This window comes from Loxodonta africana, chromosome 4 (genome assembly GCF_030014295.1).
Source record: "Loxodonta africana isolate mLoxAfr1 chromosome 4, mLoxAfr1.hap2, whole genome shotgun sequence".
Taxonomy (NCBI): domain Eukaryota; kingdom Metazoa; phylum Chordata; class Mammalia; order Proboscidea; family Elephantidae; genus Loxodonta; species Loxodonta africana.
In genome coordinates, this window is record NC_087345.1 from 27,815,561 (window position 1) to 27,959,739 (window position 144,179).

General features: G+C 41.8%; 1 protein-coding gene across 1 annotated transcript; it reads left to right on the forward strand.

The window, feature by feature from the left end:
* The first annotated feature begins 29,286 nt into the window (after positions 1-29,286).
* PAH (phenylalanine hydroxylase) lies at positions 29,287-117,344 on the forward strand. Its single transcript, XM_064283683.1, has 13 exons — positions 29,287-29,439; positions 34,422-34,529; positions 50,398-50,581; positions 75,797-75,885; positions 93,824-93,891; positions 100,795-100,991; positions 102,209-102,344; positions 103,791-103,860; positions 107,821-107,877; positions 110,487-110,582; positions 112,908-113,041; positions 114,796-114,911; positions 116,714-117,344. Exons 1-13 carry the CDS (start codon positions 29,368-29,370, stop codon positions 116,755-116,757), a joined length of 1,371 nt encoding a protein of 456 aa, XP_064139753.1. The 5' UTR covers positions 29,287-29,367; the 3' UTR covers positions 116,758-117,344.
* The last annotated feature ends 26,835 nt before the right edge of the window (positions 117,345-144,179 follow it).

Below are 144,179 nucleotides of genomic sequence, written 5' to 3' on the forward strand. Positions count from 1 at the left end.
TGTGAAGGAGTCCCTTGATCCAAGGTGCTGCTGTGTGGAATACCATGACGGTGAATAAGGCATTCTGTAAGTCCACGGATTGTAGATTTGGCAGAAACATTGCAAGCAGGAAAGAAAAATCTGTATTCAGAGTAGGTGTTTATTCCTGTAAGAACAAAACATTGCCCTTTCTATGATGGAAGTGGTCCAATGTAATCAACTTGCCACCAGGTTGCTGGCTGATCATCTTGAGAATTGATGCCGTACCAGGGACTCTGTGTTGGTCTCTGCTGCTGGCAGATTGAACACTTAGCACTGGCTGTATCCAAGTCAGCCTTGGTGAGTGGAAGTCCCTGCTGCTAAGCCCAAGCATAACCTCTATCCCTGCCTCCATGGCCACTTTGTTCATGAGCCCACTGGGCAATGATGAGAGTGGCTGGGGAAAGACGATGACTGGTTTCCACAGAAAGCACCATGATATCCGTTTGATTGTTAAAATCCTCCTCTGTCCGGGTCATCCTTTGGTAAGCATTCACATAAGACACAAACATCTTCATTTCTCTGGCCCATTTAGAAAGGTCTATGCACATACCTCTTCTGCATGCCTCATTTTCTCAAATTTTCCAAACATGTTCCTTCCAAGTCCCATACCATCCGCCCAAACCTTTGGCCACAGCCAATGAATCAGTAGACAATTGCACATGTGGCCATTTCTCCTTCCAAATAAAGTGAACAACTTGATTCACTGCTCAAAGTTCTGCCTATTTGGAGGGCTTCCCTTCATCACTGTCCTTCAGGGAAGTCTCATAAAGGGGCTGTAGTGTTGCCACTGCCCACTTTTCCACTTTTGAGTAGTGCCTGCATATTGGGCAGAACCATCTGTAAACCAGGGATGAGTTTTCTCTTCTTCAGTCAACTGATCATAATGAACTCTCCATAGAGCCATAGGTGTAGACTGGGAGAGGTCAGGTAATGTGACAGGAATGGAGACCATGGGTGTTTGTGCCACTTTGTCATGCAACTTACTTGTGCCTTCAGGCCCTGCTTGGGCCCGATCTCGCATATACCACTTCCATTAATGATGGAGTGCTGCTGTGCACAACCAAGTTTATGGTTCTGTATGTCAGACAACACCCAGTTCATGATGGGCAGCTCAGGCTTCATGGTGACTTGGTAGCCAATGGTTAAGAATTCAGTCTCTACTAAGGCCCAATAACAAGCCAAAAGCTATTTCTCAAAAGGAAATTAGGTATCTGCAGAGGATGGCAAGGCTTTGTTCCAAAATCCTAAGTGCCTGTGCTGTGTTTCACCAATAGGGACCTTCCAAAGGCTCAGAAAAGCATTGCTATCTGGCACTTCAAGCACCACTGGTTCAGCCAGATCATATGGCCCAAATGGCAGAGCAGCTTGCATGGCAGCCCAAACCTGTTGCAGAGCATTCTCTTGTTCTGAGCCCCACTCAAAACTACCAGCTTTTCGAGTCACTTGATAAATGGGCCAGAGTATCACACCCAAATGAGGATTATGTTGCCTCCAATATCCAAAGACACCTACCAGGTGTTGTGCCTTCTTTAAGCTATAGAATGGGGCAGATGTAACAACTTCTCTTTTACTTTAGAAGGAATATCTTGACATGCCCCACAATACTGACTCCTAGACATTTCAGTGAGGTGGAAGGTGCCTGAATTTTTGTGGAATTAACTTCCCACGTTCTAGTACGAAAATGTCTTACTAATAAATCTAGAGTCATTGATACCTTTTCCTTACTAGTTCTAATCAGCATAATGTCATCAAGGTAACGGATCAGTGTTATGTCTTATGGAAGGGAAAGGTGATCAAGTTCCCTGAGAACTAAATTATGACATAGAGTTGGAGGGTAGATATAATACTGAAGGATGACTGTGAAGGTTCATTGCTGGCCTTGCTAGCTGAAGGCAAATACTTCTGGTGTTCCTTCAAATCCAGAATTGAGGAAAAGGCATTGGCCAGATCAATAGCTGCATATCAGGTATCAGGAGATGTATTAATTTGTTCGAGCAATGAAACCACATTGGGAACAGGCTCTGCCGTTACAGTCACCACCTGGTTAAGTTAATGATAATTCACTGTCATTCTCCAAGATCCATTTGTTCATTGAACAGGCCAAATAGGAGAGTTGAATGGGAATATCGTGGGAATCATCATCCCTGCATCCTTTAAGTCCTTGATGTTGTCAATAATCTCTAAAATCTCTCCGGGAATGTGGTATTGCTTTTGGTTTACTATTTTCCAGGTAGGGCAGTTCTAATGGCTTCCCCTTGACCTTTCCTACTGTAATAGCCCTTACTTCATTTGTCAGGGATCCAATGTGGGAGTTCTGCTAGTTATTGAGTATATCTATTCCAATTACGCAATTACGCATTCTGGAACTGGGGAAATCACTACACGATGGGTTCAGAAATCCACTGGACACGTTGTGAGACAAACCTGAACTAAGACCCCATTAATAACCTGACCTCCATATGCCCCTACTCTGACTGGTAGGTCACAGTGATGTTTTGGGTCTCCTGGAATTAGTGTCGGTTCAGAGCCAGTATTCAGTGATCCCTGAAAAGTTTCGTTATTTCCTTTTCTCCAACAGACAGTCACTCTCATAAAAGGCCTTAGATCCCTTTGGGGAAGCCTAGGAGGAAGATTAACACTGTACATTTTTGGCAGCGTAGTAGGGTCCTTCCTCAGGGGAATCTAGCCTCCCCTTCATTCAAAGGGCTGTGGGTCTGTAAACTCACTCAAGTCTGGGAATTGATTGAGGGGCCATGACTGTCTATTCTGGTGGTTCAAGTTAGATTGCTGTTCACTTGACCTAGAATTCTTCCACTTGTACAGTTCAAGTAAATATTTAGTAGACTTCCCATCTATTTCATTCCTAGGAACGCCATGACAATGTAGCCAAAGCCATAAGTCCATATGAGTCAGACTATTCTGATTACTGCTTTGACTCCGCTCTCCAGTATGGTAACCACACCCACCTTGTCTTTGTTGATTGAGTGCTGCTACTTGGCCCCTACCACCATGAGGTCCAATCAGCCCCATCATAGAAAGAAATGAACCCGTTACCATCAAGTTGATTCTGACTCATACTGACCCTATAGAACAGAGTAGAACTGCCCCATGGGGCTTCCAAGAAGCGCCTGGTGGATTAGAATTGCTGACATTTTTGTTAGCAGCTGTAGCTCTTAACCCCTACATCACCAGGGTTTCCATCATAGTAAGGTGTCTTAAATTAGGACAGTTCTTACTGTCAAATCTGACTTACATTAAACAGCAATCACAGCAGTATTCAAGAACGCTGGAGCTGCCTTCACAAATTTGTTCCTTACAATTGTGGTAAAAGATGTGTCCTCTGGGTACTCCATGTGTAGGTCTGTGAGTTTAAGCTGATAAATCCACTCTGACATTTTAGTTTCCCTAAGCCTTTGGAGGAAACCCTGGTGGCATAGTGGTTAAGTGCTATGGCTGCTGACCAAAAGGTTAGCAGTTCGAGTCCACCAGGTGCTCCTTTTTTTTTTTTTTTTTATGCACATGAGGTTAAATAAAAAGAAACTGATAACATGCAGTGGTTGAGAAATCTTCAACTTTCAAATCAATGAAGGTGAGCTCTAAGTCTATCAGGTACACAATGACACATATTGCAACATGGTGCCCACCTCTGCATAACCGTGAACAGTGGTCTACAGATGAATTGTGGAATGTTCCTTCTAGACTTGCACTGTCTTTCTCCTCTACTTGCTTAGCACCTAGCACCACACTTATTAGTAACAGCAACATATTGTATTTTACCCAAATCAAACATTAATATTGTTTAAAATTATCTACAAAATTCATGTCACAAACAATTCCTTATTAGGTGAGTTCCTGGGTGATCCAAATGGTTAAGCTTTTAACCTAAAGGTTGAAGGTTTGAATCCACCTAGAATCACCTCAGAAGAAAGGCCTGGAGATCTACCTCCAAAACATCAACCATCAAAAGCCCTATGGAGGTCAGGCAGGGCCAAGATGGCAGAATAGCGAGATGCTTCCTGTAGTCCCTCTTATAACAAAGATCCAATAAAACAAGTGAATTGATTATATATGACAAACTAGGAGCCCTGAACATCAAAGGCAAAATTGAGGAATTGTTCTGAGTGGCACGGGGAGGAAGAGACTGTTCAGAAGCAGCAAGCAGTTGCCAGAACTTACCCAGTGGGAACCAGCACCCTTCAGGCTGAATCGGGACTCATTTTCCACATCCAGAGAGACTGAGCGGTGGAGAGTCTACTCACACCTCCAGAACCAATGAAAAGTGACGCTCAATAGGTAAAAGATAACGTGCATCTAACCTACCTCGAGGATCAAAAAACAGCTCTTTGGGAAAAACCTCTCCCCATTTACCTGACCTCTCTCTGGGTCCTGAGCCAGCTTCAGTGGTAGCCGCATCCCCTAGGTTGGAAGTGGGACCCGTTGCATGCTCTGAGCCATTCTCCCTGCTTTGGAGAGGGAATAAATTAACAAACAGGAGAAAATAATATGCCAGCACCCGTAAGCCAGGAACTCAGTGCAGACAGAGCTCCTTTGCCTAGGAACAGGAATAAGGGGTCCACAGACTTTGAATTCCTTTCACCCCTGCATAGACCTGTGTGGGACCATTTCAAAGTGTAGGCCCTCATTAGCACAGCACCACAGGGTATATACCTGAAGCCTAACATCGACTACCATCTATATGGCAAAGAGGCTGATTTGTAATGTTTGACACCACTCTGCCTATTAAGCAGAGTCCTCACCTTCCCACATCAAGGGCCTGAGGACTGGTGGCTCCACCCATGCCACCTAGCCATCTGTGACAGGGGTCCAAGAATAAGTGGTGCATCCCAGTCCTTACAGCCAGCAGCTTTGGGTGCCCATAGTCTAGCTGCAAAACCCACTCACCTACATGCTATAGGGAACAGGGAAACACTTTCCTCCCAGACACTCAGAGGCTGCTGTCAGCACCCTGCCTTGCTCAGCACATGACCCCCTACTGCAGTAAGATACCTGTGCCTACACCAATCACCCCTGCCCATCTAGGACTGTAGGTGAGAGCCTGCAGCACACACTTGGTGACCAACTACCTGGAAACCTGAGCTGAACCTGTACAAGAAAAGTAAACACACTCTTGGGCTCACATACCTCGTACCAGATTTAACCACCTGGTGACAGGACGCTGGAGCTTCAAAAGCACCAATAATCAAACTAGCTCACACAAGCAGCCTGTTTGGACATATGAAAACAAAAAGCTAGGACACACTAAGCAAATATAATATAAATAAACACAATAACATATTGAAGGCTTGGACAAAACAGTCAATATCAAATCACATAAACAGGCAGACCATGATGGCTTCATCAAGCTCTCAAAACAAAGAATCAAGAAATCTTCTGGAGGAAGATAACTTCCTGGAATTACCAGAGGTAGAACACAAGAGATTAATATACAGAGTTCTTCAAGAGACCAGGAAGGAGATTGGGCAAAATGCTGAACAAGCCAAGCAATACACAGACAAAGCAATAGAGGAACTTAAGAAGATTATAGAAGAGCGAAATGACAAATTTAACAGGTTGCAAGAATCCATAGAGAGACAGCAAACAGAAATCCAGAAGATTAACAATAAAATTTCAGAATTAGACAACTCAATAGAAAGTCATAGGAGCAGAATTGAGGCAATGGAAGTCAGAATCAGCGAGATCGAAGATAAAGCACTTGACACAAACTTACTTGAGAAAAATCAGATAAAAGAATTAAAAAAAATGAAGAAACCCTAAGAATTATGTGGGACTTTATCAAGAGGAATAACCTACAAGTGATTAGAGTACAAAACAGGGGGGATAACAGAAAATACAGAGAGAATTGTTGAAGATTTGTTGGTAGAAAACTTCCCTGATATCGTGAAATATAAGAAGATACCTATCCAAAATGCTCATCGAACCCCACACAAGGTAGATCCCAAAAGAAAGTCACCAAGACATATTATAATCAAACTTGCCAAAACCAAAGATGAAGAGAGAATTTTAAGAATGGCTAGGGATAAATGAAAAGTCATCCACAAAGGAGAGTCAGTAAGACTAAACTCTGACTACTCAGCAGAAACCGTGCAGGCAAGAAGGCAATGGAATGACACATATAAAGCCTTGAAGGAAAATAATTGCCAGCCAAGAATTATATATACAGCAAAAATATATCTTAACTATGATGGCAAAATTAGAGCATTTCCAGATAAACAGAATTTGCAAAAACCAAACCAAAATTACAAGAAATACTAAAGGGAGCTCTCTAGTTAGAAAATCAATAATATCAGATAACAACCCAAGACTAGATCACAGGACAGAGTAGCCAGATGTCAACCCAGACAAGGAAGTCACAAAAATCCTATGGAGCCCAGTTCTCCTCTGACTCGCATGAGGTCGCCATGAGTAGGGATCGACTTGGTGGCAACTGTTTTTTTCTTTTGTATCTTAGCCCATGGATAAATTGTCCCTTTTTGCCAGAAGAATTTCTTTTTTTTTGTTGTTAAAGAAGCTATTTGTATTTTTCTCTGAGGTAGCAGACAATTTAGTGTGCTGTCTTTCCAAACCATATCTGGGGAATTTTTATCTGAGATAGGATTCACAATTCAATTCTGAGCTGGTGTGGAGAGGAAAGAGATGTGCTATCATTTTGCTCTCCTCATTTCAGAAAGGAAAGAAAGAGTATTTAAGAGCCAGTGCCCTGGAGTTGGGTGAAACATACTTTGATCTTGGACTATTATTTAAAATTCCTGTCCCTCAGTTTCCTTATCTATAAAGTAGGGATGTGTAGTTCACAGAGTTGGTGAGAGGAGGACATGAGATCATGCCTGTGGAGAGCTTGGCACAGTGCCTAACACATAGTGTGCATGCAAATAAGTAGCTATTGTTGTTTGTGCTTATTTATTGCATTCCTGTTGCATTTCAGGTGCTGTCACAGCCATTGCTCTCCTAGTATACCAGCAGCTCCAGGGAATAAAATGATGCATGTATGGCAATTCCAAGGCTAAGGAAAACACTGCATTTTAGGTCTACTGCACTAGAAAAATATTGAAGTCAGATAAAGGATAAAGATCTCCTGAGGGTGGAAGTCAAGGTCTTGGACTTCTATGTTCGATAGCATTGACCTTCCAAGGTACCATGTTATTGTTGTTGTTAGATGCCATTAAGTCAGTTCCAACTCATAGCCACCCTATGCACAACAGAATGAAGCACTGCCCGGTCCTGCACCATCACAAATGTTGTTACGCTTAAGCCCATCGTTGCAGCCACTGCGTCAATCCATCTTTTTGATGGTCTTCGTCTTTTTCACCGACCCTCTACTTTACCAAGCATGATGTCCTTCTCCAGGGACTGATTCCTCCTAAGAATCAGTCCAAAGTATGTGAGACATAGTCTCACCACCCTTGCCTTTAAGGAGCTTTCTGGTTGTACTTCTTCCAAGACGGATTTGTTCTTTTTTTGGCAGTCCATGGTATATTCAATATTCTTCACCAACACCACAATTCAAAGATGTTAATTCTCCTTCAGTCTTCCTTATTCATTGTCCAGTTTTCACATGCATATGAGACGTTTGCGAACACAACGGCTTGGGTCAGGCACACCTTAGTCCTCAAGATGGCATTTTTGCTTTGCAACACTTTGAAGAGGACTTCTATAGAGTTGCTATGAGATGGAATCGACTCGACGGCAACGGGTTTCATATTTTTTTTTTTTTTACTTCCATGGGTGTTGATTGTGTATCCAAGTAAAATGAAATCCTTGACAACCTCAATCTTTTCTCTGTTTATTATATGTTTCTTATAGGTCCAGTTGTGAGGATTTTTGTTTTCTTTATGTTGAAGTGTAATCCATACTGAAGCCTGTGGTCTTTGATCTTCATCAGTAAGTGATTCAAGTCCTCTTAGCTTTCGGCAAGCAAGGTTGTGTCATCTGCGTAATGCAGATTGTTAATGAGTGTTCTCCAATCCTGATGCCCCATTCTTCTTCATATAGTCCAGCTTCTTGGATTATTTGCTCAGCGTACAGATTAAATAGGTATGATGAAAGGATACAACCCTGATGCACACCTTTCCTGACTTTAAACCACTCAGTATCCTCTTGTTCTGTCTGAACATCTGCCTCTTGATCTATGTAAAGGTTCCTCAAGAGCACAATTAAGTGTTCTGGAATTCCCATTCTCCGCAATGTTATTCATAATTTGTTATGATCCACACAGTCAAATGCCTTTGCATGGTCAATAAAACACAGGTAAACATCCTCCTGGTATTCTCTACTTTTAGCCAGGATCCGTCTGACATCAGCAATGATATCCCTGGTATTCTGTCAATTCCCAGGGTGTAGTTTTTTTGCCAATGCCTTCAATGTAGCTGGGGCTTCTTCTTTCAGTACCATCGGTTCCTGATCACATGTTGCCTCCTGAAATGGTTGAATGTCAACCAATTCTTTTTGGTAATAGTGACTCTCTGTATTCCTTCTATCTTCTTTTGATGTTTCCTGCATCATTAATATTTTTCCCATAGAATTCTTCAGTATTGCAACTCAAAGCTTGAATTTTTCCCCATATGTCTGTCAGTTTGTCATACTGTGGGGGCTTGTGTGTTGTTATGATGCTGGAAGCTATGCCACTGGTATTCAAATACCAGCAGGGTCACCCATGGCAAACAGGTTTCAGCTCAGCTTCCAGACTAAGACAGTCGAGGAAGAAGGACCAGGTGGTCTACTTCTGAAAAGAATTAGCCACTGACAACCTTATGAATAGCAGCAGAACATTGTCTGGTTTAGTGCCAGAAGATGAGCCCCTCAGGTTGGAAGGCACTCAAATATGTCTGGGAAAGAGCTGTCTCCTCAAAGTAGAGTCAATCTTAATGACGTTGATGCAGTCAAACTTTTGGGCCTTCATTTACTGGTGTGGCATGACTCAAAATGAGAAGAAACAGCTGCAAACATCCATTAATAATCAGAACCTGGAATATATGAAGTATGAATCTAGAAAAATTGGAAATAGTCAAAAGTGAAATGGAATGCATAAAGATTGATATTCTAGGCATTAGAGAGCTGAAATGAACTGGTATTGGCCATTTTGAATTGGACTATCATATGGTCTACTATGCTGGGATTGACAACTTGAAGAGGAATGGTGTTGCATTCATCACCAAAAAACATTTTAGGACCTATCCTGAAGTACAACGCTGTAAGTGATAGGATAATATCCATATGCCTGCAAGGAAGACCAGTCAATATGATTATTACTCAAATTTATACACCAACCACTAAGGCCAAGATGAAGAAATTAAAGATTTTTACTAACTTCTGCAGTCTGAAAGTGATGGAACATGCAATCAGGATGAACTGATAATTACTGGTTATTGGAGTGGAAAAGATAGAAACAAAGGAGAATAGGTAGTTGGAAAATACAGCCTTGGTGGCAGAAATGATGCCGGAGATCACATGACTGAATTTTGCAAGACCAAGGACTGCTTCACTGCAGATGCCTTTTTTCACCAACAAAAATGGTGACTATACAAGTGGACCTCGCCAGATGGAATACACAGGAGTCAAATCCACTGCATCTGTGGAAAGAGATGATGGAAAAGCTCAATATCATCAGTCAGAACAAGGGCAGGAACTAACTGTGGATCAGACCATCGATTACCCATATGCAAGGTCAAGTTGAAAGTGAAGAAAATTAGAACAAGTCGACAAGAGCCAAAATACAAACTTGAGTATATCCCACCTGAATTTAGAGACCTTCTTAAGAATAGATTTGACACGTTGAACACTAATGACTGAAGACCAGATGAGTTACGGAATGACATCAAGGACATCATGCATGAAGAAAGCAAGAGGTCATTAAAAAGACAGGAGAGAAAGAAAAGACCTAAATGGATGTCAGAAGAGACCCTGAAACTTGCTCTTGAACGTGGAGGAGATAAAGTGAAAGGAAAAACTGATGAAGTGAAAGAGCTGAACAGAAGATTTCAAAGGGCAGCTCAAGAAGACAAAGCAAAGCATTATGATGACATGTGCAAAGACCTGGAGATAGAAAACCAAAAGGGAAGAACAGGCTCAGCATTTCTCAAGCTGAAAGAACTGAAGAAAATAATTCAAGCCTTGAGTTGCGATACTGAAGGATTCTACAGGGAAAATATTAAATGACACAGGAAACATCAAAAGAAAAGAATGTACCATAGGAAATATTAATTACAGCTCTGGTATTCCTTTTTGTAGTGGTTAAGAGCTATGGCTGCTAACCAAAAGATTGACAGTTCGAATCCACCAGGCACTCCTTGGAAATAGTATGAAAGAATTCTACTCTGTTCTATAGGGTTGCTATGAGTTGGAATCAACTAGACAGCAATGGGTTTTTTTTTTTATTATTATTTTTGGTTTTAGGACTCCTTTTGGACAGAAATTATCCTAGTCCTCTCTGTAGGAGAGCCTGGCACAGTAGAGTGTTCAATGAAACTTAAACAACAACCCTTAAAATGCCTATTTTAAAGACAAAACAACTGAGGCATAGAGTGGCATTAAGTGACTTGACCAGAGGTGGAACCAGGAGTTGATACATTTGCTTTGAATCTAAACCTGACCTTTTTTTTTTTTTTTAATTTTTTTATTGTACATTAAGTGAAAGTTTACAAACCAAGTTGTCTCTCATACAAAAATTCAGATACACCTTGCTATATACTCCTAATTGCTCTATCACTAATGAGACAGCCCGCTCCTTTCCTTCACTATCTTTTTTTGTATCCATTCCACCAGCTTCTAACCCCCTCTTCCCTCTCATCTCCCCTCCAGATAGGAGATGCCAACATAGTCTCAAGTGTCTACTTGATCCAAGAAGCTCATTCTTTACCAGCATCTTTTTCTATACTATTGTCCAGTCTAATCCCTGTCTGAAGAGCTGGCTTTGGGAATGGTTCCTGTCCTGGGCTAACAGAAGGTCTGGGGGCCATGACCACCAGGGTTCTTCTAGTCTCAGTCAGACCATTAGGTCTGGTCTTTTTATGAGAATTTAGGGTCTGCATCCCACTGCTCTCCTGCTCCCTCAGGGGCTCTCTGTTGTGTTCCCTGTCAGGGCTGTCATTGGTTGTAGCTGGGCATCTAGTTCTTCTGGTCTCAGGATGAAGTAGTCTCTGGTTTATGTGGCTCTTTATGTCTCCTGGGCTCGTAATTACCTTGTGTCCCTGATGTTCTTCGTTCTCTTTTGGTCCAGGTGGATTGAGACCAATCGATGCATCTTAGATGAGCGCTTGCTAGCGTTTAAGACCCCAGATGCCGTTCTCTAAAGTGGGATGCAGAATGTTTTCTTAATAGATTTTATTATGCCAATTGACTTAGATGTCCCCTGAAACCACGGTCTCCATACCCCTGCCACTGCTACGCTGGCCTTCGAAGCATTCAGTTTATTCAGGAAACTACTTTTGCTTTTCTTTTAGTCCAGTTGTGCTGACATCGTCTGAATTGTATGTTGTCTTTCCCTTTACCTAAAGTAGTTCTTATCTACTATCTAGTTAGTGAATACCCCTCTCCCTCCCTCCCTCCCTCCCTCCCCACTCTCATAACCATCAAAGATTATTTTCTTCTCTGTTTAAACTATTTCTCGAGTTCTTTTAATAGCGGTCTTATACAATATTTGTTCTTCTGCAACTGACTAATTTCACTCAGCATAATGCCTTCCAGATTACTCCATGTTATGAAATGTTTCACAGATTCCTCACTGTTCTTTATTGATGTGTAGTATTCCATTGCGTGAATATACCATAATTTATTTACCCATTTATCTGTTGATGGGCACCTTGGTTGCTTCCATCTTTTTGCTATTATAAACACTGCTGCAATGAACATGGGTGTGCATATATCTGTTCTTGTAAAGGCCCTTACTTCTCTAGGATATATTCCAAGGAATGGGATTGCTGGATCATATGGTAATTCTATTTCTAGCTTTTTAAGGAAGCACCAAATCGATTTCCAAAGTGGTTGTACCATTTTACCTTCCCACTAGCAGTGCATAAGTGTTCCAGTCTCTCCACAACTTCTCCAATATTTATAATTTTGTGTTTTTTGGATTAATGCCAGCCTTGTTGGTGTGAAATGGAATCTCATTGTAGTTTTGATTTGCATTTCTCTAATGGCTAATGATCGTGAGCATTTCCTCATGTATCTGTTAGCTACCTGAATGTCTTCTTTAGTGAAGTGTCTGTTCATATCTTTTGCCCATTTTTTAATTGAGTTATTTGTCTTTTTGTAGTTGAGTTTTTACAGTATCATGTAGATTTTAGAGATCAGGCACTGATTGGAAATGTCATAGCTAAAAACTTTTTCCCAGTCTGTAGGTAATCTTTTTACTCCTTTGGTGAAGTCTTTGGATGAGCATAGGTGTTTGATTTTTAGGAGCTCCCAGTTATCTAGTTTCTCTTCTGCATTGTTAGTAATGTTTCATATACTGTTATGCCATGTATTAGGGCTCCTAACATTGTCCCTATTTTTTCTTCCATGATCTTTATCGCTTTAGATTTTATATTTAGGTCTTTGATCCATTTTGACTTCATTTTTTTGCATGGTGTGAGGTATGGGTCTTGTTTCATATTTTTGCAGATGGATATCCAGTTATGCAAGCACCATTTGTTAGAAAGACTGTCTTTTCCCCATTTAACTGATTTGGGGCATTTGTCAAATATCAACTGCTGAGCTTTTGTTTTTTCCTGAAGCTTGGCCATGTAGTCAAAGAGGAATGGGAGGGGAGGGGTGGATTTCTAGCAACCTCTACTATTGGCCCCTCTACTTCCAGCCCATTGACACCTGCTGGGTAAATATTAGGCAGCCACTCAAGATTTTGAGGTTCCTGGCTAGTGCAAGCAATTTGCCTAGCCCACTAACCAAAAGGTCGGTAGTTGGAATCCACCCAGCAGCATAGTGAAAGAAAGCCCATTGAAAATCCTAATGAGTGCAGTTCAATTCTGAAACATGTGGAGTAGTCATGAATCAGAATCTACTTGAAGGCAATTTTTAATTTAATTTAACTTTATTATTTTGGTCAAGGCCTTGATGCCTTCAGTTTTCCACATTCTTTCCAAACCACTGGCTTTGCAGTGTTCTCTTATATTTTGTTTCTCCAAATGACGGCTAATACTGCACCTCAGTTTCCTCATCTGAAAAATGGGATTAACGGCACCCTTCCTGTCTACTTGAATAATAGGCCCTCAACAATTATTTGTTATTAGATTTCTCTGAACATACTTTTAAAAAAATCACCACTCATCTGTCAGTTTTTTGTACTGCGGTGGCTTGCATGTTATTTTGATAGTGGAAGGTAAGCCAGTGGAATTTCAAATACCAGTAGGGTCGTCCATGGTGGATAGGTTTCAGTTGAGCTTCCAGACTAAGACAGACTAGGAAGCAGGACCTGGTGATCTGCTTCTGAAAAAACTGGCCAGTGAAAACCTTACGAATAGTAGCTGAACATTGTCTGATTACGTGCTGGAAGATGAGCTCCTCAGTTTGGAAGGCACTCAAAGTATGACTGGGGAAGAGTTGCCTCCTCAAAGTTGAGTCAACCTGAATGACCTGGATGGAGTAAAGCTTCATTTGCTGATGTCGCATGACTCAAAATGAGAAGAAACAGCTGGAAACATCCATCATTAACTGGAACCTGGAATGTATGAGTCTAGGAAAATTGGAAGTTATAAAAAATGAAACGGAACACATAAATATTGATATCCTAGGCATTAGTGAGCTGAAACGGACTGGTATTTGTCATTTTCAATCAGACAATCATATGGTCTACTATGCCAGGAATGATAAATCGAAAAGAAATGGCTTTGGATTCATCACCAAAAAGAACATTTCAAGATATATCCTGAAGTACAATACAGTTCAAACAAAAAAAAGAAAAACCAAACCTCTTGCCCTCAAGTTGGTTCTGACTCTTAGTGGCCCTGTAGGACAGAGCAGAACTGCCCCATAGGGTTTCCAAGGAGCAGCTAGTGGATTCAAACTGCTGATCTTTCAGTTAGCAGTCAAGCTCTTAACTGTTGCACCATCAGGGCTCCACAATGCTGTCAGTGGTATGTTAATATCCATAGGCCTACAAGGGAAATGAATTAATACAACTATTATTTAAATTTACACATCAACCACTAAGGCCAAAGATGAAGAAATTGAAGATTTTTTACTAACTTCTGCAGTCTGAAGTTGATCAAACATGCCATCAAGATGCATTGATAATTACTTGTGATTGGAATGTGGAAGTTGGAAACAAAGAATAAGAATCAGTAGTTGGAAAATGTGTGCTTGGTAATAGGATAACAATGTCTGAGACCTCATGATAGAATTTTGCAAGACCAATGATTTATTTATCACAAACACCTTTTTTTCAACAACATAAATGGCAACTATACACATGGACCTTGCCAGATGGAATACACAGGAATCAAATCAACTACACCTGTGAAATGAGATGATGGAGAAGCTTAATATCATCAGGCAGAACAAGGCCAGGGGCCGACTGGAGAACAGACCATCAATTGCTCATATGCAAGTACAAGCTGAAGCTGAAAAAACTTAAAACAAGTCCACAAGAGCCAAAGTATGATGTTGAGTATTTCCCACCTGAATTTAGAGTATGCCTCAGGAATAGATTTGAGGCATTGAACACTAATGACTGAAGACCAGAGAAGTTGTGGAATGACATCATGGACACTATACATGAAGAAAGCAAGAGGTCATTAAAAAGACAGGAGAGGAAGACAAGATCAAAATGGATGTCAGTGTCATAAAACAGTATGTGTACCAACTGTTTAATGAGAAACTAGTTTATTCTGTTAACCTTCAACTGAAGTACAATAAAAAATAATAATAACAAAATGAATGTCAGAGGGAACTCTGAAACTTGCTCTTGAATGTCGAGTAGCTAGAGTGAATGGACGAAATAAGTAAAAGAGCTGAAGAGAAGATTTCAAAGGGTGGCTCTAGAAGACAAAGTGAAGTATTTTAATGACATGTGCAAAGACCTGGAGTTAGAAAACCAAAAGGGAAGAACACACTTGGCATTTCTCAAGGATTTTATGACAGAAGGAATATACAGAGTGACTGTACCAAAAAGAATTTCTCAAAGTACAACCATTTCAGAAGGTAGCATATGATTAAGAACTGACAGTACTGAAGGAAGTCCAAGTTACACTTAAGGCATTTGTGAAAAACAAGCCTCCAGGAATTGACAGAATACCAGTTGAGATACTTCAACACATGGGTGCAGCTCTGAAGGTGCTTGCTCATTTATGCCAAGAAATTTGGAAGACAGCTACCTGGCCAACAAACTGGAAAAGATTAATATTTGTGCCCATTCAAAGAAAAGTGATCCAAGAGAAAGCAGAAATTATCAAACAATATCATTAATATCACAAGTAATTAAATTTTGCTGAAGACAATTCAAAAACAGTTGCAGCAGTCTATTGACAGGGAACTGCCAGAAATTCAAGCCGGATTTGGAAGAGGTTGTGGAACAAGGGATGTCATTGCTGATGTCAGATGGATCCTAGTTGAAAGCAGAGAATACCAGAAAGATGTTTACCTGTTTTACTGACTGTGCAAAGGCATTTGACTGTATGGATCATAACAAATTTTGAATGACATTGTGAAGAATGGGAATTCCCGAACACTTCGTTGTCCTCATGAGGAACCTTTACATAGAGCACGTGACAGTTGTTCGAACAGAATAGGCGGATACTGGGTGGTATAAAGTCAGGAATGGCGTGCCAGGGTTGTACACTTTCACCATACTTATTCAATCTGTATGCTGAGCAAATAATCCAAGAAGCTTGATTATATGAAGAAGAACGTCGCATCAGGATTGAAGAGACTCATTAACAACCTGTGATATGCAGATGACACAACATTGCTTGCTGAAAGTGAAGAGAATTTGAAGCACTTACTGATGAAGATCAAAGACCACAGCCTTCAGTATGGATTGCACCTCAACATAAAGAAACCAAAACCCTCACAACTGGACCAATAAGCAACATCATGATAAACAGAGAAAAGATTGAAGTTGTTAAGGATTTCATTTTATTTGGATCCACAGTCAACACTCATGGAAGCAGCAGTCAGGAAATCAAATAACATGTTGCACTGGGCAAATCTGCTGCAAAAGACCTGTTCCAAGTATTAAAAAGCAAAGGTGTCACTTTGAGGACTAAGGTGCACCTGATCTAAGCCATAGTATTTTCAATTGCCTCATATGCATGGGAAAGCCAGACAATGGATAAGGAAGACTGAAGGAGAATTGATGCTTTTAAATTTTGGTGTTGGTAAAGAATATTGAATATACCATGGACTGCCCAAAGAACAAACAAATCTGTCTTGGAAGTACAACCAGAATGCTCCTTAGAAGGAAGGATGGTGAGACTATGTCTCACATACTTTGGACTTGTTATCAGGAAGGATCAGTCCCTGGAGAAGGACATCATGCTTGGTAAAGCAGAGGGTCAGCAAAATAGAGGAAGGCTCTCAAGAAAATGAATTGACACAGTGACTGCAAAGACAGGCTCAATCACAGCAACGATTGTGAGTATGATGCAGGACTGTGCAGTGTTTCACTCTGTCGTGTATAGGGTCGTTATGAGTCAGAACGGACATGATGGCCCTTAATAATAACAACAGCTTTTAAATAAGCACTTACATTACACGTAGGATCACCAGGACTGACAGACACAGGTTTGGTTTTTGGTTTTCCATTCATCGAGAGTTTATGTGCCAAGTACTGTACTAAATGTTTAATACATTGCCTCGTTCCTGAAATTCTTAAAACATCCCAGCAAAGCGGCTCTTCCATTTTGTGTTCAGAGCTCCCAGCAGCTATGTAAATGCCCAAGGCCACATTGCTGGATTCTAACCTAGCTGGCTCTTACCTTTATTCTTTAGCTCTGTGCTCAGCATTTGTAATGTCATCTACAGTTTTCTAAACTCAAAGCATAGAAAGGCAGTTTGCTTTGGGGCTTGGGCAGGCATGGGTGTGGCAGTGTGCTTGTCCATTTTCCCATTCTTGCTCTATTCTGTAGTTTCCTTGGACTTGGACAAACATGGCTCTAGCAGCATGCTTGTCCGTTTTCCCATTCTTGTTTATTCTGTAATATTTCCTTGGACACGGGCAGATATGGCTCCAGCAGCCTGGCTGTCCATTTCCCACTTTTGTTTTTTTTGAATATATACTGAATAAAACTTTTTTTCTTGTTTACCAAAAAAAAGAATAGAAGGAAAATTCCTCAACATAATAAAGGGCATTTATACAAAGCCAATAGCCAACATCATACTAAACTGATAGTGTCTGAAAGCATTCCTCTTGAGATTGGGAAAAGTGTGGTGATAAAGGATGCCCTTTATCACCACACTTATTCAACATTGCGCTGGAGGTCTTAGAGCAATTAGGGTAGATAAAGAAATAAAAGGCATCCAGATTGGTAAGGAAGAAATAAGTTATCTCTACTTGCCGATGACATGATCTTATACACAGAAAACCCTAAAGAATCCTCAAGGAAACTACTGAAACTAATACAAGAGTTCAGCAGAGTATCAGGATACAAGATAAACAAACAAAGATCAGTTGGATGGATTCCTCTACAACAAAAAAAAGAACATCAAGGAGGAAATCACCGAATCAATACTGTTTACAGTAGCCCCCCAAGAAGATAAAATACTTAGGAATAAGTCTTACCAGAGATGTAAAAGACCTATACAAAGAAAACTATAAGACACTACTGTAAGAAACCAAAAGAGACCTACATAAGTGGAAAAACTTACCTTGCTCATGGATAGGAAGACTTAACATTGTAAAAATCTCTATTCTACCAAAAGCCATATATAGATACAATGCAATTCCGATTCAAATTCCAATGACATTTTCTAGTGAGATGGAGAAACAAATTACCAACTTCATATGGAAGGGAAAGAGTTCCTGGATAAGTAAAGCGTTACTGAAAAAGAAGAACAAAGTGGGAGTTCTCACTCTACCTGATTTTAGAATCTATTATACTTCCACAGTAGTCAAAACAGCCTTGTACTGGTAGAACAACAGATACATAGCCCAATGGAACAGAATTGAGAATCTAGACCTAAATCCATCCACATATGAGCAGCTGATATTTGACAAAGGCCCAAAGTCAGTTAAATGGGGAAAAGACAGTCTCTTTAACAAATGGTGCTTGCACAACTGGATATCCATCTGAAAAAAAAGAAACAAGACCCATACCTCACACCATGAACAAAAACTAACTCAAAATGGATCAAAGGCCTAAGTACAAAATCTGAAATGATAAAGATCATGGAAGAAAAAATAGGGACAATGTTAGGAGTCTTAATACATGGCATAAACAGTATATGAAACATTACTAACAATGCAGAAGAGAAACTAGATAACTGGGAGCTCCTAAAAATCAAACACCTATGCTCATCCAAAGACTTCACCAAAAGAGTAAAAAGATTACCTACAGACTGGGAAAAAGTTTTTAGCTATGACATTTCCAGTCGGTGCCTGATCTCTAAAATCTACATGATGCTGTAAAAACTCAACAACAAAAAGACAAATAACTCAATTAAAAAATGGGCAAAGGATATTAACAGACACTTCACTAAAGAAGACATTCAGGTAGCCAACAGATACATGAGGAAAATGCTCATGATCATTAGCCATTAGAGAAATGCAAATCAAAACTACAATGAGATTCCATCTCACACCAACAAGGCTGGCATTAATCCAAAAAACATAAAATAATAAAATAATAAATGTTGGAGAAGTTGTGGAGAGACTGGAATACTTATACACTGCTGGTGGGAATATAAAGTGGTACAACCACTTTGGAAGTCAATATGGCTCTTCCTTAAAAAACTAGAAATAGAATTACCAAATGATTCAACAATCCCACTCCTTGGAATATATTTTAGAGAATTAAGAGCCTTTACACAAATAGATATATGCACACCCATGTTCATTGCAGCAGTGTTTATAATAGCAAAAAGATGGAAGCAACCAAGGAGCCCATCGATGGATGAATGGATAGATAAATTATGGTATATTTGCACAATGAAATACTACGCATCAATAAAGAACAGTGATGAATCCATGAAACATTTCATAACATGGAGTAATCTGGAAGGCATTATGCTGAGTGAAATGAGTCAGTTCCAAAAGGACAAATATTGTATAAGACCACTATTATTATAACTGGAGAAATAGTTCAAACAGAGAAGAAAATATTCTTTGATGGTAGGAGTGGGGAAGGAGGGCGGAAGGGAGAGGGGTTTCGCTAATTAGGTAGTAGGTAAGAATTATATTAGGTGAAGGGAAAGAGAATACACAATATAGGCGAGGTCAGCACAACTGGACTAAACTAAAAGCAATGAAGTTTCCTGAATAAACTCAATGCTTCAAAGGCCAGCATATCAGGGGCAGGGGTTTGGGGACCATGGTTTCAGGGGACATCTAAGTCAATTGACATAATAAAACCTATTAAGAAAACATTTCGCATCCCACTTTTGAGAGTGGCTTCTGGGGTTTTAAACTCTAGCAAGCAGCCATCCAAGATGCTTCAATGGGCCTCAACACACCTGGAGCAAAGGAGAATGAAGAACACCAAAGACACAAGGTAATTAGTGAGCCCAAGAGATAGAAAGGACCACATAAGCCAGAGACTGCATTGGCCTGAGACCAGAAGAGCTAGATGGTGCCCAGCTACAACCAATGACTGCCCTGACAGGGAGAGAAACCGAGAGCCCCTGAGGGAGCAGGAGAGCAGTGGGATGCAGACCCCAAATCCTCGTAAAAAGACCAGACTTAATGGTCTGACTGAAACCAGAAGGACCCCGGTGGTCATGGTCCCCAGACCTTCTATTAGACCAAGACAGGAGTCTTTTCCAAAACCAACTCTTCAGACAGGGATTGGACTGGACTATAGGATAGAATATGATACTGGTGAAGAATGAGCTTCCTGGATCAAGTAGAGACTTGAGACTATGTCAGCATCTCCTGTCTGGAGGGGAGATGAGAGAGCAGAGGGAGTCAGAAGCTGGCCGAATGGACACAAAGGTAGAGAATGGAGGGAAGGAGTGTGCTGTCTCATTAGGAGGAGAACAATTAGGAGTGTGTAGTAAGTATATATAAATTTTTGTATGAGAGGCTGACTTGATTTGTAAACTTGCAGTTAAAGCACAATAAAAATTTTAAAAAAAAGAAAGAAAGGCAGTTTGCTTAGTTGTTAATACCCAAAAAATAGTGGTTAATAGAAGGACCAAAAAGAAAAGAAAAAAAAAAACCAACTTATGATCTTGTCTCTGCTTCTATCAGGAAGAGGAAGAGTTACTTATTACCAGGCGGTGGAGAGTTCCAGAAATGACAAAACAGTCTGATTTCCAGGACACAGGTGCCTGTGTGTTCACTCAGTGGCCTCCTGGCACTGGACGCTCCTGCCCCTAGGGCAGTCTAGGGCCAGTGGTCAGGAGCAGGGTAAAGGTCCCCCTTTGCCCACTGCGTCAGGACGACACCCACCAGAAGGGCGTTCCTGTGCAGGAAACACCCTTTGGAATCTCTCCTCTCCTCTCCTCCCTAAAACCAGCTTAAAAACCTCAGCATCACGTGCTGTTTGCAAACCTGCCTGCTACTGGTGCCCCAAAGCTAGAGACCTCACTTGCAGGTAGCCAGCATGGCAGCTGTAGTCCTGGAGAGCCAAGGCTTGGGCAAGAAATTCTCCGACTTTGGACAGGTGAGTTAGGGTGGGCTTATCCGCTCAGGTAGGGGAGTTTGGCTTCAAAGGAAAGGGGTCGGAGGAAGGTTGGTGTTTCCTAGTTCCATAAACTCGCCAAGAAGTCCGAATTCATTTGAAGGTGATGAAATGTCCAGAAAGTCAGCAGATAGCACATGTCCCCAACAATTTTTTCTAGTTTTCTCCTGTGTGTCTTTCAAGGGAAAGGGTGCTGGGTTTAGGAATCAGGGATCTGGCTTCCAGGGTTGCCATGAGCTAGCTGTGTGTCCTCAGACAAGTCACTGCTCCTCTCTAGTGCCTGTTTTCTCTTCTGTAACTAAAGGGTTGGTCCTTAATGACCTGGGGAATGGAGGTCCACCTAGATCTGATATTTGTGATGTTTATAAAGTACTCTTACCCAGGGATTGAAATGTCAAAATTGTGAGACACTGTATTCCCCTTTCGCTTTTGGAGAAAGTGAGGCATGAAGAGGACTCAGAGACTTAGACCTGAGGAGGGAATGAGGGTAAAGAGAGGGGAAATGAACATGGTTTAGCCCCTCCTGGTGTAAGGTTATTGGGGCTTGGAATATGAGAGAACCCTAAACATGACACAGGGATAATGTCCAGGTTGTATTCAATTCTTCAGGATTTGTTGCCTTTTCCTTGAGTTAAAAAATGCAGAATGTATTCTTTAATTTAACTGATATACTCACCCAAGGCAAGGTATCACCCTCCTGGACTCAGGTTGAGATTTAAAACCCAGATCCAGGATATGATCTGAGTCTGGAGTTATCTGTAGGATTAGTAAGAAAATCTTCTGTAGAGGACAGAGAGGCTGGAGAAGACAGGGCTTTTTTTTTTTTTGTAGTATAACAAGAAAGGCTGCCGGACTTTGGACTGACTTTGTTTTGGACGTCAAAGAAAGCTTCCTTTGCAAATGGTACACAGTGTTTGGGAGACAGGAGAACTTTGTGTTAAAGAGGAACAATGCAGCAGTCAGATCCCAGGACAGGTCCTGGCTCCATCCACCATTTAGTGTCTGTGTTGCTGACAGTGGGGCCCCCACAATCATGGAAGGGGGCTCAGGGCAGCGCTCTGGTTAGAGAGCCATGGGGGCTGGAAGTTTTATTCATGGAGCACTTAGAAGATTGAGGATCCACAAATTGTCAATATAAATTGTGGTGTCGGGGGTGGGGGGATGGGGGGGAGTTGGGACTATTTAAAAGGAGTTTTAAAGCAGTCCCCTTGTATCCTCTCTATATTTAAAGCAGGGTATTTAACTTTGTGGAGTCCCTGGGTGGTGCAAACCATTCATACGCTGGGCTGCTAAGTGAAAAGTTGGAGGTTCAAGTCCACCCAGAGTTTCCCTGGAAGAAAGGCCTGGTGATCTACTTCCAAACAATCAGCCATTGAAAACCCTATGGATCACAGATCCACTTGGAAACACGTTGGTTTACCATGAGTTGGCAACAGTTTTTTTTTTTTTTTTTATTTAACTTCGAAGTCTTAGGGTTTTCTTTTTTTAAAATTATTTAAAACATAGGAATAAAAATATTCGTGTTCTAGGATTGATGTGAGATTTAAATGAACAGTTCCTGGAACACGGGAAAGATACACATGCCAATGTCTATCTAGCCCGAACTTCTTTATTCATTCATTCAATGAAATGCTTCTTGAACACTGGCAGGAAGGACAAGCACAGAATCAGGCACTGCAATTGGTATAGCCTAGTCATGGAAAGGGTGCTTGGTGGGTGTGGAGTCAAGCAACCCGAGTCCTCGTCTTTGGTCTACTTAAGCTGTATATTAGGGGAATCACTAAATTGGAGTGAAAAGACTCGGGTTGGTATCTGTCAAATGGGCGTGGGGTGGGATGTGTTGGACTAGAATGACCTTTAGGATTGCCTCCAGCTCAAACATTCTGCAAAAAAGACACAGCTTATGCCTTCTTGAAGCTCCTAACCCAGATGAGCACCACGCACTGGATGTAATCCTGACATAAGGCAGGCAGCGGGTAGGAACCACCCTGTGGTGAAGCCATATACTATGTCAAGAGCTTTACACACAAAACATGCAAAACAATCCTGCAAGAAAGGTGTGGCTCATTCATTCACTCAACAAAGATTTATTGAGCAACTACTATGTACCAGGCACAGCAAAGAATATTAAGTTCTGCCCTGGTGAAACTTACGTTCTCTCTCATGGTGAAGACAGATATTAATCATACATCAAGTGAATGAACACACGTTTTAATGTAGAGATAAGTGCTGTGAAGAAAAATAGAGCAGGGTAATGGGATAGAAGATGAAAGAAACTCAGAAACCCCAAGTATGAATGGTGCAGCCAGCATTTGAGGACAAATCTGACTCCAACACCTGCACCTGCTCGTCTACTCCACTGCTTCCTCCTGTAGATAAATGCTGGAATACAGAGGTATGGTGTGTCCTTGGCAGGTGTCTTGTCTTACACTGCAGGTATGTGTTCTTGCAATTGTGCATCCTACCATGTCCCCTTCAAAAGCACTAAGACTAAAACTAAGATTGAATACCAGTGCTCTGGAATACAGTTGTCAAAACATATTGTTTTTAATTTTAAAAACTGGTCTTTTCCAAAGGCAGCGATGAATTTGTTAGACATCACCAAAGAGAATAAAGTTCTATTGTGAAATGTATTGCTCAATGATCAAGATTTTTCTTTCCTGTTTCCAAGTAAAGTTCTTTCTCCCTAACCTATTTTTATCTGCATAGGTTCTGAGCTCCTTTTCTCTACCTTTTACCTATTCTGGGTATACATGTGTTTGTAAGTCAACTCATATGTCTGTTGGAAACAAGTAAGGTATAGATTATTTGCCAATAAAAACATTTTCTGAAAGTAATTTGCCCAAGGACCCATGACTGGTTGGATCAACCAGAACCTACTCAAGGCACATCACTCGACCAACTTCCGTGAGAGTCCTTTCACTGAAAAACCCCCAAGCTTTGAAAAGGAAGTCCTTGGGTGGTACGACTGGTTACTGTGCTTGGCAGCTAACTGGAAGGTTGATAATTTGAGTCCACACAGAAGTGCCTTGGAAGAAAGCTCTGAAGATCTACTTCCAATCAATCAGCCATTGAAAACTCTATGGAGCCCAGTTCTACTCTGACACATATGAGATCACCATGAGTTGGAACTGACTTGATGCCAACTGGTATATTGTCCTAGCTGGGTCTGTTGATGGGTGGCAGAATAGGGGCTTTGGAATTGTTGAAGCTGGATTCAAGTCCAGGCTCTGCCACTCATTAGCCATATCCTTGGGCAAGTGACTTAACTGCTCAGTCCATTTCCTCATTTGCAAAAGAGAATAACAACGGTACCCACCCCATGGGGTCATTCTGAGGACAAATGAACATGTAAACCCTTAGAACAGTGTTAGTGTTGTCAGTGATGTTTATTAGCTATAAAAAGTTCCAAGTATGGTTCCTGGCACATAGTGGATGCTTAGCAAATGGCAGGCTCTATTATTACTATTAATAATAACAAAAAATTATGATATGGTAAATGTGATTTTCCGGACACATTTAGGAAAGGTCATAATTAAAATGATAAAAGTTGTATATTTTTCAGTGGTTCTCAAAATTTACCATATTTAAGAATCATCTGGGATGCTTATGAAAATGCCCCACCAAAGATTCTGATTTCATAGGTTTGGATGCATCCTAGCAATCTGCATTTTAGCAAAGAATTCCTAGATAATTTTGGAGTGGCGATCCAAGGAACACTCATTGAGAAACACTGATGGATAAAGAGTATGGGACACTTGGAGAATGGGGGATAGGCCTGGGCAAATGTGGGGTATTCATAGTGGTACTGAGCAATTGCCGGGTGATTTGACCAAAACAAATCCTTTACTTTGAAAGAACCAGAAGTCTTAATTCTCTTATTGTATCCATAGCAGAGGGAACTGTATAGAAAGCCTCATGTAAGAGCTTAAGTTCTTGACCTGCCACTTATTACCTGTGTGACCTCAGGGAAATAACTTTCTCTCTTTGGCCTCTAGTTTCCCAGTCTGTAAAATGAAAGGATCGAATCAGATAATCTCTGTTTTAGTCATCTAGGACTGTCATCTAGTACTGCTAAAACAGAAATACCACAAGTGAATGGCTTTTACAAAGAGAAATTTTTTCTTTCACAGTCTAGTAGGCTAGAAGTCTGAATTCAAGGTGCTAGCTCCAGGGAAAGGCTTTCTTTCCCTGTTGGTTCTGGAGGAAGGTCCTTGTCATCAATCTTCCCCCCGTCTTGGAGCTTCTCTGCATAGGAATCTACGCCCAAAGGACACATTCTGGTCCTGGCACTGCTTTCTTGGTGGCATGAGGTCCCCATGTCTCTCTGCTTGCTTCTCTCTTTTATGTCTCAAAAGAGAATGGCACAAGAGACTATCCAATCTTGTAGACTGAGTCCTGCCTCATTAACGTAACTGCCACTAATCCCATCTCATCAACATGATAGAGACAGGATTTACAACGCATAGGAAAATCTTATCAGATGACAAAATGGTGGACAATCAAACAATATTAGGAATCATGGCCTAGCCAAATTGATACACATATTTTTGAGGGACACAATTCAATCCATGACAATCTCCAAGGACATTTCTGGCTCTGTGAGTCAATGATCAAGTTCTATGTGGGCATCAGAAGCCAAAGGGAATGCGTAGATAAAGGAGTGGTTGTTCATCTAGACTAAAGAGTAGAAAGGTTTTCTGAGAATATTAAGACCCAAGAGGGAGGAAAGAGGCGGGGCCAAGATGGCGGACTAGGTGGACGCTACCGCGGATCCCTCTCGCAACAAAGACTCGGAAAAACAAGTGAATCGATCACATACATAACAATCTACGAACTCTGAACAACAAACACAGATTTAGAGACGGAGAACGAACAAATACGGGGAGACAGCGATTGTTTTCAGAGCCAGAAGCCAGAGTACCAGCAGATTTTCTGGAAAAATTAGTTTCCCAGTGATGGCTCGGAGACAGCAGTCCATATCAAACCACATAAAGAAGCAGACCATGACAGCTTCTCCAACCCACCAAACAAAAGAATCAAAATCTTTCCCAAATGAAGATACAATCCTGGAATTATCAGATACAGAATATAAGAAACTAATTTACAGAATGCTTAAAGACATCACAAATGAAATTAGGCTAACTGCAGAAAAAGCCAAGGAACACACTGATAAAACTGTTGAAGAACTCAAAAAGATTATTCAAGAATATAGTGGAAAAATTAATAAGTTGCAAGAATCCATAGAGAGACAGCATGTAGAAATCCAAAAGATTAACAATAAAATTACAGAATTAGACAACGCAATAGGAAGTCAGAGGAGCAGACTCGAGCAATTAGAATGTAGACTGGGACATCTGGAGGACCAGGGAATCAACACCAACATAGCTGAAAAAAAATCAGATAAAAGAATTAAAAAAAATGAAGAAACCCTAAGAATCATGTGGGACTCTATCAAGAAGGATAACTTGCGAGTGATTGGAGTCCCAGAACAGGGAGGGGGGACAGAAAACACAGAGAAAATAGTTGAAGAACTCCTGACACAAAACTTCCCTGACATCATGAAAGACGAAAGGATATCTATCCAAGGTGCTCATCGAACCCCATTTAAGATTGATCCAAAAAGAAAAACACCAAGACATATTATCATCAAACTTGCCAAAAACAAAGACAAACAGAAAATTTTAAAAGCAGCCAGGGAGAAAAGAAAGGTTTCCTTCAAGGGAGAATCAATAAGAATAAGTTCAGACTACTCAGCAGAAACCATGCAGGCAAGAAGGGAATGGGACGACGTATATAGAGCACTGAAGGAGAAAAACTGCCAACCAAGGATCATATATCCAGCAAAACTCTCTCTGAAATATGAAGGAGAAATTAAGATATTTACAGATAAACATAAGTTTAGAGAATTTGCAAAAACCAAACCAAGGATACAAGAAATGCTAAAGGAGATTGTTTGGTCAGATGACCAATAATATCAGATACCAGCACAATACAAGGTCACAAAACAGAACGTCCTGATATCAACTCAAATAGGGAAAGCACAAAAACAAACAAATTAAGATTAATTCTAAAAAATAAATAAATAAACAAAATAATATACATAACAGGGAATCATGGAAATCAATAGATAAAAGATCACAATAATCAAAAAGAGGGACTAAATATAGGAGGCATTGAACTGCCAGATGGAGAGTGATACAAGGCGATATAGAACGATACAAGTTAGGTTTTTACTTAGAAAAATAGGGGTAAATAATAAGGTAACCACAAAAAGGAATATCAACTCCATAACTCAAGAAAAAAGTCAAGAAAAACGTAATGACTCAACTAACATAAAGTTAAACATTATGAAAATGAGGATCTCACCATCTACTAAGAAAAACGTCTCAGCACAAAAAAGTATGGGGAAAAATGAAATGGCCAACAACTCACATGAAAAGGCATCAAAATGACAGCACTAGAAACTTATTTATCTATAATTGCGCTGAATGTAAATGGACTAAATGCACCAATAAAGAGACAGAGAGTCACAGACTGGATAAAGAAACACGATCCATCTACATGCTGCCTACAAGAGACAAACCTTAGACTTAGAGACACAAACAAACTAAAACTCAAAGGATGGAAAAAAATATATCAAGCAAACAATAAGCAAAAAAGAAGAGGAGTAGCAATATTAATTTCTGACAAAATAGACTTTAGACTTAAATCCGCCACAAAGGATAAAGAAGGACACTATATAATGATAAAAGGGACAATTGATCAGGAAGACATAACCATATTAAATATTTACGCACCCAATGACAGGGCTGCAAGATACCTAAATCAAATTTTAACAGAATTGAAAAGTGAGATAGACACCTCCACATTTATAGTAGGAGACTTCAACACACCACCCTCGGAGAAGGACAGGACATCCAGTAAGAAGCTCAACAGAGACACGGAAGACCTACTTACAACAATCAACCAACTTGACCTCATTGACTTATACAGAACTCTCCACCCAACTGCTGCAAAATATACTTTTTTTTCTAGTGCACATGGAACATTCTCTAGAATAGACCACATATTAGGTCATAAAACAAATCTTTGCAGAATCCAAAACATCGAAATATTACAAAGCATCTTCTCAGACCACAAGGCAATGAAGCTAGAAATCAATAACAGAAAAACTAGGGAAAAGAAATCAAATACTTGGAAACTGAACAATACCCTCCTGAAAAAAGACTGGGTTATAGAAGACATCAAGGAGGGAATAAGGAAATTCTTAGAAAGCAACGAGAATGAAAATACTTCCTATCAAAACCTCTGGGACACAGCAAAAGCAGTGCTCAGAGGCCAATTTATATCGATAAATGCACACATACAAAAAGAAGAAAGAGCCAAAATCAGAGAACTGTCCCGACAACTTGAACAAATAGAAAGTGAGCAACAAAAGAACCCATCAGGCGCCAGAAGAAAACAAATAATAAAAATTAGAGCTGAACTAAATGAATTAGAGAACAGAAAAACAATTGAAAGAATTAACAGAGCCAAAAGCTGGTTCTTTGAAAAAATTAACAAAATTGATAAACCATTGGCTAGACTGACTAAAGAAAAACAGGAAAGGAAACAAATAACCCAAATAAGAAACGAGAAGGACCACATCACAACAGAGCCAAATGAAATTAAAAGAATCATTTCAGATTACTACGAAAAATTGTACTCTAACAAATTTGCAAAGCTAGAAGAAATGGATGAATTCCTGGAAAAACACTACCTACCTAAACTAACACATTCAGAAGTAGAACAACTAAATAGACCCATAACAAAAAAAGAGATTGAAACGGTAATCAAAAAACTTCCAACAAAAAAAAAGCCCTGGCCCGAACGGCTTCACTGCAGAGTTCTACCAAACCTTCAGAGAAGACTTAACACCACTACTACTGAAGGTATTTCAAAGCATAGAAAGAGGCGGAATACTACCCAACTCATTCTATGAAGCCACCATCTCCCTGATACCAAAACCAGGTAAAGACATTACAAAAAAAGAAAATTATAGACCTATGTCCCTCATGAACATAGATGCAAAAATCCTCAACAAAATTCTAGCCAATAGAATCCAACAACACATCAAAAAAATAATTCACCCTGATCAAGTGGGATTTATACCAGGTATGCAAGGCTGGTTTAATATCAGAAAAACCATTAATGTAATCCATCACATAAGTAAAACAAAAGATAAAAACCACATGATCTTATCAATAGATGCAGAAAAGGCATTTGACAAAGTTCAACACCCTTTTATGATAAAAACTCTTACCAAAATAGGAATTGAAGGAAAATTCCTCAACATAATAAAGGGCATCTATGCAAAGCCAACAGCCAATACCACTCTAAATGGAGGGAACCTGAAAGCATTTCCCTTGAGAACGGGAACCAGACAAGGATGCCCTTTATCACCGCTCTTATTCAACATTGTACTTGAAGTCCTAGCCAGGGCATTAGGCTAGACAAAGAAATAAAGGGTATCCGGATTGGCAAGGAGGAAGTAAAGCTATCACTATTTGCAGATGACATGATCGTATACATGGAAAACCCTAAGGAATCCTCCAGAAAACTACTGAAACTAATAGAAGAGTTTGGAAGAGTCTCAGGTTATAAAATAAACATACAAAAATCACTTGGATTCCTCTACATCAACAAAAAGAACACCGAAGAGGAAATAACCAAATCAATACCATTCACAGTAGCACCCAAGAAGATAAAATACTTAGGAATAAATCTTACCAAGGATGTAAAAGACCTATACAAAGAAAACTACAAAGCTCTACTACAAGAAATTCAAAAGGACATACTTAAGTGGAAAAACATACCCTGCTCATGGATAGGAAGACTTAACATAGTAAAAATGTCTATTCTACCAAAAGCCATCTATACATATAACGCACTTCCAATCCAAATTCCAATGTCATATTTTAAGGGGATAGAGAAACAAATCACCAATTTCATATGGAAGGGAAAGAACCCCCGGATAAGCAAAGCATTACTGAAAAAGAAGAAGAAAGTGGGAGGCCTCCCTTTACCTGATTTCAGAACCTATTATACAGCTACAGTAGTCAAAACAGCCTGGTACTGGTACAACAACAGGCACATAGACCAATGGAACAGAATTGAGAACCCAGATATAAATCCATCCATGTATGAGCAGCTGATATTTGACAAAGGACCAGTGTCAGTTAATTGGGAAAAAGATAGTCTTTTTAACAAATGGTGCTGGCATAACTGGATATCCATTTGCAAAAGAATGAAACAGGACCCATACCTCACACCATGCACAAAAACTAACTTCAAGTGGATCAAAGACCTAAACATAAAGACTAAAATGATAAAGATCATGGAAGAAAAAATAGGGACAACCCTAGGAGCCCTAATACAAGGCATAAACAGAATACAAAACATTACCAAAAATGATGAAGAGAAACCAGATAACTGGGAGCTCCTAAAAATCAAACACCTATGCTCATCTAAAGACTTCACCAAAAGAGTAAAAAGACCACCTACAGACTGGGAAAGAATATTCAGCTATGACATCTCAGACCAGCACCTGATCTCTAAAATCTACATGATTCTGTCAAAACTCAACCACAAAAAGACAAACAACCCAATCAAGAAGTGGGCAAAGGATATGAACACACATTTCACTAAAGAAGATATTCAGGCAGCCAACAGACACATGAGAAAATGCTCTCGATCATTAGCCATTAGAGAAATGCAAATTAAAACTACGATGAGATTCCATCTCACACCAACTAGACTGGCATTAATCCAAAAAACACAAAATAATAAATGTTGGAAAGGCTGCGGAGAGATCAGAACTCTCATACACTGCTGGTGGGAATGTAAAATGGTACAACCACTTTGGAAATCCATCTGGCGTTATCTTAAACAGTTAGAAATAGAACTACCATACAACCCAGAAATCCCACTCCTCGGAATATACCCTAGAGATACAAGAGCCTTCACACAAACAGATACATGCACACCCATGTTTATTGCAGCTCTGTTTACAATAGCAAAAAGCTGGAAGCAACTAAGGTGTCCGTCAATGGATGAATGGGTAAATAAATTGTGGTATATTCACACAATGGAATACTACGCATCGATAAAGAACAGTGACGAATCTCTGAAACATTTCATAACATGGAGGAACCTGGAAGGCATTATGCTGAGCGAAATGAGTCAGAGGCAAAAGAACAAATATTGTATAAGACCACTATTATAAGATCTTGAGAAATAGAAAAAACTGAGAAGAACACATACTTTTGTGGTTACGAAGGGGGGAGGGAGGGAGGGAGGGAGAGGGTTTTTTATTGATCAATCAGTAGATAAGAACTGCTTTGGGTGAAGGGAAAAACAACACTCAATACAAAGAAGGTCAGCCCAATTGGACTGGACTAAAAGCAAAGAGGTTTCCGGGATAAAATGAATGCTTCAAAGGTCAGCGGAGCAGGGGCTGGGGTCTGGGGAACATGGTTTGAGGGGACTTCTAAGTCAATTGGCAAAATAATTCTATTATGAAAACATTCTGCATCCCACTTTGACATGTGGCGTCTGGGGTCCTAAATGCTAACAAGCGGCCATCTAAGATACATCAATTGGTCTCAACCCACCTGGAGCAAAGGCAAAGGAAGAACACCAAGGCCACATGACAACTAAGAGCCCAAGAGACAGAAAGGGCCACATGAACCAGAGACCTACATCATCCTGAGACCAGAAGAACTAGTTGGTGCCCGGCCACAATTGATGACTGCCCTGTCAGGGAGCACAACAGAGAACCCCTGAGGGAGCAGGAGATCAGTGGGATACAGACCCCAAATTCTCATAAAAATACCATACTTAATGGTCTGACTGCAACTAGAGGAATCCCGGCAGCAAAGCTCCCCAGACCTTCTGTTGGCACAGGACAGGAACCATCCCCAAAGACAACTCATCAGACATGAAAGGGACTGGACAGTGGGTAGGAGAGAGAGGCTGATGAAGAGTGAGCTAATTAAATCAGGTGAACACTGGAGAGTGTGTTGGCAACTCTTGACTGGAGGGGGGATGGGAGGATAGAGAGAGAGGGAAGATGGCAAAATTGGCACGAAACGAGAGACTGAAAGAGCTGACTCAATAGGGGGAGAGCAAGTGGGAGAAGGGAGTAAGATGTATGTAAACTTACATGTGACACACTGATTGGAATTGTAAATGTTCACTTGAAGCTTAATAAAAGTTAATTAAAAAAAAAAAGACCCAAGAGGGCCTTTGAGAAGGATGAGATATTTGAAAGCAGGGATGCAGAGCATTTATTCTATTGAGAAGTTGAAAAGGCAAGGAGGACACCAGTTTGGTTGGAAGGGAGGTTCCTGTGGGTGGGCACTAAGGATACATTTGAATATCAACAAGAGGTATTTTATCCTGATGGTCATGGGGAAAACTTTGAAGAATCCTGAGTAGAAGACTGAAGTAAGCAAAATTCAGTTAGGCTGGATCCATGCAGATCACTAATAGCTGGATTTGAGTGGAGGCAGCGGGAACAAAAGAAAGGCCTGGCTCTGAGAGTTATTTCTGGAGGAGGTCCGATTGGACTTGGCTAGACATGCACAGAGGTGGGGAGGAGGTAACAGCTTCGAATAAGGGTGCGTTCAAGTCTGAATTGTCTGTCATAGGTGGCATCTGTTGAGGTATATCAGGAATATGTTACTGCTCTTGGAGGCCAACAGGAGGAGAGAATGTTGCCGAATGAGCCAGAAACAGGAAAAACCAAAAAAAAAAAATAATAAAAAACCAAACCCAGTGCTGTCGAGTTGATTCCGACTCATAGCGACCCTGTAGGACAAAGAAGAACTGCCCCATAGAGTGTCCAAGGAGCACCTGGCAGATACGAACTGCTGAACCTTTGGTTAGCAGCTGTAACACCTAACCACTATGCCACCAGGGTTTCCAGGAACAGGGATATAAAAAAACCCAAAAAACCCACTGCCATTGAGTCAATTCCGACTCATAGCAGCCCTATAGGACAGAGTAGAACTGCCCCTTAGAGTGTCCAAGGAGCGCCTGGCGGATTCAAACTGCTGACCATTTGCTTAGCAGCCGTAGCACTTAACCACTAAGCCACCAGGGTTTCCAAATGGGGATATATAACAGTTAAATCTTCTAATTCATTTAAGACTCTCTGTAATCACAATTGCTGATAATTTTGATCCTTTACCCCATACTCTTTTTTCCTGTGACGTTCTGGAAAAATTTGAATGTTCCAAATTGAAAGAATTTTATCCTAAGGGTTATCAGTATTCATATGGGTCTTATTATTCCATACTCCTGACAGAGTCTTCCCAACAGAGCCTTCTCTCATTGAGAGGATGTAACATTCATTCTATTAATTTCATTAGCTTGCTTACAAGAGAGCAATTGTTCTGAACATTTTTTTTTGTCTTCCCAGTTTTAGACGCATGCTCTTGATTTGTGGGCACACATAGAATTTTACATATTACTTTAAACCTTTGGCAATGTTTTGGCAAACTCTTCCTGAAAGCCAACTCAAATCCCCATGATTAGGTATATACACGTAGGAAGGTTAGATCCTTGACATTTTTTGTTATTTAGTTTAAAGCATTCACCTTCTGGTTGGTTATTTGTATGCTTTTAAATATTTGAAAACCCTGCTGGTGTAGTGGTTAAGAGATATGGCTGCTAACCAAAAGGTTGGTAGTTAGAATCTACCAGGTGCTCCTTGGAAACTCTATGGGCCAGGTCTATATATTTGTGATTCTTTCTTTTTTCAAAAATTGGATATCTCAGATCCAAGTACGTGGGAACATATTACTGCTTCCCTGAGACTTTTGCCAAAGGCCAAGAAGTCATTCTTGTATATTTATAATATGTCCGTTATTTTTATTGAATTCTCTTGACTTTCTATTTAAAACATTTTTATCTTTTTCTTTTATAACATTTGAATGCAGTTTTGATAGGGCTTATTATTAGCATTATTTTACAAATGAGGAAACTAAAAAAGCTGAGCAATTTGCCCAAATTGGTCTAGCTGGTAAATGGAAGAGAGGATTCCAACCCAGGTCTTCGGACTCAAAAGCCCGTGTGCATTTCCATTTTTAGCACTTTCTACACTGTATTTCTCAGTGTTTTCCTGGGACACTTTTTGACCTCTATTATAGCACTTCTAAGGATTTTTCTCTAGTTATCCAGTCTGTTATATATGTGACTATTAAGCCAGATTGTGAGTTCTTGAAGGATGGGACACTGTCTTATTCATCTTTGTATCTTTTAGAGCCCTAATAGTGCCTGGTACTTTGCAGGTGCTAATTAAAAAGTGTTGAATTTATAGGGTTGGCTGGTGATATCAATAAATAATCAAAGCTTATCTAAAATTGAAAGCCTGACCTAAGAGTGTCAATGATAATTTCATGACCCATGGGTCACTTATTTTCTACCAACATTATATACTTCCATATAGAATATATGCAAGCCATTATAGGTTTTGGGTTTTTTTATAGAGTTCATGCTTGCGTCTTTCTTGGGGATCTCAGTGAAATGAATTGGCTAAGCGTTAACCAAGTCCTTCTAATATTGCAGGAAACAAGCTATACTGAAGACAACTCCAATCAAAATGGCGACATATCGCTGATCTTCTCGCTCAAAGAGGAAGTTGGTGCACTGGCCAAGGTCCTGCGCTTATTTGAGGTAACTGCTTTATCCATATTTTGCTTTGGCTAATGTGTTATTTGGTAGTTAGATGCAATGAAAAGAACATAGGATCTGGAACTGGAAGACTTGATTTTCAGCTCAAGCTTTTCTATTAACCAGCTGTGTGACATTAATTCTTTCAGAGCCTTAGTTTCTCTCTTTGTAAAGTGGAGTTGGTAATACCTGTCTTGACAAGTTCAACAGAACTTTTGTGATAAGAGCATGTGTTTTGTAAAACAACTGATTATATACATGTTGTATGTGATCACAGTAAAAGATTAGATACAAAATGATTGAAAAAACTATTAATACAATCACCAAATTTATATTGATTGTTTTTTTATTTATATTGATTATCTCCTATGTAAGGAGCTCTGGTGGTGAAAATGGTTAAACGCTTGGCTGCTAATTGAGAGGTTGGTGGTTTGAACCTAACCAGCAACTTCATGGGAAAAAGACCTGGCTACATTGGCTTCCATAAAGGTTACAGTCAAGAAAAACCTGTGGGGCAGTTCTGCTCTGTCACGTGGGTCACTCTGAGTAGAAATCGACTTGACAGCATCTAACCACAACAACAACATCTTCTGTGTGTCTATGCATAAAATAATAAACAAGACACAGTTTCTTATTTCAAGCAGTTAATTTCAAAGTAGCTAATATTCCTCAAGACACTGGTAGATCTCTTATAATTAAATGGATGCCATGATCAAATAAATTTGGAAAACTTGGGTTCATATCATTTCATCTGATTTCTTTACTGTGGACTTCTCAGAGCCTATGAAACCCTAATATATACAAGAAAAGTCTGAGAAATGTGGTATGTATTATTTTCCAAATTTATTTGACTTTGGACTCCTTTTCTTTACAAGGATATCTATTCACATATTGGAAGACAGTTTGGGAAATGCTGGTTTGAACTTTAGCCTGGCATTTGAACTTCACATAACCCCAAACAGGTTTCCTAATTCAGATTTCTCCTAAGTACTTTGTTCATGATTTGGCTGGGACAGTTCCCACTGGAGGATGAATTGCTTTCTAACCATTTTTCTGTGGCTTCTCCTGCAGGTTGGAACCAAGGGTGGCATGTTGGTCAGGGCTGTGCACACAGTTAAAACTCAATGTGTTTGGCCATGTATTCAACAAGTCTGTTTTGGATATGGGCTGGGAATAGTGCTTGGATACCTGTGACATTCTCAGTACTCTGTGTGTGGGAGGTGGGGAGGGGGAGAGTGGAGGATACGCAGGTGTTATAAGGAAGAGAAACTGTCTCCTTGAGAATCCAGGGGAGCAAGCAGGTGTCCTGAGCAGCCATGTATCTCCTGTGGGACAGGGATGGAGGGTGGGGACGTCTCTTGGTGACAGGGCTTTTGCAGATATCATCTCATTCAATCTTATAATAACATCAAATATAAAAATATTTCTATCTCTGTTTTTCAGAGAAAGGAACTAAGGCTTAGAGAGGTTAAGAAACTTGCCCAAGTTTACACAGCTAGTAAATGCTGGAGACGTTGTTTCAACCCAGACATTCTGACTCCAGAGTCTGCCTTCTTAACTGTTATACTGTGCTGTCTCAGATAAGACCAACTACATCATTTGCTGGGCCCAGCGCAAAATGGAAATATGGGGTCTCTTGTTCAAAAAGCAGGAAAAAGTACTGTTAAAGGTTTAGTAATAAGAAACTTTTTCCGTTCTTCTGCAGTCTCACCCTCAACTGTCCATGGTGTTTTTTATTTGCTGTTTAATATCATCCTTGGGAGCCCTGGCAGCATAGTGGTTAAGAGCTCGGCTGCTAACCAAAAAAGGTCAGCAGTTCAAATCTATCAGCCGCTCCTTGGAAACCCTATGGGGCAGTTCTACTCTGTCCTATAGGGTCGCTCTTAGTTGGAATCGACTCGGTGGCCCACAAAAGAACAATAACAACAGCATCCTCCCTTCTCTTGGGCACATGTCCAGCCCACCAGCTGCTGGATTCTCCCTTCTGCCAGCTGCTGGCCCCACAAGCCCTGCTCCTTCTGAAGACAGGAAGTCTGTCTCCTTCCCATAGGTCTGACCACCAATCCATTGACAGGTGACTCCAAAATGATTGCAAGCTACATGCAGGGTGCACTAGGTACCTGGGTGGGGGTGGGTGAGAGGCTGGTCCCCACTAAGTCACCACCACTGAATCAATTGTCAAATCACTGGTGACAGATGGCGGCCGCAGAACATGGACCTCCCACCCAACACCCCATGCCATTTAGTCACTACTCTGGCCAGAAGGTGGCAGCCATTGTGGGATGGGGAAGAGAGGTGTCCGGGGGTGCCAGGGAGATGAGAGAGGCCCAGACCTATGCTGGGAATGTGGGTAGGCAGCAGGAGGCTTAAGCTTCCAGTACATGCGTCATGGTCCCAATGAACTTCATTTACAAACACAAGTTCAAAGATACAATTATTAAGAATTTCAAGATGATGTGTAGAATTAAACTGCAAGCACAGGGCTGTTCTGAGCCCATGAAGCCAGCCCTGGCTTTAGACCTCTTTCATCAAGCCTTCCTTGAATTAATTATCTTCTCAGGGATTTGAAAGTAACTGCAGCACTGATCCACCTTAAGTGTACACTTTTCTGTCTGTCCCTGAGGACAACATTTCTTAAGGCTGAGGACCTTCTGTCAGTTATTTTTATATTCTCTACAAACCCAGATCCATACATAAAAAAAAAAAACCAAACCCACTGCTGTTGCATCAATTCCGACTCATAGTGACTCCATTGGGTTTCCAAGGCTGTAAATCTCTATGGAAGCAGACTGCCACATCTTTCTCCTTCCAAGCTGCTGTTGGTTTTGAACCGCTGGCCTTTCGATTAGAAGTCAATTACTTTAACCACTGTGCCACCAGGGCTCATATATGTGTGTGTGTGTGTGTGTGTGTGTGTGTGTATGTAAGGAGCCCTGGTGGTGCAGTTAAGTGCTAGGCTGCTAACAAAAATGTTGGCAGTTCTAACCTACCCAGCAAGCACCTCTGTGGGAGAAAGACCTGGCAACCTGCTCCCATAAAGAAGACCCTATGGGGCAGCTCTACTCTGCCACGTAGGGTTGCTATGAGGTGAAAATTGGCTTGATGACACCAAACTACAACAACAACATATGTATGTATGTATTAAGGATTTCAAGATGATGAAATTAACATTAACACACACACATACACTATATATATTGTTCAGTTAAGAATGAAACTAAATTTAAATATGAGCAAATGAATTATGAATTGGGATTGTTTTATTCTCCTTCCCTGGATTTACAAAAGAAGGATTATGTTTGAGCCAATGAAACTTACCCTGAGGTTCTTTAATAAAATTCAACCTGATTACCCAATGAGGAACAAAAACGTCTGCCTGACTAAGAGCAAGCAATGGGTGTGGAAGAGAAAATACTTTTTGAGTGATAAACTGTTCATGAGAAAGAAGATACCTGTAAAATTCTCCTACTAATCATTCAGCCTTTCTATTAGACAGTTCATCGATAGTTTTTTCCTTGAAAAGCTGCCCTTTAGGCCTAAGTCAGAGTTAACAGTAAATGAGGACGATGTTTTCAACCTGATAAAGAAACTATGAGTAACCAAATTACCAGGACTAGATGGAACACGCCAAAGAGGCGTGTGTGTGTGTATCTGGCACATAGTAAGAGATCAATAAATGCTTGGTCTCATTATTTCAGGTGCCATATTTGTAGTAGGTCATGGAACATTAGGGACTCTTAAATTCATGGCTGTATGAAAAATAATTAAAGGACTAGGATTATTTACTTTGAAGATGGGAAGATGGGGTTGGGAACAATTGCTCTTGTTGTGTGCCATTGAGTTAATTCTGACTCATAATGACCCTATAGGACAGAGTGGAACTGCCCCATAGGGTTTTCTAGGCTGTAATTTTGCAGGAGTAGATTGCCAGGTCTTTTTTTCCTGTGAAGTGGCAGTCTAGGTTGGCAGTCTAGCACTTAAACCATTGTGCCACCAGGGCTCCTTGCGGGAACATAATACCAACCAGAAAACCAAACCTGTTGCCATCGAGTCGATTCCAACTCATGGTGACCCTATGGGATAGAGTGGAACTGACCCATAGAGTTTCCAAGGAGTGCCTGGTAGATTTGAACTCCCAACCTTTTAGTTAGCAGCCGTAGCACTTAACCACTATGTTGCCAGGGTTTCTGGGGAACATAATAGTTTCATTCAAATATTTGAAAGGCTATCATGAAGAAAGAATCCTAATTATTTTCTATAACTTCAGATGCAAAAGGATGATGAGTGGAAATTATAAGGAGGCATATTTGAAATCACTTAAAGGCAATGTCTCTACCGTAGGAGGGCTGGAAGGCATTAATTTCAAGTACTGCTCCTGTCAAAACAGCCAGCAAGACGCAGAGCAGAATCAAAACAAAAATTATAGTATAAATAAACTTTCCTTAGTAGAGACAAACGATAAAAATAAATTTGGCTCCTCCAAGGTTGGTAGTGGTGGGAGAAACATTCGATATGGGAGAATTACCTGCACCCTGCAAATCCCTTGCTAAGTACTGCCACAGTTACCTCTGTACTTAATGAGCTGGACCACAGGGACCTTCCATCAGTCCTCTGTAGCATAGCAGAGATGAAAATGGGACATTTCACCAAACCTTACTCAATGCCCAGAGTAACAAACGGTAACAGCAATGCGAACCTATACCATCTAGCCCTCCTGGCCTGACTCCACGTGGTGAAAGCTTTCTTAGCCCCACACTGCCAAGAACACATACCAAGGCATTCCAACTCCTCAAAGGAAAAAAAAAAAGGAGTCTGCAAAGCGAGAGGCTCACAACTTGGCCAGATTTGATTCCCTGTGTGAGAGCCCATCTCTTCCTTGGATGATTGGCATCAAATTCACCATCACACGAAGGGACCATGTTGCCTGCCGGTGGGATTGTGGCCTACAGATCTCAGCTCATAATGATGTCAAATACAGCGTGATAGATTTGATATTTATAAAAGACATACAGATGTACTGTGTTGGCATGTGTTGGGTGGTGGGGGGAATGAAGCAGATGGTCCAGGGAATTGGGGTCAAATGATTAGGAATATACAAAAACCCCTATTGGATAACCTGCAAACATTCCACTGCCCTAAGTGAATGGTTCCGCCTCTCAATTCTTTACGTTTATCTGTATTTCTTGTGTAGTTTTACGTGTTTTGGGCTTCTACTAGCTCATGTCTCATGCCTTCATAGGATAAGAGTCTCCTGAGAGATTTTATTGCAAGTGGATTAGTAATGGGCTATAGAATTGGAAGGAGGCTCCTTGGGAGATGGGGAGTAAGTAGCAAAGAAGAGGTTTTCCTTTCTGTGCCAACTCTTCACTGATAACCTTACGGGGTTTTCTCTAGGGAAGGAGCAAACAGACAAGTAGATGCACAGAGCTCTGAGCGTGCCCGGGGACAGTGTGAGGTACATGGGTACGCTCAGTTGTAGTTGTTGGCTGCTGTACCACTGGCTCTGACTCATGGGGACATTATGTATAACTGAATGAAATGTTGCCGTCTTCCTGGTCATTTGTACGTTTCCATCGTTGTGGCTATTGTGTCAATCCATCTCATTCAGGGTTTACCTCATTTTCACTGACCCTCTACTTTACCAAATATCGTGTACTTTTCTAGCAATTGGTCTTTCCTGATGACATGTCCAAAGTGAATGGCCAAAGACTCAGCAACCTCTCTTACGGCTGTACGTCCTCCAAGACGGGTTGGTTTGTTTTTCTGGCAGTCCACACTATATTCAATATTCTTCCCCAACACCACTGTTTGAATGTATCAATCCTTCTGTCTTCCTCTTTCACTGTCCAACTTACGCACGCTTATGAGGTGATTGAAAAGACCATGGCTTGGGTCAGGTGCACCTTAGTCATCAAACCAACATCTTTGCTTTTTAAGATTTTAAAGAGTTCTTTTGTCACAGATTTGCCCAATACAATGTGTCACTTGATTTCTTGACTGCAGCTTCCGTTGATAGCAAGCTACCTAAGGCTAGACACTGAGACCTAAAAATTGCTTCAGAGTTCACCCTCCATTTTCATGGTAGACTGGTCCTTTGGAAACAAGTAGACAAAGCACAGTCTCTACCTTTGTCACATCCCCTTCCCATGCCTCCCTGCCTACTCCATCCCCATGTATCATGTTCTCCTACTCCCTCACTTATACATTCAATTTTTTTGGAGTACCTCTTATACTAGGTGAAGGAGCCCTGGTGGCACAGTAGTTAAGCACTTGGCTGTTAACCAAAAGGTATGTGATTTGAACTCACCAGCTGCTCTGTGAGAGAAAGATGTGGCAGCCTGCTTCTGTAAAGATTACAGCCTTGGAAACCCTATGGGGCAGTTCTACTCTGTCCTATAGGATCTCTATGAGTTGGAATTGACACAACGGCAATGGGTATTTTATACTAGGTGCTGGGAACACTGACGTGAGTCCGTCTTTCCCCTAATAGAACATACAGACTCTACATAAATAGGCAATTGCTATAGAGAACACTGTGGCATACAACAAGTGCTGTGAGGACCTCAAGGTTCAAGGAGCTTTCTTAGCCCAGACATGTCAGGGAAGAAGCCAGGGGAGGTTTCTTGGAGACATAACATTTAAGCTCTACCTGAAGGGGTTGACCAGAAGACTGAGGAAGGAGGAAGGGAACTCCAGAATGAAAGAACACAGCAATGAGAGAGCATAAACAGGAGGTCAAGTCATGGATGCCTCATATCCCTTCCATCTGCCAACCCCAGTGTTCCGGGGTGCCGGGGCTGGGTTACAGAGAGGACACCCAGGCAGAAACACGATGTTTATTCTTCTAAGGTTTGGACTTGTGGCCCTACTTGTGACCCTGGGCTTGGTGAGCAGGACTAGATCAAGATGCATTACAAGAACCGCTTTTACCCTCTGGCCTTTGCTGCAGAGCAACAATGAGCCACAAACAGTTTACCAGGAATGTTTCTTCTTTATTTTGAAGCTTCAAGTTCCACTGGAGGAAAAAAAAAAAAGTTTTTATGATGTAGATGATTAAAAAAAATTTTTTTAAACCAAAAGATATAAATAATGATATAAAGAAAATTCATGTAATTCATTCCCTGCTTAAGAAAGAAGACATTGCAGAGACAACTAAAGCCTCTGTGGAATTCCTTCCTTCTCGCAGGCAACTACCTCTTCGGAGGTAACTTATTAAACTGAAGTTGATGCGTATTATCCCCACGCATCTTTTTATTCTTTTGCTATATATCGATATCCATTAGTTATATGTGGTACAATTTTGAAAGCTCTTAAAATTCATGAAAATTGGAATCATATTGTAGCTATTCTTCTGCGGTTTCCTTTTTTTTGAGAAGGATAGTTAACATTGTCTTTGAGATCTACATATATATGGTTTGTGGATTTGTTTTTCCTTCTATGTATTCCATTTTATGAATAGACTACACTTTATCCATCTTCCTGTTAGAGGACATTCAGCTTGTTTCCATTTTTTTTTTTTCTACACAGACAGTGCCATATTAAACATTGTGTATGGGTTGGGTATTATGACATTTATTGAGTAGAAGAATTTTAAATGGAAAATCTCAGATAGCACTGTTTTCAGTTGTTAAACAGTTCATAGCTGGGAATATTTGAGAAATATCAATACAGAATTTACTTTTTAAACTTTGCTTATGAAATTGGATCTCCTATTGTGACAGTTGGAACCCCCGGGTGGTGTAAATGGTTAAAGCATTTGGATGCTAACCAAAAGGTTGGAGGAGCCTCTGAAGAAAGGCCTGGCAATTTACTTCTGAAAAATCAGTCATTGAAAACCCTATGGAGCACAGTTCTACACGTCGCCATGTTGTTGTTGTTGTTGTTAGGTGCCATTGAGTTGGTTCTGACTCACAGCGACCCTATGTACAACAGAGTCATGAGCCGGAGTCAACTCAATGGCAACCGGTTTCCATAAGGGTAAGGATTTATTTTCTACTTTACGCACTGTTTTACCTCAGTGTTTGGCCATGGATGGCACTAAGTATAAATCGTTGAATGCTCCTGTCTGTTTACTTGAGACCAGTTACTTGGAATATGCTTTATGAATGTTTTTGATGTTGTCCCCAGAAACCTCTGAAGAGACCAGGACAAAATTTCGTTTGTTTACTCCAAGATAACAGCACGCAATGGTCCAAGAAATTCTCTTTTCAGTCTAGTCCCATCTCAAAATATGCTCCATCTTTCCCTCTTATTTTAGAAATCTGCTCTCAGGAACAGACCTGAGAGAAATTTAGGGTAAAGTACACATTAACAAGTTAAATGGCTCATCAAGTTTAATGTGATATACCTCCCAGGGAAATGTGTATCTATCTATACCAAGTTGTGGGAGGCAGAGTAGGAGTACTTACTACCTATCAATAAAGCCTACATTGTGCTACTTTTTTTCTTCTTAATTCTCATTAAGTTGCCAGGTAATATCATTATCCTTATTTTAAACATGAACAAACTAAAGTTCAGAATGGCCCACTAAAGTATCCAAAGATAGTGAGTAACAGAACCAGAATTTGAACTCAAGGTGAGTTCCAAAACCTACACTCTTACACCATTCCATTCTCCTTTCCTCAAGGAATGAAATGGAAGAGGTGGGGAGTGGGCCCTAAGTTTGAGGTTAAGCAGAGATCTAGAAAGACAAACTGACTTTTCTGCCACTGTGAATTCTCTGGATTTTATAGGGTCGTTATGAGTTTTTTTTTTTTTAATGAGTTGGAATCGGCTTGATGGGACTGGGTTTTTGGTTTGGTTTATAGTTTTGTTGGCTTGGTGGTTAAGTGTTCAGCTGCTAACCAAAAGGTCAGCAGTTTGAATCTACCAACTGCTCCTTGGAAATCGTATAAGGCAGCTCTACTCTGTTCTAAGGGTCACTGTGAGTTGGAATCAACTCTACAGCAACGGGTTTTGGTTTAGTTTTGTTCACTTACGACCATTCTCCTGTAGAGAGATTTTCCTTAAGGATGGGAAGTAAAAAGCGTTTCTGGTAAATTTTTAATTAAATTGCTTATTCATTTCACAGCTCTCTGAGCCCCACACTCTTTGCTCCAGAGACCCGATGAATCCAGGTTTTACTCTGCAATCTTTTGTGTACAGATCATGAAAATGTTTTTGAAATCTTTAATTATAAATGTTTCTTGCCTTCCCTCAGATGTCCACTTGGAATAAAAGAAAGAATTCTTTCTTTAACTCTCACTTAGAGATGTGGTGAATGTGTGTGGGGTGTCAATTTATAAACCTGCATCAAGCCCTTGTTTAAAATTAAAAGCTTATTTACCGAGAATTAACTATGATACTAATCAGGGTTGGAAATTAATTTTTAAACCTCCTTTGGCAGTCAAAATTGTTGGTAGCTGAAGAGTCACACTGATATGTTGGAAAAATCCCAGTAAGGAAATTACACTCTGAACTAAATGGCTAATTAACAAATTGATTCAAATGAGAAAGACATAGTCCAAAGAATTCAGCTGTGTGTTCACTGTATACCAAGCCAGAAATTTCTCTCACATTTAAAACTTATGTTTTTCATTACACGGGTAATAGAAGCATATTAAAGACTTTTGGCAAAAAAAATAGAAGTGATCCACAATCTTCTCATCATAATTTATTTTGATACTTTATCTTCTAGTCTTTTCTTCTGACCTGGGCATAACTTTTAAAGTATGTTCATAATTATTGCACGTATATGTCCACCTTAAATATTTTCACAAGAGATTATCATTATAACCATTGAAGAAATTAAGTTAACTTTTCATTACAGAAGTAATAAACTGTTGTTTTTTTAAAAAACTTAAACAATGCTAATTTTAAAAAAGAAATAGAAAGGAGGAAAGAAAATCACCTGTAGGCCCATCATCTAGAGACAACCACTGTGTATGTTATCTTGGAATTATCACTGACACTCTTTGTCCTATACATGTTGTTGTTACTTTTTAATGTTTGCATAATCTTTTGCTGGGTTATTACACCACAATCCACCTAATTGTTCCCCTATTGGTAGACATTTAGGTAGCTTGCAAATTTCGAAGAAAGGCTTTGTGAATTTTTCACATAGGCTGAATCCCTAACCCAGTAACTATTTGCCATAGAGCCACTTCTGATCCCTGGCAACCCCTGTGTGTCAGAGCAGAACCGTGCTTCTTAGGGTTTTCAATGGCTGATTTTTTTGGGAAGTAGGTCACCAGGTTTTTCTTCTGAGGCACCTCTGGGTGAGTACAAACCTCCAACCTGCCAATCTTTTGGTTAGCAGCTGAGTATGTTAACCGTTTGTACCACCTAGGGACTCCAGTTAGATCTCTAGAATTAAAAAAACTGGATCATGGGGCATAACCTGTTTTGTGCCTATTACAAAGTGAGAACTTCTCTCTGGAAGAAGCTATTTGGAGGTGTGGAGAGTGGGTGGTGAATGCTAATGGCCTATAGCCTGCCTTCCAGTGCTTCTTCTACCCTCCCCACCACCCATTCACCCTGCCTTTCCAAACTTTTCCACAAATAAGCACTGCAGAGGTGTGTCCATTCTCTGTGTTCCCTGCTCTACAAAAAGCAAGAATTGGTTATCTCATCTTTTGAAATTTCAACTTAGATAAATAGCAGGTGACGTCTACCCATTTTTTTTTTTTTTTTTTTACTCTTCCTCAGCCAAGAAGGATGACATTGCTCTTTGCTTTGTTAAGGTTATAACCTCTGTTTGCCAGAGAAGGCTTAAGAGCACCTGCTGTTTCCCTGGCCTTCCCTCCACCACATTTTCTCTCCAGGCAAGGTCTTCTTGCTGGGTTACCTGGCCACAGCTTACAGGGTGTGTCCTTTACAGCTGAGCCCATAAATAACGGCTGCACCATGCACCCTTGGAGATGATGGGAAAAAGCCAGGAGGAAAAGATCCTATTTGAGGTTACTCCTTATTGCCTTAAGGAACCCTAGTGGTGAAGTGGTTATAAGTGCTTGGCTGCCTAACCAAAATGTTGGCGATTCAAACCCACCAGCTACTCCAAGCAATATGCTTCCATAAATATCACAGCCTCAGAAATCTTGTGGGGCAGTTCTACTCTGTCCTATAGGGTCACTGTGAGTCAGAATTGACTGGATGGCAAAGGGATTATTGCTTTTACTATGCCCAGAGGTTTTAATTTTGGGGGCTTGGCATAATAGTAATAATAACAATTTTTTTTGTTTTTGTTAGTTGCCATCGAGTTGCTTCTGACTCATGGTGACACCTTGTGTGCAGAGTAGAACTACTCCATACCATTTTCAAGGCTGGGACCTTTCAAAAGCAGATTGTCAGGTCTGTCTTCTGAGATGCCTCTGGGTGAGTTTGAACTGCCAACCTTTTGGCTAGTAGTGGAGTGCATAACCATTTGTGCCACCCAGAGACCACTAATAATAATGGGAACAGCTGACATTTGTGGAGTGCTCACTGCATCACCAGCATGAGAGGCAGTGTGGTTGGAAGACCAATGACTCTGAGGTTAGAAAAAACGGGTCTTTCCCTCCCACAGTTACAGCAAAGCACCTTCAATCCCTGGTTTCATTTTTAACATCTTCCTTAACTTCCCTGGAGGATAGTTGTGAAGGTCACAGAAAATAATTCTAAGCTGTGGAGTTATAGTCAAATGTTAAAAAAAAAAAAATCACTATTGTAATGACCCAAGTGCTCTTCAGCAATAAAGAAAAAGACGTCTTCAACTACAAGGTTGAAGAATTTAGTTTTTTGAAATTTTAGAGTTATTCGAGTTAAACATTTTCTCAGGGACCTTTTGTCTATTTAAATGTTTAGGGGAACACCTATTATTTAATTGTGAGAAGCGAAGGGGACAGTCCTTGGGTTTCGGTTAATGAACAGTACTACCAATGAAATAACAGGCTGTCTGAATAAGAGCAGATGAGTTGACAGTTACTTAAATCTGGGACCAATTTAAGCAGTGCTTTTTTGGTGAAACCTATAAGGAGCCCTGGTGGCACAATGGTTAAGTGCTCGATTGCTAACTGAAACCTTGGCAGCTTAGACCACCATTAGCTCAGTGAGAAAAAGACCTGGTGATCTCCTTATGTAAAGACTACAGCCTAAGTAAACCTATGGGGTGCTTCATATGGGGTCACTAAGAGTCAGAATCAATTCGATGGCATGCAACAATAACAGTAAACCTATAATAACTGAAATATTACCAAAGATATTTAACTTCAGTAGCTGTAGTAAATAGTTGTTAATTTTGTATTTTTGCTGCCTTTAATAAAAGTAGCTTCTCAGTTCTTTCCATGGATGTGGTAATAGGGTGTTTGCAATGTAGTTTAAAATTCCAACGGAGAAACCTGACTGATGACTTCAAGTTGACGTCTTTGTGTTGAGGATTCAGTAAACTTTACTAAACTCTACCAATTCTGTTGAGGGACATTCTCTTTTTTTTTTTTCTTCTTTTAACTCATTTCTGTTTGTGAGCCAGTTTTTAGAGTCCAGGTTCTGGAGGACGACTGTGGCATCTCATTACTAGAGAGAGGCTTTAGTTCCTCACTCCCCACTTTCCTGCCTCCTTTCTCAGAAAAGCACAATCCAGAGATTGCCTGAATTGACTCAGAGGCTCTTGAGTCAGCTAGCCTTATTTATTCATTTTTTCATTTTTTGGGAGGGGGGGAATGAATTTGGGCAGATTATATAACCAGCCTTGTGCTTCTTGTTTATGTTCTGGTGATTTCGTGCCTAGCCATCAGGAGATTGAATTATCAGTTAGCCTTTGAACTATGGTGTTGGGAAGAATATTTGAATATACCATAGACTGCCAGAAGAACAAACGAATCTGTCTTGGAAGAAGTACAACCAGAATGCTCCTTAGAAGGAAGGATGGCTAGACTGCATCTTACATACTTTGGACATGTAATCAGGAGGGACCAGTCCCTGAAGAAGGACATCATGCTTGGTAAAGTGGAGAGTCAGTGAAAAAAGGAAGACCGTCAGTGAGATGGATTGACACAGGTGGCTGCAACAATGGGCTCAAACATAGCAACGATCATGAGGATAGTGCAGGACTGGGCAGTGCTTAGTTCTGTCGAGCACAGGGTCATTGTGGGTCAGAACTGACTTGAAGGCACCTGACAACATAATAACAACAGTCAGCAGGTGCCATAATAAACCAGTGAAGTCCACTGAGTTGAGTTCTAAAGGTATCAGGAAAGCCTAATACAGAAACAGTGGTGGGGAAGATTTGTTGCCTTCACGTTGCAGCTGTATTCCTTACAAACTCTAAGGCTATTCACACTCGTTGTTTTGAGGATGCTTAAAATTTTGTTCTTTCATAGAAGTGTCAAAGATAAATGTTAACTTGAAAAAATTAAATACTATATCATAGAGAGTAAACATCAAATATAAATCATTATTACCAATCAGAAAATAAAATAACTGCATAATGAGAAAATGATATGAATTGATAATTCACAAAAGAAAAAATAGAATTGGCCATTAAACATAGGAAAAATGTCCAGCCTCATTAGCAATTTAATAAAAATTAAGCTGTGAGATGTAAGTTACCTTTGCCTATCAGGTCAAGGATATTGAAAATTCTCAAGGTTGGTACAGGTGAGAAGTATGAGCCCTATTATGGAACGGTAGATGGGTCCATTTCTGGAGGGCAATGGGGCAATATATACAACGAACCCTTAAAGGACAAATACTTTTTGATTCAGCAATTTGGCCACTAGGCATTTATCCTGAGAAATCAATTAGGCATGTGTACACTTTTGGCTGTTTGCCTAATAATGATGTTTATCATTTATAGTGGCAAGAAATAAGAAACCAACCACATGCCCGTCACCATAGCATTGGTTAAATAAATTATGACACGTCCATACAATGAGCAACAAGTAACATCACGGTAAACAGAGAAAATAGTGAAGTTGTAAAGGATTTCATTTTACTTGGATCCACAATCAACACCCATGGAAGCTGCAGTCAAAAAATTAAACTATGCCAAAAAAAAAAGAAAGAAATCAAACAACACCTTGCATTGGGCAAATCTGCTGCAAAGATCTCTTTGAAGTGTTGAGAAGCAAAGATGTCACTTTAAGGACTAAGGTGTACTTGACCCAAGCCATGGTGTTTTCAGTTGCCTCATATGCATGCAAAAGCTGGACAATGAATAAGGAAGACTGAAGAAGAATTGATGCCTTTGAATTGTTGAAGAATGTTGAATATACCATGGACTGCCAAAAGAATGAACAAATCTGTCTTGGGAGAAGTACAGCCAGAAGCCTTCTTAGAAGCAAGGATGGCAAGACTTTGTCTCACATACTTTGGACATGTTATCAGGAGGGAACAGTCCCTGGAGAAGGACATCATGCTTGGCAAAGTAGACGGTCAGCAAAAAAGAGGAAGACCGTCAATAAGACAGATCAACACAGCGGTTGCAGATGGGCTCAAGCATGACAATGATTGTGAGGATGGCGCAGGACCAGGCAGTGTTTCATTCTGTTGTACATGGGATCACTGTAAGTCACAACCGGCTTGACAGCACCTCACAACAATAACAACAACATACTCTGTCCTATTGGGTTGCTATGAGTCACGCTGGCCTGTTGACCTCACCTTCTCAATGAGGTCTAGTCCTTTGACCTCACCTTCTCAATGAGGTCTCACATGAGCACCCTATCTAATACTATGACCTGCGCCCACCCCACCTCAGGAGTATCCATCCCCTTCCCCCAGCTCTGCCTTGTATTTTTTCTAAGCACTTATTATAAAACAATATATGTTGTTGTTAATTGCTGTTGAGTCAATTCCAACTCATGGCTCCATAGGGTTTTCAAGGTTGGGACCTTTCAGAAGCAGATCGCCAGGTGTGTCTTCTGAGGTGTCTCTAGGTGGGTTTGAACTGCCAAGCTTTTGGCTAGTAGTGCAGCACTTAACCTTTTGCATCTCCTAGGGACTCCTTAATATATACCAAACCAAAACCAGTTGCCATCGAGTCGATTCCGACTCATAGCGGCCCTATAGGACGGTAGAACTGCCACACAGGGTTTCCAAGGAGCACCTGAGGGATTGATTTGAACTGCCAACCTTTTGGTTAGCAGCTGTAGCACTTAACCACTACGCCACCAGGGTTTCCCTTAATATATACATTAGTTATTTATTATGTTTGTTGTCTGTACCTTCACACTTAAGTGGAAATTTTATAAAGGAAGCACCTTTGGGTGTTTTATTCACTGATGAATCCCAAGCACCTAGAAGGATGACTGGCATGTGGTAGGTGTTGCATGTATATTCATTCAATTACTTAATAAAAAGTAATTATATAAAAATATTAATGGTTATTATACTAGATAATTTTTACTGAGCATTTACTGTGTGCCTGGCAGTGCATATATATCATCCCTTCCAATGCTCCCAGCAAACTCATAATACAGGCGTCATTAAGACCACTAAACTACAGAGCAGACATCAACGGTTAGAAACATTCAATTGTTCAAGATCTCATGGCCCATATAGTTTAGAACTTAGATTTAAATACAAGAAGCCTGACTTTTGTGGACTCTATTCAAGTATTCTAATGTCACTTCTGTAAAATGTATTGATTGATTCTATAGGATTTCATTTGGGAAAAGGATATTTGAACTATTTACCCCGCCTCTTGCCATTTGTCTCTTGGCTTTGCAGAAGAAAAAACGGGCAACTTTTGCCACCTTAAGGGCTTGCTTCTACTCGTAAAAATACCCTGTTCCTCAGCTCTCTCCATTTCATTTTGATGTGTGTTTTTTCTGGTTTTGTTCTGTGTTTTTGCCCTGAATTACTCTTTATAATCATCCCAATGACTTCCATTTACACTCCCACTTTTTTTTCCTAGGAGAATGATATAAATCTGACCCACATTGAATCCAGACCTTCGCGTTTAAAAAAAGATGAGTATGAATTTTTCACTCATCTGGATAAACGCAGCATGCCTGCTCTGCCAAACATCATCAAGATCCTGAGGCATGACATTGGAGCCACTGTTCATGAGCTTTCTCGAGAAAAGAAGAAAGACACAGGTAAGAGTTAAAGGAGTTTAGTGACACAAATGACCCTATATTCTTTTCATAAAATAATACCTACCCTGCAAGACTGTTGGAAGATTAAGCAAGAAGATGTAAGAAAGGCACTTAGACCAGTGCCTAACGTATTGTAGGCACAAAAAACACAAAACAAAACAAAAAACAATTGCCATCGAGTTGATTTCAACTCATGAGGACCCCGTGTGCGTGGAGTAGAACTGCTCCGTTTGGCTTTTGTGGTTGTGACTTTTCTTCTGAGGTCCCTCTGGGTGGGTTCCAACTGCCAACCTTTCAGTTAGCAGCTGTCTTAATTATCTAGTGTTGCTATAACAGAAATACCACAAGTGGATGGCTTTAACAAAGAGAAGTTTATTTTCTCACAGTAAAGTAGGCTAAAAGTCCAAATTTGGTGTGTCAGTTCCAGGGAAAGAAGGCTTTCTCTCTCTGTTGGCCTTCTCGTCAATCTTCCCCCAGACCAGAAGTGTCTCTGTGCAGGGGCCCTCGATCCAAAGGACGCGCTCTGCTCCTGGAACTTCTTTCTTGGTGGTATGAGGTCCCCAGCTCTCTGCTTGCTTCCCTTTCCTTTCATGTCTCATAAGATTAAAGTTGGTGCAGGCCATGTCCCAGGGAAACACCTTTTACATTAGCTCAGGAATGTGACCTGGGTAAGGGTATTACTATCCCACCCTAATCCTCTTTAACTTAAAATTACAATCACACAATGGAGGACAACCACACAATACTGGAAATCACGGCCCAGCCAAATTGATACACACATTTTTGGGGGCATAATTCAATCCATGACAGCAGCCAAGTGCTTAACTCTGTGCATTAACCAGGGACTCCCAGGCATTGACTAAAACCGTTGCTGTTGAGTCAATTCTGACTCATAGTGACCCTATAGGACAGAGTTGAACTGCCCCATAGGGTTTCCAAGGAGCAGCTGGTGGATTCGAACTGCTGACCTTTTGGTTATCAGCTGAGCTCTTAACCACTGTGCCACCAGGGTGTCAAGCATTAAATAACCCATTGCCGTTGAGTCGATTCCTACTCATAGTGACACTGTAGGACCGAGTAGAACTGCCCCCATAGAGTTTCTGAGGAGCGCCTGGTGGATTCAAACTGCTGACATTTTAGCTAGCAGCTGTAGCACTTAACCATTACACCACCAGGGTTTCCAATAGATGTTAGTTATTTCCTCTCTTCTTCCAGATAACTATTTCTCATGTTAGTAGCAGCAGTTTTCTTTCTGTGGCTAAAATTTTAACATATTTTCCATCCCTGGATTATCATGCTCTCAATAGTCTATCTTCAGAGATGGGATGATTAGGGGTCCAGTGTACTTCCTATGTAAATACAACATCAAGACACATTCTCTGGTTATCTTCATTCCAACCAATTGGCTCTCCCTAAGTTCTTCTCATAACATGGCAGTTCTCGAGCTGGGAATTCCTGTCTCCTTGTTGTGGGGACTTTCATTATAATGGTCTCTTTGTCTTTCTCTTCCACCAGATTGTGAGCTCCTTGGCAGCAGGGAGATAATATAGTCTATTATCTATACTTATACTCTCAGCAGTTAACACAGTTCTTGGTACGAAGGTGCTCAGCAAATATTTGTGAGTGAGTGAGTAATTACATGCATTGTCAAGACTAGATTTGCCCCCTTATCTACTTACTGACGTGTTGTCAATTGCTGTTCCCTAGAAGATCATAGGAAACCCTGGTGGCATAGTGGTTAAGAGCTGTGGCTGTTAACCAAAAGGTCAGCAGTTTGAATTCACCGGGCACTCCTTGGGGCAGTTCTACTCTGTCCTATAGGGCCGCTATGAGTCGGAATTGACTCTATGGCAGTGGGTTACGGGTAGAACATCATAGCGCAATAGAGTAGACGGATGACACATACTCAGTTGGGGCTGGACAGACTTCAGTTCAAGTCCTACCTCTGCTATTTATTAGTTTTGAGACCCCTGACAACTTTTACCACTCTGACCTCAAATTTCCACAGCATTTTGTGGAGTTAAAAAAAGATCATGCATAATAAACAGTGCATAGAACAGTGCCTGATACACTGTACGGCTGAATAAATGATACCATGCAGTTGTCATGTTATGGCTACCCTGAAATGAATACTGAGGAACAAACTGGTTGCTTTTTAGGGTCCAAAGCTTATTCAGATAAGCTATTTTTTCCCCCCTAAATAACCAATTTATGTTTCTTTTCCTCGTTGTAAAGTCAAAAGTTTCTTACCAAACTTTGAAGACCTTAGCTCAAGAGAATATCAGGCTCTGTAGCTGAATATAGCATTTTAATACACAGAGATGCTTTAAAATGAGACAAGGCCCACCTCCTAACACAAGCCACTGAAATACTGTCCAAAAGGTAGCTTCCAGGCCTTCCTAGGAGATGCTGTGCTTCCTGCCCTCATCCTCCTGTGGCTGAACCCGAGGCAAGGAAGCTCACTGCAGGGTTCTGCCCTTGCTGAGGGTGGACAACCATGCAGCTGGGCTCAGGTCACTGGGGGCGGGCACTTGGAATCCCTCCTCACATCAACCCTGTTTGCCATTTCCCCTCCACCTCCTGAGCAGCTTCCCTGATGACAGCCCTCTTCTGCTTTTCCGGCCACCTGCTCCCAACAGGAGCTGCAGACCCTTCAGGACAAAGGGCCTGCAGGATCCTGGGGCCAGCTCTGCCTCTGGTTGGAGCAGGTGGAGCCCAGGCCAGCTGGGGCTGCGGGTGTAGGAAATCAAAGCAATTGACAGGCGGGCAGGCAGGCCTCTTGGGGAGACATGGAAGGCGTATATAGATCAGCTGAAGGGCTGGAAGCCCAAACTGGAGGCCTGGGAAGGAGGTTCTTAGTGGGCATATGGCAGAATAGGTAGGAGCCCAGACCCCAGAGCCAGACCGCGCCACACTTGGTGTGACTTTGGGCAAATTCCTGACCCTCTCAGTCTCCTGCTGTGTAAAATGGGAATAACAAGAGTCCCTGACTTATAGAATTAAAGAAATAACACAACTACAGAGAACAGTGCAGAGCATGTTTTAAGGGCTTAAAAGATGTTTTCTATTTTTACCATTATTGTCGTCGTTATTAAAAATAATGGTATAAGCACTCATAAAAATAAAAAAAAGAAAACAAAAACCATTGTTGTCAATTCCAGCTCATGACAACCCCATGTGTTACATAGTAAAACTGCTCCACAGGGTTTTCTTGGCTGTAATTGCTATGGAAGCTGATTGCCAGGCCTTTACTTCTTGCAGTGCCACTTGATGGGTTTCAGCTGTCACCCTTTAGGGCAGAAGTCAAGAACAAACTGTTCGCACCACTCAGGAACTCTGGTACGAGCACAGGGACCTCAAAAAGCCACACGGCTACTTTATCATAGATTCTGGGATTTGGAAAGTGACCTCAGAGGTTGTGTAGCCCAATAGGCTCCTTAAGTTTTCATTGAATAAACAGAGAACATGACTTGCCTTAAGGCACAGGGCAGATTCTGTGCAGTTGTGAGTCAGTGTGTGTTGAGTGTTGCTGTGTGCCAGGCACTGTGCTAGGAGCTAGAGAGAGGGTGAAAACTGCCTTGTTTAAGGAGCTCGGGGTATGGCAAGGGACATGTGACACCCAGGGGATAGAGCCAAGTACCAGGTGCTGTAATGGAGACAGGGTTGATGGAACTTGGTCTCAGTTCCAGTGTTTAACTGCAGGGACTCAGCAAATGTGAAAGTAAAAAGCCATGTTTTCACCCATAGGTTGGATAAGCATTCCTGGGATCATCAGAGGGTGAACTTAGCATGGGCCTGGTTACCCAGCAGGCCTCCTCATCTCATTGCTCAGAATTGCGGGGTGTTTATATTTGAAGTTGAGTTGACATTTTAACCAGCGACGAAAAGCTGCTAAGACTGCTCCTTTCTAAAACAGCATGTGTTTCGTGACCCTTGTTTCTTTGGGTAGTGAGTCACCCCATCCCATGATGGCTGCTTCCACCTGACACTTTTTCTTGACCTTAATTTGTCAGTTGCTCTAGAGAGGATTCCAACTCATGACAAGCCCACGTGTGTCAGCGTAGAACTCTCTTTTTATGGTGACAAGTCTTTACATGTAACAAATCATTTGCCTTTTCAACATTTTTCACATTTCTAATTCAGTGACATTAGCGATGTTTATCATGTAGTTTTCAGTGGCTGATTTTTCAGAAGTTGACCACCAGACCTCTCTTCCAAGGCACCTCTTGAACCTCTAGTCTTTGGTTAGCAGGCGAGTGTGTTAACTATTTCCACTACTCACCAACTCGGACCTTAAGTTACATGGAACCAAATAGCTGCTAAGGATGCAACCGAGGACGAAATGACTGACTTTCCATCTGTGGGGAGGTGTGGACTCTTTTGGTTTCTGGGGTACTTTTTGGGCCCAGAAACACATCTTTTTAGGGGGAACAGCCATTACTTTGCAAAGTTGCACTTTCCATAGAACTCAGTGGGAGAACGATTAGAGGAAGAAAAGCATCGCGGTAGATCTGAAATTTGATTCTTTCTCCGGACAAAATGCCCTTTATATTGAGGTGCTCAGATCTCCAGGGCAAGTCTGACAGCAGGTTGAAGTGGGAGAGCTGAACCCCTCAAATCAATTAGGCTAAACCACTTTCCATTCTAGTCTTTAAACCGTTCAAAAGGCCATGTGGGTGATAGAAAATGAAAGTTTTCAGTTTCTTAATTGCTAAAGTATCCCACCCAAAACAGCTTAAGGGAAGGTTAATTACAGTGACATGTTAAAGAAATCCCAACCTTCTAAAATGCCTCCTGGAGAAGCTGATGTGGGTTTAATAGGATTTTAATTCAGAGAGTCTTTTGAATACTTGAGGTCTATTCTCTTGCTACCCTCTCTCCTAAAGACATCAAACCCTTCCTCAACCCAACATGAAAGAGCATTAATATCTTCCATCGATCAATCTACTAATCCTTTTACCCTTTCCCTTTGAGTTTACTGCATGACATTACATTTAGCAGGGGATGGAAAATTCCTACATGGGGACAGATTGCAGCCAGGAGAAGCAGACGGACAAAATGTCCTGGGTAGAAGGGGATATTAGGATCATCACCTTTTGAGTAATTTATCTGGTTGGAGTTATTTTCCAGGAGTAAATAGACTCTTACTGGATTTTGCTCAAGTTGTGGTGATTATAAGAAAGCCCTGGTATAGAAAAAAAGTGACTCCAGACTGCCAATCTACTGTATGTTCTGTGGAGAACAGAACGTAAGAAAGGAGGGGAAAAAGGAAGGAAGGGAGGAAGGGAGGAAGGAAGGGAGGAAGGGAGGGAGGGAGGGAGGGAGGGAGGGAGGAAGGAAGGAAGGAAGGAAGGAAGGAAGGAAGGGAGGGAGGGAGGGAGGGAGGGAGGGAGGGAGGGAGGAACAGAGGAAGGAACGAAGGAAACTGAAAAACCCTGAGGAGCACAATTCTACTCTGAAACACATGGGGTGGCCATGAGTCAGAATACACATGACAGCAACTGGTTTGGTTTTGGGATAGGGAGCACTTATGGGTTATTTGCCTCTTGTATTTGAATCAATTCCTCAAGCAATGAGTTAAGGGAAAAGTTATTGTGAGAAGACAATAGCAACATCATATATTTATTCCTTCCTTCTTATATACCCCCTCTTCCCTTTCAGATCTTGTCTTAGTCATCTAGTGCTGCTATAACAGAAATTTCATAGGTGGATGGCTTTAACAAAGAGAAATTTATTCTCTCACAAGGCTACAAGTTCAAATTCAGGGCGTCAGGTCCAGGGGAAAGCTTTCTGTCTCTGTCAGCTCTGGAGTAAGGTCCTTATCATCAATCTCTCCCTGGTCAAGGAGTTTCTCAGTGCAGGGACTCCAGGTTCAAAGAGTGGACTATTCTCCTGGCTCTTGTTTCTTGGTAGTATGAGGTCCCCATGTCTCTCTGCTCAATTCCTTTTTTTATATCTCTAAAGAGATTGACTTAAAACACAATCTAATCTGGTAGATTGAGTCCTGCCTCATTAACATAACTGAAACTAATTCCATCTCATTAACATCACGGAGGCAGAAATTACAACACGCAGGGAAATCACGTCTAATGACAAAATGCTGGACAATTACACAATACTGGAAATCATGGACTAGCCAAATTGACACACATTTTTGGGTAACAGAATTCAATCCATGACAGATCTCTTGAGTTTTCTCTTTTCTACTTCAGTATCACTCCCCTGAATAACAGTTGCCATGATAGGGCTGAAATTTCAGATCAGCAGAGGGGTTGGGATTCCTTAGGGGGGTCTGCAAAGCTGCTGGGATTGTGAGCAAAATGATATGTGTACATACATATTCTTTCAGGAAAGAAGATTTTCAAAGGGGTCATGGTTTCCAAAGTATTAACAACCGTTTGAGAGAACCTGCTTAGGGGCTGGAGGAGGGATCCAAATGGTTGGTGTCTTGCCCCCATTTCTACCACCTGTACTGGATTTTCCCCTTTCCCTTCCTTTGCTTGTCTATTCTGTGTTTCCACCTTCCCTTTGTCCCCTTCTCAGTTCTAAGCCTTCTGTTGTACATTTCACCTTGTCTTGCATATGTCTCTTAGGGCTATAGAAGCTCCTGGCCCTGTGTATGCAGGAGACCAAGTATTTACATATTTGTGAAATCACACAGGATTGATGGCCTTTTCCAGTCTTTACATGGATGTGTTGCAGTGGCCTTAAGCCCTAGCAGCTGGGGTTATGACTTGTGTTGCAGACTGCCTCATTGAGACGAGCAGACACACAGCTAAGACGATAAGCCCATTCAGGGGAGGTACCACAAACCTCAGAGCTGGAAGCAGAACCTCTTGGTGTCTTTTGGCGTTGAGCTTGCTCCCTGCACTCTGTCAGGGGCTGCTCTATTCCTTGGCAAGGAAAGCTCCAAGCCAATGCTATTTCTGCAGCCCAGTCTATTTGCCAGGTCACAGGACTTTGAGCTAGGGAAGATCATAAAATAATAGGCTCTCATTTTAAGAAGAATCCTTCTTTTTCACGTTGAATCTAGTGTTCTCAAAACTCTTTTTTCATTAGATTGTCCTGTTCAAGCTTTGCAACAGCCAACTCAGAGAGCTAGTGCAGGTAGATAACATTATTCTCATGTTCAGTATCAGGATGTGAGGCAGAGATGTAAAGTTGAGAGGCCACATGGATTTTGGAGTCTCATTGGCCCAGTTCAGTTTCTGGGCAGTAGCTGCTTGGCCAAGTTGTTTGCCCTCTGTAGGCCTCCCATTTTTCACTTGTTAAATGGAGATATCTATGTGCCAATGTGGTTGTGTGGACTACACGATATGATTTGTATAAAGTGCCTGGCACGTAGGATCCACACAAAATGTGTTAGTAAGCTTATCCCTGAGTCTTTTATGTGGATACTCAGTGAACCGTATGATTGAGGCAAGACCAGTGTTATGGGTTGAATTGTGTTCCCCACCCCCCCCCCCAAGATATGCCTTGTCGCTATACCTGTGGATGTAATCCCATTTGGGAATAGATTTCTTTGTTATGTTAATGAGATTATATCTGTGTAGGGTATGTCTTATACCTAACCATTTTGAAATATAAAAAGAGCAGATTAGGCACAGAGACAAGCAAGCACAGACGGGGAAAGATAGATGCCATGTGGAGATCGCCAAGGAACTGAGGAACGCTGGGTTAGAGAAGCTGAAACAAGGATTTTGCCCACACCGGACAAAGAGAGTCTTCCTAATTTGAATTTCTAGCCTCCTAAACTGTGAGGAAATAAACTTCTGTTTGTTAAAGCCACCATTTGTGGTTTTTCTAGCACAGCAGCACTAGCTAAGACAACCAGAATCTCGAAACTCCTGATCTTCCTTAAAGAAAGGCCACCACACTGCACTATGCTATTTGACTCCATCCAAAAGATTGTGAAAGTTAAAAGGAAAAAGACTGAGAACACCCTTTTTCTGGGTGACAGGTATATTCTTCTCAATTGAAGGAGGGAATAAGAGACTATGATGTGATGGGAACTCAGTGTCAACATTCCACTCATGCTGAATGGAGAGAAGCATCATGGTGACTCAGGAGAGTGACAGATTTAGAGTCAGGAAAGCAGGATATGGATCCCCCTTCCACACGCTGCCAGCTGGATTTGACCCCATCTCACCCACTACTGGCTGGGTGACCTCATCAGCCTCTTTTTCCTCTTCCGTGAAATGGAGCTAAGGCCCACTCTACCACTTCCTAGAGCTTATAGGGCAACCATGCCAGCTGCTGTGTATGTTAGGGTATTTGGTGGATTGAATTGAAGGTGTGTGAGTTAAAAAGGTCTCTGGTTTTAGGTATCCTTAGGCCTCAACAGGGAAAGATCTCTATAATCTATGAACCCAGCACAACAACAAGCCATTAAACCACAACCACCAACTACATTCATCAGATCCATGGGTATGGACACTGGAAAAGTTAATGATACCTAGGGAGTTGGTGGCAGCCAGCCCCTCATTGGGGCCAACCTCAGCCAGTGGTTAGGGAGGCAGCTTTTTATATAAGGTGAATGTGAGGGACCCAGGGAATGGTCTCTTATTTCGGAATATTACTTCCTATGAACATGGTTTTGACTCTTAACATTATCCACAGTTAAGTTGGAAATAGCACTGGTATAGAAGACAGAATGCTTCTCATCAGGGCATTCTTTTTTTTCTCTCTCTTTTCCTCCCTTTCTCCCTTCCTTCTTTCATTCCATCCCTTTCTCTTTCCTTCCGTCCGTTTCCTCCCTCCCTCCCTGGCCCCCTTCCTCTCTCCTTTCTTCCTTCCTCCTCATATTCACCAAGCATTTTCTGTGTTCCAGGCACTATTCAAGGCACTGGATGGGGCACAGACAACACGACTGATCATGACACATATTCTGGTAGGGGGAAAGAGACACTAAGTAAGTGAACAAATAAATACACAAGATGATTTCACATAATAATGCATGTTATGTATGAAGGACATTAAGCAGACTGGTGTGATAGAAAGAGAGGATGACTTTGGAATCAAGACCTAAATGATGACAAGTAGCCAGACATGTGAAGATTGACTTTTAACTCATCAGTTAAAGTAAATCTTGGGTTGGGCCCTGCACTTTCCTATGTGTCACGTTTTTGTTTGCTAGTGCAAATGATGGTCTTTAGCTATTGCCTTCTATTATCCCCTTAGATTGAATGTGCCACATCAAGAATCTTCATCACATCAAGAGAATCCCCCCAAAACCCAAAAACAGTGTCTCCTGGATTCTAGTATCTGCCCTACAAACTCCAAGCTTTATGGAAGATTATACCAACCACCCTCCATGTCCTGAAAACCTACACACTCCTTGACTTTATTTTTTTTTTATAATTTTTATTGTGCTTTAAGTGAAACTTTACAAGTCAGTCTCTCACGTAAAAACTTATATACACCTTGCTACTTATTCCCAATTACTCTCCCCCTAATGAGACAGCCCGCTCTCTCCCTCCACTCTCTCTTTTCATGTCCATTTCATCAGCTTCTAATCCCCTCTTCCCTCTCATCTCCCCTCCAGGCAGGAGATGCCAACATAGTCTCAGGTGTCCACCTGATCCAAGAAGCTCACTCGTCACCAGCATCCCTCTTCAACACATTGGTCCTGTCCAATCCATGTCTGAAGAGTTGGCTTCGGGAACAGTTCCTGTCCTGGGCCAGCAGAAGGTCTGGGGGCCATGACCACTGGGGTCCTTCCAGCATCAGTCAGACCATTAAGTCTGGTCTTTTTATGAGAATTTGGGGTCTGCATCCCACTGCTCTCCTGCTCCCTCAGGGCTTCTCTGTTGTGTTCCCTGTCAGGGCAGTCATCGGTTGTAGCCAGGCACCATCTAGGTCTTCTGGTCTCAGGATGATGTAGCCTCTGGTTCATGTGGCCCTTTCTGTCTCTTGGGCTCGTAATTACCTTGTGTCCTTGGTGTTCTTCATTCTCCTTTGATCCAGGTGGGTTGAGACCAATTGATGCATCTTAGATGGCTGCTTGCTAGCGTTTAAGACCCCAGACGCTACTCTTCAAAGTGGGATGCAGAATGTTTTCTTAATAGATTTTATTATGCCAATTGACATAGATGTCCCCTGAAATCATGGTCCCCAAACCCCTGCCCCTGCTACACTGGCCTTCGAAGCATTCAGTTTATTCAGAAAACTTCTTTGCTTTTGGTTTAGTCCATTTGTGCTGACCTCCCCTGTATTGTGTGTTGTCTTTCCCTTCACCTACAGTAGTTCTCATCTACCAACTAATTAGTGAATACTCCTCTCCCACCCTCCCTCCTCTCATAACCACAAAAGAATGTTTTTTTTTCTCAGTTTAAACTATTTCTCAAGTTCTTATAATAGTGGTCTTATACAATATTTGTCCTTTTGCAACTGACTAATTTCACTCAGCATAATGCCTCCCAGGTTCCTCCATGTTATGAAATGTTTCACAGATTTCTCACTGTTCTTTATCGATGCATAGTATTCCATTGTGTGAATATACCATAATTTGTTTATCCTTTCATCTGTTGATGGGCACCTTGGTTGCTTCCATCTTTTTGCTATTGTAAACAGTGCTGCAATAAACATGGGTGTGCATATATCTGTGCTAAGGTGTGTCTCTTGTAGGCAGCATATAGACAGATCTTGTTTTTTAATCCATTCTGCCACTCTCTGTCTCTTTATTGGTGCATTTAGCCCATTTACATTCAGGGTAATTATGGATAGGTATGAATTCAGCGCTATCATTTTGATGTCTTTTTTTTGTGTGTTGTTGACAGTTTCTTTTTCCCATTTAATTTTATGTGCTGAGCAGATTATATATTGTCCTTTCTTCATATTTGTTGTTGATTTTGTTTCTGCTGAGTCTCTATTTTTTTCTTGTATTTTATTTTGATGAGTAGGATAGTTTGTCTCCTTTGTGGTTATCTTATTTAACCCTATTTTTTCTAAATTTAAACCTAACTTTTATTTCTTTGTATTGCCATATCTTCCTCTCCATATGGAAGGTGTATGATTACATTTTTTAGTCCCTCTTTATTATTCTAATGTTGTCTTCTTTTATATAATAACATCACTCTTAACCTGTTTTGAGCTTTTTTTGTTGTTTTTTTTAATAATCTTGCTTTGTTTTTTTTTTTGGATTTCCCTGTCTGGGTTGACTTCTGGTTGCCCTGCCCAGTGTTCTAGTCTTGGGTTGATCCCTGATATTATTGATTTTCTAACCAAAGAACTCCCTTTAGTATTTCTTGTAGTTTTGGTTTGGTTTTTACAAATTCCCTAAACTTGTGTTTATCTGGAAATGTCTTAATTTCACCTTCATATTTAAGAGACAGTTTTCCTGGATATATGATCCTTGGCAGGCAATTTTTTTCCTTCAATTTTTTAAATATGTCATCCCATTGCCTTCTTGCCTGCATGGTTTCTGCCAAGTCGTCCGAGTTTATTCTTATTGGCTCTCCTTTGTAGGTGACTTTTCATTTATCCCTCGCTGCTCTTGTAATTATCTTTGGTTTTGGCTAGTTTGATTATAATATGTCTTGGTGACTTTCTTTTAAGATCTACCTTATGTGGAGTTTGATGAGCATCTTGGATAGATAGCTTCTCATCTTTTACAATATCAGGGAAGTTTTCTGCCAACAAATCTTCAACAATTTTCTCTGTATTTTCTGTTATCCCTCCTTGTTCTGGTACTCCAATCACTCGTAGGTTATTTCTTTTGATAGAGTCCCACATGTTTCTTAAGGTTTCTTCATTTTTTTAAATTCTTTTATCTGATTTTTCTTCAAATATATTAGTGCCAAGTGATTTATCTTCGAGTTCCAAAATTCTAGCTTCTGCTTGCTCAATTCTTCTCCTCTGGCTTTCTATTGAGTTATCTAATTCTGTAATTTTATTGTTAATCTTCTGAATTTCTGATTGCTGTCTGTCTATGGATTTTTCCAGCTTATTAAACTTTTCATTATGTTCCTGAATAATCTTTCTGATTTCTTCAGTTGCTTTATCTGTGTGTTCCTTGGCTTGTTCTGTGTATTGCCTCATTTCCTTCCTGATGTCTTGAAGGGTTCTGTATATTAAACTTTTGTATTCTGCATCTGGTAATTCCAGGAATGCACTTTCATCTAGAAGATCCCTGGATTCTTTGTTTTGAGAGCCTGTTGAGGTGATCATGGTCTGTTTCTTTATGTGACTTGATATTGACTGTTGTCTCCGAGCCATCTATAAGTTATTGTATTAATTTATGTTTGCTTACTGTGTCGTAGCTTCTTGCTTTGTTTTGTTTTGGTATACCTCTATGGGTTGCTTCAGTGAGCTAGCATGAGTATTTTCACATTTGGAGCTCTGACGTCCTGTCCCCAGATGGCTAGAGTTGTTATCAGGTATATCAGTCTAGGCGTCCATTCAGTTTTCTTGTATGAATTCAGCTCAGGTTTCCAGGTAGCTGATCATCAAGTGTGTGGTACAGGCTCTGTCCTACAGTCTTAGAGGGGCAGGGGTGATTGGCGTATATACCGGTATCTGATTGCAGCAGGGGGTCATGCTGTAAACAAGGCAGGGGGCTGAGAACTGACCCCTGAGTGTCTATGAGGAAAATGCATCTCTGTTCCCTAGAGCATGCAGGTGGGTGGATTCTGCAGATGGACCATAGGCACCCAAAGTTTTTGGTTGTAAGGACTGGGAGGTACCAGTTTTCTTCGGACCCCTGTCGCAGGTGGCTGGGTGACCTGGGTGGAGCTACCAGTCCTTAGGTCCCTGATGTGGGTAGGTGAGGACCTTGTTTAATAGGCAAAGCAATGTCAAATGTCAAACACCCACCTCTCCATAGCACAGGTGAAATGGTTGGAGTCTGCCAACAAGGGCCTATTCTCCTGAAATAGGCCCACACAGGTCCATGAAGAAGGGAAAGGTGCTCAAAGTCCATGGACGGTTTATGCCTGGACAGGAGCTGCTTCTGTCCTGAGCTCCCCTGGTTAGTGGAGCTAGCAAATTATGTTTTCCCCCAAAATGAAAATTTTTTCCTTTCCCAAGGCTGGGAGGATGGCTCTAGGTGCTCACCAGGGCCTATCTCAGGCCCAGAGAATTCAGCTGCTGAAGCCTGTTTGTGGGTGGGGGGTGGGGGGCACATTAAAATATACGCAAGTACTTAGCTTTTGCCGAGAGCGCCATTCTCCTCAGGTTCCGGAGGTGTGAGTGGACTGTGTGGCTGGCTGCTTCTCCCTGAGGAAACAGTGGCTCAAAGCCAGTACCAGCCAACCATCGCCGCCACCGCTGCTGCTCTGGGAATGGTGCCTGAGGGCTCCCCTCAATTCAGGTCCGGTAACTCCTCTCCACTTCTGAACAGCCTCTTCCTCCACCTGCCCCTCAGTTTGTTGTCCAAGCTTGCCTTTGAAGCTCAGGGCTTCCAGCTTGTCACAAATTTACTCGTTCCACTTGTTTTTTGGGGTCTTTGTTGTAAAGAGGGCTTGCTGGAAGTGTCTGTCTATTCCGCCATCTTGGCTCCGCCTCCACACTCTTTGACTTTAAACATTATTATTTCTAACCCTACCGCTCACAGAATCTGCTCTCAAAGTTTCCCAACAATTGCCATCACCAAAGTCAATAGCCTTTTTATGGTTTATTTTCACCTTCCTTGGCATCTTTGCAACATTTCACACCATTATCCCCCATGAATTCTCTTAGATTTTTATAAAGTATGTGACCCTTACTTTTGAAACACTGACTATTCAAGTTCTCTTCTTCCTTCTGTCACTACTTAAAAAACTGCAGAGCAAAGTCAGCTTTGTCAACTTCTTTTTCACCTCATCCCCTACTTCAGTTGATCATTCACTCAATGGATATTTATTGAACACCCATTTGGTGTCAGTCACCACAATAGGGAGGTTTTTGTTGTTGTGTGCTATCGAGTCAATATCAACTCATGACTGGCGGGTTTGAACTGCTGACCTTTCAGTTAGCAGCCAAATGCTTAACCACTGCACCACCAGGGCTCCTTAATGATAGGGATACAGTAGTAAAAAAGGCAAACATGGTGCCTAGTCTCATGTGACTTACAGTCTACCTGTTGCTGGGGAGTTGATTCCGACTCATGGTGACCCTATGTGTTACAGAGTAGAACTACTTCATAGGGTTTTCTTGGCCGTAATCTTTACAGAAGCAGATTTCCAGGGCTTTCTTCCACACTGACACTGAGTAGGTTCAAACTGCCAACCTTTAGGTTAGCAGATGAACACAAACTATTTGTGCCAGCCAGGGCCTTTACAGTCCAGTAGGGGAGGGAAACATGTAAGTGGACAATTGCTATAGGGCATGATAGTGCAATAATAGGGAAGGGTGGTGTACCTCACTTAGAAGGCACCATGAACCTAGTCTTGGTGAGCAGAACAGGCCAGGGAAGACGGCCTGAAGTGAGATAGACATTATGTGTAAGAGACTTTAGATGTATTCTGTTTAATTCAATGGGGATTGACCATCACTCTAACTGTAAGTGGCAGCCAGCCAGATTTCAGTGCAATATAAACTCTCTCTCAGGAGACAGGCTGAGTATTTTAGGATGTACTGGGCAAACTGCCAATAGATATGTGTATGAGATACATAACATCTTGAAAAGGATATGAGAAGGTAATTCCAGTTTAGATTGGTGGCTGGAATTATGACCCTTGAGGTCATTGTTTTGTTCATTTATGATTTCACTCATATGCGTTCACTCCAAATGTTCATTCATTTCAACACAATTTTAGTCTTCACTTCACGTGCTAGGTCCCTGTTATTCATCTGGTTTCAGGATTCCCATTTTAACAACAGAGAGATCAATTTTTTGCCCATCATGTCAATGATAAAAGGCCTTGATCCTACCACTCCTGAACACTACTGTGTCCAGGAGGATGGGGGTAATAGCTTGGCACCATCAGCCAGGTCTGGGCTCACCCACTCTTCCCAAGACCTTCCTGAAGGGCACTCCCTTCTACATAAGGGAAGTAGAAACTTCTTAAAAGAGTTCGCCCTCAACAGTTTTCATCCTGTTGCAAGCCACCGTTCTCCCTTTTGGGGAGCCATTGGGATCAGCACAGCAGTTGCTTCACTGTGGGGCTGGAGGCCACTGCCTTGGAGGAAACATCCGGGAGCCTTGGAGTAGGGGGTGAAATACTTCGCTATTTTGGACCTAAAAAATGGAGGATTTATGGCTCTTTCTGAGACAGGCTGGAGGCAGAAGTCTGGGGCAGGCCTGGGTGCCTTGTTGGCTAAACCCTGGGGCTGGTGAAAGCCTGGTAGAGGGAGAGGTTAGACTGGACTCAGCCTGCACCTTGAACTGCTATAAATTTAATGGGCCTGCTCCTGACCTGCTGGCCAGGAAGCTGACTCAGGCCAAGCCTGTGGGGGCTTCTGCCCAGGAATATCCTGAGCCAGCCGCCCCTTGGCATCCTGGTTGAGCAGCTGACCCCAACTTAATGGGACCACAACGTGGGTGTCCGGGGCCAGCTCTTCAATGGGCTGCTTCCCTTGGAGCCAAATCAATATTTATTAATGATCTGCCCCCTGGGTCCCTCTGTCTTCACAGAGGGCCTCTGTTGCACCAGCCTGTCCAAGTCATTCATTAACCGCCGAGCTCAGCAGCCCTCCAGGCCGTGGAGGGACTCACAGAGGCCAGCCCACCAAGGAGGTATTTTGAAAGGTCATTAATGAGCTAATCTGATTTAACTTTTCAGAATGGAGGCCTGGGTCACAGGGGTCAGTCTGGATTCCCAGCATTGTGAGTGGGACTGGGGTGAGGGGAGAGGCCTGTAACCTTCACTGGGAGGAGAAAGGCAATGTGAAGATGTGTGTGAGAAGTGGAGGACTTAGGTGCTAAAAAGTGACTACCCCTAGATCCTGGGAGGCTTGGGACAGAAAGTGGGTGAGGACTCAGGGCTGTTCCAAGGATTTTCTTCAAGTTTCCTGTAGACTTCTAGCTTATGTCTTAGTTTCCTTTAACCAGTTGCATTCGCGTCAGCTCCGGCTCTTGGGGATCCCATGCGAGTCAGACTAGAGCTGTGCCTCATGGAGTTTTCAATGGCTGATTCTTCAAAAGTAGATCGCCAGGTCCTTTTTCTGGGCTACCTCCGGGTGGACTTGAACCTCCAACCTTTTGGTTAGTAGCTGAGTGCATTAACAGTTTACACCACCCAAGGACTCCTTCTCAATATCTTAGTGCTGCTGTAACACAAATAACACACGGGTGGCTTTAAAGAACAGAAACCTACTTTCTCACAGTTCTGAGGGCTAAATATCCAAATCAGGATCTCAGCCATGTCGATTCCTTCCTTGTAAGTAGCCCTAGGCTACTTGGTTTCTTAACTTGTAGATAATCCTCATATGTGACATCTGTCATCCTCCATGTGTGTGTGTCTCTGCATCTAATCAGAAGTGATTAGATTTGGAACCCACCCTACTCAGGTACGATCTAATTAAAATAACAAAGAAAACCCTATTCCCAAACAGGATTATATTCACAGGATTCCAACACACTTTTTTTTTTGGGGGGGGGGCACAATTTAAGCCATCACAGTTCGTCACCTCCTTTTCCTCCCGAGGTGGTTGAAGAGGAACTGACTAGAGCTCCTACTCTGTAATTTAAGCCAGCAGAGTCCCGGTAAGCACACATCTTGCAGAGCTCAAATTTCAGCTCAGCTACTCACTAGCTCAGTGATCTTGAGCAAGTCATTTCACCTTCGCAAGTCTGAGTCTGCTTATCAGTAAAGCAGAAATAATAAGGTCTACCTCACAGGATTTCTTTGGGAATCAAAAGAGACAATGGAAGTGAACAGTTTAACACAGTATCTGGTGCCTAGTAAGCTCTCAAAAAAATGTGACTTTAAAGGAAGAGAGTTAGCTATAACCTTTTGGCTGAGAACAATTGGAAGGCTCAGGTGTTGACGTGCACAAGTCTGAACTCTGGCTCCATCACCAGTGACCTTATGTACCTGAATCCCAGTCTGGTGTCCCCTGGGTTTGTTGTGAAGTCCAAGGGCAATGATGACACAGATCTACCTGCTATGGCTCAGCTGCTTCTCAGCCCAACCAAAGAGGCAGGAGAGGGATTGGCTGCTTCATCCCTTTCACAGATGAAAAGCTGGAGACTCAGAAATCAAGTAACTCTCTTAGAGTCACACTGTTTGTAGATGGGAGGGATGAAACTTGAACTCAGACCTCTGGCTCCAATCCAGGATGTGCACAACCTTTGAATGTTATGAAGATCAGTACATACAGTTTAACACTTGATTATTAACTTAAAGGTTGGTGGTTCGAACCCACGCAGTGGTGCTGCAAAAGAAAGGCCTGGTGCCCTGCTTCCATAAAGATCACAGCCAAGAAAACTCTATGGAGCAGTTCTACTATGTCACACATGGGGTCACCATGAGTCAGAGTTGACTCCATAGCAATTTTTTTTTTTTTTAAACAAATATAAGTCTTGATACCGATTTTGTTTTCGGGTCCTCTTTGGTCTTTCTACCTTTATAGTACCTGATGTCTCCCTACTGCTTGCTTCACAACCCTGCTCAGGTCAGCCTCTGCCCCAGGAAACCAGCCATGCCAGGGCCTCAATCCACCCATTACCAAACACCCAGAACATGCCTCTCCTCAGTCTCATTGCCTTAAGCCTTACCCCTGCTCTCCAAGGTGACAGCTGGTGAACTCCTTCTCTTACTTGTTAGGCCTGGTCTGGGCCCTCCTTCCATTATATTATACATAGATTCTTCCTAAAGGCTTCTGGGAGACAATAATCTCAAGTGATGCCTGGGAAGAGCGGAGGAATGGATTCCAAGGCGGATAGAGTTGGGCCGCCGCCTGGAGGAAGTATGAACCAGGCCAGCCTTATCATCTGGCTTTCTATAATGATAAAAAACAAACAAAAAAACCCAACTGGTTGTCGTTGAGTTCATTCCAACTCATAGCAACCCCATAGGACAAAGTAGAACTGCCCCATAGGGTTTCCAAGGAGCGGCTGGTGGATTCGAACTGCCGGCCTTTTGGTTAGCAGCTGTAGCACTTAATCACTACACCACCAGGGCTCCTCTATAATGATAGTAATAGTAATAATAATACCAAGCACTTATAAAGCATTGTTCTAAGCACTATATAAGTATCAGCACATTTTAATTCTCCCATCAATAGAAGCTGCACTATTGGAATATATTGTTATATGTAATCATATTATATATTATTGGAGTCCCTGGATGACACAAATGGTTAGCAATTTGAACCCACCCAGAGGTTCCTCAGAAGAAAGGCCTGGCAATCTGCTTCTGAAAGGTCATAGCATTGAATATCTTATAAAGCAATTCTACTCTGCACACATGGGGTGGCCATGAGTTGGAATTGACTCACCGGCAACTAACAACAACAACAATATATCATTATTATATATTATTATATGCACTATTATTGTAGCCATTTTAAGGAACCCTGGTGGTGCAGTGGTTAAGCACTTGGCTGCCAACTGAAAGGTCAGCAGTTCGAAGCCACCAGCTGCTCCACTGGAGAAAGATGTGGCAGTCTGCTTCTGTAAAGATTATAGCCTTGGAAACTCTATGGGGCAGTTCTACTCTGTCCTATAGGGTCGTTATGAATCAGAATTGACTCGATGGCAACGGGTTTTGGTATTAAGGCCATTTTACAGATGGGAAAACGGAGGACCAAAGTAATCTCCATAAAGTCCCAAAGCCACTAAGTAGCAGAAGTGAGATTTGGACCCAGGCAGTCTGGCTCTAGAGTTAACCACCAAGCTCTGTCACATTGCCAGCCTGGCTATGTTTGGGGCCTTTTCTGGATGATGATGAGGCTCAGGAGACACTGGAGGCCCGTGGACTGGGGTGAGCACCCCATGGCCTGGCACTGTCCTGCTTCAAGCTGCCTCAGTGTCCCTCCAAGCTTCTGCGATGAGGTTCTGTTAAAAGGCTTGGCAGACTGCTTTGACTTTTGTCTCCTCTTTGTCAAGACTTGAATCTTTTGGGTCTTTGTAGCCCTCTTGAGTTCTCCATTTTTTTTCCGCTATCAAGAGACCTGAAAACGTACAAGGTTAACCGGCCCAACTACTAGTCACCTAGAGCAGGAATTATGCTGGTTTTTTGCTGCCCCCTGGTGGTTAGTTGGGGGATGGCTAGCACACGCCGCTCTGCATTAGGATGGGAGCATAAAAGCTTCCATCCCTGGAGTACAACCTTGTTTCTTTGGTGAGAGGAGAATGGGAAATTGTATGCAGGAAGTGCACTTGGGGAACTGAAAAAAATGCAGTGACTGTATTTCTAGAACAAGCGAGGCTGACACATCGGTTGAGATGTGAGTGCCCTTTTTTATGTCCTCTGGCCAGCGTCATCCCTCACAGGCATTTCACAGGTCTCAGTAGATGAAACACGAACGAGACTGCAGCAACAAATGAATCCAACACCCTTTGTTTTATGAAGCGTGAAACTGAGGCCCAAGAATAGAAAGCCCGTTAATATCAGAGCTGTACTGAGAACCAGCTTTCTGACTCCAGTTTACCTTCTTCTTCTCCTTCCCCTCCCCCTTCTCCTCCTCTCAATTCCCCCTCCCCCTCCCCTTCCCCCCTTCTACCCCTTCCCCTTATACTCCCTGCCCTCCTCTTTTTGTTAAAATCTTTCTCATCCTCATGGGCTACCTTTGGCAGAGCACTTACTGTGGGCCAGTCACTATGCTAAGGTGAGTCACATTTGCTACAGCATTAATTCATGCAAGGACGTGGAAAAATAGTTTGTACCCATTTTATGGATCAGGAAACTAAGGCTCTGAGAAATAAAACATTTGTTCAAAGTTGCACAACAAAGTAAGTGTCAGACTTTCTAGCTGCGCTGGAAAACGTGTGCTCTTTCTGTTCTGTGCTGAGTTAACTGTAGTGTAAAAAAATCCTCTGGAACTTAGAGCTGAGTAGTTTTTGCTATGTGCTGTGTACTGTTCTCAGCAACTCACATACATTAACTCATTTAACCTCAAATTGATCCTATAAATTAGTACTAATAATACCACCATTTTGAAGGGTACGACAGTACACAATACTGGGGAAGCCAGCACAACTTGACCAAGGCAAGGTCATGGAAGCGCCATAGACACATTCAAACTCCCTAAGGGACCAAATTACTGGGCTGAGGGCTGTGGGGACCATGGTCTCAGGGAACATCTAGCTCAATTAGCATAACATAGTATGTAAAGAAAATGTTCTACATTCTACTTTGGTGAGTAACGTCTGGGATCTTAAAAGCCTGTGAGCGGCAATCTAATATACTCCACTGGCCTCATCCCTTTGGGAACAAGGGCGAATGAAGAAAACTAAAGATACAAGAGCAAGATTAGTCCAAAGGTCTAATGGACCACAACTACCGTGTCTTCCACCAGATTGAGTCCAGTACAACTAGATGGTGCCTGGCTACCACCACTGACTGCTCTGACAGGGATCACAATAGAGGGTCCTGCATAGAGCTGGAGAAAAATGTAGACCAAAATTCTAACTCACAAAAAGAAAAAAAAAAAAAAAAGACTAGAATTACTGGCCTGTCAGAGACTGGAGAAGCCCTGAGAGTAGGGACCCTGGACACCCTTTTAGCTCAGTAATGAAGTCACACCTGAGGTTCACCCTTCAGCTAAAGATTAAATAGGCACATAAAACAAAATGAGACTAAAGGGGCACCCTAGCCCAGGGGCAAGGACTAGAAGGCAGAAGGGGACAGGAAAGCTGGTAATAGGATAATAGGGAACCCAAAGTTGAGAAGGGAGAGTGTTGACGTGTCATGGGGTTGTTAACCAATGTCATAAAACAATATGTGTACTGTTTAATGAGAAGCTAGTTTGTTCTCTAAACCTTCATCTAAAGTACAATATCCACATTTTACAGATGGGAAGACTGAGGCACAGAGAGGTTTGACAGCTTGTCCTGGGTCTCATAGCTAGTAAGTACAGAGATAGGATTCAAACCAATGGTGTGGGGCTCCATTGTCCATGCCCTTAACCATTGCTAGGCTGGCTCTTCCCAAGACAAACAGGCAGCCAGCCCTGGCCTAGGGACTGCTCTGGGTGTCCCAGATCCCACTGGGCTGTGGGTAGTTTGTGGTGGACAGTTTTGTGAGGCAGCGTCAAGCCACCAGGACCCTCACCCTGAGGTCTAAAGCCATAAGATGTCATATAAAACAGCATCCCCATCACTCACCATCTCCTTACCCTGCTTTAGTTTTCTTCAAGAACTTCCTGGCATTGCTATACATTTAAAATTTAGCATTTCCTGTCTCCCCCAGCAGAATGTAAGCATCTCAAGTGTGGAGACTCCATGGTGTTCCCCCCTCTATGCCCAGTGCCTGGTACACAGCAGATACTCAATACATATTTGTGGGTTCTCCTTTGATGAGTCTAAGGTTCCCAAGTGTCAGAAGGTGGTGCAGCAAGAAGGTTTCCCCGGGCACATTCTCCAGGAGCAGCTGTCACTGCCAGAATTACGGATGATTTCTGGTAGAGAAAACTGATGAACGAATGGGGAAGGGGTGGCTTGGAAGTGAGGTGATGGGCTTATCAATGGTGCTTAGTCCAGAGGTGAGGGACAGGTTCCCTTGTCCAGGTGAGTCATTCAATGAAGCTCCTTGGTGGCAACATTCTGGATAAATAGGAATAGTCTCATAGGAAATCCTGAGTTTTGCCTGACTACCATGGAGTCTCCTTCCTATGCCCTTCCAAACCTAGGTGGGAAACGGACTTCATTTCCAATGCGGTCATTGTGCAAGGCAGATCAGTAGACAAAAGGAGGAAAGAATGGTTGGGTAGAAGTTTAGGCAGTGAAGTGGGAAGCCAGGTTCCATGTTTTAGGTGGGTGGAACACAGTGCTGTGTCATTCCAGACCCTGAGATCAAGGTAGTTGGAACCAAGGAGATCTATCAAGAGACTCCCCCGCCATCCCTCAGTTTTTTCATCTGTAAAATGAGGGTCATAACAATACCTACTTCGTGGGGCTGTTGCGAGGATTAAATGAAGCAGTATATATATGTACAGTGTCTAGGAGAGTGCTTACTGCATGTTACTGTTGTGTATTAACAAGTCGATTTTGGCTCATAGTGACCCCAAGTAACAGAGAAGAACTGCCCCAAGGGTTTTTTAGGCTGTAATCTTTACAGGAGCAGATCACCAGGTCTTTTCTCCTGTGGAGCTTCTGGTGGGTTTGAACCGCTAACCCTTCAGTTAGCAGTCAAGTGTTTAACCGTTGCACAACCAGGGCTCCTGCCTAGCACTTCCTCATTGCCATTGAGTGGATTCCAATTCATAGCGACCCTATAGGACAGAGTAGAACTGCCCCACAAGGTTTCCACGGCTGTAAATATTTACCGAAGCAGATTGCCACATCTTGCTCCCATGGAGTGGCTGTAGAGTTTGAACTGTTGGCCTTTTGGTTAGCAGCCAAGTGCTTAACCACTGCACAACCAGGGCTCCTTTGCTTAGCGTATAGCAAGTGCTGTACAAACATCAGCTGCAATAACTACTGCAATGTCTGTCCACAGGGAGCCAAACTAGAGGAGTGGGCTGGGCCTTAGGGGCATGGAGACCTCCAAGTAGAAACTGAAAAGCAACAATCATGCAGTCAGGTTCTAGAGCCACACCCCTAACCAGTCTGCTCTGCCAGCTCCCATTAGTGGCTGGATGGATTGGTGGTCAAGACCAGAGGCTATGAAGTTAGCTGGGCCTGAGTTTGAATTCTGGCCCTACTGTTTACCAGAGTGTGCGTTTGGGCTAGTCACTTAACCTCTCTGTTCCTCAGTTTTCTCATCTGTAATAAGGGCATAAGAAGCCCTGGTGGCACAAAGGTTAAGTTCTTGGCTGCTAACTGTAAGTTTGGTGGTTCAAACCCTTTAGTGGCTCCATGGGAAAAAAGACCTGGTTATCTGCTCCTGTAAAGATTCCAAACCAAAAACCCATTGCCGTCTAGTTGATTCTGACTCACAGTGACCCTACGGGACAGAGTAGAACTGCCCCATAGAGTTTCCAAAGAGCATCTGGTGGATGTGAACTGCCAACTTTTTGGTTAGCAGCTGTAGCACTTAACCACTACGCCACCAGCATTTCCACCTGTAAAGATTATAGCCTAGAAAATCTTATGAGGGAGCGCTACTCTGTTACATGGGGTCGCTATGAGTCGAAATTAAATCAATGGCACCTAACAACAGCGATATGGGAATACCAATCATACCCACATCACTGGTAATGTACTTAGAATAGCCCTCACTCTTAGTTTTTATTGTTAATATGGGCAGTAGAGAGTTTAAGCCCTCCAATCAATGGAAGCAAGTGGCCTTTATTAACACCATTGAGATAAACTCCTTGTTGTTTGTGATATGTTTTATACAGCTGCTTTTTGTCCTGAGGTTCATATGCTTATTTCATGAGTGACATTTCCCCAAGTGTGGCCACTAGATGGCACACATGTCCTTTCCTGCCACTTCCCCAGGTCACGGAACAAAAGATGGTGAGCCACCATTTCTGTGCCAGACGTTAGGCTGTGCACTTTGCCTATAATCTCATTTCCTGCTCATGGAGGACCTCAGATTAAAGGAGATGCTCTATTAGAAATGCTAAGCACAGTACCTGGCACATGGTAAGGCCTCAGAAAAGAGTTTATTAATCTTTCTGTTATCCTCGTTTTTACGGAGGTGGGAACTGAGCCACAGAGAGGAGAGTAGACAGATGTTGGAGGCTAGATTCTAAACCAGACCTGAATGACTGCAAGTTCAGCGTCCTTCCCCCTGAACCTCATTTCAGGGGAAATACTGGACGCCTTGAGCTTACTTCCTTGCTTCCCACCATGACTACTCTGCCCTCTGGTTTCTTTCAGGGCCTGCCATTTTGTTGCTTCCTGTGTGATCTTACACCAGTTATTTAGACTCTCAGAGCCTCAGTTTCTCATATGTATAATAGGGGTTATAATACCTTCCTCATTTTGGAGATACTTCAGAAACAGCAACTAGAGCAGAGTCGACCTACTGTGGATAGTGATGACTGTCCTTAATCCCTTACATGGTAACATAACCAGAGTTTGCTCCTCTCTCCTTCCCTTTCTCATTCCCTTCTTTCCTCCCTCCTTCCTTTCCTTCCCTCAATTCTTCTTTCCTCCTCCTTTCCCTATCTCCCTCCCTTTTATCCTCTTCTTTCTTCCTTCTGTCCTTTCTTCTCTCTTTCCTTTCTCCTTTGCTCTCTCCGTTTCCTTCTCTCCTCTCACCTTTCTTCCCTCCCTTCCTTCCTTTCTTCTTTCCTTCCTCCCTTTATTCCTGAGCTCTATGTGCCTAGAAATACAGAGTACTCATGGCCCCTGCCCTCATGGAATTTACAGTCCCAAATTCCCTACCCTCTGCTCATCCATGAGACAATTCCCACTCCCCTCTTCTTCAACATGTCTTCTTCCCTGTAAGTCACAGGGATTTAGATGCTGCTACCTACTCTTCTCCCTGGGGTCCCTCCTCTGCAGCCATTGTGAGCTGCAGAACTCAGGTCCCCCCTCTTTCCCTTACTACGCTATTACAAAAACAAGCTCACAAATTCTTTAGAAACCGTGAGGCATCTTCAAGTCCCAGACCACCTGACTCTGTTCATTCCATTTCACCAATGGTTTTCAAACTGACTGTGGGATCAAAGGATTTTGCGGGATGCTTGGGGCCTTTGGAGGGAGACATGATGGGAAGATGGGGTGAGGAGAGTTGGTTTCAGGGGCTCATATTTTGCCTCCACTAGAGCAACTCTGGCTTTATCTAATTTGTATTTTGGGGTTACATGCAACGTCTTACTGCTAATAAAACCCACCAGCCGTTCCACAGGAAAAAGATGTGGCAGTCTACTTCCATAAATATTTCAACCCCAGAAACCCTATGGGGTATTCCTACTCTCTTCTATGGGGTAACTATGAGTTGGAATCGACTCAACAGCAATGGGTTTTGTACCATGTTGAGTGGTAGGGAGATTAACTTTGAGATATTTCAGAGAAAATCTTCAGAAACATACTATGTTTGGGAACATATTTTAAAATTAGTTCCCAGAAAAGGCAAATAGATTTAAGTTTTGAATTTTTGTAATTTGGGGGTTATCTGGGTTCCTACTTGCACCACTGACTCAATTGGTGCTGATATCTTGCTTCTAACCTTGGTGAGGTCTTTGACCACATCCTGCCAGTTAGCCCCTCCGGACTTTGCCTTTTCTGTGTTGCAGTGCCCTGGTTCCCAAGGACCATTCAAGAGCTCGACAGATTTGCCAATCAGATTCTCAGCTATGGAGCAGAACTGGATGCAGACCACCCGGTGAGCCCATGCCTCTTTAGGATGAGATCCTTTCTCCTCCCTCCCCGTTCCCACCCTACACCTTCCCCCTTGTGAAATGTGTCTTCATTTGCTTGGTTAACAAACACTTACCCAGTGCCTACTTTGTCCAGGACTCGGGAAGCAAAGATTAATAAGACATTATCATTATTATTATTGCAGCAAATATAAATCATAGTCCAGAAATTGCATAGATAGAGAGACAGACAGATTGATAGATAGTCCCTGGGTGGCACAAACAGTTAAGCACTGGGCTACTAACTGAAAGTCTGGTGGTTTGAACGCACTCAGAGGTACCTGGGAAGACAGGTTTGGTGATCTGCTTCCAAAAGGTCACAGCCTTGAAAACCCTATGGAGAACTGTTCTACCCTGCATGTAAGGGGCTGCCATGAGTTGGAATCAATTCAACAGTAACTGGTTTGGTGTTTTGGTTTTATATACACACAATTAACTGAAGCAGGAAGCATCAAAAGAAGATGGAAGGAATACACAGAGTCACTATACCAAAAAGAAATGGTGAAATTTCAACCATTTCAAGAAGTAGCATATGACCAGGAACTTATGGTACTGAAGGAAGAGTTCCAAGCTGCACTAAAGGCACTGGCAAAAAACAAAGCTCCAGGAACTGACAGAATACCAACTGAAATGTTTCAACAAATGGATGCAGAGCTAGAAGTGCTCATTCATCTATGCCAAGAAATTTGCAAGACAGCTACCTGGCCAGCCAACTGGAAGAGATCCATATTTATGCCTGTGCTAAAGGAATGTGATCCAATCAAATGTGGAAATTATCAAACAATATCATTAATATCACACACAAGTAAAATTTTGTTGAAGATCATTCAAAAGGGGCTGCAGCAGTACATCGACAAGGAACTGCCAGAAATTCAAGCCAGATTCCGAAGAGGATATGGAAAGAAGGATATCATTGCTGATGTCAGATAGATCCTGGTTGAAAGCAGAGAATACCAGAAAGATGTTTACGTGGGTTTTATTGACTATGCAAAGGCATCCGACTGTGTGGAACATAACAAATTATGGATAACAATGCAAATAATGGGAATTCGAGAACACTTAATTGTGCTCATGAGGAACCTGTACATAGATCAAGAGGCAGTCGTTCCAAAAGAACAAAGGTATACTGAGTGGTTTAAAGTCAGAAGGGTGCACGTCAGGGTTGTATCCTTTCACCATGTTTATTCAAGCTGTGTGCTGAGCAAATAATCTGAGAAACTGGACTACATGAAGAAGAAAGGGGCATCAGGATTGGAGAAAGACTCATTAACAACCTTGCTTGCTGAAAGTGAAGAGGACTTGAGGCACTTACTGATGAAGATCAAAGACCACAGCCTTCATTATGGATTACACCTCAACATAAAGAAAACAAAAATCCTCACAAATGGACCAATAAACAACATCATGATAAACGGAGAAAAGATTGAAGTTGTCAAGGATTTCATTTTACTTGGATCCACAATCAACACCCATGAAAGCAGCAGTCAAGAAATCAAATGACACATTGCACTGGGCAAATCTACTGCAAAAGACCTCCTTAAAGTGTTAAAAAGCAAAGATGTCACCTTGAAGACTAAGGTGCTCCTGAACCAAGTCATGGTATTTTCAATTGTCTCTTACGTATGTAAAAGCTGGACAGTGAATAAGAAGACCAAAGAAGAATTGACGCTTTTGAATTATGGTGTTGGTGAAGAATATTAAATATACCATGGACTACCAAAAGAACAAACAAAACTGTCTTCGAAAAAGTATAGCCAGAATGCTCCTTAGAAGCAAGGATGGCGAGACTTCCTCTCACATACCTTGGACATATTATCAGGAGGGATCAGTCCCTGGAGAAGGACATCATGCCTGGTAAAGTAGAGGGTCAGCAAAAAAGAAGAAGACCCTCAATGAGACGGATTGACACGGTGGCTGCAACAATGGGCTCAAGCATAACGACAATTATGAGGATGGCACAGGACTGGGCAGTGTTTCATTCTGTTGTACGTAGGGTCACTATGAGTTGGAATTGACTTGACGACACCTAACAACAACGTCTGAATTACAGATGTTTAAATTGGATTCTTGGGAAACAGTCAACAGTGCTAATAACTCTGCCAGGTGTGGGGGGCAGAGGGAGTGGAGGCATGGGAACTGGATCTTAAACACTGAGCAGACGGTAGTCAAATAGGAAAGGGAGAATTCACCTAAGGCTGAGAGAAGAGTGTATACAAAGGCTCAGAGTCGTGAAAGTGCCCAGAATATTTCGGGAAAGGTAGTTGGTGCTTTGATGTGAAGGTGAGTGTCTGGAGATGAGGCCAGGGCAGTGGGTTGGGGTCAGACTGAAAAAGGTCTGACATATAACACAAAGGCACTTGCGCTGTGTCTGTTGGCCAGGGGAAGGGATCCTCTGTTTCTGAGTAGAGAACCTGGCAGGGGTCCTACCATTCCCTCTCTCTGGGGTGGAGGGCCCTGGGCAGAGCAGCCCATGGTGGGGCTCAGTGCCTGCTCTGACAGTGACTCAGTTGTGTGGTGAGAAGTGGCACCACCATCACGTTGCCTGTCCTTTATTCCCTGCCAGACAAATTGCTAAGTAAGCTTTAAATGACTTGGACACTGTTTGTATTAGTAATGGTTTTCGGTAGCCCACAGAAGCATCTGCACTCCCTCAGGAGACTGTCATCTGCACACCTCTAGGTGGGTCTTTACAGTGGACAGGGGCTCTCACAATGTCACTTGTTCTTCATAAAGGCACTTTTCAGTAAGCAAAGGACCTGTTCCCATTTTGTAGACAGATGCATTTGGCTCCAGGAAGGTAAATAGTTTTTCTAAGGAGCCCCTGAGTAGTGCAGATCATTACACGCTCAACTGCTAACTGAAAGGCTGGAAGTTTGAGTCTACCCAGAGGCACCCCAAAAGAAAGTTCTGGCAATCTACTTCCAAAAAATCAGCCATTGACAACTCTACGGAACACAGTTCTACTCTGACACATATGGGATTGCCATGAGTCAGAACTGACTAGAAGGCATTGTTTTTATGGTGAACTTTGGGTCCTTAGATCTTAACCCAGTGCTCACCAGGGCCTGAAGACAAAGGTCTAGCTGATGGCAGAATTCCAGACCCTTTAACAGAGCCAAAGGGAGAGAGATTTCAGGGACAAGCTGGGCTTTTAAAATAGGAATGATTTATGCTTGTTTTGTTTCTAACTGTAATAGTAAAATTCCTTCTAGTGAACTTGAAAATACAGAAAAGCACGAGGAAGAAAATGAAGATTCTCCCATAATTTCCACTATTTCTGTTTTTCTCTTTGTACTACTCTGTATTTTATAAATTTCTACAATGAGATAGTATTTTATGAGCAGAAATAAAGGTGAAGACCTCCTCCCCCAACCCCCAGGCTTTAAAGCAGAAAGAAAGCAGAGTATCTCCTAAAATACCATTTTTCAGAGCAGCTGACTCTACCCGTTAGGGTAAATCTAGCCATTAGGGTGGTTTCTCCTTTTACCAAGGTCCCTGGGTGGTGCAAATAGTTCGTGCTCTACCACTAACCTAAAGGTTGGTGATTCAAAATCACCCAGTGGCACCATGGAAGAAAGGCCTGGAGATTTCCTCCTAAGGAAATCCTATGGAACAGTTCTACTTTGTAATGCATGGGGTCGCCATGAATTGGAATTGACCTGATGGCACTGGGTTTGGTTTTTTCTTTTTCCTCCACTAACCAGCCTCACTTCTTCCCACTCCCACCAGTGCTTCTTCCATTAAACTTGCTCCCTGGTCATTTGGGGCCGTGGGAGAAGGGGCTAATTTGAGACACCTACATTTCCCTCCCTTTATCCTCATGTCAAGGCAGTGGTTAAGCCCTCAGATGCTAACCAGAAACGCGGTTTGAACCCGCCAGCTGCTCCGCGGGAGAAAGACGTGGCAGTCTGCTTCTGTAAAGATTACACAGCCTTGGAAACCCTATGAGGCAGTTCTACTCTGATTTATAAGGTCACTATGAGTCAAAATGGACTCGATGGCAACGGGTGTGTTTTTTGTTTTTATCCTCATATCCCCTCAGGCTGACAGGCTGGCCTAAAACCCTCTGGAATTCATTCCTCTTTAAGAACTCAGCCCAAGTCTTTGGCTCCTGGGCCCTTTAGTGTCACAAATTTTATCATAATGCAATTATCAGGTACATGGTCCCCTGAAGAAGAGGCGCCAGGCTCTCCCTGTTCCTGTGGTTTCTCTTCGGGTCCTAGAACACGGGCCAAGAACAAAGCAAACCCGCCAGGGTGCTTCCCCACAGCCCAAGGCCCCACCAACCACAGGCCTCAATGCCTGAACTGCAAACAGACACAGCTGAGGAGTGGCGGGGCTGTTCTTTCTGAAAGGACCCTCTGTTCCGCTCTGTCCCTCTTATTCAGTGTGACCTCTTCTCCCCTGGCCCGCGCTCTTGGCAGTGTGCAACGGCGCCTGACCCAGGATCTCGCATCAGCCTACAAAGCAGCCGCTTTGAGAAATGAATGAGGCTGAGAAGGGAGTGTTCCTAAAGACGGCGTAAAGGGCATCTGCCTGCCAGCTTTAGCTAAGTGGGAAAATGAACCAGGAGAGCCGTACTGCCCTCTGCCCGTCTCTGCTTTTTTCCCTGCCTCCCTCACCCTCTTGCCCTTCCTCCTTCCACGACCATTTATTAAGCTAACAATATTAATAGCTTGTATTTCTTAAGCATGTAGAAATGCTTTACGTGTATTTTGTTTTTCTTTCTTTTACAGAAATTTATTTTTTTCACAGTTTTGGAGGCTAAAAGTCTTCTCCATCAGGGTCTCAGCCATGTTGACTCCTTCATTGTGGGTAATCCTGTGCATTCCTTGCTTCCTTGGCAATCCTGCGTGTTCCTTGATTCCTTGGTGATCCTTATGCGGCCTCCATCTTTCCCCATGTGTGGTATCTCCATGTCTTATCTGCTGTTTTTATAATTCACAAGTCATTAGATTTGGAACTACCCAAAGATTTGGAGCTAGTATGATCTAATTCACATCGCACAGAAAACCCTACTTCCAAACAGGATCCCATCCACAGGTATAGGGATTAGGATTCTAACACTTATTTTTTTGGAGGGTGACACAATTTAATCTATAACACAGAGGAGTTGGTTACTGCCATTCTTCCAACCATACTTTGAAGAACATGGTCCTGGAAAGCTGGATTTCCCCCTCCATTTTCTATACCCACTTTTACATGCATTTTTAAAATTTAAGAATTCAATTTTTTGTATTGTGGTAAAATATATATGACATAAATTTTTCCATGCCAGCTATTTTTCAGTGTACAATTCAGTGGTGTTAATTAGATTCACAATGTTGCTAACTGTCATCACTATTTGTTCCTAAAACCTGTTCATCACCCCGAGCAGAGACTCTGTGCCCATTAAGCATAAACTCCCCATTGCCTCCTCCCCCGGTCCCAATAACCACTAGTCTACTTTCTGTCTCTAGGCATTTGTCTATCCTAGATATTTCATGTAGGTGGGATCATAGAATATTTGCCCTTTTGTGTCTGGGTTGTTTCACTTAGCATGTTTTTGATGTTCATTCATGTTGTGGCATGTATTAGGAGTTCATTTCTATTTATGGCTGAGTAATATTCCATTGTGGAAACCATTGTGGCATAGTGGTTAAGAGTTACATCTGCTAACCAAAAAGTTGGCAGTTCAAATCCACGAGGTGCTGCTTGGGAACTCTGTGGTGCAGTTCTACTCTGTCCTATAGGGTCGCTTGCTATGAGTCAGAATTGACTAGACTGCAATGGGTATTATTCCATTGTATGTATATAAGGAGCCCTGGTGGTGAAGTGGTTAAGCGCTTGGCTGCTAACCAAAAAAGTTGGGAGTTCGAACCCATCAGCCACTCTGCAGAAGAAAGATGTGGCAGTCTGTTTCCATTAAGAATCTTCAGCCTTGGAAAGCCTATGGAGTAGTGCTGCTCTATCCCATAGGGTTGCTATGAGTCAGAATTGACTCGATGGCAATGGGTTGGGGTTTAGGTGGTATGTATACAGCACATTTTGTTTATCTATTCATCTGTTGATGGTCATTTGGGTTGTTTGCATCTTTTGGCTATTGCGAATAATGCTAATATGCAAGTATCTGTTTGAGTCCCTGCTTTCAATTCTTTTGGGAATATACCCAGGAGTGGAATTGCTGGGTCATATAAATTTTTTTTTCTTTTTTTAAACTATGACAAGCCAGTGAGGGTTGTACTTTCTCATTTTCAGACAGAGAGGGCTGCGTTGCCTTGTGTATATGTGAACTAGATCCCAGGTCATATATATATATTAAAAAAAGAGATTGAAATGATAAATAAAACATAATCCTTGCCCCCTAGGGACCTGTTAAAGTAGTGGGGTACAGGGAGAAAAGCTATCTGCCCTTCCCAAAGAACCCCAAAGGTTTGCCAGAGGGGTCTGGAATAATAACTGTGACCTTGGCAGACAGAATCTAAGTGTGTTTTCTTTGATTACCATTTCTAAAGGTGGCTCCCCTTCCTTTGACCATTTTCCTCCCACTGTGCTTCTGTCCGTGTTGTTATCCTTACCTTGGGTGCTTTTTCTTACCTTCCATCTGTTCTTTCCCTGCTGGCAAACTGCTAATTCATCTTGGAAGTCCCAACTCATATTCCTCAGCCTCTTTGAAGCCTTCCGTTATGTCTGCCATGGCTAAGCTCTTCATGCCGTTACTGTAGAACTGTGTGTATGTCTCAGTCATGGTATGTATCACGTTGTGTTTTATACTGTAAGCATAGAGTAGCAGACCAAGATAAAGTCATTCACCCACGACTTGTAACCTCAGACATGGGCACAAGATATATACAAGTTAAAGAGTCGTAGGCCTGTTTCCCAAACTGTAGTCTAAGAAAAGAGAAAATCCCACGATCAAAGACAGAAATATTGCACTTCAAAGAGAGAAACATCTAAAGCATATACAAGTTCCAATATCTCATTAGAGGTTTTGGAAAGTCCTGTAAAAATGGGACCCATTCCACCTGATGTTTCTCAAATTCATTTACCCATAGCCCCGTTTTTGAAATTAAAAAAAAAAATTAATTTTGTTGTTGAGAACATACACAACAAAACATACACAAATTCGGCAGTTTCTACATGTACAATTTAGTGACATTGATTACATTCTTTGAGTTGTGCAACCAATCTCACCCTCTTTTTCTGAGTTGTGCCTCCCTCATTAACGTAAACTTGCTGTCCTAAGGTTCCTATTTAATCTTTTTAGTTGCTGTTGTCAGTTTGATCCCATATACATAGTTCTTAAAAGAGCATAATTCTCAAGGCAGAATTTTTTTTACTAGTTAAGCTAAACCATTGTTTGGTGTTAAGATGACTTCAGGGGATATTTTTGGTTTAAGGTTTAAAGATTATCTCAGGGTATAGTTTCGGGGGTTACTCCACCCTCTGTGGCTCAAGAAAATCTGGAGTCCATGAGAACTTGAAATTCTGTTCTGCATTTTTCCCCTTTTGATCAGGATTCTTCTATGGAATCTTTGATCAAAATGCTCAGTAATGGTAACCAGGCACCACCCAGTTTTTCCGGTCTCATGGCAAAGGAGGCAGTTGTTGATGGAGGCAATTAGCCACACATTCCATATCCTTCTCCTTTCCTGACTCTTCTTCTTCCTCTGTTGCTTCAGGTAAATAGAGACAAATTGTGCCTTGGAAGGCCACTTGCAGGATTTTAAAACCCCAGGCACTATGCAATGAAATAGGAGATAGAAGAGAAGAATTAAACACTTTATTAGTCCAGTTAACTGGGGTGTCCCATGAAACCATGACCCTAAACCTCCAAACCAAAGAACCAAATCCCATGAGGTGTTTGGTTGTACATAAGCAGCTTCAGCAGCTCCTTTTTTTCTTTTTTGGTCATTGTATAGATATGCTAAATACCCATCAACAGATGAATGGATAAACAAGCAGTGGTACATACATACAATGAAATACTACTCGACCAATAGGAGAAATGAATTCTGGATACATGCTACAGTATGGAAGGAGCTTGAAGACATTATGCTGAGTAAAATGAGCTAATCACATAAGGACAAATATTGTATGACTTCACTTATACACAGAGACCAAAGTTTATTAGTAGTTACCAGAGGAAGGAGGAAGTGGGAAAAGGGGGATTAACACTGATGGAAAAATCTCATTGATTGAGGGTAGGGTTGCACAGTGATTGCTATAATTGCTGTCAATAAGTTGTACACCTGTAAAAAGTTGAACTGGCAAATGTTGAGCAAAGTCCTTTTAAATGGAATGCCTAGGAACATTATTGTGAAGGAACAGAGTCTGGGCAATATTTGCTTAAATCAGAGCTCAGAAAAGTATATAATTAGATGCCAGATTTAATGAGTCAGACAGCTGCTGCTATCACTTCTAAGGAAGGAGAGGTCACTGTGGCCTGGATGTTTAAGGAGGGTTTCTTGAAAGAGGATGCTCTGAGCTGAGTCCATCAGAGTAGGCTAATGGTTTATTTTAAAAAATCAAACCAAACCCACTGCTTTTGAGTGGATTCTGCCTCATGGTGACCCCTACTCTATAGGGGTACGACTGCTCTATAGGGTTTTCTTGGCTGTAATCTTTATGGAAGCAGAATGCCAGGCCTTTCTTCTGTGGCTCCACTAGGTGGATTTCAACCACCAACCATTAGGTTAGAGGCTGACTGCAAACTGCTTGCACCACCCAACGTAACCCAAACCAAAAACCCAGTGCCGTCGAGTCGATTCCGACTCATAGTGACCCTATGGGACAGAGTAGAACTGCCCCATAGAGTTACCAAGGAGCGCCTGGCGGATTTGAACTGCCGACCCTTTGGTTAGCAGCTGTAGCTCTTAACCACGACACCACCAGGGTTTCCACCCAAAGTAAACAACCCTCAAATCTCTATGGCTTAACACGTGTGTAAAAGTTTATTTCCAGGGTGGCTCAGTAGGAAACCTCTGTTCCACACAGTCTTTCAGAAATCAAGTTTCCTTCCATCACTTCCACCCTCCTCCATTCTACCAGGACGTGGGAAAGTTTGTTGTTGTTAGTTGCCGTTGAGTTGATTCTGACTCACGGTGACCCCATGTGTGCAGAGTAGAATTGCTCCATAGGGTTTTCAAGGCTATGACCTTTCGGATGCAGATCTCCAGCCCTGTCTTCCCAGGTACCTCTGAATGGCTTCAAGTCACCAACATTTCACCTAGTATTTGAGCACTTAACCATTTGCACCACCCAAGGATTCCCCGTGGGAGAGGTGAGAATTGCTCCTGGAAGGTTTTCACAGCCAGGTTAGAAGAGATGCCTCATATTCTTTTGCTCGAATTCTGTTGGCCAGAGCTCAAGCACATGACCATTGCTAACTGCAAAGGAGACTGGGAAAAGTAGTTTAGCTATGTACTCTGGAAGAAGGGGGAGGACAGATCTTGGGAAGCATGAGCAGCCTCTGCTGCACATTCCCTAACTCCAGAGCTCCCTATTCCAGTTAGCCTACCACCTGTGGCTACGTCTAGGCTGAAGATCTGCACCGGGGGACTTTTTGGCAGGAGAAATATCAACCAACACAACTGGCCTTCCGTGTTTGTTTCTACTTCTCAATCTTTCAAGGCATAGGTATTGAGTATTCCTTCTCTCCAGCAAATTCTCCAAGAGCAGGGCGCTATTTTCCAAAACTTCTCCCCTTTCCTTTTCCTCTCTCCCACCTTCTCCACCTGGGGACCCTGTTGGAGTCTATACTAAAGCTTCATCAATCCGCTCACCAAACACCTGTACTCCTACGTCATTGCTCTGACGAAGCATAATTTTCAAAAAATTTTAAAACGTATCTACAATATATGTAGATAATGAATACCTGTCAGAGATCTATTTGGCTCAATAAAGGAAATAGCAGGATGACAAATGTGGTTCAAAGGAAGATACAAGAGATCAAAGTACATATAGTCACTGAATGATAGAGTGCTGGAACAAGACTGCAAAGATGGATACTCAAATGATTAATTTTCTGCAAGCAGTAAAACCATGACCGTGAGAGTGTTATCCTTTTTACCAGAGAGACTTCATTTGCAACTGTATCAGAAAAAAAAAATCTTTTGCAACAGATCCATCTTCTAAAAGTCGGCATGTAACAACCTAGATGCCCATCAACAGATGAATGGATAAACAAACTGTGGTACATGCACACAGTGGAGTACTATACAACGATAATGAACAATGGTGAATCTGTGAAGCATCTTCTAACATGGATGAATCTGGAAGGTGTTATGCTGAGTGAAATAAGTCAATTACAAAAGGACAAACATTGTATGACATCACTACTGTAAAAACTCATGAAAATGTTTGCATACAAAAAGAAACAAAAATAAATAAAAGTCAGCATCTAACTTTGCAAAGTCTGGGCCTTAATATCCTTTGCTGTTGAGTCAATTTCAACTCATACTGACCCTATAGGACTGAATAGAACTGCGCTATAGAGTTTTCAAGGCGGGCATGGTGGATTCGAACTGCCGACATTTAGGTTAGCAGATGAGCTCTTAACCACTATGCCACCAAGGTTCCCGGGCCTTTGTAAATTGTACATCAGGCAAATATACTTCTGTCTTAGTTCCCTAGTGCTGCTGTAACAGAAATACCACAAATGGGTGACTTTAAAGAACAGAAATTTGTTTTCTCATAGTTCTGGAGGCTAAAAGTGCACATCAGGGTCTCAGCCATGTTGATTCCTTCCTTGTAGGTAGTCCCGGGCATTCCCTGATTCCTTGGCTTGTAGACGATTCTCACATGGTGTCTGTCTTCCTGTGTTCATGTGTGCATCTATCTATCTAATTTGCTGTTTTTATAACTCAGAAGTGATTAGATTTAGAACTCACCCTACTCAGGTAATGATCTAATTAACATAACAAAGAAAACCCTGTTTCCAAACAGGATTTTATCCACAGGTATAGAGGTTAGGATTCCAACACATATTTGGAGGGAGCACTATTCAATCCATAACAACCTGTCCCTAGAGCACCTAGGGGACTCATTAGACAACGACCTGATATGACTTTGAAAAGGCACACTGTACTCTTACTTTCCTGTCTTACCAAGTTCTGGATAATTTTTCTTTACAACTCCTACTCAGGGGTATGCTAGACACTGAAAGTCTAGTGATAAGCAAGGGAAGCAGATCCCTAAATTTAGTAATTACCTCCTGTCTGAAAGGAGAAGCCTGCAGGTTTCTGAGGGAAGGTATCGTAGAGGGAAACCAATAAGCTTGGGAAAAATCAAAAAAGGCCTCCAATTTAAACTCAGACCAAAGGAACAGATGGGAGTTTATTGGTTTAAGAGCATGAGGACAAGCATTCCAATGAGAAGCAACAGCACGTGTGAAGCCCTTGAGGTGTGGGAAGATCGTGGGGTGTTTGAGAACTTAAAGTTAGTCCTATTAGAGCACAGTATGAAGGCAAGAATGGCTCAGCATAGAGTTGGAAACACAGGCAGGGTCAGGTCACATAATGCCTTGTAAAAGATTTTGAACTTTATACTTAAAAAGAGAAACTATTGAAGGTTTTAAGGAGGGGAGTGACCTCACCAGATCCACATTTTTTAAGTTCACTTGGGCTGCAGTGAAGGGGGAAGAGGGGACAGAGGACGGCAACTTAGAAAGCAGTTTCGATAGTCCAAGCAAGAAATAATTGTGGCCTGGATTAAGGTGTTAGCACTGAGAATAAAGGGAAAATGATAGACTCAAGGTATATGGAGGGTAGAATGGACAGAAGCTGGTTATTGAATGCAAAGGCAGATTGGAGAGGAGAAGTAATGCAATGACTCTCAGGTTACTGAAGTGGGCAACTAGGTATCAGGATCCTTTCCAGAATAATCTTCTCGGTCTTATTGGTGGTGACCATGACGAGCAACGCAGGGTGGGCAAGGAGAGGGGGCCTCTGTCAGCACTTTCCTCAAAACCCACTGCGGTCGAGTCGATTCTGACTCATAGCGACCCTGTAGGACAGAGTAGAACTGCCCCTTAGAGTTTCCAAGGAGCACCTGGCAGATTTGAACTGCCAACCCTTTGATTAGCAGCCATAGCTTTTAACCACTATGCCACCAGGGTTTCGAGCATTCCCCTAGTCTACGCATTTGCAAGACTTATTTCACCAGTGTCTGTAGCATGGGAATGACAGATGTTTAATGATACCAGTTTAAACCTTTTGTCCCCTTTATACCATCCTTCCCCCAGTTAGTTAGAATGGGACATATGGGATATAATAAACTTATTACTGGGGTAGAGGAAATATAAATAGCAAGGAAAGAATTCTGCAGATGCTGTTTAAAAATCCTGAGAGCCGATGTAGGGGCTCAGAGTACATCCTTTTTACATGCTGAGCCAGACTTCTTAGTTCTTGGATTTCCCACCATTTTTTTTTTCATAAATATATTATTTTTTGAGTTCTTGTTATGTGCTCAGACTTTTGCTTGATGCCCATCCAGTCCAACCACACAACACTGTGAGGGAGGTACAATTAACAGTCTAAATTTACAGATGAAGAAACTAAGATCCTGAGAGGTGAACTGGCAGATCCCGTGCTCCTAGTGAATGAATGGATGAATGGCTCAGCATTTCCACCCAGCCAGTCTGACTCTAGACCTCGTGCTCTTCTTCTCACTAGGCTAAAGATAGCGTTTCTGAGTTTTAACCACAGCCATGATATCTAGAGAGGATGCGATAAATATCTCAGTCTAGAAGACTGCTCCAAATCCTTTCAATGTTAGTCTTTCTCCAAAACGTCCACAAACACAAAATCGCACCCCTCAGCACCTTGACTATTGCCCAAATAATGAAACTTCTGAGAGTAAGAGAAGAGACTGCATGTAGATTTCAGGTGATGTTATAATTTTGCATCCTATAGAGATCTCTACTTTCTCCCATCCTCTCCTCTCCCCCCTGCTTCACCAACAATATATTTTCCTGTCAAAACATACTTGGTTACATGCTGTGCAACCGAAATTGCTGCTATTAGTTTAATTGAGACAGGGTTATTATAAATAAATTACATGCAGTGCTCCTGAAATTGCTGCTATTAGTCTAAATTGAGACGGGTGATTAGTCATTCACCAACTGCAGCTTAATTTGGAATTCATCCCGCATAACCAGAGGCCTTGTGGTCATCTGGCAGCCCAAAGGGTGGGGGAGTCAAGCCCCAAGAAAGGGCTGCAAGGCCACAATTTTCTTTGGTTCTTAGTGACTAAGAGAGCAAAAGTCCCTGAAGTTTGGTAGATGGGATGTGCCTGCAGGAGGATAACGACCTTCTTAGAAACTTAGAGCTGGAAAAGACCATGGTTAGAAACCTTCCCATGTGGAAAATCTGTGTAGTGTATTGTGTGTGTGTGTTGTGTGTTCCTTAAAGTGTTAATCTTCTGCCCCTTCCCCAAAATGATTTGATAGTAGATTTTTACAATAGAAAACTTCAAAATCAGAAATAGTATAAAAAATAAAACAGCCACTCAATTCCCATGACCCAGAGATAACATTTGTTACCGTTTGGTGTATTCCTTCCTTCATTTTATATATAATAAGATATATGTATATGATGTGAGATATATATGATATATATGCTATGATATGAGGTGATATATACAGTATGATGTATGTAATATATATATAATATACATATGATATGGAGCCCTGGTGGCATAGTTGTTAAAAGCTCGACTGCTAACCAAAAGTTAGGCAGTTCAAATCTACCATCTGCTCCTTGGAAACCCTATGGGGCAATTCTACTCTGTCCTATAGGGTCGTTATGAGTTGGAACTGATTCGACAGTGCCTAACAACAACAACAATACATACGATATGATATATATGAGATATACAAAAAAAAAAAAAAAAAAAAACCCAGTGCCTTTTAGTCGATTCCGACTCATAGCGACTCTATAGGACAGAGTAGAACTGCCACGTAGAGTTTCCAATGAGCGCCTGGTGGATTCGAACTGCCGACCCTTTGGTTAGCAGCTGTAGCACTTAACCACTATGCCACCAGGGTTTCCAGAGATATACATATGATATGGTACACATGAGATATACATATGATATGATATATATGAGATATATATAACCTTATGGATATACAGTTTTATATTAAGCTTTTCTTCACTGATGGAAAAATATGTGAAACACCTAGACAGGGCACATTAAGAATAAAAAGTAACAGCCAAATAAAGAAGAGAAATTGCCATGAATATTCTATTCCTGGAGGGAGGAGGGAGGATAAAGTGAAAAACCACTGGTTAAGCCGAATTCTTTTCTTGTCGTCCTTGGTTTCCTGCTTCAACCTTCAAACCTCAACTTACCATCTTGAGTAGAGCCAGAAAACCTGGATGGAGGTGCAGGTTCTGCAGTTAAGGGCCTTGGACAAACGACCCTATGGGCTTCACTTCCCTCATTTGTAGATGAAATTTTTAACAGTAGGTGTTCTCCAAGGTGCTTTGCAGGTGCAAAAGTCTACATTTTACACTTAAGAGCTATAAAAAGCCATTCACTGTTATTTTTAGGTACCATCAAGTCAATCCTGACTCATAGTGACCCCGTGTGACAGAGTAGAACTGCCTTATATGGTTTTCTAGGCTGTAATCTTCACGAGAGTAGATCGCCACAGAGCTGCTGGGCAGGTTCCAACTGCCAACCTTTTGGTTAGCAGCCGAGTGCTCAACTGTTGCACCACCAGAGATCCTCAGCCATTCACTACTGACTGATAAAAACAGCCTGATAGGTAAGAATAATTGTAGCAGCCAAACTTTAACTACTGCCAAATATTCAATTTATTTAGCCCGAAGTAAGGAGATGTGTAAAAATAAGTGTTCCTTCTTTACTTCAACAGTCAACTTCCTTAAAGGGTATGTTAGCAGTGTTTGAAAATTAAATAATGCTGCCTAGTTTTCTTACTACATCATCCCAAAGTGACTTATCTTCACCCAGCAGAAGTGAGGCCCTACGGTGGGTTTAAGTTCTCAGATTCCTAGGCTTTCCTACATATAGTTAACGGTTCATTCAAACTCTTCAGTACTCTAGGGAGAGCAATAGGGTTACACTTTGTAATAACCACGTCATAGAACCCTGTCTAAACTGACCAATCACGTCATTTATCTGTGGTATAGTTTTAGAATAACAAATGTATGGGAACTTTACTTTTCTGGTTTGCAACATTTGGATTTCTTGATTTCTCAAAATATATCTTAGGAAAAAAAAAAACCTTTTTTTCTCCTCCCTTTCCTCTAACCCTACCTTTCTCTCCCTCCCTTCCTCCCTCCCTTTCTTCTTTCAACAAGTGTGTGTGTAATCCCATTTGTATGCTAGACTGTGTTACAGTTTCTCAGATAAAATTACATTATACACATTGAGGAGTCCTGGTGTAGTGGTTAAGAGCTCAGGCTGCTAACCAAAAGGTCTGCAGTTCACATCTACCGGCCACTTCTTGGAAGCCCTATGGGGCAGTTCTACTCTGTCCTGTAGGGTTGCTGTGAGTCAGAATGGACTCTATGGCAACAGGTTTGGTTTTTTTGGTTTTATATACATTGACCCCTGGTTCTTTGGAATTACTGGTTTAAACAAACAAACAAATAAGAATCAGCCAATAAACTCAACATACAAAAAGCAATATCTGAAAATTAGGTAGTATATACCTTTTTAAAAAATTCCTTTAAGTATTAAGTTCCACGATGCAAGCCTTGTTTTCAGTTCATTAACTTCTAGGATTGGAGGGTTGCTGGGGCAGAGAAATTGCTAGCTCAGGTGATAGATGTCACGGCTTACTGGAAAGTGCTTGGAGGGAACAAAACAGAGTTCTACAGTGATCACATCAGTCTCTTGTCTTACCAAAATTTGAATTACAGCCAACTTTTTAGGAAAATGCCCTTTTTATCAAGGGGGATCACCTTCAACTCAGGTATGTGCTTCTCCAACACTGAAAGACACTGGGCCTGTTTTCTCCCTGTAGGTCAGCCTTGAAGGAGAAACAATCATCATTTTTCTATGTACCAGCCAGGCTTCTCAGTGGAGGGAGCCCTGGTGGTGCAGTGATTAAGAGCTATGGCGGCTAAACAAAAGGTTGGCAGTTCAAATCCACCAGCCGCTCCTTGGAAACCCTATGGGCAGTTGTACTCTGTCCTAGAGGGTTGCTACGAGTCAGAATCGACTCAACAGAAGGGGTTTAACCAGGCTTCCCAGTTAATTAAGCCTCTGTCAAGATGTAAAGGTTGACAGTGATTGAGGTGTAGGGGAAAGGGCATGAGACTGGGCAATTCAAATCCTGGTGCTACCTTTGCTGTGCCTCCATTTCTTCAAGCCACTGTGTATTCTCTAGAAAAAGCTAAATAATCATACTGTTCTACCTTACAAGTTTGTTGTGAAAATTTTAAATAAGTTCCTAGCACAGGCTGGCAGAGAGTAGGCACTCAGTAAATGGTATCTTAAAAAATTGCAGTAACCATAAGCATGTACCTGTTGTCTATCTAGAAACACTGGTGGCATAGTGGTTAAGAGCTACAGCTGCTAAACAAAAGGTCGGCACCAGGCGCTCCTTGGAAACCCGATGGGGCAGTTCTACTCTGTCCAATAGGGTCACTATGAGTCAGAAACGACTTGATGGCAGCGGGTTTGTTTTTTTTGGTTTTGTTGTCTATCTACACACATACACACACACACAAAATCCCCAAAGGGAGAATTAAAGTTAAAGGTGTTAGGAGACAGTGCTAGACACACACTGTTGGTCACGAATTTAGTGGGTATTTTACATCTTCATCAGAGAGAGCTGTCCTACCAACTTTGCCTAATTTTTTTTAAGTTAAAAATGCTGTGGATAAGATTTCTTTAGAACCAGGATACTCCTGGGCGCTATTTGTGGTTTGGAATTCCATGGCAGAGAGGCCCACCCTGAATTGAAGGTGTTACTAATAATGTGTCACTCTTAATATCTGGTGGGAGACCTTACCCCCAGTTTAGCTGAGACTTAATTTTCAGGGTATAAAGGGACAAGGAGTGCCTGGGCTGTGCAAATGGCTAATGCACTTGGCTGCTTACTGAAAGATTAGAGATTCCGGTCTACCCAGAGGTGCCTGGGAAGAAAGACCTGATGATCTACTTCGAAAATATCAGCCATTGAAAACTCTATGGAGCCAGTTCTACTCGACACACACGGGGTCGCTATGAGTCAGAACTGACTAAATGGCAACTGATTTTTACTTATTTACTTTTATTGTACTTTAGATGAAGGTTTACAGAACAGACTGTCTTCTCATTAAACAGTTAATACACATATTATTTTATGACATTGGTTAACAACCCCATGACATGTCAACACTCTCCCTTCTTGACCTTGGCTTCCCTAGTACCAGCTTTCCTGTCCCCTCTTGTTCTCATCCTTGCCCCTCAGCTGTTGTGCCCTTTAGTCGTGTTTTGTTTTATGGGCCTGTCTAATCTTTGGCTGAAAGGTGAACCTCAGAAGTGACTTCAGTATTGAGCTAAAAGGGTGTCCAGGAGCCGTACTCTTGGGGTTTCTCCAGTCTCTGTCAGGCCAGTAAGTCTGGTCTTTTTTTTGTGAGTTAGAGTTTTGTTCTACATTTTTCTCCAGCTCTGTCTGGGACCCTCTATTGTGATTCCTGTCAGAGCAGTCAGTGGTGGTAGCCTGGGCAACTAATTTTTACAGGTGCTGCTTGGGAGTGACAATTACTGAGGTGAAGGGAAAAGGGCATGGGACTGGGCTCAGAGAAGTAGAGACACAGTGAAGGTGGAGCCAGGGTCTTCAAAGATCAGGGGAAGGCGAGATGCAATATCAGGTCTCACCAGCCCCCGTTCCAGACATTCATAGCCATGCTAGGCTTCTCCCTCCAAAAGCCTCCAGAAAGTCAGTTGTCTCTTTTCTCCTAGGGTTTTACAGATCCTGTGTACAGAGAAAGAAGGAAGCAGTTTGCTGACATTGCCTACAGCTACCGACAGTAAGTCTGCCTGACTTGTTGTGGGGAAGATAGAAGACCACACACCCCAGCCAACCTCTCCCTTGACTGAGGTTGGAAAACACCTGCGTGGAGAGTCCTGGCTTCTGTGTGTGTGTGTTGTGTTTGAATGCATCTGTTGTCTGTGTAGTGTATGTTGTGTGTGTGTGTTGTGAATGTGTGGTGTGCGTGTATGTTTTATGCGTATGTTGTGTGTGTGTGTGTGTGTGGTGTGTCTAAGCCTTTAAACCATCCCTTTAATAACGCATGTTTTTTAAAAATTGCCTTTAGACAAAACAGAATTACCCACTGCACTGGGGCCCAGCTCTTTCCCAAGCTTTGTTATCTAACTACGCAGTGGTGTCTGAAGTACAGGTAGTCCGCAGGTTACAAACACGTTCTGTTCCTAAGCCTGTCTTTAAGTCGAATTTTTACCTAAGTCTGAACAGGTAGGTATGATTTATATCTAATGTTAGTCAAATGTTTGTCTTAGTATATAGCATATGCATAAAAAACATTGAAGAAACATTTCCAGTTATACTAAAACATTTTTAACGTAATAATACAGTAATAATAGTAATAATAATGTTTTGATGTGCGTCTCAATGTAACGCCCATTTGTTATTACAAATGATTGTATGTACCTTGAATTTTTTGATATAATAACTTTAGGGGGTTGGTTCATAACCCGGGAACTGCCTCTTATTTTAAAAGGCCTCAGTACTAATAAAATAGCCACTGGTATTCTCTACATTAAACAGAGACGAAGGAAAAAGAGAATCGTGTATGTTAAAGAAGGAGCTGGCAGCTTCATTGAACCAATGAATCATTTGAGTTTTCAGGCGAGCCAAGCTTCACCATTCTACTTTTATCTGGTTGACCCAGCTGCAAAGGGCAATTTTATGATGAGTTTGCTTTTTTCTGTTTGGGATTCTAGGTTCCACCCCTACCCTGCTTTAGCCAAAAGAAAATGCAAATAGCAAACGTGTTATTTGAGAAGAGGACTGATTTCCTAGTTTGCACAGTAGGAATTAGAGAAATACTTTCACCGAGAGCTTAGAGTTTTAGAACTGAGCACCATCTCTGAGTGAAAAAATTCAGTTATTCAGTTGATCCTTGGGTGGTTCAGTCAGTGTTAGGCTACTGACCTACTGAAAAGTTGGAGATTCAAGTCTACCCAGAGGTGCCTTGGAAGAAAGGCCTGGTGATCTACTTCCAAAAAACAAGTGATTGAAAACCCTGTGGAGCACAGAGCTACTCTGACACACGTGGGGTTTCTATTCCTGAGTTAAAGGCGTCAGAACAGACATGTAAAAAACAGATCTTAAAAGTTGACCAGAACACTGAGGTAATAACACTTTAAATTAAAAGCTTTGATATTATATCAGGGAGATAAAGGAAATGATGGGACTTTGTATACTGAACTCATTTTGTTGTTGTGCACTGTCAGTTTGATTCAGACTTATAGCCACCCTATAGGACAGAGTAGAACTGCCCCATGGGGTTTCCAAGGCTGTAATTTTTTCAGAATCAAATCGCCACATTTTTCTCCCATGGAGCTCCAAGTGGGTTCAGACTGTCAACCTTTTGGTTAGCAGCCCAGCTCTGAACCATTGTGCCACCAGGGCTCCTGACTGAATGCGTTAAAAAAAAAAAAAAAGTTGCCATCAAGCTGATTTTGACTCATAGTGACCCTATAGGACAGAGTAGAATCGCCTCATAGGGCTTCTAAGGAACGGCTGGTAGATTTGAACTGCCGACCTTTTGGTTAGCAGCCATGCTCTTAACCACTGCACCACCAGGGCTCCATAGTTACCTTCAAAATGGAAATACGTCCAGAGAAAATGAGAAAAGTTGTTTCACTGAATGGTTCCTGGTAGTGGATGGATCCAGAAAATTGCTGACATTGGTCGAAAACTTCAGGGCCCATCTGGGCCTTGGGTTGTGCTGAGCAGGAATCATAGAATATGGTAACCACTCTTCACTGCCCCTGCCTTCGCCCCAGCATAGTCAGGTGGACAGCATTAAATCGTGTACAGGCAAGAGCCCTTCTTCAGATGGTCATTAGTAGATCATGTTTCTTATCTTACAATGAGGCTTTGCTAAATGCTTTGTTTACATTATTTCATGTAGCCTTAATAATAACTACCCATTTTTCAGGAAGAGAAAGTAAAACTTTAACTTTTTTAAGTGAAATAACTTGCCAAGTGTCTTAGTCATCTAGTGCTGCCATAACAGACATACCACAAGTGAATGGCTTTAACAAAGAGAAATTTGTTTTCTCACAGTCTAGTAGGTTACACGTCTAAATTCAGGGCGTCAGCTCCAGGGGAAGGCTTCCTCTCTCTGTTGGCTCTGGAGGACTAGGACAAGGAAGGTCCTTGTCCTCAATCTTCCCATGGTCAAGGAGCTTCTTAGGTGCAGGAACCTCAGGTCCAAAGGACACGGTCTGTTCCCAGCACTACTTTCGCGGTGGCATGAGGTCCCCAACTCTCTGCTTGCTTGCTTACCTTTCCTTTTATCTCCTGAGAGATAAAAGGTGGTGCAGGCCATGCCGCAGGGAAACTCCCTTTACATTGGGTCTGAGTAAGGGTGGTGTTACAATCCCACCCTAATCCCCTCAACATAAAATTACAATCACAAAACGGAGGACAACCACAGAATACTGGGAATCATGGCCTAACCAAGTTAATACACACATTTTTAGGGGGACATAATTCAATCCATGACACCAAGGTCATAAAACTAATAACTAATAAGTGGCATAATCAGATTTTGGACTCAAGTTTGTCCAACTCCAAAGTCATTTTCAGCCACTTGTCTCAGTGTCTGGGGATTCTCTCAGAGTTGCAAGACATCAATTTCCCATGTAATAGAGGATGGGCAGCATAGGAGATACATTCACTCACTTGTTGATCCTCCTCAACCCCCTTCCCATAAAAATGTTAAACCTAGTAAAAAGGAATTAAGGCAAATGGAATGAATCGAATGCCTTATAAACCTGGATGTTAACCAATTAAGTTAAATTGATGATTGAAATTTATTGGTAGACAACTGGGCTCTCAAAGGACTGAGAGATCTTCTAGCTGAGTTCCCACCTTTTATAGACGAACCCCAGGTGGTTAAGAAATGTGCCCAAGGTAATGTAGCTAGTTAGGAGCAGAACTTATTCAGAAGTTTAAAGCCTATTTCATTTTACCTCATTTCTTTTAAGCTTATAATGCTGATTACCATCGCTTCCTTCTTTGAAGTATTCTCTTACCTCGGTTTCTGGCATTCTAATCTCCCTGCTTCCCCTCCTACTTTTTTGAATGCTTTTTCTCAGTCTTCTTTGGTCTCTTCCTCTAACTCCAGAAATTGTAGTATCTTTCGGGATTTAGCTTTGGCCTTCTCCCTTGGCTTCAGCCACCATCCATACCAATAGCTCCTTATTGAATCTCTAGCCCTGAACTCTATCCTGAGTGCCACATACAAATTCCCATTCATCAAATGACTCTTTAACCCCCCATATCCCACACATCCTTCAAATTCAACCTATTTTAAAGCTCATTGGTCATGTTATATCTCTGCTTAAATCCTTCCATTGGGCTCCAACTTCTCTGAAGTTTTTTCACTCTTGGTGAATTCATGGACTCTTTTGAGAATCTATATAAAGCTATGAGACCCTCTTTCCCACCAAAATAAATAAATAAAAATACATAAGGACAAATGAATGCAAAATAATACCTAACATATTGAGTGCTTACTATATCCCAGGCATTATATTAATAGTTCTACACGGATTATCTCGTTTATTCCTACAATACGTTATGAAGTTATCACTCTTTTTCGTATCATTTAATAAATGAAAAAATTGAAGCTTAGAAGCAATTTGCCCTAGGTCACATAGCCAGGATATGGTAAAACCAGGTTTTAGACTTGCATAGTCTGACTTTAGAGCCATTATTTAATTCTGCGATCTTATGTTTTTATATACACTTCTTTCAGGAACTTTATGGATGTGCTGTTGCCCATAAGATAAAGTCGACTCTTCTATAGTATGGCTTAAGGAGCTTTTTTGCCATCTGACTTCAGCCAACCTCTTCAGCCTCATCTTCTAACCCTTATGCAATCTATTTTAGCCAAACTGAACTAGTCATCTTCTACCAGGTGCCTTTTCATACCTCTGAACATTTAGACATGCCCTTTTCTCTGCTGGGAATAATTTTTTCCTCTCCTTTTTGCCTACAAAGCTTTTACCTATCCTTTAAGACTCAACTCAGATTCCACCACTTCCAAATCAAATGCCTTCTCCCTCTCTTCTCCATCCCCTCTTCCTCTCTGCTCCCAGAGTACTCATCCCTCAGTGATTAAAATTCTTTGTCTACCTGTCTGTTTCCCTTGAAGACTACAAACTCTTTGAGATGAGTGCTTGCACCTTCGTCTGTTTCCTTAGGATGTGTTACAGTGCCCAGCACCTAACTGAGTACTTACCAGTTGGAATTTAGCATTCAGTAAAAAAATTATAAAGTTATAAAAAACCAAACCCGTTGCCATCAAGTCGATTCCGACTCATAGCGACCCTGTAGGACAGAGTAGAACTGCCCCAGTTTCCAAGGAGCACCTGGTGGTTTCAAACTGCCGACCTTTTGGTTGACAGCTGTAGCACTTAACCGCTATGCCACCAGGCTTATAAAGGAACCTAGAACCTATATAGTCTATCTTAGCTTCTTAGGGCTTTTGTAACAAAATACCACAAAGTGTATAGCTTTAAAGACAGAAATATATTTTCTTGTAGTTTTGGAAGTTGGGAGTCCAAATTCAGGACGTCGGCAGGGCTATGCTCTCTCTATATGGGCTTTATGTTGCCCTGGGTGTTTCTTGGCATTCTTCACATTCTGTCTTTCCGCTGTGTGTGTCTCCCTTTTATAAGACACCACTCAGAAGAGATTAAGTTTCGGACCCAACCTACTATACTTAGGTTATACCCTAAAGGAGGTAGGAACTCATTTAATTTAACTGATGATAAAAGAAAATCCCTATTTCCAAAGAAGCTCACATTCACAGATACAGGGTTAGGACCTCAACAACTTTTTGGGAGACAGAATTCAATCTGTAACATACTCCTTGAGATTTTTTGCTTGAGTTGAGAATGTGGGATTTTCAATCAATTAATAAATCCTGGTGGCTGTGCTACCAAGAAGAAAGAACTGTATCAAGGAATCAAGAAACTTGGGTTTTAACCATGGCTCTTCTACTATATATTCTTTTTTTTTTTTTTAATTTTATTGTGCTTTAAGTGAAAGTTTCTTCTACTATATTTTATGCTTCAGTTTTCTTCTCTGTAAAATGAAGCCTTTTAATTGGGTAATATTTAAGCACTACCCTCCTTCTAGTGCTAAGTGGAATAAGTAACTGCTATCTGCCATGTATTATTCTATTCTAGCAGCTAGAAGATATACATACATACATATATACGTATGTATGTATATGTATACACACGTATACATATATCATCAGTTCCTGATATATGTCAGCACAATCTGACATACAGTAGAGGGATGGAAAGGGGCAGACTTGGGAAAGGCATCACAGGTAATTGATTCATTTGCTTCAGTTGTAATGCTCAGATGACTTTGGTCACCTGCGGGCTTTGATGGGCTGGGGCAGAGGCTGTTGCCAGTGGAGATAGAAACCATTTGAAGATATCCAATATCCTCTGTCTGAGCCCACCATCAGTTATCCCTCTGACCACCTGGTAATAATACATAATTCCAAAGTAGACAGCCCTGTCTTGTCCCAAACACTGTGTACCCTGTCACAGAAGCAGCTTGGAGTTACAGGTTATAGTCACTGGTGTTTGAAATCAGGCTTTGTTTGATTTTCTTTGTTTTTGCTGTTCAGAACACTATAAAACTGTAGCGTGCATCAGAATCATGTGGAGGAGTTTATTGGAAACCAGATACCTGGGCTCTCCCCTCCCCTACAGAATCAGGACCTATGGTCAGGGCCTGCCATATGAACTTTAACAAGCTCCCTATAATTCTGTTGTGTCATAGCAGAAGATGCTAGATAAATGTATCTTGTGTATGCATAGAAATACCTTGATAACTTCCCAGGGACAGAAGTATCAAATCCAAGAAGTGAATGCCCCACTAAACAAGGGGTCTCAAACTCATGGCCCACATATTGAATCCAGTTTAGCCCACAGATACAATTGCTTTGGTTGACATGGCATAAAACACTATGTTGCTTTAATTGAACTTAGGTGCCTCTGTTTAGAAAGAAAATGCATTCTTCAGTTCACCTCAGCCCCCATCCTCCTTACAGCCTTACACCTGCTACTTTACACATTTATGTTACCAGCCTGGCCGCTGAAGGTAGGTGAATGTCCACTCTGGGTAAATGATTGGAGAGGTAGGAGAGCAGAAAGGCTAAGTGATTTCCCCAAGTGACACAGCTGATGAGATGAGAGCTTATATTGTTGCTTAATCGAATCCCCTTTCACCTGGAAAACTGAGACATGAATGTTTCCTATATCAAGAAATGGAATGTCCCTCTTTACAGTAACATTTTAAATCCACTATTGTCTGGGTAAAGAGCCCTGGTAGTGCCGCAGTTAAGCTCTTAGTTGCTAACTAAAAACGTTGGCAGTTCGAACCCACCCAGTGGCTCTGTGGAAGAAAGATCTGGCTCCATGGAAGAATGATTCAACAAGATTATAGCCTAGAAAACCCTATGGGGCAGTTCTACTCTGTCAAATGGGGTCACTATGAGTTGAAATCGACTCAACAGCACCTAACAGCAACACAGTCTGGGTGGTGACTCTCATAGACTCTGTATCCCATCTCTATTTGCCAATCTTACCTTCGTCCCCTCCTCTGCACCTACCCTGCTGGAGACAACTATTTCATGCCTGTATTCTAGTGGACAGCCCATCCCTCGAGTGGAATACACAGAAGAAGAAAAGAAAACCTGGGGGACGGTGTTCAGGACCCTGAAGTCCTTGTACAAAACCCACGCTTGCTATGAGCACAATCACATTTTCCCTCTTCTGGAAAAGTACTGTGGTTTCCGTGAAGATAACATTCCCCAACTGGAAGAAGTTTCTCAATTTCTACAGAGTAAGTCCACATCAGGACCAAAGGCCTTGAAGGAAGTGTTGGGGAAGGGCTGGGAAAGAATAAGGCCAGGAAAGTAAATATGTTTGTGGTGATAAATATGGGTTGATTCTCCCAGAAAAAACTGAATTCATTGCTGTGCTCCACTCTCTCTTCCCATCCAGCCCCCACCATGAATCTGTGTTACTCAAAGAAAAGGCATCAGACACAGGTTTTGCCATATACATGCCCATAAAAAGCATTTCCTTTCGTAGTCAAAGCCCAGGGTGCCCAGTGGGGATAATAAGAGCATCCATCTCATAGGGTTAGTGTGAGAATTAGTTCATATAAGTAAAGAGCTGGAACAGTGCCTGACATGTGGTAGGTAATATACACTGTTAGCTATTATTATTATCATTATCATTATCACTATCATTCTCCTTCCAAGTTTGGAATGAATTGAGAGACAAATAAAAGAACCAGAGAGGTGGTAATCAAAATGTCAGCTTTATTACTGATAGAAAGCTATTTAGAGAATATGGCATAAACATACAGCCAAAATGGGCTTCCTAATAGTTTACCCCTGAATTAGATAAATTTACCTGCCAATTCACTGTCATGGTACACACAGTCCATTGCGTGGCCGAAAGCAGACCAGAATGCACTCCTCTATGGGCAAGCAGGGTCAGAGAGAAAAATCAGTTCAGAAAGGGTCAAATGAAGAATATTCACTTCCTCCTCCCAAATGGTCCAATTAGAGAAATCACTGCCGCTCATGGGGTGGACTGCGTGAGGCACGGTAGATTAGCTGGAAGTGCTCCTTCCGTACTTTTCCCTTCTGGCAAGTGCAGTGAGAATTCCTGCCTCACTCTGGAAACACAAAAAGAGGAAACTAATGTTTTTTCTCTAATAATAGTGAAAGCTAAATGTATCAAGTGTTGCCGATGTGATAGGCTCTGTGTTAAGTACTTATATTCATTAGCTCTTTAGATAGAATAATCCTAAGAAGTACCTATCCCAGTTTGCAGATGAGAAAACTGAGGTACAGAGAAACGAAGTAACTTGACTCAAGTTACCCAGCTAGAAAATAGTGGGGCACAGACTCAAAGCCAAGCCTACCTGGCATCAAAGTCACGTTCCTAGGCAGCTGGGTGTATGGCATCCCTACCTAAGGGTGTCTCAGTTCCCTCTGGCTCCACCGTGATGGGGTTTGAGTGTTCTTTCTCCTTTGTGTTTCTCAGCTTGCACTGGTTTCCGCCTTCGACCTGTGGCTGGTCTGCTTTCCTCTCGGGATTTCTTGGGTGGCCTGGCCTTCCGAGTCTTCCATTGCACACAGTACATCAGACATGGATCCAAGCCCATGTACACACCTGAACCGTGAGTATTGACCCTAACAGCCAGCCACTGCCCCTGCACATTGTCATCAGGTTGATTCCAACTCATAGTGACCCACAGTGAGCACCCGTTCTCCCTTTCCCAGGAATGAGGTTTGGATTTTTGTGGGCTGGTCTGCAGGGATAGTGGGCTGGATTGTTTGACGGTGGTACTAAGAGAGAAACTCACCCACTCTGAGGATTTTCTCTGTCAGAAGAGACCAGGCTGATTAGAGATTTGGGGGGCCTGTGAACCAAGGATACATAACCCCCTGGCAGTAGGAATCAAGTTCTGAAGGAAGTGTAGAAGTTAGAACTACAAAGTTCCAAGCGAGAACAAGAGTCAAGCCATCTAAATACCTCCTGGATGTATGTATACCAAACCGAACTCGTTACTGTTGAGTCAATTCCAACTCATAGTGACCCTATAGGACAGAATACAACTGCCCCATAGGGTTTCCAAGGCTGTAAACTTTACAGAAGCAGACTGCCACATCTTTTTCCTGTGAAGTGGCTAGTGGGTTCAAACCACCAACCTTCGGTTAGCAGCCAAGCACTTAACCACTGCACCACCAGGGTAGTATATGTATTAAAAATTTTTTTTTCTATTGAGTCAGATTCAACTCATAGTGACCCTATAGGACAGAGTAGAGCTGCCCCCATAGAGTTTCCAAGAAACAGCTGGTGGATTTGAACTGCCTACCTTTTGGTTAGCAGCCAAGCTCTTAACCACTGCACCACCAGGGCTCCAATAGATGTATAGGTGATTTTAATCTTTCTTTGCCTATATTGTGTCATGGTTGAAGTTAGAGAATAGCTGGCCACTGTGCTTCTTAATTTTGTGTTTAGCCACTTTTTAGTTGGATAGGATACATGCAATCTATATAAAAAAGTCAGCAGGATGTGCAAAATGATTTTTCCCTACCCACAAAATTTATTGCTTCAAATCAGAAAAGACCTGTTGCTAATGGACCTGGCATATAAAGTATTAAATAAATACAGGGTTTTTTCCCTGACTTCTGCCTCCCTCCAGACTAAGAGAGGACAGCACTATTTTTCTAATTCCTTTGGGAATAACTGAGCGTATTGTATCTGCTCAGAGATGACAATCCAAAGGAGAAGACGGGATGAAAAGTGCTGACCACTCACAGTTCACTCAGATGTATGGGAGAAACATTGGCTCTCCTGTCCCACGCACTACTAGGCACACTCCTAAGACCCCCTGGCTGCTGTGTCCTGGCCTGTTCCTAACTTTATCTTCCTGTTTTCCTTTTCTCTTGTACCTTACCTCATCTGACCCCAAGTTCTGCACACATCTTATTCTTAGGTTTGAGGCCATAAGACCAAATGCGTTAGCCCCTTTCTTCCAGCCCATTCCTCATATAGAAAGTCTGAGTCACTTGGCTTATAATCCTCCTCCCCTCCAAGCTCTGTGCATTCTGTCTTTCAGTGACATCTGCCATGAGCTATTGGGACACGTGCCCTTGTTTTCAGACCGCAGCTTTGCCCAGTTTTCCCAGGTAAGGAAAAAATCTCTTCAGTTTCCTAGCTTCAGGGCCAGGGCCTGGATAGCTCAAACAAATGGAGCCCAAATAGGGGCTTATACCCTCTACAAGGGTAGAAATCAGATGCAGTTCTATGGGGCCACCTGAGATGGCAGGCTAAATATCCATCCCAGGGATCCACAGTGTGGGGTTGGTGAATCAACCACTCTCTGAATTATATGTGTGTTGTGAATTTGCCAATCTCCTTGGTCCTACCAGGTATAGCTTAAGAACATTTTCACTCATGAAGCCTTCCTTGATCCCCACGGAGAAGTAACCTCACCTTCTTCCAGGTTCTCTTTTCTCCTCCTCTTTTAGGTACTTTGTGACTTTCTACTTTGTTAGGCAGTCATCTGTCTATATTCCCTGATTAAATAAGATGGTATTTTCCAAAAATACAGTCCCAGTAGCCTGTCTCATTTTTGGTGAAAAATAAAAAGCCAAATATCTCGTCACCAGCATCAAAATAGCAGCCTAGATTTCAGTTCATCTTTGCTATAGTTCACAGTGGTGAGCAGGCTCATAATATGCCTTTTGGATGAGTAAAAGAACTATACCAAGTCTCTTTGGGTACTGAGAAGCAGCCTAGAACCATGCATGATTGAGTAGCTGGAATCATGGGAATGTTGAGTGATGGTTCTGATGTACCCACAGGCCCCACTTCTGCTACTGACCATCTCTGTGACCTGGGAAAGTTGCTAGGTCTCCCTGTGCCTCAGTCTTTACAGGTGTGGGTCACAGGTATGGGCAAGTGTTCTTTCTTACAAGGAAGAATGAGGATAGAATGGAATGACTCATGAGCAAATGCTGGACCGAGGCATTATTCTTACCAAAGTATGAATTCCAGAGTAATGAGATTGTAAGTTTTATAACCATTTTTCCTCAGCTGGAAGAACTAGATAGACATTCATGGTGAATGAAGAGGCTATAAATTAATATTTGAAACGAACAGACAAACCAACCAACAAAGCAAATTTTTTGCTTGTACTTGTAAAATACAGCCTGTCCAAAGAACACTGCTGCTGTTATACAGGGTTTTGAGAATTACGGAGCTCAGAGATTGCTGGACTTTCAGAAGCGGAAGTATTTAAGGATTAGTTGAATTTTGACAGTCGAAGTGTCACTGCTGGAGTGAGGCTATTGCCGACCCAGTTTTCTCAGGGAAGGAACAAATCTCTTCAGTTTTCTAGCTACAGGGCCAGGGCTTCTGAAAGTAACCAAGACTTTCAGAAACTTGGTTACTCCTGCCAAGATGCCATTGACTGCTTCAAAATCAAATTAAAAAAATGGTTTCCATTGCTGCTTAGGACAGGTTTAAAATTGGTACTTTTTACTATGACCAAAGAACAATCAGTTTTGTCCTCAGAGAATAGGAACTTTTTATTCTCGCCCCAGAAGCTATTCTGCCCAGTCAGAAAGTGAGTGGCAATCTCCCTTTAGCCGTTTCCTCTTTAAGGCAGCCCTACAGAGGAGTGGACAATTATCCGAGTCAACCAATGGAAGCTACTGAGCATCTGTGTGACATGGTTCCAACTTGAATCTGGGCAGCCCCAAGGCAGGAAGTTCATTTTGAAAGTTCCCCGAGCACATCCTTTTTTGTTCTAAAGGCAGGACTTGCTTCCCACTATGGTGCAGATGGGGTAGGAATAAAGCACAGGGAAACCTTGGTGCCACTGTTTTAGGAAAGTTCTGGGCTCTCAAGGAAGAATGGTGCCTAGAGGAATAGGGTGCCATATTGATTTATCAATGCCTTTTGATAGACTCAGGATTGTGGCATGTCTGGGCAGGGTGGATGAAGCAGAGATGGAGAGGGTGCAGGAGAGTAGAAGCAGGTTAAGGGTGGTGTCTGAATTTGGTTTGCTTTAAATCAACGTATTAAATCAGTGGGCCAGGCGCTGTTCTTGACCCAGAGATGAAGACCACATTGACTCTTGCTTCAAAGTGGCTTCAATCCTGAGTCCTGCTCTCTGTTTACACTCAATCCCTTGGTGATCTCATCCAGTAGCATGGATCAATACCATCTCTACTCTGACGATGACCAAATTTATAACTCAAGCCCAGATTTCAATCCCAAAACTCAGATTTACATATTCAGCTGCCTACTTAGCATCTCCACTTGGATATCTATTAGACATCTCTGTTCATTCCCTTCAATACTGCACTCCTGATCTTCCCTGTCAAAGTTTCTCTACCCAGAACCAAACCCAAACTCATTGCCATTGATTTGATTCTGACCCACAGCAACCCTACAGGACAGACTAGAAAGGCCCCATAGGGTTTTCAAAGCTGTAATCTTTATGGAGCACACTGCCATATATTTCTTCTGTGGAGCGGCTGGTGGGTTTGAGCCGTCAACCTTTTGATTAGCAGCCGAGCACTTCACCGCTGCACCACCAGCGTCCCTTTCCCTGCACAGAGCCCTCCCCATATCAGTTTTAGCAACTTCATCCATCCCATTGCTCAAATTAAAAAAGCTTGGCACCATCATTGACTTCTTTGTCTTCCACATGCCCCATAGCTAAATCTTTCAGAAAATTCTGTGTACTCTATCTTCAAAAATCTACCCATTTCCCATCCAACCATTTATGTAAAATCTAACCATTTCTCATCACATTCCCTGCTACGAACCTGGTCTCGATCACTCTTGTTTCTCATCTGAGTGACCTCAGTAGCTTCCAACATCCTTTGCCGTTGACCCCTTAGAGTCCATTCTCACACAAGAGTCAGATTCAATCTTTGGTAACATAAGTCAGATCATGTCCCTTCTCTGCTCAGAATTCTTTGATGGTTTTCCATTTCACTGAGAGTAAAAGCCCAGACCCTAAATTTCCCGAAAAAGTCCTACATGATCTAGTCCAAGGCCCCTTTTTGATATCTTCTACCACCACCACCACCACCATGCTCGCTTGCTTACTTTGCACAAGCACACCGGTCTCTCACTGTTTCCTGAACCCGATGCCTTACAAAGCCCTTGAACTATCTGTACACTTCTCTTAAAATACTCTTCCCGCAGATGTCACCAGAGCCAACAACCTTGGTTCCTTCAAATCTTTGTGCAAACATCAGCTTCTTAGTGATGCTCACCCTCCAGCCCTATTTAAAACGGTAACCTCTTCTCACTCCCATGGCACTCCCCACCCTCTTCCCCTCTTCTACTTTTATTTCTTCTTCCTAAAGAAGAAATAACACCTTTAAAAATACCTGTTTATATGCTTGTTGTTTATTGTCTATCCCCACACACTCAAATTTAAACACCACAGAACAAGGATATTTGATTTTGTATACTGCCTAGCATGTAGAAGGCACTCAATAAACACTAGCACATACAAGGCACTCAGTTTTTTGGAATGAATGAATGTGTATAGTAGGGGAGACAAATATATAAATAACCCTGTACAAGAAAATGCTGTAATGAGACCAGTAGAGCAATTCTGCTGTTGGAGTTGTGGTGAGAATTTGTCCATGATATTTCAAACTCTCCAGTTTTGTTTGTATCTGAGTGACTGTCTTCTGCAGTTCTTCTGTGGTATTTTCATATTACATGATTAAGACTCATTCAGGTACTCCAGGAATGTTCCAATTGTGCTGTGCGGGAATAACCACTGGACTGGAGTGAAGAGATGAGGCTTCAGACACTAGCTTACTACGTGATCTTGGGAAAGTCATTTCCCTTCTCTGAGCCTCAGAGTTCCCATTGGTAAAGTAAATACAAAGGACCAAGTGATGGTGAAAGTTTTACCCTGTTCTAGAAATCTGTCATGTTATGATTATGAATAGGGAAAGCTTGACAAAACATTCAAGGTCAGTCTGGGTTCTTCTGAAGATACTTGACCCCACACCAACATCATGGTCAAGTGCCAGTTTGGTACTGGCAGTAAAGGATGAAGATGGGCAGACACCAGCAGTGCCAGTGACTCTGTTTTTCCACAACTACAGGAAATTGGCCTTGCCTCTCTGGGTGCACCTGATGAATACATTGAGAAACTCGCCACGGTAAACTGGAAGTCCCTTCTCTTCCTGGGTGGATGGTGGGAGTCCTAAAGGCCACAGCCCTCAGACCTTTGAAGCTTTGCTCATCCCCTGGGGGAAAAAATATCAGAATGCACTGGAATGAGCTTACAAAAGTGAACTTTCACATTTTGATATCTTTTTAATGGTTTAATTTTCAAATCTGATGCACACAGATGTTTACATGTAGTTTTAAACACAGTATCTTCAAAACACCACAGCTTTAATAATAGCCTCTGAGAACCCTCAGGCACAGAGCATGTGTATGAAGTAGTCTGGCTTCACAGCTTTGAAGAGGGAATATTTACATCTCTACCATGGCACTGAAGCTAGCATTAGGGTCTTTCCTTTCCCAAACAAAGGCGGAAATGGAGGTGGACTTCCAAACACATCCCTCTCATGACTGAATCTGATGAAACTCTTTCAGTGAAGCAGCAAGTCTGTGGAGCAGGTGATTTCCTTCCTTTAGAGTCCTTTCCAGTCTGAGCACATTCCTCCCCAGCTTCTAGGCCGTATCCCTTATAATTCCCTCAGCCAGAAAGTTGAAAAATAAAAAACTTATAATGGAGTTTGGGACCTCAAATGAATGCACATCCACCATGAAGATGTACCAGCTTGAAAGTTTACAAATGCAATTTACCAGAAAGACCAAACACTCCCAGAAATTTCTTTTCCACTGACCAGCTGCTCGGAGACCCTGGGCAAGTGGCTACGTTTTCCTCATCTCTAAAAATGAATTCTTGTTGTTAGGTGCTGTTGGGTTGGTTCCAACTCATAGTGACCCTATGTACAACTGAACAAAATATTGCTCATTCCTGTGGCATCCTCACAGTCATTGCTGTGTTTAACCCCACTGTTGCAGCCACTGTGTCAATTCATCTCATTGAGGGTTTTCCTCTTTTTCTTTGACCCTCTGCTTTACCAAGCATGATGTCCTTCTCCAGGGACTTGCCCCTTCTGATAACATGTCCAAAGTACATGAGACAAAGTCTTGCCATCCTTGCTGCTAAGAAACATCCTGGCTGTACTTCTTCCAAGACAGATTTGGTCATTCCTCTGGCAGTCCACAGTATATTCAATATTCTTTGCCAACACCATAATTCAAATAAGTAGAATAGTTCATATCCTGCCCATCTTAAAAGTCCATCATGAGGTCTTAAAAAGTTATATTTTTGTGAACATGATTTTTAGAATGCCACATGCTGTACAGATGCAAAAAGCAGCTTTCAAAGAAGCTACAGAACTAGATAGAATCTGTCACTTGTAAGAAGGAAAGTCACTTGTAAGAAGGACTCATAGTATAATATTACCTACTGTAACAATGATCAAAGTACCCATAACCCACCTTACCTCTCAAAAAAAAAACAATATTTTATTACTAATGTATGGGATTGTAGCAGTCCTGGGTTCTTTCTCTGCCCTTAATTCTTTGTGTAACTTTATATACATTGTTCCAACTTCCTGGGCTGAAGATTCCTCATCTGCATGTGAGGAAGCCAGACTGACGAAGCTCTGGCAGCCTTCCTGGGTTTAACATTCTCTAGTACAGGCACTGATGGTTCAGTGACATAATTCTAGCCATTCACATGGAAGACCTGGCTGTGATTTGTAGCCAATGCACCTCATATACAGCCTTCCCCATCTGTCAGTGGTGATGTGCATGTTTCTATGATGCTGAACGTGTTTCAGTGGAGCTTCCATACAAAGATGAACTAAGAGGGAAGACCTGGCAATCTACTTCCAAATATAAGCCAGTGAAAACCCTATGGATCGTAACTGTCTGATCCCCATATGATCATGGGGATGGCGCAGGACTAGGCAACACTTCCTTCTGTTGTGCATGGGGTCACCATGTGTCAGGGGCTGCCTGGGCACCAGCTAACAATAACAGCAGTCCAATAAACAGACTTAATTAATAACCCACCCCTTTTTCTCCAAGACTGTGGCTGTCTCCAGCATCTAAATGACCTCTGAGTTTCTCTTGGCCCCAGTCAGTAGCGTTATACCAGAATTCCAGGATCATTTTTCCCTGTCCAGGCATTTAGGACATATTGGAACAGGAACCGTTGAAAGAAAGGACTTGGTTATTTTGGGAGGTTAATTGCAGTGGTTGACAGGTGGCATGTCAGAAACACCCCAAGTTTTAGCGTGAATGATGGGATTCTCCTCTCAATTCTCTCACCAAATCCCCCTACCTCCCACTGCTAAGCCTGAAGGGATTGCCTGATAAACCTGACCAATTTAATGGTACATCTCAGTCTAGTTGACGGTACAGATAAGAAAGAAAAAGGGATTGAAGAGTTCCTGCCATAGATAAAGGAATGTGTTAGAGGTGTCCTTTTGAGTCTCCCTCTTTTGGAGCCTCCTCAAGACCTTCCATGGCCTCCTATCACATCTTGCCTTCATCCAACTATTGATTCAACAGGTGACCAGGTAAGATGAGACATAGGTCACATAGAAGTGAGCCTTGGTCATGTTGACTCAGAGAACAGGCCTGCATGGACTCCCATTTGGACAGTGCTGTCCTTGGCCACAAGACATCTGCTGCCTTCCTGTTCCTTGGGGTGTGCTCTCAGCTTTACTTTCCATTTCAGATTTACTGGTTTACTGTGGAGTTTGGGCTCTGCAAGCAAGAAGGCTCCATAAAGGCCTATGGTGCTGGGCTCTTATCATCTTTTGGTGAATTACAGGTATGACCCTGACAGAAACCAAGGATGTATTTGTAAGGGGTGGGTACAGGAAACCATCATTGTTGAATGCTGTTGAAATCCCTTTACATCCATAATGAGCTGTATTCTAGGGTCTCATCACCCAGTGATTGGTACCTTAGCAGCTGATATTTGGTCATGATTTTGGGTATCAGAGGTAGAAATGGGCATTAGAGGTAGGCGGTGCAAGTACACAGGTCTCCAGGGCATAGGGGCCTCATTGATCCCAAGGTTGAATTGCACCTACAGACATATGCAAACACATATCAGAAAATGAGGTTAACCCTCACATCTTCTATTGATCACCTTTCTTGAGAGTGGTAGGGGTGAATTACACCCATATGTATAGGGGTGCTATGAGTTGGAATCAACTCAACAGCAGTAGTATTTTTTTGAGGGGGGGAGGATCTTGATTGTCAATTTCAGGTAGACTATGAAGACTTGATGCATTGGATACTAATGATTGAAGACCAGATGAGTTGTGGGATGACATCAAAGACATTATATATGAAAAATGCAAAAGGTCATTAAAAAGACAGGAAAAAAAGAAAAGAGCAAAATGGATATCAGAAGAGACTGTGAAACTTGCTCTTGAATGTAGAACAGCTAAAGCAAATGGAAGAAATGATGAAGTAAAAGAGATAAACAGAAGATTTCAAAGGGAAGCTCAAGAAGACAAAATATTATAATGAAATGTTCAAAGACCTAGAGATAGAAAACCAAAAGGGAAGAACACGCTCGGCAATTTTCAGGCTGAAAAAACCGAAGAAAAATTCAAGCCTCAAGTTGCAACACTGAAGGATTCTATGGGCAAAATATTGAACAACCTTCAGCCATTTCAGGAGATGACATATGATCAAGAACCAGTGGTGTCATGGATTGAATTGTGTCCCCCCAAAACATGTGTCAGCTTGTCTAGGCCATGACTCCCAGTATTGTGTGATTTTCCGCCATTTTGTAATCTGACAGATTTTCCTGTGTTGTAAATCCTGCCTCTAAGATGTTAATGAGGCAGGATTAGAGGCAGTTATGTTTATGAGGCAGGGCTCAATCTACGAGATTAGGTTATGTCTTAAATCAATCTTTTTTGCGATATGAAAGAGAAAAGTGAGAAGAGAGACTTAGGGACCTTCTTACCACCAAGCAAGAAGAACCAGGAACATGTGAGTACTTTGGACCAGGGTTCCTGTGCTGAAAGGCAGATGAGGCAACCTTGATTGCTGAAAGCAAAGAGGACTTGAAACACTGATAAAGATCATAGACCACAGCCTTCGGTATGGATTACATCTCAACATAAAACCAAAACCAAACCCAGTGCCATCGAGTCAATTCTGACTCATAGTGACCCTATAGGACAGAGTAGGACTGCCCCATAGAGTTTCCAAGGAGTGCCTGGCAGATTCGAACTGCTGACCCTTTGGTTAGCAGCTGTAGCACTTAACCACTACGCCACCAGGGTTTCCTCTCAACGTAAAGAAAACAAAAATCCTCACAACTAGACCAATGACCAACATCATGATAAACGGAGAAAATATTGAGGTTGTCAAGGATTTTATTTTACTTGGATCCACAATCAACAGCCATGGAAGCTGCAGTCAAGAAAGCAAATGATGTATTGCATTGGCTGCAAAAGACCTCTTTAAAGTGTTAAAAAGCAAAGATGTCACTTTGAGGACTAAGGTGCTCCTGACTCAAGCCATGATATTTTTAATTGCCTCATATGCATTCAAAGGCCAGACAATAAATAATGAAGACTGAAGAAGAATTGATGCCTTTGAATTATGGTGTTGGAGAAGAATATTGAATATACTACAGACTGCTAGAAGCACAAACAAATCTGTCTCGGAAGTACAGCCAGAATGTTCCTTAGAAGTGAAGATGGCAAGACTTCATCTCGCATACTTTGGACATGTTATCAGGAGGGACCGGCCCCTAGATAAGGATATCATACTTGGAAAATTAGAGGGTCAGAGAAAAAGAGGTAGACTCTCAATGGATTGGACTGAAACAGTGGCTGCAAAATGGCTCAAACATAGCAATGATTGTGAGAATGGTGCAGGACTGGGCAGTGTTTAGTTTTTGTTTTACATAGGGTTGCCATGAGTCAGAACTGACTCGATGGCACCTACCACAGCAATATGAAGGGCCGGATCTAGGACATGCAACATAATTTAGCTCACTGCATTTGGGCTGTGGTGTGGAAGGAATCAGGGTGACATGGGAGAAGATATACAAATAGCCTATGGGAGACACCAGGGACCACCGACCCTAATTTAACTGCACGAATTTTCCACTTGGGGCCTACAGTACTGCTTATCTGGCAAGCCGAAGCTCCTCCCCCTGGAGATGGAGAAGACAGCCATCCAGGAGTACACCATCACAGAGTTCCAGCCTCTGTATTATGTGGCTGAAAGCTTTAACGATGCCAAGGAGAAAGTGAGGTGAGGCAGCGACCAAGGTAGCCCGGCAGCTCTGTGGACCTCCCAACTGGGTCTGGTGCCAGTACACCAGACCCTGTGATTTATGCATGTTTGCTTAGGAGAGTGAACTTAAATGCCTACAGCAATGTTGGAGAGCAGACAGAATTTATCTTCCCAGCATCCACCCTTGTCCCTTGCTATTCTGTTGAGAGGTGCCCTTTAGCCAAACCTCATTTCCCAGCTTATTAGTTGAACATGCTGTCCCCTGTAGACAACTTATGGCTGCCAACACAGCCACCTGATCCCTCCCAATCAATGTAGTCATCAAGTGCAGTCACCCAGCCCTCTTGTATACAGAGTGGCCACAAAAGTCACCCCCCTCCCACGTCCAATCAGTCACAGAAGTCTTCTGATCTGGCAGAGGCAACATTTGAGCCCAGGAGTCTGATTCCAGTGCTTGGGTTTCTAACCAATGTGCTACACCACTCTTGCCAAAGTTGGAGAGCCCTGCCAGTCTGCGTTCACCAGGGACCAACTCAGAAATATAATTTTTTCTGAATTTACATTTTATGAACCATTCTGGAATACCTTTTTAATTATATTGCTCTACGTCCTTTATGGAGCCCTGGTAGTGTAGTGATTAAGAGTTCAGCTGCTAACCAAAAGGTCAGCAGTTCGAATCCACCAGCCACTCCTTGTCAACTCTATGGGGTCGCTATTAGTCAAAATCAACTCGATGGCAATAGGTTTGGGTTTTTTTGGTATGTCCTTTATGCAGGCCCTCCTGGCAGATTCCTCCCACAGCCAGGAGTAAAGCATTGGAATACCAGGGGCCTTCAGAGCACAGGGTCCCTTCCCAACTTCAAAACTTACGGGCAATGTGACCTTGTTGAGTCACTTACCTTCCCTAAGCCTCAGTTTCCACATCCATAAAACGGGGATAGTAATAGTATCTTTTATATAAAGTTGTTGTGGAGGTTGAATTAGGAATGGTATTTGTCAAGAGTATAGAACAGTTAGGACGTAATATAGTTCCTGGTACATACTAAATTTTAGTATTATAAATTTTAGTATTAACGTAGTATTTTCTTCAACCCTGAGTGCTGTTTCCCTCTTTGAAATTGATTTTCAGGAATCTTAGAACATATATATATATATATATATATATATTTTTTTTTTTATAGCATTCCTTGGCCAGATTTTGCTCACTCTTTTGATTTTATTTAATGATAAGAGGGTTTATTTTATTTTATTTTTTTTTATGTTATTGTAATGTATGCTTTTATCGTAAGCTATCTCGGTCTTTTTGCAAGTAGGTGAATACATAAATATGTGTATAGGCATGCTGTGGGAGTCGCTCGGTGGTGCAAATGCACTCAGCTGTTGACCAAAAGATTGAAGGTTCAAGTCCACTTCAAGGTGCCTCAGAAGAAAGGCCTGGTGATCTACTTCTGAAAAATTAGCCATTGAAAACTCTGTGGAGCATGGTCATGCTCTGATACACATGGGATCACCATGAGCTGAAGTTGGCTCAGTGACAACTGCTATTGGTATATACCTATGTTGCACATACACACAGACACACAACACACAAAGGTTTCCCAAAAGGACCTCAATGAAACTCCATTTCATTTCATAGCTGCTGGATTCTGAAACTTCTGTTTTAGTGAGGCTTCATTGCTAGTAACAGCAAAGTGAAATGCCACTGGGAAATCTCCTAGAGGTAGCTCTCCCCCATTGGCACCCTTCACTGAGGTCTGTGATTTTGGTCTCAGGGATTTTGCTGCTACGATCCCGAGACCCTTCTCAGTTCACTATGATCCGTACACCCAAAGGATCGAGGTCTTGGATAATACTGAGCAGCTCAAGATTCTTGCTGATTCCATCAACAGTAAGTAATTTAAACCCTTTGATATCACCCTCTTTCCCAGAATTAGAGGGTTGTGTTTCCTTGCCTTCAATATAGGAAAAAGAAAACGGTTATTAAAGATTGAATTAAGGAGAATAGGCACCTCCAGGTAAGCTATGGGTTTACTGAGGGAGAAAACAGTTGGCAAAAAAAAAAAAATTGCCTTGAGTGTCCTTTCCCCTTTTCCCTTCCAGATTGCACCCCACCCCTAGATCCATGCCACCTTACCACCCCTGACTTGTCACTGACATGACCTTCTTTCTCCTTTGCCTCTTGTTTTGGTTTCCTGGGATTGCCATAACAAAGTACCACAAATGGGGTGGCTTATAATCACAGCTATTTATTCTCTCACAGCTCTGGAGGCTAGAAGTCCAAAATCCAGCTGTCAGCCGGGCCATGCTCTCTTGATGGCTCTAGGGGAGAACCCTTCCTTGCCTCTTTCTAGCTTTTGGTGGTCACCAGCAATCCTCAGCGTTCCCTGGCTTGTAGCTGCCTCACTCCAATCTCTGCCCCTGTCTTCACATGGCTGCCTTCTCTGTATCTGTGTCTGTATCTCTTCTTCTCTTCTTATAAAGACATCAGGCATTTGGGATTTAGGGCCCACTGTCATCCACTATGACCTTACCTAATGCTTACAACTATAAAAACCTTATTTCCAAATAAAGTCACATTCACAGGCTGGGGGATTAGAACTTCGCCATATATTTTGGGGGGACACAATTCAAACCATAGTACCTCTCCAACCCTTTTCCTCTGAGAAGTCCCCAATTTATATTGCTTTTCCTGGAATCTCATCCCTTAATAGACAGTTTCTATCTACTTTCTCAATCATCAGATAGGTCTTATATGCCAACAGGAAAGAACTATGGTCCTCCAAAGTCCCTGTGTGGCACAAATGGTTTGTGCTCTACTACTAATTGAAAGGTTGGTAGTTCAAACCCACCCAGTGGAGCCATGGAAGAAAGCCCTGGATATCTGATTCTATAAGGATTGCAGCCAAGAAAACTCTATGGAACTCAGTTCTACTCTGTATCACATGGGGCCACCATGAGTCAAAATCCCCTGGACGGCCACTGGGATTGACCTTCTATTCTTCCTGAACAATGAGGATATTTTAGGCTCCTTCTATGTCTATGGACAGTCTGTGCCCATATGGCCCTTTGTCAGTGTGAAAACAGCATAACGGGAGGGCCATCATCACACCTTAGTCCATTGATCTATTGAGCAAGGCTGCTATCCGGTTAGATCATGCATTCTCAAAATTTAATGTGCCTCAGAATCACTCAGAGAGCTAATTAAAAATTAATGGTCCTGGACTATAGCCCCAGACTAACTTGACTAACTTTGAGGTAAGTTTTGGGAATTTGTGTTTGTAATAACACCCCAGGTGATTCTGACACAGGTTTGTGTGAACCACACTTTTAAATAAAAAAAATTAGGTGCAAACATCTAAGCATAGTCATATAAAAGAGACTTGGAGCAGCTAGTGATTTCTTTTTCTAATAGGTTTTTAGAAACCTATTAACTCCTTCCCTGGGAAAAGGCTTAGGGAAAGAGGTAGCTAGTTACCTTAGCAGCTCTAGCACTTTAAAAAACTTGTGAGTATGTGTACTATAACTGCCCAGATCTCTTTTCAATAAGTGAGCTATAAGCGTCTTTAGATAGGATGGCACCTAGCTTATCCATATGCTCCCCTGGTCCCCTAGTGTTTGCACACTGAGAACACTTGAAGGGTGTTTGCTCATTATGTAGGTGGCCTATGTGGATGATGTTTTTCTTCGTAGGTGAAGTTGGAATCCTTTGCAGTGCCCTGCAGAAAATAAAGTGAAATTTTGGGCAGAACCTAGTCTGTCAACTGGTGAATCTCTTGATGGAAACGCAATTGCTTCTTTCATTTCATCTGAAAAAGCCTGAAAAGGCAAACCTTAATTTTAAATGACAGACTTAGATTTTGGGGGGACAAGATGGAGGATCAACAAATAAAAATAATCTGAAATGGCTGCATATTAATATATACAAAAAAAGCATAGCAGTGGATCATTTGGGGGTCATCTTTGATGTAGAGATGATAATCCCATATTTGCAACTGATTAAAAATCAATAATATGTCACATTTTCATCCAGATTAATTTTTTTTTTGTTATTTGCCATAGAGATTTCCTAAAGGAATATATGTGATTAAATGTTAAACACAAGACTGTCATTAGAGTTGAATTTTCAGGTTTAATATGTTTTAACCCACAAGTTCATTTTCTATTCAACTGTAATTCCACTTACTGCTTTGTTATTTTGCCTATTAGATTTCCTTTAATTCATTAAAATAGTTATAAACATTAAAGTTCTATAGCATGATATACAAAAAAAATTTTGTATGTTTTATTGTAATCATAAATACTGCTGTGCAAAGTAATGGAACTCCCCACCTAACCTCCACATATTACAATATCACTATCCAATTGTCAAGTCTGTATTGGGAGATATTTTAAAGATACTTATTAGGCAATAGATGTTGACTAAGGGCCTGGCTGGTAGATATTCAGTAAATATTTATTGAATGAAGAAAATCCATTATTGAATAGCAAATCCACAATGAAAGTGAGAATTTTAATTATATTTTAAAAACTTCAGTGGTTACAAAATTTTGCATTTTCAAATATTGCTTAGAATGAAACACGGTTTCGGAGTATACTCCTCCCATTGCCTTAGAAATACAATAGCTGGGTAATCTTGTGACATGGAGAAAGGATCAGAGACTCAGACTTGCAACCCATTACAGAAATTGATTGTGATAATCGAAGTCAACAGGCCTTGACTTTTGTGGTTATGCAATTTATATGAACACATGAATATGTGAGAAGTGATGGAAGAGAATAACAGTGACTTTAATCATTGCTTCCAAATTCTCAGAACACTTTAATTTTAAAGGGTTTACATAGCATTTCTTGAAGTGTGGTCCTCAGAGCAGCTTTGTTGTCATCAACAGGAAATTGAATAAGACGTAGATTCCTTGGCACTACCCCAGTTTGACCCAATTACAATCTCTTGAGATGGGACCCAGAAACCTGGATTTTAAAGGACCCCGGTGATTTCTTTATACACAACCAAATTTACTAGAGATCTGAAGTTATGACTTTGAGTGGTCAGTTCTGCCACTTGCCAACTACATCACCTTGAGGAAGTTTTTTGCCTTCTTTGGACCTCTGTGTAACAATGAGGGAGTTAAACTGGATAAACCAAGGTTCCTTCCAGCCTTGAAATATTATGATTCAAATGCTCACATGTGTCTTTAAATAGCTGTTCCCTATCCACTAATAATGTGTAATAATACTCGCCTAAGTATGCCAGCTGGGAGGAAAGAGCAATTTGGTCTGAATGTGTCTGAAGATTCGTTGCTTTGAAGTTGGGATTTTCATGTCTCTGTCTGCTTTCTCATGCCTTCATAGAACCCAGTGAGAGGCACTTATTCTAAAAGCAGAAATGGACCTTTTCTCTGGTGTTCCTCTAGACCCTCAAATGCTCTTCAAAGGGACTATTTTAATAAATGTTTCTTTATTTCACATTATATGTTAATTAGAGAATCTATTGCCTTTGGAACTTAAATATCATACAGTATTTTGACTGAATGTTTTCTTGAATAGCAATTTTTAGTCCTGATGAAGATATTTTAATGTATTTGAGGTTAAAATTTAGTTTATGTTGGGAATTTTACAGCAAGAAATTTTATACTGAATGTGAAATAATCTTTGAGATTTTAGTAAGTCAGTAGTTAGCTCTTTTTATCTGGATATAAAAGCCCAATCGGAATCAACCCAATGACAACTAACAACAACAACCAAGCCCCACCTACAGTGATGGGATTCAATATATTTCTATTAATATTATTACCTGTTTAAGACCTAGTAAATGAGCAGTCATTTGGAAACGATAGTAACATTTTAATGACAGCTGATCCTGATGTGTCCAGGCAAAAATACATGTAAGAACATTACAGGTGTGCAGCGTTACAAATACTCCATAAGCAACTGAAAAGATGAATCTAATTTTTAATTCTAGGATTCTAAGTTCTATAGTTTTGTTTCAAAGAATACATCATTAAAATGTTAACTTAATAAAAACCAGGGACCTTCAATATCTTCTTCACCTCTGAAATTCTGAGCACGTAACACATAGTAGGTGCTCAGCAATTTTTTTAATGTTCTGAGTGAGCTGAATCACACGCAATGTCATGAAGACTGTCTGTCAAATAAGTTATTTTGCAAGAAAAAATTGAGAAACAACTAAATTTGCAGTTTCCCTTTTCTTTTAAAAGCTATTTAAAAGTTGCATCTTAGTCTAAACTATGATTTTTAAAAACTATGGTATTATTACCCCTTGTACCAGTTTTGTCTAGATTATGGCCAGTTTCTATTTACACTTCTTGAACAATATTGACATATAAGAAATGCCTAATAAATGTTTGTTAAATAAAGGGACCGAAATTATGTCAGCAGAACTTTGCAGTTGCCCATAGTGGGGCTGGAATGATAATAAAGAGTGACTTGCCTAAGAGTTGTAGAAATCACAGACAGAAGGAGATGTTACCACAGGAAGCATAAAAACCTGGATAAAAGATGAATGACAATTGGCTTCAATTTCAGTTCTTATTTTTCCTCAGAATATTTGTAGTAGGTAGATGATGTTTCAGGAAAGTAAGTGGATAAGCATTCCTCACTGAGGTTTTTAATATTGGTGCATACTTTGGATGCCTATGGTTATTCTTCTAGAAATAGAAGTTAATTAAGGAGTATCTATTAAAGAAGAAATAAACTCTTCTTCTCTGGGGTCTCTTTATTCCTAAGGGTTCTCAAAGAAATGTGAGTTGAATTCTGTCCTTATCTGCAATGACTTTGCAAGTAGAGAAGATGGTGGCAAAGGGTTGATTCCCACACTTCACTGGGGGGTCTGGGAGAGTGGAGTTTCAACTTAGAAAGGGAAAGATAAGGAATAGACCTACACTTGTGTCTTTGAAGTTTCTCCTTCATGTCTCTCTTTTCAAAAGTGTGGCCGTTGGGTTTCCTTGAGAGGTAACTCATTCTAATACACCTTCCTCCCCATTCCTCTGACTTCTCAGATGCTTTAAGATGTGGCTGAGTTGAGAATGCCACTAGCAGAGGCACAGAGCATCTAGTCCTTCCTTTAAGCCCCCACCCTACCGTGTGTGCTTGCAGAGAACATGTTTTAAAACTGTTCCTTAGCCTCCAGCCAGTGCACCATCCAGGAGCAGAGAATCCACCTGTAACAACTGCATTACTTGCAAGTGGTAAATGTTGGTCTAGGAAAGCTTCTAAGCTCCTCTAGCACTCAAATACTCCTCGCAGCTGCCATCCTTGGAGCCTGTGGGGCCTGTTGAGCTCTATTTTCTTGGTTTAACAAAATAAATGAAATTTTATAGTGGGGGGTGAGGAGCAAGCAGAACGTTTTTCAAAGTTTCCATTCCCAAGACGTCGCTGGGATCCTGGGAAAGCTGAGAAGGCCGGAGGCTCCCTGCAGAGTCTCTCTTGGGGGAGGGAAAAACAAACAAACAAACAAACAAACAAAAACACCTCGTTTCCCAGAGCGGAGGAGCCACCTGAGGTTACAAAATAGCCAGTTTTATGAGAGAGGGTCTGAGGTTGGAGACCAAGGAGAGACGACTGACAGCGCGCATCTCCCAGAGAGGAGATTCTCAGCACCGCGGACAGCGCCCACGCCCTACCCAGCAGGGCAGGCGACAAAGGATGTGGTAAATGGGCATGTCTATTAACGGAGGGAGCCAGAACAGCGCAGTGGAAGGAACCCTGGTGGTGCAGTGCTTAAGAGCTCAGCTACTAATCCAAAGGCCTGCAGTTTGAATCCACCAGCCGCTCCTTGGAAACACTATGAGACAATTTTACCTTGTCCTATAGGGTCATTATGAGTGGAATTGACTCGAGGACAACAGACATTCTTTTACAGCCGAAGTGAAAGGAGTGGGACAGAATTAAGGGCGAGTTAATACAACACCCAGGAAATTAGACTGATGATTGTCTTGCTCACTGCAGACTTTGAATAACTTTTGGCTGAATAAATGAAAGACAGAATGAACAAGTGTACCATTTATCAACAATGCCCAGCATCTTAAGCTTTATATAGGCAAAAACCAGGTAGCGTTTTTTTTCAGTAGTAGGCTTCCCCCATGTTATTATTTGAGACCTGAGTATGTAGCATCTGCCAAAAGTGCTGGTCTGGTCATCCTGATTCAAATGGCAATTTTTCCATTAAGCTGAATTTACTTGGACAGATGCTTAAACTCTGTCTGGTTCTACATCTGAAAAATAGGAAAAATGTGTACCTACCTCATAAGATTCTGACTCATAAGATTGTCAGAAACATCAAATAACATCTTTTGTGTACAGAAGAAGCTTCTCTATCACTTTCAGTCACATCTAACAATTTTAATTGTTTACTATTCTGATATAAAGTACAAATGGGCTCCCATAAGGATTAGTCATTATTATTCTGATCACCTTAGCCCAGCAACGTGATCCCAATCATCCTCTCTTTCCAAAGAGATGGATAGTTATGAGGATGCCCTGCATGAAGACTCTCTGGTTTCCATTTGAGAAAAGTTTTGGTTAAAGCAAAATTTAAACTTTTCTACATGGTTCAAATATATAAGCATATAAATTAATGTTGTGAGCAGGAAAATTATAAGATTTGTGCCAATTTAAGGTTAAAATTCTATCTTGGAAAAGGCAACATTAGACACTGAAAATGAAACATCCCATTTGAAGCTAAATGTATTAGACCTTCACTTCTCCACCTTCATTTCTGACATTCAGTTGCCATTTTGTGTTTTCCTTTTCTTCTTTGTCCTGCAAATGACATTTCTTTCAGCTAGGAAGATTGTATTGTGAAGGTTTTATGAAGCGGTTGACATAAATGAATTGATTAAAAAAATTAATCAATCTCTAGATGTGTTTTACTGAAGGACCAACACAAAGAAACCTGGCTTCGCTTTGCTGCTCAGTTTTAAGGCCACCTTGGGAGGGAATGGGTGGAAGGCTTATTGTCTTTCCAGGGGTGGGAAATGGAAACCAAACTTTAAAATATAAGTAGCTGGCACTGTGGTCATGACATTTCCTCTGAACACTTTGTTCAAACCTTGGTGCCTAGAAGAAAACAATTTAGGAAGTGAAATGGGAATAATAATTCTTGCAAAACAGAACAGTCCAAATCAGTCCTTCAGATATGCAGCTGTGATAAGAAAGGGCTCTGTTTCCCCAGATGAGTTTTGCTCCATCCCACTCACTAAGGAATTGTAGAATAAAAGTAGCCAAAATCAGCCAATGGCTATATAGTTTGACAGAGGAGAGGGGAGGGAGAGAATCAGTTAATACACAATGTTCAAAAATGCAATTTATTGCTCTTACTTTTTAGGTGAAATTCAACAAGTATCTGAGTGTCTATTTCATGCTGGGCAGTCAGTGCATTAAAACAAGGACTGTTCAGATAATGTGGCTGTGTCTCAGTTGCCCCAGTGTACTGAGTTGTTGATCTAGCCCACGTATGTGCTAGATTTTGTAAGACCAATGACTTATTCATTACAAATACCCTTTTCCAACAACATAAACATCGACTATATATATGGACCTCGCTGGATGGAATACACAGGAATCAAATAGACTACATCTGTGGAAGGAGATGATGGAAAAGCTCAATATCATCACTCAGAACAAGGCCAGGGGTTAACTTTGGAATTGACCATCAATTGCTCATATACAAGTTCAAGATGAAGCTTAAGAAAATTGAAAGAAGTCCGTAAAAGCCAAAGTATGACCTTGGGTATATTCCACCTGAATTTAGAGATCATTTCGAGAATAGATTTGACGCACTGAGCACTTTTTTAGTCATCTACTGCTGCCATAACAGAGATACCACAAGCAAATGGCTTTAACAAAGAGAAATTTATTTCCTCACAATAAAGTAGGCTAACAGTCTAAATTCAAGATGTCAGCTCCAGGGGAATCTTTCTGTCTCTGTTGGCTCAGGAAGAAGGTCCTTCTCTTCAATCTTCCCATGGTCGAGGAGCTTCTCAGGCACAGGGACCCCAGGTCCAAGGACACACTCTGCTTCCGGTGGTGCTTTCTTGGTGGTATGAGGTCCCCAACTCTCTGCATGCTTCCCTTTCCTTTCATCTCCTGAGAGATAAAGTGTGGTGCAGGCCATACCCCAGGAAAGTCCCTTTACCTTGGATCAGGGAGGTGACCTGAGTGAGGGTGGTGTTATGATCCCACTCTAATCCTCTCAACGTAAAATTACAATCACAAAATGGAGGACAATCACACAATATGGGGAATCATGGCCTAACCAACTTGATACGCACATTTTTTGGGGAAGCGTAATTCAATCCATGCCAAGCACTAATGACTGAAGACCAGATGAGTTGAGGGATGACATCAAAGATATCACACATGAAGAAAGTAAAAGCTCATCAAAAAGACAGGAGAGAGAAAAGATCAAAATAGATGTCAGAAGAGACTCTGAAACTTACTTTTGAATGTAGAGTAGTTAAAGCTAATCAAAGTAATGATGAAGGAAAAGAACTGAATGGAAGATTTCAAACAGCAGTTCGAGAAGACAGAATAAATTATTATAATGAACTGTGAAAAGACCTGGAGATAGAAAACCAAAAGAGAAGAACACACTCAGCATTTCTCAAGCTGAAAGAACCGAAGAAAAAATCCAAGCCTCAAGTTGCAACATTGAAGGATTCTATGGGCAAAATGTTAAATGATGTACAACTGTTTCAGGAGGGGGCATATGATCAGCAACAGATGGTACTGAAGGAAGAAGCCCAAGCTGCACTGAAGGCTTTGGCAAAAAACAAGGTCCAGGAATTGATGGAATACAAATTGAGATGTTTCAACAAATAGATGCAACACTGGAAGTACTCACTAAGCTATGACAAGAAATTTGGAAGACAACTTCCTGGCCAACCAACTGGAAGAGATCCATATTTGTGCCCATTCCAAAGAAAGGGGATCCAACAGAATTCAGAAATTGTTGAACAATATTGTTAATATCATTAACAATATTATATCACATGCAAGTAAAATTTTGCTGAAGGCAATTCAAAATAGGTTGCAGCAGTGTATCAATAGGGAACTTCCAGAAATTCAAGCCAGATTTAGAAGAGGCAATTTTTTTTTCTTATGGAAGAAGGGGTATCACTGTTGATGTCAGATGAATCTTAGCTGAAAGCAGAGAATACCAGAAAGATGTTTACCTATGTTTTACTGACTATGCAAAGGCATTCAACTGTGTGGATCATAACAAATGATGGCTAACATTTCAAAGAATGGGAATTCCAGAACACTTAATTGTGCTCATTTGAAATCTGTACATTGACAAGAAGGCAATCATTCAAACAGAACAAGGGGATATTTTGTGATTCAAAATCAAGAAAGGTGTGCATCAGGATTGTATTCTTTCATCATATTTACTCAATCTGTATGCTGAGCAAATAATCCGAGAAGCTGGACCATATGAAGAACTAGGCATCAGGATTGGAGGGAGACTCATTAACAACCCGCATTATGCAGATGACACAACCTTGCTTGTTGAAAATGAAGAGGACTTGAAGCACTTACTGATGAAGATCAAAGACCACAGCTTTCAGTATGGATTACACCTCAGCATAAAGAAAACAAAAATCCTCACAATTGGACCAGTAAGCAACATCATGATAAATGGAGAAAATATTGAAGTTGTGAAGGATTTCATTTTACTTGGATCCACAATCAACACCTGTGGAAACAGCAGTCAAGAAATCAGATGACGCATTGCATTGGGCAAATCTGCTGCAAAAGGCCTCTTTAAAGTGTTAAAAAGCAAAGATAGCCCCTTGAGAACTAAGGAGCTCCTGACCCAAACTATAGTCTTTTCAATCACCTCATATACATAAGAAAGTTGGACAATAAATAAAGAAGATAAAGATGAATTGATGCCTTTGAATTATGGTGTTGGAGAATATTGAATATAGATAGCATGGACTGCCAGAAGAAGGGAAAAAATGTGTCTTGGAAGAATTACAGCCAGAATGCTCCCTAAAAAGTGAGGATGGTGAGACTTCATCTTACATACTTTGGACATGTTATCAGAAGGGATCAGTCCCCAAAGGACATCATGCTTGGTAACATAAAAGGGTAACCAAAAAAGAGGAAGACGCTCAATGAGATGGCATTGACACAGTGGCTGCAACAATGGGCTCAAAGGAAGTAACAATTATGTGGATGGTGCAAGGACAGGCGATGTTTTGTTCTGTTGTACATAGGGTCACTATAAGTTGGAACTGACCCCACAGTACCTAACAACAACAATGTGCAGTCTAGGAGCCTTTGTGGCACAGTGGTTAAAGTGCTTGGCTGCTAACCCAAAGGTTGGTGGCTCTAACTCACCAGTAGCTCCAGGGGAGAAAGATGTGGTAGTCTGCTTCCTTTAATATTTACAGCATTGGAAACCACATGGGGGCAGTTCTACTCTGCCCTATAGCGTTGCTATGAGTCAGAATCGACTGAATGCCCGTGAGTTTTGGGTTTATGTGCTGTCTATGGGACCCCTCCCCCCCCCTCCTTCTTCCACCCTCGTTTGTCCTTGCTCTCAGCAGAGCTCTGAGCAGAAAGGGAGCTGCTTCTCTGGTAGAGAAGGGCCACTTTTCAGTCCTTGCTCAGAGTTCGTTCAGACTGAACTTCAAACACAGGGTCCATTTAAGAGGTTCAAATCTCGTCATTCTTAAGATCCAGTGTCTATGTGATGAATTTAGAATACCATCCCATCGACATACAGGCAATGGCAGTAGTTTTTAGCTCAATTCCTGCCTCAGCCTTCCCAGGAATTACCAGAGCCGGCCCGGTTGGTTGTGACCCAAGAGCAAAGCTGCAAGGACCCCTCCCGGGGATGATGAGGCTGCGCTAAGCTCGCTTCGCTCTTTTTCACCTTAGATCCATTCGTAGCTGGGGGTGGGGGAGGTGGAATCCCTAGGGGGAGAAAATGGGAGAGTGGGAGGCATCGAAATAGCCAGAGCCTTTTAAGTTCTCAAAGGATATGGAGTTGAGGGGTAACATAAAACTTTCAGACACTGCACGGCAATGATGTACACTCCAAAAGGGAGAGAAACACGACTCTGAGACTCTGCCTGCGCGCAGTTTAATTAAAACCCATTTTCTGGCTCCAGCAACCTTTGGCCCCTCCCATAGATTTGGAAGCAGGTGGGCGGGCTGCTCCTGGCCTATATCCACGCAGGGACGTTGGCCAGAACCTGGGTCAGCTCCCGCTCAGCGCTCCTTAAGCCATCTCTGTATTGGACTGTCTCCAGTTCCATCTAGGTGGACCAGAAGTGTGCCTGCGCTTGGCCTCCTCTTGCTCTGTTCCCTTTCCCATCCACCCCGGACTGTCTTCTGGGTTGTCAGGGTGTAGCCTCGGTCTAAGTACCTCTGGTAGGATCAGAGCTGAACAGCCTAGAAGGGAAGCCCGCTGAAGTCCAAAGTCAGCGACTCCATGGGAGTTCAGCTTCCCCTCTAAAGGCAGCGCCCTGGAAGATCACAGAGGGAAAAAGTCAGATGCATGCGGCCCCTAAAGACGACAGGGCGTAGATGACCTTGCTTTTCTACACGAGGGAGGCTGATTTGTCAAAGGCAGCCCAAGTCCTGGAGGTACCGCTTTCCCTTGGATCCATGTTTGCTTCCATGTGAGGGAACGATGGGGGTGGGGGAAAGAGAAGTGTTGGGGCCACTCTGCACTGGGAGCTGAGATTTCCCAGAATTGCACCCTCCACTTTCCCTTCCCAACGCCACCTCAACTCCCTTCCTAACCCAGCTCTTTGTGGGTTGGCCAGATGTGGAATTCCCTGACCCGCAGTGTCTCCTCTGTGTTCCCAGTTTGCCAACTACTGGGAGGTCTCCACTCTCTCCCATTGCCCCTCTTTCCAGATCCATCCACCCTCAAGCCTTGTGGAAAGAGGGAAGGGAATAGTAAAACCTGAGAGGAAGATCAGATTGCTGGGTCTCGCTGGAATTGGGGCCCCGGGGCTTCTTCCCTTCTGTTGGAAGGTGGGGAGAAACTGTGAGAGCCTTCGGTTTCCAGTTGATCTTTTTTCTGGATTATATTCTGACTGTATGTTAAGTGCTCTGTGGCTAAGCTAAACATTGGTGGTTCAAACCCATCCATTGGCACTGTGTGAGGAAGACCTGGGGATCTGCTTCTGTAAAGAGTACAGCCAGGAAAACTCTATGGGGCAGTGTTACTCTGTCACATGGGGTTGCTGTGAATCAAAAATCGACTCCATGGCACCTAACAACAACAACAACATTCCAAGTGTAGAAAGCAGAGCTCAAGGAGAAAATGTATTCCTGTTTCTCCAAGACCGAAAAAGCTTTTCACAGATATAGCTTTTGTTCAAAGAGCTGGACCTCTCTCTCTCTCTCTCTCTGTGTGTATGTGTGTCTAGCAGTGGGGGCATATTTCTTTTCAGCTGAGCAACAACTTCCAAGGCTTTGGTCTTTGTGAATCCAAGAAGGAGTCAGCACTGGCCCTGGAGACAAGTAGTCAGGGTGAAAGGCTGGACCTCAGTGGTGGTGGGGATGATGGGGGAGCTAGTGGAGGAAAGAAGAAGGATGCTGATCGGGTTTTCTTTTTGGCTGGGTATTAGAACAGGAAAGCAGAATACTATTTCTTTAAAGGATCCAGAATTTTAAGTGATTGCTACTGATCATGGGGATGGCACAGTAGTTAAGTGGTCAGTGCTTGGTCAATGGTTTGAACCCACTAACCACTCCACAGAAGAAAGATGTGGCAGTCTGCTTGCTAAGAATTTACAGCCTTAGATACACTATGGGACACTTCTACTCTGTTCTTACAGGGTTGCTGTGAGTTAGAATAGACTCAACGGCAGTGGGTTTGTTCGTTTGTTTGTTTAAGCTAAAATCAGAAGGAGGAGGTATTTGTGGGTGAGAATCTGGGGATCTGAAAACTAAATAATGGGCTAGGCTTTACCTAGTCAATTCAAGGGGGAAAATCCCAATCATCTGACATTCCCAGGCAAATGCTCTGAAAAGACACAAGTTAGGGAGTGTGAAAAAATACACCAAGATGATCTTTTATAGCACTTTTCGGATTAGCAAAATTTTTGAAACAACCAAACTGTCTATCAGTAAGAGATAATATATGTAAATTATAATCTATAATAATCCTATAATATTGTACAGGAGCTAAAAATAAGGTAAATCTGTATATACTGCCAGAGATGTTTATGAGGTATGATGACTAAAAATCATGACAATATTTTCTTTTTTTAAAAAAAGAACCTGTAGAGTATATGTACCCACACGGTATGTATGTACACATTTGTATGATTGCAGAGAAAAAAACAGGGCTTCGAACCAGTTCATTGCAGTTCAAACCCTTGCTGAGAATTTCCATTTCCACCCCAGATACACTGAATAAGAATCTATGTTTTCACAAGATCCCCAGGTGGTTTTTACATATAATAAATTTCGAGAACCACTGCTCTTCTGCTCTCAGACTTGGTCCCTAACCAGCAGCATTAACATCGCCTGGGAACTTGTTAGAAAAGCAAATTCTCAGCAAGGGTTCAGAGCCCTGGAAAAAAGACAAGAGGGAGAAGTATCGGAATTTTGACAGTAGTTACTAGTGGGGCTGGCATTGGGGTGCAGGTATGGCATTCAGTATTTACCTTATATACTGTTTTAAAGAGAAGAAAAAAGTGATGTGATTAAGGGTAATTCTAATTTTCCGTTTTTGTTATTTTGCTTTTCTTTATTCCCACATTTCTGTAGTGGGAAATGCCACCTAAAAAAGAAAATATAAGTACATGAAAAGGTCAATTACCAATCCATCTTTTCCACTGACTTCTTCGAAGCAAAGATCTACCATCTAGAATCCAGTCCTGCTCCTGATGCTAAGAATGCTTTGTACCTGCTGTACTTTTATATGAAATGTGACATTCTTAAGTCCAGTGTCAGCCTTTTTATAGACATTTTAGAATAAGAGCTCAAAGATTTGCACGCTTACTGAGATGAAAGAAGTATCTCGTTGTATTTCCTTATTCAGTCATTCTGAATCAAAAGCAAGAGTAGAGACGAAGTTTTTCCATTTGCCTGGGTTGCCTGTGCTCACTATTCCTGTTTCATTTTAAAGCCAGTTCCTGGGATTGGCAAAGGTACAGTCTGCTCAAAACTTTGTTCTTTCAAACATTTTTGACTAAGGAGATGGCACAGCATAGTGATTAAGCAAGGAAGTTTGGAGCTGGACTGAGCCATAGTTTTCCTGTTCTATGAATATAAGGCCTTGAGCAAGTTATTTACCACTTTGTGCTCTGGTTTCCTCATCAGTAAGGTGAGGATAACAATAGTACCTACCTCATAGGGTTGATGAGAGTATAACACAAGATAAACCTGCAAAGTGCTTAGTTGTAGTTAGGTACCCTCGAGTCAGTTCCTACTTATAGCGACCCTATCTGTGTACAACAGAATGAAACACTGTCCGGTCTTGTACCATCCTCACAATCTTTGTTATGTCTGATCCCATTGTAGCCACCATATCAGCCCATCTCTTTGAGAGTCTACCTCTCTTTTACTGACCCTCCAAGTGCTTAAGATAGTGTTAAGTGTCAGCAGTCATTATCACCAGCCCTGACTAAAGATGCCCTGACTAAAAAAAAAGGATATCGAAAATCAAGGGGCAGTGGAAACCTGTTCAAAGAAACTGGGATATTTTCCAGATAAAAATAGCTATAACACAAGGTGGACAAGAAGGATAGGGCAGATGTCAGCTGGAGAAATGCAAATAGTTTAAGGAGCCTGAAGCTTCATATTGACATGGAATAACATAATACATTTTAGGGTCAGACCGCCTGGGTTCAACCCTTGGCTCTGCCATTTACCAGCTATTCGGCCATGAGCAATTATGCTACCTCTCTGTACTTTTTGCTAAGTTCAAAATGCCAATAATAGTAGTACTCATTTTATATGGTGATTGCGAGAATTCAGTGAATTCTAAGAATTAAATAGTACCTATTATCTATGTCTAACCCTGTAAAAGCAGAACTGCTTCAGATGCTGAGAATGATCCATTGTGTTTTTCACTTTGGCTGACTTCCAACTTCCAGCTCCCGCATTTCTCTTCCTGAGTTTTCTCTGGCTCATAAGCCTTTTTGCGTGCCCTTATGATAGACAAAAAACTGCCTAGGAATTAACAGTCTTCCCGTCCCCATCAGCCCTCCACCAACGACCAGTAAAATTTTGTGTATAGATAACCCAGCTTCCTGACCCTTGGGTTGAATAATTCTGAGGCTTGTTTTTGTGCACTGGCTCCCAGAGTTTCCTCAGTGGTTTTAACCTCAGTTTCCCACAGCGATAGCTGTCTGATAATGCTCCCTTTAGTGAATGCCTTTCCTTCCCTGTTTTTCTTTCCCCTTTTCTACCTTCAGTTCCTAAATAAACTACTTGCACTAGAATCCTTTTCTCAGGGTCTGCTTCTGGAAGATCTCAAACTAAAATAGAATTACAGAGTGTTTTGACAATGGTGGTGGCAGTGGCGGCGGCGGCATGCGTTGTTCATACCAACTGCATTATTTGCTTCCAAGAATCCCATCCATGACTGCTTATCCTATGAAATGATCCATTTTAAGGTTTCTTTGCTTTCAATTAACTCATATACGTCCAGTTCTATTTCTTACAGTTCCTTTGTTTCCAAGGAAAATAAAGGATCCTGCCACCACTTGGTAACCAGTTATGAATCCAATTTGGATGAGTGTCACCCTGTGAGTGAAATACCCTCATTTGGATCCTATTTCATAACTTGCTACCTTCCAAAAGAGGATTCCAGGAAGGCTTTTCATCTGCACTGAAAATAAATACCATTATTGTCATTACCAGGCAGAAATCTGACAGGCAGTATCCTATCTTTCCTAAAAATATGGTTGGAAAGATGCATATAGATTTAGACCAATGTACATGTTGTATTTCAGAGACTCTAACCTGAAGCATATAGATAAAGGTATACTGAAGTACCCTCTTCATGAGTACCTTAGAAGGAGCCAATCTTCATAGTAGAGTGAGCAATGTAGAATCAGATAAGTGGGTTCACATCCTGACTCCACTACTGTCTTTGAAAACTTGAGAAATTTATCTGCTCTCTCTAAGCTTTGATTTCCTCATTTGAAAATTGGACATAATAATGATATACACATACCTCATAGTTTCTTTTTTTGGTATAGATTAAATATACTAAGGCATATGAAGTACTTAGCACAATGGCATATATTAAGTGCCCAAGGAACGTTAGCCCTTATTACTACTATTGATAAGAATAATAACAGCAGTGAGATTTTGGCTAGAAACCATAAGGGACCACATAGTACACACAAAATTTGTAGAATCTGGGAGCTGGAAAGAGACCATAAATATCCTTCAGCGTAGTAGCCCCCTAACTAAGGCCAGGTGAAGTGACATTATAAAGGACACACAGTCGGTCTCAGCAAGTACCTGTAGTAATTGCTTACTACATGTTAGATATGATTGTTGATATTAGCATTGTTACTGTGAGTGCAAAGGGAAGAGATGATTGTTGGGAGCCTATCCTTACTTAGGTGGCTACAGGTAACAGCTAAGAAGAGCTGAAAATAGGAGACCATTACTCTTCTCCAGACCAAAAAATTTGGACAATATCAGTCTTGGAAGGGTAGGTAGGACCTCCTCAGTGAAGTTGGCCAGCAGGAAAAGCTTAGGCAATCCCTGGGTTTCCAAGGGCTGACTCACAGATGTACTTGCCCTTTAATATTATGCAAATTTGCCCTCACTTTGGACAATTGAACCAACCCCTACTCACAACAAATTCATCATGATCAACTTCATTTGCTGCATCTGTAGCTTTTAAATCATTGAAAAGGCTTTGAGTCTTGTCCTGCACTAAACCCAAAACCTGTTGCCATAGAGTTGATTTTGACTCATGGCGACCCAACAAGACAGAGTAGAACTGCCCCAAAGGGTTTCCAAGGAGCAACTGGTGGATTCAAACTGCTGACCTTTTGGTTAGCAGTGGAGCTCTTAACCACTGTACCACCAGGGCTCCTTACTTGCACTAAACCAAAAACCAAGTTCATTGCTGTCGAGTTGATTCCACCTCATAGCAACCCTATAGCACAGAGTAGAACTGCTCCATAGGGTTTCCAAGGAGCAGCAGCTTGGTTCAAACTACCAACATTTTGGTTAGCAGCTGAGCTCTTAATCATTGAGCCACCAGGGCTCCAGTAAGGCTAGATAAGAACTATATGCACCTGTTATAACTTACGTACGAAATGGACTTAAAGACACAGTTAGGAACAGATCTCCTTCATAACCTGGGGACTGTCTGTAGGTTCAGTTAGGATGACACTGAAATGGGAGTAGGTGAAGACCAAGAAGGGAGTGTGGCTCTGTCTAGACACTCTCAGAGGAGGGTTGGGCATCTTGACTGGAACAGCTGGTCTGTTCTAAAGCTAGATTAAGTATTCACAGTGTGCAGGTCACATCATTGCTGGGAACACACAGTGGGATTTGTCCTAGAAATTTGTGCCACTTCCCTCTAAACTCCCACACTGGTGCTTGTCCAGACAGAACTGTTGGAATTCTTTCATCAATTTTAACCTGAATAAAGCTGGGCTGCCTCGTGGCTGATCTTATCACAGCATTGCTTTCTAAGGAAACATCATGCTAACGGTAAAGAAGTATTTTTGAGCAATTTAAATTTCACTGGAATTTTTAAAAAGAGCATCTAAGGGAAATTCCATTCTTGCCATACAACAAAATGCTTCCATCCCCTGCTTCAACATTTAAATTCCCCAAGGCATCAGATCAGCTGCTCTCAAATTTCTCTCCTCTCTCCCCTGTACTTTCTACCTCTCAAACCTCCAGCCCATATGGCTTTTCTTTCTCTTACTTACCTTCCTGTTTCCCTCTGACTTTCCAGCTCTAAAGATAACATAGTGCTCTGGTTCAGAGCATGGTCCCTGGAACCAGATCGATTAGTTTTGAACCCTGGCACTGCCATTGTCGCTTTGTGGCCTTGGGCAAGTTTCCTAATAATATCAGTTGGCAGGCACTGAGTGCTTACCTTGTGCCAAGCAGTTATTAGGTAACTTGCCCAAGGTTGCATAGTTAGTGGTAGAGACAGGGCTTGAGCTCAGGCAACTTGACTTCAAAGTCTGCACTCTTCAAAACTATAATACTCTGCCATGATTGTATCTCAGTTTTCTCATCTTCAAAATGTGGATAATAATAACAATACCTTCTCGTGACAAGGAGGGTAATATATGAGAAGGATGGTAAGTATACTATTTATATAATATATATTATTTTCCCCCTGACATCAAATGTTCTTAATGGTCACTTTTTACTAAGTCAACTAAAGTTCAGAGAAGTTACTTTCCCATTGTCATACTACTAAGTCGCTGAACCAGTCTGGACTCCAGTTAAGATCTATGCTGCTTCTGGACCAGGCATTCAAACCAATGCTCAGCTATCTGCTAACGATGTGCTATTGAGCACCTTTCTTTACCTCCCTAAGCCTCAGTTTCCTCACCTTTAATTAAGGGATGACAAAACCTGCCCAGCCCACCTCACAAAAATTGGTATAAGAATAAAAATAAAATATGAAAATTCAATGTGTAGATCTTCAAAGGGCGTGGAGATGTAAGTGTGGTATTGTTAAGTTACCAGAGGGTCCTTTTAGGAGCTTTTCCCTAAGTGGCACATAGCTCCAGACTGAGCAAAGTTTGATGGAACCACCAGACACATCGAAATGACTCAAAGAGTTATTTGGTCTACTGAGGGGTCTATTAAGAGGGTCCACTGAGAAGAGAATAGAGGGGTGGCTGCCAAGGTACCTGATGCCAGGGGTACAGGAGAATCAGGGATTTGTCCCACCTCCACATCTGGGGATAAGAGGAGCAGCTTTGTTCTACTGGAACAAAAGTATACTTCAGAGAGGCTACCCATGGGGAAGGAGGAGGCTCCAAGGGTTGAGCTTATAGAGAACCCAGTCTCCTACATATCTAATCTTCCCTTAGCCACTGTCCTAACAGAACCACTGGGGTTGCCTTGCCTCTGGGTTACAGACTACCTCAGTCATTTGTTCAACAAGTATTTCTTAAGCACTATGTGCCAGATACTGTTCCAAAGAATACCAGCAAGATTCCTGTTCTTCTGGAGTCCACGTCTTGATATATGGGTAGGGGAGCTGGGGGCGGGGGGGGGGCACATAAAATAAATAAAAAGGAATATACTAGTGTAAAGTAAGAAAGTAAGCATCTTATTGCTCATTAAAAATAATTTTTAAGGAGGGATCACTATAATTTTGGCAAATAATCTGAAGGTATTCAAAGAATTGAGCAAAGCTATTACAATAAACCTTATAGTATCACTTTTTTATGTCAATAAGATTTCTCAATACCTTTAGCTATAAAAAAGTGAAAAGGACATAAATAGAATCAATACTGATTTCTGTCCCATTCTAGAAAAAAAGTAAATTTCTAATGAATGGGGTAAAAAAATCATCTAATTAATAAATACTTTTCCAATAAAAGTGTACTTTTTGATCAATTATTATCAAAATTTATAATATATTGTTTTGAAGAATTGCATACTAATATTTGAAAGCAGCAGTCAAGAAATTACATAACGCATTGTATTGGGCAAACTACCGCAAAAGACCTCTTTAAAGTATTAAAAAGCAAAAATGTCACCTTGAAGATTAAAGTGTGCCTGACCCAAGCCAAGATGCTTTCGATCACCTCATAGGCATGTGAAAGCTGGACTATGAATAAGGAAGACCAAGGAAGAATTGACACCTTTGAATTGTGGTGTTGGGGAAGAATATTGAATATACTGTGGACTGCCGAAAGAACGAACAAATCTGTCTTAGAAGAAATACAGCCAGAACTCTCCCTAAAAGCAAGGATGGCAACACTATGTCCCACATACTTTGGACATGTTATCAGGAGGGATCAGTCCCTGGAAAAGGATATCATGCTTGGTAGAGGGTCAGCAAAAAAGAAGGCCCTCAATGAGATGGATTGACACAGTGGCTGCAACAATGGGCTCAAACGTAATGGTTGTGAGGATGGCGCAGGACTGGGCAGTGTTTCATTCTGTCGTACACAGGGTCGTTATAGGTCACAACTGATGCTGTGGCACCTAACGGCAACAACAACACAGTATTTAAAAATATTAATCTAAAAGAGATATTTTAACACTTAGGACCTTATGGTTGAGCAATTAATAAAATAGATTTACTTTCAATTTATATGCATATTCTTGTTTCAAAGAGAAATAAAAGGCTTTTAGGAATAAAATACGTTACATTGGTATAAAATTCTTTGTGAAGTGTGGAATGGAAATAGGGCTTCAAGAAAAAAAGGAAAGATACGTACATTTTCACATTTTTTAGACTGGGTAATGGTGACAAATTACGATGAAAATTAGATACCTTTGAATGTCTACCAGTTTTATTTTAATTGTGACATATAAAAAATTTTGATGGTAACTTAAAATATGTGAGGGAGTATATAGTTATACAAAATACTTTTAGGAAGTATATAAGGTGAAATTTGGATTTTTGTTAGCTGTTAGCTTGCCGATTCTGGCTCATGACGATTCCATGGATGTATGTGTCCTCTGGTTTTCAAGGAGTCTCTTCTCCCTCTCACGGTTCCCCAGTCCCACTTCAAGACCAAGAAGCCCTGGTGACACAATGCTTAAGGACTTGACTGCTAACCTAAACGTTGGCAGTTTGAACCCACCAGTTGCTCTGCAGTGGGGTGGGGGTGGGGGGATGCAGGGAGAGGACACCTGGCAACCTATTCCTATAAAGATTTCAGCCTACGAAACCCTAGATTCCCTATGAATCGGACTTGACTCAATGGCACACAACCATCACCGCTTCAAGGGCAAATTGGGTAGGAAGCTGGGGGGTGGGGGGAGTGGGGGATGATGAGGGATAGTGGAAATAACACTAGATCTAATATGAGTCCTGATATTTCTTCTGAGTAGCTAGCTCTTGGCTTTCCGATTCTCTGTTTCCCTATATGAAACATGAGCATGATGAAACCTCCCTTCCTTAATTCAGGGTGATAAAGAACACAGACTCTGGGATTGGACTGCTTGGGTTCAAATTCCAGTTTTGACACCTACCAGCTGTGTTAGTTTTTGTTATCTCTGTGCTTACATTCCATCATCTAATAATAATAATAGGAGTAATAAGGGTGTCTACTGAATACAGTTCTTGTGAGAATTAACTAAATTTATATTTATAGATAAAGTACTTCAGTATCTGGCATATAGCAATTATTATTAGTAATTATCCTAGATATAACTATTGTTATAAAGTCCTTGGGTGACACAAACATTTTGTGCTTGGCTATTCACCAAAAGATTGGCGGTTTGAACCCGCCCAGCAGCACTACAGAAAAAAGGCCTGACAACAGTTATTACTATTACTAATTACCTTAGTTATTATTATTATTATAATCAGTCCTGTGACTACTGGGGCAATGCATGGGAAACGCTTTAAACCCTATGACTGCTACACAAATAAAAGAAATGCTGATGAAACTATGCTGGTTATAGCGCTTTCAGCAACAAATTACCAAAAATAAATAAACAAACAAAAAAACTAAAAGTGGCTTACCTTTAAGGAGAGCTACTACCTCCTCTAACAGGAAGCCCATAAACAGGATAATCAGGACTCCAGTACCATTACTCTGGGCTCTGCGCTATGACTATGTTGTCTTTGTCCTCACAGGGGCTTCACTAATGCTCAGAAGATGGCTGCCGCAATATCTGAGGTCAGATGCTTCTCTTCCATCTAATTCGGCCAACTTAAGCCAGGTGCCCACGTCTGGCTCAAAACATTTCTTAAAGGAATATTGCCTTTAACTTTGGGTTTCTGAACCAATTGCTGGCAAATGGGATACTGTGGTTAGATTAGATTGTTCAGCATACAGCCTCTGAAACAGGGCATATGAGTTACATGATGTCTTAGTCAGGGCCCCTGCAGGAAGCAGATGGTATATTTAAGCTGGTTAAATGAGGAGATTTTAATAAAGTGACTATTAAGTTGAGATGACATTTAGGAAACACAACAAGAGATGGTGTGGTACCCAGGGTCCAGCAACAACAGGGGACCATTAATGCCCTTCAGCCTGGCGAGCAGGGGAGAAAGCAGTTATCAGACCACACCCAGAGACACAGAGAACCATATGGAGAAGTCTGGCCAAGAGAGTCTTTGTCCATTCATAGAAGGATGCCATCAATTTACAGCTACCTGACAAAGGGAGGAAGCCAGGGGAATAAATACCCAGCCTCACTGTTCTACCACTTTCTAACTTTCTGCTGAAAGCCACAGTACATGGAAGCCATCCGTGCATATCCGTCACTAGGTCAAATCCTCAGATCCCAGGTCAGAGTGGAGAAGGACGAAGGTGGATTTGGAGGGGCAAATGGAAGCTATAAAGCATACGTGGGCAGCACAGAGAAGGGCAGAGACACCTAAACAAAATCAAGTCCTGGTAGGAAAGAGAAAAAGGCATGCTGAATAAACGTCTAACAGGACTCCATAAATCCACTGCTCAAAATAAAATTGTTCTGTTTCTTTTTCAAAGATAAGGTATCTAAAATTACAGACATTTTTTATTTGTAAGTAAAATTTTTTCTCCAGGGAGCTGCATAAGAAAAAAACAAAAGGTTGAGCTGCCTCTGCTTGATGAGGGATTCAGGGAAAGGGGGATACTCTGGCCTTTCAGGGAAAAGTGAAGAAATCCATTCCCAGCAGGGATTGCAAGAAGTGGCTGTTCCCTTGATAAGGCCAAAGAGGGCAAGTCTAATGAGGCCTATGCCAGTTACATGGTGTAATTTACTGAGTGGTGTTGGCTACCTTGCAATGTTTCAAGACAATCTTTTGCAATACATGATTTGTAGGAAAATAAGACTTGAATGTTGCTGTTTTCTAAAGGAAACTTGACTAAAGTTAGTAATAGAGGGACATGTACTCCTTGGAAGGTCTCTTGTTTCTATGCAAAGTGGTGTCTCAAGTCTGAATTTACACAATGTATTATTGCCCAGTGCATGAGGATCAGCTAATTAGTTCTGAAGTCAGTGTCAGGATAAACAAACCCAGCCCCTAAAGGTCTCCAAGAGGCTCTATGACTAAGTGACACCATCCAGGGTGAGGAGAGCCTACATCAGAGGTTCTCAACACTGGCTGCGCACATTGGAACTACTTGTTGTTGTTAGAGGCTGTTGAGTCAATTTTGATTCATAGCAGTCCCCTGTGACAGAGAACTACCCCACAGGATTTTCTAGGCTGTAATCTTTACGGCAGCAGATCATCACATCTTTTCCCTGTGGAGACATTTGTTGGGTTTGAACCACCAACCTTTCAGTTACTAGTCAAGTGCTTAACAGTTGTGCCACCAGGATTAATTCCACAGAGCAATTAAATAAGAATCTCATGCAGTAAAGTCCAGGCACTGGTGCTTTCTGAGAACTTTCCTAAGTGATACTAACAGGCTGCCAGAATTGAGAACCTCTGGTCTATAGAAGGAGCCCTGGTGGCTCAGTGGTTAAGAGATATAGCTGCTAACCAAAAGGTCAGCAGTTTGAATCTACCAACTGCTCCTTGGAAACCCTATGGGGCAGTTCTACTGTGTCCAGTAGGGTCACTATGAGTCAGAGTCAACTCAATGGCAATGGGTTTGGTTTTTGGTTTATAGGATGGCCCTCTGGTGGTGCAGTGGTTAAGAGCTTGGCTGTTAACCAAAAAGTTAATGGTTCAAATCTACCAGCCAGTCCTTGGAAACCCTATGGGGCAGTTCCTGTCCTGTTGGGTAGCTATGAGTTGGAATCAATGTGACAGTAATGGGTTTGGTTTTTGGCTTTGATCTATAGGATACCTATATCTCTGATAGAGGCAGCATGTCCAAATCAATAAGATCAAGTTTCTTCACTGATCAACTCCTCCAAATAAGGACTAAGAAGGTTAAGAATGGGGTTCTGGGGTCAGGCTGCCTGGGTCAAAATCTGACTTCACTCATTTAATCCTTAGTTTTATGATGTGTAAAATGGGGCCAATGGTAGGAATTATAGAGTTGTTTTGAGGATTAAATTAGAAAATGTTTAAGATGGTTTTAGTGCAGTGCCTGGCACTAAGTTAACCCTCAATAAGTACAAACTATTATTACGCATCTAAATTTAAGCCCCCAGGGAGGTTCAAAAGGATTTCTACATGCAATTCCTCTGGCTTTGTGGAGTTGTCTCTGGTATGGGGAGATGTTGAAGCAGCTGGATCTTTTGGCCCCTTCCAATCTACAACCTATGGTTCTGTGAGATGCTTTGGAGTTACCCTGTATGACCAGCAAGGTCATTAACAATGAAAACTACCACTACTGTTCCCAATAAGACAAACAAACAAACAGTTGCCATTGGGTCAATTCCAACTCATGGTGATGCCATGTGTGTCAGAGTAAAACCGTGCTCCACAGGGTTTTCCATGGCTGATTTTTTGGACTTAGATTGTCAGGACCTTCTTCTGAGGTACCTCTAGGTGAACTCGAATCTCCCACCTTTTGCTTCGCAGTCAAGTGTGTTAATCACTTGTGCCACGCAGAGACCCCACTGCCAGTTTGTTGTTGTTAGGTCCCATTTAGTCAATTCCAACTCTTAGCTACTTTATATATACCATAAAGAAAATTGCCCTGTCCTGCACCATCCTCATGATTGTTAGTATGTTTGAGGCCATTATTGCAGCCACTGTGTCAATCTATCTCACTAAGGATCTTTCTCTTTTTCACTGACCCTCTACCAATAATAGCCATTATTTATTGAGTGTACCAGGTATACCAGGTATATATTAGGCATTTTACATCTTCTCTCACAGAATACTCACAAGAACCCCACAAAATAGGTAGTATCCTCCACTTTACTGATGGAGATTCTTTGGCCCAGTGAGAATAATCAACTTTCCCAAGGTAACCCAGCTAGTAAATGACGGAAATGAGGCTCAAACTCAGGTCTTTCTGGCTCCAGATTTCATGCTTTGTCAACTAGACCATGTTACCTGTCTTTGACGACACTTCTCAGCCTCACTTTCCTTTCTTGAGGAAAAGGGGGAAAAAATTTAAAAAACACTCTTCTGAACAAATGGGACATGTTTCTACGATGGATCCTTCTCAGCAATTCTCTTCCTCTTAGGGCAACACTGAGCTGGACTATAGGAAGTGAAGGACTGATGTCATGAAACAGGCTTGGCACCACAGAGTATAAAGTAAGGCAGGGTTCTTGGGTTCAGGGCTTTCCCTAGAAAGAGAATTATTTTCCCCAAGGGAAAATTTCTAACCCTGAGGGATGGGGCATCAGATAATGCTGTGTCATGAAGGAGGGAACAGAAATGTCTGTCTTCAGTGTCCCTCTGAGGACACGCGCTCCTTGTCGTCAGTGATGGGGTGATTAATGTGTGGAATAGCTGCTCCTGCTCACAGACCCCTCTCTAAGATATTGATGTGAGTCCATTCATAACCACTGAGAACCTGCTACTTACCTGCCACTGGGCAGGGCACCAGAGCTACTGTGATCCCACTTTTCCCAACCTCAAATGGGGGTACATAGACACGCATCAATTTTTGCTGAGTTTGGGAAGTACTTCTGTGAAATTCTTAGAATGATTTAAAAAAAATTACATTTACCTACAAATATTTTAATGTCCTTGTTGCAAAGACAAAATAATCATAGTATTATCCAAAACCAAGCCAGTTGCCATCAAGCTGATTCTTACTAATGGTGACCCTATATGTGCTAGAGTAAAACTGTGCTTGATAGGGTTGCCAATGGCTGTAATCTGTGGGAAGTATATTGCCAGGCCTTTCTTCTGAGGACCCTCTGGGTAGCTTAGAACCTCTAAACATTCAGTTAATAGCCAAGTGTGTAGCTGTTCGTGCCACCCAGAGACTTTCATAATAATAGCCTGGCTTTACTGAGGATTTTCTTTGTACCAAGATTTCATGTATTAACCCATTTAGCCTCATCATAACTCTATAAAATATTGGGCCTGAATCCGGAGAGGTTAAATAATTGCCTGATGCCATACAGCTGATGGATTCTGTGGTAAATCACGGTATCTATGGGTCCTAGCAAGAAACAGAAGGAACCCCTCCTAGGTAAATTGAGGAGGGTTTAATATTGGGGCTAATTATAAGAGATGGGCAAGATATAAGGAAATCCAACAGGGATAGGCAGTGTCTCAGCCCTAGGCCAAGAAGGAGAGGCTTCTGAGAGGAGCTGTGACCCACGTGTGGAGAGAGGTAGCCAGTCCACATAGCCCAGTAGGGAAGGAACTGGGGGGAAAAATACTCCCAATCACTCCCCTCCCTCCCTCTGATCTCTTAACAATGGTCTCCATTGTTTGAATCCAACTGGAAGCCAGGGGGAAAGGGCCTCTTGATTTAGTCCGTATAGGTCTGCCCTCCTGGGGCACAAAGCAAGGTAGAGAATGGACCTGGAGGAACAAACAAAAATGTTCATCTTACATCTGACCTCAGTTGGACCAATCATCTCCTTGCTTTCTAGAATTTGAGATTTGAAACATAGAGATACAGAAACTGTCATTAAAAATGAATACTGTTATTTGTTCATGACAGGAAATCCATGAATTTTTCCTGCTGAGGTGCCTTCTTGAGCTTTTCTGCTTCCATTCCTTTTTGCACAGTAGGAGCTCAGCAGCCCAGGATCCTTCCAGTTAAATCTCTTAATTTAGCTTAGCCCAGTAAGAGAAATTTACTGTTGCTTGTAACTCAAAGAATGCTAACTAAACAACGTCCAAAGTTTGCTCACTCACTGTAGTCTTCTCTGTTGTTAGTATTTAGATCACTGCGTTTATGTCTGTGAAGGAGCTCTGGTGGTGCAGTGGTTAAGCACTCAGCTACTGACCAAAAGATTGGTGGTTCTAACCCCCCAGCCGCTCCACAGAAGAAAGATGTGGCAGTCTGCTTCCATAAAGATTAACCCAAAAACCCAGTGCCATCGAGTCAATTCCGACTCATAGCGACCCTATAGGACAGGGTAGAACTGCCCCATAGAGTTTCCAAGGAGCGCCTGGCGGATTCAAACTGCTGACCTTTTGGTTAGCAGCCGTAGCACTTAACCACTACGCCACCAGGGTTTCCCCATAAGGATTTAAAAAAAAAAAAAAGAAGGATTACAGTCTTGAAAATCTTATAGGGCATTTCTACTCTATCCTATAGGGTCACTATGAGTTGGAATGGACTCTACGGAAACAGGGTTTCATTTATGCCTATATTCCCAACAGATTCAGCAAAAGACTCATATTTGATAATGATAAGAAGACAAAGAGGAAAAAGAGGTAGAAAGAGGAAGGGGGAGAAGAGGAGGAGGAAAAAAGAGTAGGAGAAGATGATGAAGAACAATAGGAAGTAATAGTAAAGGTTTTAAAATCCTGAAAAGTAGGACCTCCCATGGCTTGGTTCTATTGAAGACCACTGGTTCCATCTTCCACTTTCTCAAGTTGCTGTTTCAGAAAAAAACTTTCATTATAGGATTATAATTTTTATAGAGTTGATTATTCTGCTGAATTGAATTTCCTGGTTGACTAAGAGTTCAGCACCTTTAGATTTTAATGCTAGTTGACACCTTTGCTAAAATATTACTAACGTGCTTTGCTTTTTTATCAAGTACTGAATCATTCTTGAGAAAAGGCTCCAAGCCATATTGCCTGGAATTTTGATGTAGATCTATAGCAGTTCCTTGAGCTCCCCAAAGAGCCAATTGGGGAAGCACCATTCATTCAGGATTTCTGCCTCTTCTTGTGGAGAAGTAAATCAGCCAGTCATTTATTCTGCAAGTGATTGTTAATTACCTACTGTGTGCCTGCCAGCAGTGGTGCTCCAAGCTAGGGATACAAAAATGAAAAGATAGTGACTTTTCATGGCCAGCAATTCAGAGCTTTGGTTCTTGGTGCTCCCTCTGCCTGATAATAGCTGTTTTTATACTTACTATTTCAATAAAAAGCTCTTCAAATTATTTAAAAACACATCTTGACAGGAGAGATATTTGTCTTTTAATTACATCTGTGGAAAGCTTGGCTCTTCAAACACGAAGTGACTGGCCAAAGCCTTTCTGTCCACCTGGGGGCAGCATATCCTTACACAGAAAAGTTTCTCAAAGGAAACAGGCTTTCTGAGCTCCTGGTTTCCAGGCACAAGCCGCCAGAGCAGTCTTTCCCAAACAATTGGCCCCATAAATATCAGTTCTAAAGAATTATCCACCACATGTCTGTCAGAGGCTTATATGAATTATACTTAAAGAAAGGCTTCCACAGTAAAATAAGCTAGGGAAATCCTGGGTTAAGCAAGGTTGCGCAGGTGACCATACTGCAAGGGTTGCCAAAGCCTTTAACAAGCTTTCCTAGTACCAAAGCAACAGTGTAACAAGCTTTGTAGTACCAAAGCAACAGTGTAACAAGCTTTGTAGTACCGAAGCAACAGTGTAACAAGCTTTTGTAGTACCGAAGCAACACTGTAACAAGCTTTTGTAGTACCGAAGCAACACTGTAACAAGCTTTTGTAGCACCAAAGCAACACTACAGCATGCTTATACTGTGCCTGGCCCTGTGCTAAGTGCTTTACCCAACTGAACCTATTTAATCCTTATAACAACTCTAGGAAATGGGCACTATTATTATTCCCCATTTTACAAATGAGGAAACAGGGCTCATACATGGTCATCTAGCAAACAGAACTTGTGTGTGTAACCATTATGTTATAATGCTTTGCAATGGAGACTGCAAGAGGGGGAATTTAATATTCAGTGTTTCCCAAACTTATTTGGTGTTAGAACTCTCTTGTTTCTTTGGCCGGACATAGAGGACTAGTATTTAAAGGAATACTCTTTGAAAAATGCTTCCATAAAATGATGACTAATGCCATCCCTCTTTTAAATTTTAACTGAAAATGTAAGTCCACAGGCTCATAATATAATCAATCAGTTATACTCATTTGAGTTCTGATTTGGTGGGAAGACTCCTGTCAGTCTATCTTCTCCAAGCTAATGCCACTGAACCAAGACTATTGATTGCATTGGAAATTTGTAAAATACCAGTCAGAACTGGCCTCTTCTCAGGAAAATAAAA

What these genes read in the sequence shown, in the direction of transcription:
- PAH (XM_064283683.1), top strand. Translation starts at nt 29,368, where the DNA reads ATGATCGTATACATGGAAAACCCTAAGGAATCCTCCAGAAAACTACTG. An exon ending in ATTGCCTACAGCTACCGACA is followed by an intron (nt 93,892 to 100,794) that starts GTAAGTCTGCCT and finishes CCTGTATTCTAG; the next exon opens with TGGACAGCCCATCCCTCGAG. An exon ending in TCTTGCTGATTCCATCAACA is followed by an intron (nt 114,912 to 116,713) that starts GTAAGTAATTTA and finishes TTTTCTTCGTAG; the next exon opens with GTGAAGTTGGAATCCTTTGC.